Raw genomic sequence first — 144,179 nt, 5'->3', positions numbered from 1 at the left:
TCATGTTAAACACTTGCCTGCTGGAAATATCCAACACGCAGTGTCATAACATCTGAGTTTGGGAATTATTAACAGGATTACACAAAGCCCCATGAAGAGTGGTAACAAGGCTTTGACAATGAACTTACCTTGAAGTCTTCAACTTTTAGGGATATCACCAAGACTAGAGAGGGAATTAACAGATATACTCTGTACTCAGCTTCTCATATGGCAGTGTGGCACAGAAGCACAACTGACCAACTGAGAGAGGCATATACTGTTGGCAATCTTTGGGTAACTTAAGATTCTTTTAAGCTTTCACCAATTGTAGCAGAGGTTTGACTGTCAAATTTGCCAGTACTTTGGAAATTTCTACTTTCTCAGATCACATAACAGGGCATAGAGAAAAAATGTGTAGATGAATAAACATGTTAACAGTGGTTACTACTGGGGAGTGGGATTATGGGGTATTGCAGAAGAGACTTCCATTTTTACTTTACATTCTGCAATTATTCATATTACTTTTATTTTAAAAAAATTTTGGCCGGGAGTGGTGGCTCATGCCTGTAATCCCAGCACTTTGGGAGGCCAAGATGGGCGGATCACCTGAGGTCGGGAGTTCAAGACCAGCCTGACCAACATGGAGAAACCCCACCTCCACTAAAAATACAAAATTAGCCGGGTGTGGTGGCGCATGCCTGTAATCCCAGCTACTTGGGAGGCTGAGGCAGGAGGATTACATGAACCTGGGAAGCGGAGGTTGCGGTTAGCCGAGATTGCACCATTGCACTCCAGCATGGGCAACAAGAGTGAAATTCCATTTCAAAAAAAAAAAAAAAAGAAAAAAATTATAATGTGGTATATTAAAAATCCAAAACAGAAAGTAGACTTCTTATCCAGATATTTCAGGTAATAGGAATTATTGTCAGACTGATCAAAAACAATTATTCTCTACTTTTTTTTTTTGAGACGGAGTTTCGCTGTGTTGCCCAGGCTGGAGTGTAGTGGCGTGATCTCAGCTCACTGCAACCCCTGGCTCTTGGGTTCAAGTGATTATCCTGCCTCAACCTCACGAGCAGCTGGGACTACAGGCACCCACCACCACACCTGGCTAAATTTTGTATTTTTAGTAGAGACGGGGTTTCACCATATTGGCCAGCCTGGTCTCGAACTCCTGACCTTGTGATCTGCCTACCTCGGCCTCCCAAAGTGCTGAGATTACAGGAGTGAGCCACTGCACCTGGCCAATTATTCTCTACTTTCTAAAGTAGATTTTATGAATATGGCATAAATTTATAGGCATTTGGAAGAAAATTATTTTCATTTGCTTCTATCCTTTCACAAATATTTGATTATTGTGTCCACAGATTTTGGAGTTCCTAGTTTTTTTCAAAGGGTATACTATATTCTTGATACATAGCAGATGAGCAATATGTGTTTGTTGAATGAATGCATTAAATAAATCTTCATATTCTATTCTGAAGCCACAATAACTTTTAGGAGAGAAAGATACCAGTTTGGTCACTGAAACAGGATTTTTTACTGCTAAAAAATCCTAAAAGGAGGTAACCTACACGATTTTACAATGTCATTAAAATTCTCTATTTATTTTCTGGAATTAGTTTATATAATAAAAAAATCAATCTAACAAATAAGTTGCATAGGATATTTCAGTTTCTAAAGAACTTATTAAATAAAACATTTTATGTTAACAAAAATCTTTCATATTATTTCATTAACTATTCCTTACAACTACTCTGGTGCTGTTATCTGAGTTCAAAGGGAATGATTAAATGAATGAATGGATGCACGATTAAGTTCTTTGCTAAGATTCCAAAGGCAAGGAATGGCAAGGACAGATTTAGTATTTATTGACCATGTCTCCCCCACACTGCTTCTTGGCTCCCTGAGCCCTGTTGTCTCCTCAAAACAAAGAGGTAGCAGTGCAATACTTTTTTTTCTCCATGGCAGTAAATAAGTGGATCATTTGTTCTAGTAAATGCTTGGCAGGAAGACATGAAAGACTAAGCCAGATAAGAAATGTCTGCTTACTACAGGTATGGTTGAGTATCTTGGTTTACAACCTATTTATAGTAAATTTTATGATTACCATCAACGAGGCTTTGCAGTCTTTAAATGTACAAACTTACATTTCTTCTCCAATGCCAAAAATAATCTCCCCCTATTCTGTGCCTGGAAAGAGAGAGACAGACTTAGAGGAAAAAAAGGAAGGTTGAGAGACTGAAATAGATTGAGAGAGAAAGAGCCATTGGGAAAGTGAGAGAAAGAGGCTATAAGCAAAGTTTAAATGGATCTGAAATACTGAAATGTCTTGACTGTGTTTTTTTGAGTTTTGTATTTTAAAATTGATAGAATGGTCTTTACTAAAAAATATTGGTATTGATAGATACACTTTGAAGAAAGAAAGGGAAAATTAACTTTTTGGCAATAGATCAGCTTTTACTAAATTTATTTTCCTTTCTTTTCCTTCTCTTTTTTTAATTGAGTCTTTTCCTCTAGTCTTTTAGAATTAAGCTAGTTGCTGTAGGGGAAAAGCTGTTTGTATGCAGAAATGAGTGTCCTGTCTCCCCACTGGTCCTCACCCCTCCCTCCCCCTCCCGCCAATTCACTGGATGTTCACGTGAATTTTTAGGAATTTTTTTTGGCTTTGAATATTTACCTTTTGTGTTCTGAACAGCATTTTTCCTTCCACCTATTGTACATGTGAATTAGGTGCTCACAGCTACATTTACAAACTGTTCTGGAAACTACAAGTTTTCTTTGGGCACGCAACTCTTAGAACACAAATCATCCTTAGTGGATTGTGCTTGGTACCTCTTCTAGTCTAAGCACCAAGTATAGGTGGTTGGCTGATATCAGTGTTGAATTACAACTTTTTACTAATAGACACAAAATCCCTGTTATTTCATAGTTCTTTTTAGAACATGAATGTTCTTTATTTCTGGATTTTTTTTTAATTCCAAACTCTTGTTCTTAGCTTTATCTGATTATTTGTGCTCAAGTATTTACCAGCATTATGTCTCAGTGTAATCACTGATAATGTACATAATTATTGTGCTGGCTTTAATTGTCTACTAAAATTTAAATATATTTGAGATGTTATTAATAATCATTTACAGTGTTCTTTTGATTCTTAATATGGAACAAATTCTGCTGGATAACCTTATATAAACCAGCGATTTGATTTACTGAAAGTAAACCTAAGTAATGAAAATTCCCACCCCTGGCCGGGCGCGGTGGCTCAAGCCTGTAATCCCAGCACTTTGGGAGGCCGAGGCGGGCGGATCACGAGGTCAGGAGATCGAGACCATCCTGGCTAACACGGTGAAACCCCGTCTCTACTAAAAAAAATACAAAAAAATTAGCCGGGCGTGTTGGCGGGCGCCTGTAGTCCCAGCTACTCGGGAGGCTGAGGCAGGAGAATGGCGTGAACCCGGGAGGCGGAGCTTGCAGTGAGCCGAGATCGCGTCACTGCACTCTAGCCTGGTTGACAGAGCAAGACTCCGTCTCAGAAAAAAAAAAAAAAAAAAAAGAAAATTCCCACCCCTTGGGCCTATGCATTATTTTAAATGTCAAAACCTGCCTAGACAAATTAACTATATTCCCTTCCCAGGTAGTTAGTTACAACTAGAAATGAAGAAAAAATTGAAGTACTCTTATTTAAATACTGTTATGGAATTAAATAAATTTATCTTGAGTTTCTAATATAAAATGTCTAATAGAAGTCGTTCTGTACCAAAGATGCAGCCTACTTACACACTTTTGTCTGGGAAAAGATAATTTAGAAATAATTGCTTTCAGTATTGTTGTACTATAAAGTTCTAGTTTTCTCTTTTTTTAAAGAATGCAGCAGGTATCACTAACTTTTATGTGTGTCAAACGAGCATTGTAGTAAAACTATTATTGTTTCTCCCTTGTTTTGATTAAAATCCTTCAATCCCAAAGGACTGCTGTGATAAGTCAAGGTCCTTAGCCTAGCAGGCAAGGGCTGCTTTTCCTGCTGGGTCTCCCACGAATCCTCTTCAGTTTTTAAACATCCAAAAACACTTGCTTTTCCAGAACTCTCTTAGACAGTCCCTACTTTTGTAAATGTTAACCTTCACCCGGAATCCCCTTCCCCTTTGGCCTTCCATTACAAATTCTTTCCATTACAAACTCAGCTGTGAAGGCCTCCCAAATACCAACTTCCTTTCCATTAACTTTTGATTCCTCTAGGGCAGTGGTTCTCTAAGTGTGGTTCCTTACAGGCAGCATCAGAGTCACCTGGGAACTTGTTAGAACTAGAAATTCTCCGATCACACCTCAGACCTACTGAATTAGAAAGTCTAGGAGTGGATCTATTAATATGTTTTTAACAAGCCCTTTCAGTGATTCTGACTCACAGCTCTAGGGCAGAGAGAACTTATATTCATCTCAATATCCTCAGACTGTCACTTGTTTTCATAGTAGGTGCTCAATAAGGCTTCCATCTGAACAAACAAAACAAAAAGTTGCCTAAAATTGATTAACTAAAATATAAACCACCTTGAAGTCAATTTGTCCAAAGCTTATTTACTTAATGGTCCTGCTGTTAATGACCAATTTACCTAAAATTCAGTCTCCTTTGAGTGTTTTTTACATCCTTATCAGTTTTCACACCTACACCTTCCATACGCCACTAATGAAATCTCGACTCTCATTTGAAACCTGAGATTCTCCTGATCTGGGATAGGTCATTTTGTCTTCTTTGTTCCCATAGTGAGTTAGCTATAGGTTTCTCACCCATAACTGTGAGTTTTTGTGGGCAAACTACTCTTATTTTTCTTGCTATGTCTTATACAATATCTTTTGTTGCAAAGTAGATATTTCAAAAATGCCTGTTGATGTCATTAACACTATAATATAATAGTTCAGAGTATGGACTGGAGCCAAAACATGTTTAAATGCCACCTCCTTTACTTGCTAGTTTTGTGATTTGGGGCAAGTTTTTTTTTTTTTTTTAATCATTTATGCCTCGATCTCCTTATCTGTAAAGTGGACATAATATAATAGTACTCACCTCATAGCATTATCATAGGATAAAATGAATATATATGTGAAGTTCCTAGAGCAGTTTCAGGCATATAGTAAATACCATATAAGAGTTCGTTATTATTTTCTTTAGTTTCCAAATCCTGTTTTGTTTGTTGAGACAGGGTCTTACTTTGTCGCCAAGCTGGAGTGCAGTGGTTCGATCACAGCTCACTGCAGCCTCAATCTCCTGGGCTCAGGTGATCCTCCCACCTCAGCCTCCCAAGTAGCTAGGACTACAATGTGCGTTACCACGCTTAGCTAATTTTCATATTTTTTGTAGAGACGAGGTTTCGCCATGTTGCCCAAGTTCGTCTCAAACTCCTGGACTCAAGCCATCTTCCTACCTTTGGCCTCCCAAAGTCCTAGGATTACAGGTGCGAGCCACCACACCTGACCTGTCTCATTTTTTTAATGGTCAAAAACCTAGCAAAATTTTATGTACAAAAATACTCATTTTAGTATTATTAACAATAGTGGAGTTGTTTACATATTCTGAATACAAGTCTTTTATAAGATATGTGGCTTGCCAATGCTTTCCCCCAAGAGGTGGCTTGTCTTCTCATTCTCTTTACATAGAGCATTTTTTTTTATTTTAATAAAGTCCAGTTTATCCATTTTTTCTTTTGTAGGTTTCATGACTTTGGTGTTATATCTAAAATCTCATTGCCAAACCCAAGGTCACCTAGATTTTCTTCCATGTTTTCTTCTAGAAGTTTTACAGTTCTGTGTTTTACATTTAGGTCTACAATTCATTTTGAATTAATTTTGTGTAAGATGTGAAGTGTGTGTCAAGGTTCATTTTTCTGCATATAGATGGTCAACTGGCCTGGCACCATTTGTTGAAAACACTATTCTGCTGTTTTTTTTTTTTTTTTTGAGACGGAGTCTTTCTCTGTCCCCCAGGCTGGAGTGCGGTGGCGCGATCTCGGCTCACCGCAACCTCCACCTCCTGGGTTCACGCCATTCTCCTGCCTCAGCCTCCCGAGTAGCTGGGACCACAGGCACCCACCAGCACGCCCGGCTAATTTTTTTGTATTTTTTAGTAGAGATGGGGTTTCACCGTGTTAGCCAGGATGGTCTCGATCTCCTGACCTCGTGATCCACCCGCCTCGGCCTCCCAAAGTGCTGGGATTACAGGCTTGAGCCACCGCTCCCGGCCTTATTCTGCTGTTTTTAATGTTAAATTCCATCCTTCCTCTCATGAGAAAACACTCTTTTCTTTTTTTTTTTTTAATTTTATTGTTATTATACTTTAAGTTCTAGGATACATGTGCACAATGTGCAGGTTTGTTACATATGTACACATGTGCCATGTTGGTGTGCTGCACCCATTAACTCGTTGTTTAGCATTAGGTTTCTCTCCTAATGCTGTCCCTCCCCCCTCCCCCCACCCCACAACAGTCCCCGGAGTGTGATGTTCCCCTTCCTGTGTCCATGTGTTCTCATTGTTCAATTCCCACCTATGAGTGAGAACATGCAGTGTTTGGTTTTTTGCCCTTGCGATAGTTTGCTGAGAATGATGGTTTCCAGTTTCATCCATGTCCCTACAAAGGACATGAACTCATCATTTTTTATGGCTGCATAGTATTCCATGGTATATATGTGCCACATTTTCTTAATCCAGTCTATCGTTGTTGGACATTTGGGTTGGTTCCAAGTCTTTGCTATTGTGAATAGTGCCACAATAAACATATGTGTGCATGTGTCTTTATAGCAGCATGATTTATAATCCTTTGGGTATATACTCAGTAATGGGATGGCTGGTTCAAATGGTATTTCTAGTTCTAGATCCCTGAGGAATTGCCACACTGACTTCCACGATGGTTGAACTAGTTTACAGTCCCACCAACAGTGTAAAAGGAGAAAACACTCTTTTCTATGACTCAGTGTTGTACTTCTCTTGAATAGAGGAAAGCTCTTTATTTAACTCAGTTAGAATCAGTGGTTAGTTAGTCATATAAAATGACAACTACATAAACATTCTTTTCACTTAAAATGTATAAAACTTGTTCATTTGCCTAACCCTTCTTTAAATATGGGTCTGCTGATTGGTGTTCTGAATTGTCTTTTTGTTTTTTTCATACGACACAACCATAATGCATTGCCTATGGTATCCAGTGTTTTCAGCTAGAATTCAGACTTCTCAGGTTTAAAATGGGGCTCTACCACATAATTATCTGGAGGCTCTTACCTAACCTCACTGAGCTTTAATTTCCTCATCTGTAAAATGAGAATAGTTATAGTATCTACCTCATAAGATAATAAAATGAGTAGGCTAAGTACTTCAGATATTTGTCTGGCACATAATAAGGGCAATAGAAGTATTTGCATTAAAAGCGGAGTAAGGACATGTGGGCCAGTCTGAAGGAAGACTCTTTATAGATACTTGTTCTTTTTTCCATATAATTTATATTTATGTATCTATTTTTAGAGACAGTCTCATACTGTTGCCCAGGCTGGCGTGTAGCTCACCATAACCTGCAATTCTTGGGCTCAAACCATCCTCCCCCTCAGCAACCCAAGTAGCTAGGACTACAGATACATGCCACCACACTGGGCTGTTATTTATTTATTTATTTATTTATTTATTTATTTATTTATTTATTTATTTTTACGACAGAGTCTCACTCTGTCACCAAGGCTGGAGTACAGTGGTATGATTATGGCTCACTAGAGCCTTCATCTCCCAGGCTCAAGCAATTCGCCTGCCTCAGCCTCCTTAGTAGCTGGGACCATGCCCAGGTAAATTTTTTAAATTGTTTTTTGGCAGAGATGGGGTCTCACTATGTTACCTAGACTGGACTTGAATTCCTGGGCGCAAGTGATCCTCCTGCCTCCTCTTCCAAAATGCTGGGATTATAGGCATGAGTCACTGTGCCCAATCTAATTTTTAATTTTTTTGTTTGTTTGTTTTGAGACAGAGTCTCACTTTGTCACCCAGGCTGGAGTGCAGTGGCACAATCTCGGTTCACTACAATCTTTACCAGCCAGGTTCAAGCGATTCTCCTGCCTCCGCCTCCCGAGTAGCTGGGATTACAGGCATGCACTGCCACGCCCAGCTAGTTTTTGTATTTTTAGTAGAAATAGGGTTTCACCATGTTAGCCAGGGTGGTCTTGAATTCCTGACCTAAGGTGATCTACCTGCTTTGGCCTCCGAAAGTGCTGAGATTACAGGTTAGTGAGCCACTGCCCCGACCTAATTTTTTTTTGTAGAGACAGGATCTTACTACATTGTCCAGGTAGGTCTCAAACTCCTGGCCTCAAAAGATCCTCACACTTTAGCCTCCCAAAATGCTAGGATTACAGGTGTGAGCCACCATACATGACCCCTTTTTCCATATTTTTATAGTTGTCTTGTTACCCCAAATTTGGCAGCAGCGTTTTTTGGCACTTTGCCTTTATCAAGTCTTTTCAAAGCATTCACATTAGTTTTCACATTAAAAAAAACTTCAAATTCAAAAAATACTTTTTCTTTCTTGTATACACATTTCATCAGGAAGCATAAACAGATTTTTTAAATAATGGACTTTTTCATTTTTATTCTATTTATTTATTTTGAGACAGGGTCTCCCTCTGGTTGCCCAGGTTAGAGTGCAGTGGCATGATCTTGGCTCTCTACAGCCTCAACTCCCCAGGCACAGGTGATTCTCCCACCTCAGCCTCCCCAGTAGCTGGGAGTACAGGCACACGCCACCACACCCAGCGAATTTTTTGTATTTTTAGTAGAGACAAGATCTCATCATGTTGCCCAGGCTGGTCTTGCCCAGGCTGGGCTCAGGTGATCTGCCTGCCTCGGCCTTAAGTGCTGAGATTACAGGCGTGAGCCACCACGCCCAGCCGAACTCTTAAGTATAAAACTCTACTAGTGGGAGAAATGGTGGGTAGACTAGAGAACAGATTACTAGATGAATTTTCAGGGTACTTTGTATCAATATGTTTATTGAAATGAAATTGTCCCCTCAGGGTTGACAAGAATTGCATATCGGTTCTGGACAGAAATATATTTAAGTATTAATCGGGCTGCACATTAACCCACTTCCTTGTTGCTCAAAGTCACCAGATACTGATCATTTGCATCCCCATTGTTCCTGCAGATAGGATCTCTGGCATTAGAATTATACTGCTTTTGCTTAAGGATTGCTTAAGATGTTTTTCAGATCCCTAATTCCAGAGAAACAGCTGACGCCAACCGGTTTGAAGACCCTCACAGAGGAATGGAATCAGCATGAGAATACAGCTTCTTCATTTCCCTGTCCTGTGACTTCACCCTGCACTCTTTAACCAATCAATGATCTCCATACTTCGGCCCACTCCAAAACCGTTAAAATCCCTAGCCCCAAACTTTTCAGTGAGATGGCTTTCAGGTCACCTCCTGTTTCTTTGTTTGGTGGCCTTACACTTAAACCACTTTCTCTGCTGCAACCCAGTATCTCGGCATATTGAGTTGCTTTGCGCATTGGCCACGAACCTATTAAGATTGTACAAAGGCACTGGAAAGGGTCAGTGAATTTGGTTAGTTTGTTACTAGAAAGGGATCCCGATCCAGACCCCAAGAGAGGGTTCTTGGACCTCACACAAGAAAGAATGCAGGGCGAGTCTATATAGTGAAAACAAGTTTATTAGAGAAGTAAAGAAAGATAAGAATGGCTACTGGGCCGGGCACAGTTGCTCACGCCTGTAATCCCAGCACTTTGGGAGGTGGAGGCGGGCGGATCACCTGAGGTCGGGAGTTAGAGACCAGCATGGCCAACATGGAGAAACCCCGTCTCTACTAAAAATACAAAATTAGCTGGGCGTGGTGGTGCATGCCTGTAATCCTAGCTACTCAGGAGGCTGAGGCAGGAGAATCGCTTGAACCCAGGAGGCGACCGTTGTGGTGAACCGAGATCGCGCCATTGCACTCCAGCCTGGGCAACAAGAGTGAAACTCCGTCTCAAAAAAGAAAAGAAAATGGCTACTCCATAGAACAGTGGCATGGACTGCCCAATTGAGTAAACTTACAGTTATTTCTTGATTATATGCGAAACAATGGTTGGATTATTCATGAGTTTTCCAGGAAAGGGGCAGATATTTCCCAGACCTGAGGGTTCTTCCCCTTTATAGACTACATAGTGTAACTTCCAGACATTGCCATGGCATTTGTAAACTGTCATGGCACTGGTGGGAGTGTCTTTTAGCATGCTAATACATTATAATTTGCTTATAATGAGGAGTGAGCACTACCATACGTCACTTTTATTGCCATCTTCGTTTTGGTGGGTTTTGGCTGGCTTTTTTTTTTTCTTGAGACAGAGTCTCACTCTGTCACCCAGGCTGGAGTTCAGTGGTGCCATCTCCACTCACTATAACTTCCGCCTCCTGGGTTCAAGCAATTCTCCTGCCTCAGCCTCCCGAGTAGCTGGGATTACAGGCACTCACCACCACGCCCACACCCAGCTAATTTTTTGTATTTTTAGTAGAGATAGGGTTTCACCATGCTGGCCAGGCTGGTCTCGAACTCCTGACCTCAGGTGATCCACCCCCCCCAGCCTCCCAAAGTGCTGGGATTACAGGCATGAGCCACCGCGCCCAGCTTGGCCAGCTTCTTTACAGCATCCTGTTTTGTTTTGTTTGAGACCAGGTCTCATTGTTGCCCAGGTTGGAGTACAATGGCACAGTCTTGGCTCACTGCAGCCTCAACTGCCTAAGTTCAAGCAATCCTCCTGCCTCAGCCCCCCAAGAAGCTGGGACTGCAGGGCCACACCAGCAGACTTTGCTAATATATATATATATATATATATATATATATATATATATATATTTTTTTTTTTTTTTTTTTTTTGAGATCAGGACGGGGTTTTGCCGTGTTGGTCAGGTTGTTTTTTTTTTTTTTTTTTTTTTCAGACAAGGTCTCACCCTGTCACCCAGGCTAGAGTGCAGTGGCACGATCTTGGCTCACCGCAACCGCCCCTTCCTGGGTTCAAGCGATTCTCCCACCTCAGCCTCCTGAGTAGCTGGGATTACAGGGACATGCCACCACGCCTGGCTAATTTTTGTATTGTTTGGTAGAGACAGAGTTTTGCCATGTTGGGCAGGCTAGTCTCATCTCTCGAGCTCAAGTGATCCACCTGCTTCAGCCTCTCAAAGTGCTGGGATTACAGGCATGAGCCATCACGCCTGGCAGCTGCATCCTGTTTTATCAGCAGGGTTTTATGACCTGTATCTTGTGTGGACCTCCTATCTCAGCCTGTGAGGAAGAACGCCTAACCAACTGGGAATACAGCCTAGTAGGTCTTAGCCTTATTTTACCCGTGCCCTGTTAAAGATGGAGTTGCGGCCCTGCGCAGTGGCTCACGTCTGTAATCTCTACACTTTGGGAGGCCAAGACAGGTGAATCACTTGCGGTCAGGAGTTCAAGACCAGCCTGGCCAACATAGTGAAAACCCATCTCTACTAAAAATACAAAAATTAGCCAGGCATGCTGGCACACGCCTGTAATCCCAGCTACTCTGGAGGCTGAGGCAGAAGACTTGCTTGAACATGGGAGGTGGAAGTTGCAGTGAGCTGAGATGGCTACTGCACTCTATCCTGGGGGACAGAGCGAAACTCTGTCTCAATAAATAGCCGGGCACGGTGGCTCTCAACTGTAATCCCAACACTTTGGGATGCCAAGGCAGGTGGATCACCTGAGGTCAGGAGTTCGAGACCAGCCTGACCAACAAGGTGAAACCCTGTCTCTACTGAAAATACAAAAACTTAGCCAGGTATGGTGGCATATGCCTGTAATCCCAGCTACTGGGGAGGTGAGGAAGGAGAATTGCTTGAACCCAGGAGGTGGAGGTTGCAGTGACCTGAGATCACTCCACTGCACTCCAGCCTGGGAGACGGAGCAAGACTCCCTCTCTAAATAAATAAATAAATAAATAAATAAATAAATAAATATAGAGTTGGAGTTGCTCTGGTTCAAATGCCTGTGACAAATTGATTACATCAAAGTTGATTAATAGGGTGCATACTGCAATTATAATAAAACCATGTTTTTCTTTATCATTTTTAAATCAGTAGTGACTATAACATGGCTAAGTTTGAATGAGTACTGCCTTTTTTGTTTGTTTGTTCTTTGAGGTGGAGTCTCGCTCTGTCACTCAGGCTGGAATGCAGTGGCATGATCTCGGCTCACCACAAACTCTGCCTCCTGGGTTCAAGCGATTCTTCTGCCTCAGCCTCTCGTGTAGCTGGGACTGCAGGCGCATGCCACCAAGCCTGGCTAATTTTTGTATTTTTAGTAGAGACGGAGTTTCACCATATTGGCCAGGCTGGTCTTGAACTCCTGACCTTGTGATCTGCCTGCCTCAGCTTCCCAAAGTACTAAGATTACAGGCGTGAGCCACCACACTTGGCCGAATGAGCAATGTCTTAAAAGTTTCTGCATTTTCTAAATAAAGGTTTTTTAGGCAATGGAGATTCCATTTGGAAAATTACAATTTCAGTACAGTATCAATTTAATAAATTAAATACAGTGTTCCGTTATATTTCCAAATGTAGGAGATCAAGTTTAAATAATGGGTTGGAATGGAAGTAGACAGACTTCAAACAAGAATTCTAGACTAGGGACAAGAAATGTCTGAACTAGGACTATATTATATTCTGTAGCATATAAAACTAAAACTGGACAAAACACAAGGTTCAAATGGGAAAACTTTTACTAATTAATTCAATTAAAAATCATGAATTAAGTAGGATCAGACTAATTTACTGAGAGCTGGTTTACCTAACCCAGTTTGACTAAGAGTTTCTAATGTATTCAAATGAATGTATATAAAATAGAAAAAGACACCATCTGAACATAAAACATACCACCAGTGACAAAAAGGAGCAAAAACAATTATTAAACATACAAGGTTCAGATGGAAAAAAAACTTACATGAATTGCTTAAAATATGAAAGACAAATGGATCTTTTTTTTTTTTTTTTTTTGAGACGGAGTCTCACTCCGTCGCCCAGGCTGGAGTGCAGTGGCACGATCTCAGCTCACTGCAAGCTCCGCCTCCCAGGTTCACGCCATTCTTCTGCCTCAGCCTCCCGAGTAGCTGGGACTACAGGCGCCCGCACGCCCAGCTAATTTTTTATATTTTTAGTAGAAACAGGGTTTCACCATGTTAGACAGGATGGTGTCGATCTCCTGACCTCGTGATCCTCCTGCCTCGGCCTCCCAAAGTGCTGGGATTACAGGCGTGAGCCACTGCGCCCGGCCGACAAATGGATCTTTACCTAAGAATTTAGTGAAATCCTTACAAGTGGTAATTTCAAAGGTTTGGCCTGGTGTTTTTGGCTAATAGAGCAACTATTAAGAGGTTTATTCTTCAACTGTAGATCTATTTCTTATTGAACATAATTTAAAAAGGAGTGGGACTCTGCAAACTCAAGTGTCTGCAGAGTCTAGGCAGATATTATGAATGAGTAAAATGCCTAGAGAGGCAATGCAGTGTGATGAGGACTGTGGTACATGGGAAGTTGATCCCCCATCTAAAAATTGCAATCTCTGTTCAGCTCCAGTGGATCATAGCTATGTAGAAATATGGCTTAATCTGATTATTTTCAAAATAAGACAGAAATCTAGATCTTAAGGTTAATCATCAGCTCCATTAAAAAAATATTTGTAGGCCAATATTGTATTAACAAAGTATTGTTAAGTAACTGTCTCTGAGAATTCATATTTTTCCTTAGCAGATTGTGTGTGTGTGTGTGTGTGTGTGTGTGTGTGTGTGTGTGTACAACCGAATAGTTATCCTCTAGGCAACTGAAATAACAAAGAGGCATTTTCTGCAACTCACACTAGAGGGAAAAGTTAAAGAGTATTAGACTGTAGTGTTTATGGTCCTCTGGGATTGTTCTGTGGGTCTTGGAGAATGCTAATGAACATAAAGAACTGTCTTGTTGGGAGTTCCCAAGGCATTCGTCTTGACTGAACAACTCTAGATGTTGAATATGTACTGTGTTGGAAGAGGTGTAAATCATAGGCTAAGGCCATTCTTTCTATGTAGAGAAAAAGATTTTGGCAAAGACTGCTGTAGCATTGCACATTGTAAGTAAGTTGAAGGTAGTATTCTTATTGTAAGACACAGACCTCGGCATAGATTTAAGAACTAAAATTAACCATAAGAGGACATGCTGAAAATGGTTTGACTTCTTGCCTGCATTTCCTTTGGAATTTGGAAATTGTTATTATTAGCATAGTGTTAACTTTTTTTTTTTTTTTGGCCAATGTAAGTAATTATCTTTGTTTATCCCACCTCTTCAGTTAAAATCTGATTTAGCAATATATTAACTAGGTGTCTGTAATAGCCAGAGACAGAGCAGGAAACAGGTGGTAAACTCAAATAATTTAACTGAAGAGAGTTTAAAAGGGGTACTATTTACTGAGGTGTGGGCAGGGTTAAGGGCACCAATAAGGGATTGAAATAAATGTGGACAGGCAAATGTTGGAGCTACAACTGCACCTAGGCCACAAGGAACAAAGGGAGACACAGTGTTATTGGAACACTCACAGAATTGCCTTCCCTTTCATACTGGTCCTGTGCCCTTCAAACATTCTCACTGTCCTTAGGATGAACCACTCCTCAGAGCCACGCAACGACCCCCTGAAGAAGTCAGGACATTCTCTGTATGTCCAACTTGTATGTGAATCTCAGGGTGCATACCGCTTGCATTCAATGAAGCCCTCCTATTATACAGTTGCTACTTCCTGAATCCTTTCAGTGTGCAGTATATATGGTGAGTTGTGGTAATGCTACAAAACTCCCCACCCTCACCGTAAACCACAGAAGGCGTCTGGCCTCTTCCTATAGCAGAGCTTTGAGAACTTGGGCATCTTACTCTCCCTAGCCTTCTGTAGCTTTCCTTCTGGGTAGGTTCAGAAGAGCAATGCATTCTTGTGTTTTCATGAAGAATTACATGTCATATACCATTTATGATGGTACAAACTAAGAAAAGATAGGAAGTTACCAGCACATATTTTAGACCCTAGATTATTACAGTTTAAAGACATTTTATTTAGTAACTCTTTTACTCATATACCTATGCCTAGTTGATGTTTTTTTCCTTTGACCTTTGGAGAAATCTTTTTTGTTGTTGTTGTTTTTTATTCTCTAAATACAATCTATTTTTCCTAATGGCTCAGGATGCTAATTACTTTTCTTCCTCTCCTTGGACCCCTGTGTAGTTCTTTGATCTGTTTTGTTTTGTTTTTGTTTTTTGCTAAGGCCTAGAGCTCTTTCATTTCTCCCAGAGGAGCCAGAAAAGCAGCTTTTATTTTCTATTAAATATTAACCCTTAACATTATCCACAGTTGTTTAGAATAAATTGTCAAGATGTCACTGAAGCTGAGGAACAGCAATGGAGAATTGTGTGCCACAAAAATACTGTCACCCCTATTTTCAGATGGAGAAACTGAGGCACATAACTTGCTGGGGTTGACCATGCCAGGAAAGCCTGACCAGAACCTCTGACCTCCTGATTATTAAAGGCCCCTCTACTCTGAGTCTCTTTTCTCTCCATTCCCCTCCCATCCTACCTTACCTTATTTCCTCCAAGACCACTACTACCCTACATCTACCACTTAATAACTACAAGAAGAAGAAAAATGCTAACCTGGAAGCAACAACAGAAACATCCGTAGATGGAATAAAATAGTTTTAGGCAAGATGCAGTGCTACTGTGCACAGGCAAATATTGGAGTATTTGAACTCAATATTGTCCAGATAAGAATGACTAAGAAATAATTCCCAAGTTTCTCTGAAAACCCTGGGCTCATTTCCTGAGGCAGTAGAAAAGAGATACCTAGAGATAGAGAAAAAAAACCCTGAGGCTGGAACTTGGCAAGGAACTCAGGCTCAGTTTGACCTAATCTAAAAGAAAGACAGGACCTGAAAGGAGAGTAAAAACAAAATGTCAAGTTCACTTCGAAGTGAACAAAACAAAAAAGCCACACAGTACATAAGGGAGGAAGAGTGTCATATCCTTTCAATTGCTTACTGCCTCCTCTTGTGAGTTACGCACACTCTCTACAAAAATAAGATGTCCTCCTGAGAATTGCTTTGTCAGTATTGTTACTTTTCTCAGGTCTGCAAAGTTTTAAAAATATGTCTATCCATATTTTAGGTAAATGTTTCAAACAAGTTTTACCTCCTCATGCATTAGAAATAAAAAAAATAACTCTAGTGTTTTGTTGGCACTTGTGATTTATATGCGTGGCTTTGACGATCAAAAAATAGTGTAATGTACTTACATGTTACTTACTTTCTCCTATACACTCTGATGTTATCTGGCCATTCTCTAATTTAAAACATCAGCACCAAAATATTGAGTCACGGCTGAATATATGTGGAAATACCGGAGTTTCTGGGTAGCAGTGAAGCAGGAAGAGGGTGTGGTGGTCAGATGCATTGGCTTTGGTGTCGGAATCTAACGCTAGCTTGTGGACTTTGGCAGGTCACTAATTTCTTAGGGCCTCAGTTTTTTCATCCATGAAATGGGAATTAAGCACAATACTATACACAAAGTTACTAGCACCGTGTCCAGCATGCAGTATGTGTGTGATACATGTAAAATAGCTATTAAGATCCCAGACTCTGTAGGCAGGCATCCTGGGTTCAGATCCCAACCAACTACTTACTAACTGGGTAAGTTACTTAACTTCTCCATGACTGTGTTCTTTCTTTCTGTCTTTCTTTCTTTCTTCTTTTTTTTTTTTTTTGAGACAGAGTTTCACTCTTGTTGCCCAGGCTGGAGTATAATGGCACCATCTTGGCTCACTGCAACCTCCGCCTCCTGGGTTCAAGCAATTCTCCTGCCTCAGCCTCCCAAGTAGCTGGGATTACAGGCATGCACCACCACACCTGGGTAATTTTGTATTTTAAGTGGAGATGGGGTTTCTCCATGTTGGTCAGGCTGGTCTCGAACTCCCAACCTCAGGTGATCCGCCCGTCTCAGCCTCCCAAAGTGCTGGGATTACAGGCGTGAGCCACTGCACCCGGCCTGACTCTGTTCTTTCATCTGTAAACTGTGAATAATTATAGTGCCTATCTCATAGGTTCGATGTGAAGATTTAAAGAGTTAAAATAATAAAGCCCTGGCACACAGTAAGTGTTCAATAAGCATTAGCTATTATTATTCTAAAATTGTGCTGTCCAATGTGGTAGCCATATGTGGCTATTGAGCTTTTGAAATGTAGTTAGTCCTAACTTTGATGTGCTTCAAGTGTAAAATACACATCAAATTTAAATACTTAATATAAAAAAGAATGTAAAATATTTTAATAATGTTTATATCAATTATAGTTAAACTTATGATATATTGAGTTAAATAAATTACTATAATTAATTTTACTTGCTTCCATTTTAATATAGCTACTAGAAAATTAAAAAGTACATGTGTGGCTTGCATTATATTTATATTGGACAGTGCTGTTTTTTAGAATTTAAAAATCTTAAAGCAAAAAGTTCATCAAAAAGAACCTTAGCTTTTGGTTTAGTTCAAAATGTGGGATATTCGTGGTACACTTTTTGTCATAAAATATTGAGGACAAGCAAGGGATTTACAAAGTTGTAAGTGAAGCCATTAGAACTGCCAAAGAAGTTAATACAGTTTTAGGTTGCATTAATTTTTCCAGAACCCAGTGTTCTTTTCTCCTCTGGAGTGTTTTGTTCAGCTGTGGGATTACATTTTAAGAGAGACATAGGCATCTAGAGTATATCCTTCATAAGTCTCCTAGTAAGATGAGAGGTTCTCATCACTACACCATGTAAGGGAGGAACTGTGAGTGGTTAAAAATAGGGACATATTCAGCCAAGTGGGGAGAAGACTCACAGCGAGACAAGATAGCTATTCTCAAACACCAGATAAGTTTCCATGTGGAAATGGAATTGACCTGAATGGTTCATTTAGTCCAGGTTACAGGGACTATTTGAGCTTTCAATACATGTAACAACTTTTTAACAATTAGAGTTGCCCCCAAATGGAATGAACTACCTTACAGAATATTCCAGACTGTATCACCAGAAATTTAAACAGAGAATTATAGGGAGGTAGGTAGATGAAGACTTCCAAAAGCTTTTCAAACTCTGAGATTCCATGATTAAGGTTTTGCCACTAATTCTGGAATAGAGCTGCCAATACAGCATTAAAATCAGAATAACTAGAGTCCCACAGTTTTAATTAGTTTTTTTAAAAGAAGATATAGAAATTCACTGGTGCTAGCTGAAGAAAACAGGGATATTGTAGAGCTATATATGGTAGATAGCGATCTCACAAGAATGCAGGGAAAGGGACAGAGATACAGCAGGCTTGCTGGAAACTGTAACAGGAACTGAGGCAGCATTTGCTGTCTTTCTCTCATAGGCTGCTTGATTTCTTTCTTTCTTGTGATATCTCTGCTTTTCTTGCCATCCTTATTCCCTATATTATTGCAACTCACTGGCCTCCTGTAACTTCACTCACTCATCATTTCTGTTCCCTAATAGTTTCAGCTTGCCTTTCAAGGCCGTTCTAGCATGGAATTTATTCTATGACCCTAGAGCTTGAATTTTCCCACCTGGGTGTTTCAGTCTTTCATTTTCCCAACTTTGGTTTTGTGAGAGGAACAATTGATCTAGTTTTTCTTTTCAACGCAGGTCACTGGTCATGTATGGGTGGGCTTTCCTTGGGTCAGGTGGCTTCCACTGATCCAAATATCCTGGGCTGGGGAATTTTATTTATGTGAGAGGAGGAGGTTTCTACCAGAAGCAGATGTGGGTGGGGCAGGAAGCTATTGGTATTTTTAGTATCTCTATTGAAAGACGCTGAAAGATGGAGGCAATGGAGTTTACTCCCAGAAATTTGTGAATCTACTTATTCTATTCCCTGGATTAGAAGGAGCCTATTTAAAAGGTTCTGACGGGCGCGGTGGCTCACGCTTGTAATCCCAGCACTTTGGGAGGCCGAGGCGGGCGGATCACGAGGTCAGGAGATCGAGACCACGGTGAAACCCCGTCTCTACTAAAAAAATACAAAAAATTAGCCGGGCGTGGTGGCGGGCGCCTGTAGTCCCAGCTACCCGGAGAGGCTGAGGCAGGAGAATGGCGTGAACCCGGGAGGCGGGGCTTGCAGTGAGCCGAGATTGCGCCACTGCACTCCAGCCTGGGCGACAGAGTGAGACTCCGTCTCAAAAAAAAAAAAAAAAGGTTCTGGTTTGGGATTAATGATAGGAATGTGAGTTTTGCTCTCAAATATGCTCTAGGACCTTGCTACTCAAAGGGTGGTCTGTGAACCAGCAGCATCAACATCACTGTTAGGAGCCTGTTAGAAATCAGAGGCCGGGCGCAGTGGCTCACGCCTGTAATCCCAGCACTTTGGGAGGCCGAGGCAGGTGGATTGCCTGAGGTCAGGAGTTTGAGACCAGCCTGGCCAACATGGTGAAACCCCGTCTCTACTAAAAATACAAAGATTAGCCGGGCGTAGTGGCAGGCGCCTGTAATCCCAGCTCCTTGGGCAGCTGAGGCAGGAGAATCACTTGAACCCTGGAGGGGGAGGTTACAGTGAGCCAAGATCGCGCCACTGCACTCCAGCCTGGGGGACAAGAGCGAGACTTCGTCTCAAAAAAAGAAAAAAAAGAAATCAGAATCTCAAGCCCCATCCTAGGCCTACCAAATCAGAATCTACATTTTAATAAGATTTCTAGGTGATTTGAATTCACATTAAAGTTTAATTATGGCTCTAGGATGAATTGGTTTGGTTTAGGCCTCCTAAAAGTTACTGAAGACTTGCACTTGAAATCTTCTAGTAGTATGTTGTAGCTATGCAAGAACCAATTGATAAATTGTCAGAAATTTTGAGTTGGTTGATTTTATGTTTGGTGGCTTGAAGTCACCTACTTGTGGGAGTATTTACACCATGGAAATTGACAAATGGTACAAATTCATTTCTTTTATACTGGAGAACCAGTTGTTAAACTTTTACCAACATACCACTGGACAGTTCTAAATCTCCTAAATCAATCTACTATTAAACAAATCTCCTGGGGGCTTTTGGACATAAAAACTGTCATGTATGGGGGACAAGACAAAATGAGTTCTAGTCTGCCACTTACTGAACTTTCAGCCTTGTGACTAAAAAAAATTTTCCTAGATAGACATTTCTTTATGGGAAAAAAAGATCTGATTCTGAAGTAAGCACAAGGGGGAAAGGGAATCTAGGAGTTGGTAATACTTAAGACCCAGATAGGCAGACAGACAGGCATTGGAAATTTTCTCAGCTGGCAGGTGGACAGTTTGGAGTTTAAACCCAGGCGTAGAATAGCAGTTTGTATGTAGAGAGGAAGAAAATAAAAGTGGGTAGATTCTGGTTCTGGAGACATATCCCATGAGGAACGTTTATAGTCTTTTTATATATACGATAAAAATTTTAAACAAAACAACAGCTCCTCCCCAAGTTAACATTAGGTATAAATGCAAATATTTCATGGTATTACATAGGGAGTAGTTTTCAAAGTACGGTCACTGGGCCAGTAAATCAGTATCTCCTGAGAATTTATTATACTCACAGGCCCCACCTCAGACCTACTGGATCAGAAGCTCCGGGGGTGGTGCCCAGCAACCTGAGTTTAACAAGCCTTCTGAGTGAGTGATTCTGATGCGCATTACTGAAATAGGAAATGTCTTGGAGTTCTTTATTTTTGTCTAATAAGAGAATCCATTTTCTTTTTTTTTTTTTTTTTGAGACGGAGTTTCACTCTTGTTGCCCAGGCTGGAGTGCAATGGCGCGATCTTGGCTCACCGCAACCTCTGCCCCCTGGGTTCAAGCGATTCTCCTGCCTCAGCCTCCCATGTATCTGGGATTAGTCATGCACCACCACGCCCTGCTAATTTTGTATTTTTTTAGTAGAGACAGGGTTTCTCCATATTGGTCAGGCTAGTCCCGAACTCCTGACCTCAGGTGATCCATCCGCCTCGGCCTCCCAAGTGCTAGGATTACAGGCGTGAGCCACCGTGCCTGGCCGAGAATCCATTTTCAACTTGAACCCCAAAGGGAAGTGACACTTCTTGCAAAGAAGTTTCCAGATCAACTGGAAGATGGCTGAAGAAGGCAGAGAACACAGATCAAATAAGTTACAGGGCTAGACAAATATTTATTAACTTTTCCCAGGGAAATTAGCCAAGCAGGCTGGCAGCTGGCATTTTGCCAAGACTCCTGGAAAGTATAAACCTTCCTAGAAATCAAAAGTTGCATTTTAAAGTGAATTTTAAGTGCATAATACAGTCTAAAGACCTTCTGCAAATACATATAAAAGTTCTAATTTATAGAAAGTGACATCCTTATACATACGGGAATAACAACAGCATGGATCATGTTAAGAAATAAGCAGATATTGGAAGAAGGAGTACTAGAACAGCTTATTCATTTTGCCTTTCTGGTTCAGAGCTCTCACTTGTTCTTTAATAATGACACTTAATATTTTTTGAGTGCTTACTCTGTGCCAAGTACTTCAGTAAGCACCTCAGTAAATTATCTTATTATTAGCCCCATATCAGGGAAACCAAGGCCCAGAGAGGTATATAAATTTGCCCCAGGTCACACAACTACTAAGTGATAATACTGGAATTCAAACCTAGGCAGTTTGGCTCCAGAGCACAGCTGCTTAACCAAAATGCTCTATTACAAGCTTATCCAACCCACAGCCTGCCAGCCACATGTGGCCCAGTATGACTTTGAATGCGGCCCAACACAAATTTGTAAACTTTCTTAAAACATTATGAGATTTTTTGATGATTTTTTTTTAAGTTCATCAGCTATCATTAGTGTATTTTTTGTGTGGTCTAAAAGATTGGATATTCCTGCTCTACTACCTCTTTTTAGTGAGAAGAAACTCATTATGTACTAAATATTTACAGTCTTGGAGTTCCCATTTCAGAGTATGGATTTTTGTAGTTTTTATAAAGTCCTTTTGTTGTTTTTATAAAGTCTCAGACGAAGGCCGGGAGCGGTGGCTCACACCTGTAATCCCGGCACTTTGGGAGGCCAAGGCGGGTGGATCACGAGGTCAGGAGATGGAGACCATCCTGGCTAACACGGTGAAACCCCGTCTCTACTAAAAACATAAAAAACTAGCCGTGCGTGGTGGCAGGCGCCTGCAGTCTCAGCTACTTGGGAGGCTGAAGCAGGAGAATGGCATGAACCTGGGAGGCGGAGCTTGCAGTGAGCCGAGATTGCGCCACTGCACTCCAGCCTGGGCAAAAGAGCGAGACTCTGTCTCAAAAAAATAAAAATAAAAATAAAGTCTCAGGCTAAGGAATCTCTTTATGTATTGTTATATACAAAACTGGAATCTGGATCCTACCTAATGCCATCGAGTTCTGGTGACCAGAGTGGGCAACAGGTAAGCTGTACCTGTACAGGACATTACTTTAATTAGGCTACCACTATAAGCATACTATATGGTATGTAAGCATACTACATGGTAATAGTTTCAACATAGGATGTTTAAACTCTCTTGTTAGAACAGTAGACATAAATGGGGCCTGCTGTGTTGGTTCACACCTGTAATCCCAGCACTTTGGGATTGCTTGAAGCCAGGAGTTTGAGACCAGCCTGGGCAAAAAAGCAAGACACCCCACACTCCCTGCTGTCTATAAAGAAAAAGAAAAATAAGTTAGCCAGGTGTGGTGGTGTGTGCCTGTAGTCCCAGCCCCTTGGGAGGCTGAGACATGAGGATCTCTTGAGCCCAGCAGGTGAAGGCTGCAATGAGCTATGATCTTGTCACTGCACTCCAGCTTGGGTGACAGAGTGAGATCCTGTCTTGAGAGGAAAAAAAAAAAAAAGTCCACAGATGGGGGCCAACTGACCCCAGCTGTTGACTGTGGAAAGGAAACGGATATAGGGTTTAAGGACCAGCACCTCTGAGTGTTTGGTTTTCTCTAAAATTGACTGGGTAAACTTGCTCCAATTCTGGTACTTACTCTCAAATTGAATTAGTTTTTTTCATTTATGCATAGCCAAGTACACTGCTTGACACATGGCAGGCACTCATATATTTGTGAAAAGAAGGGAGGATGAGAGGGAGCGAGGGAGAGAAGGAAAAGGTTACAAAGATAGATTTAAATTCTTCGATTTTTTTGCATAAGTCAAAAATTGTTATATAATCTTTGAAGTAACTGCTTAGGTGTTAACAAGACAAGGCAATACATTAGAAATCTTATTTTTCATGTAGATGAGTACTATGTATAAATATGAATAAAGCATCTGGGAAATGCCTTTGATCCAGTTCATCTTCCTTGGGCAGCTTCATTGAAGCAAGTTAATTTTGCAGGCTTGCCATTCTAATTGAGTCACTAATTCGTGTATGCATATATTCATTTATTCAGCAAACATTTACTGAGAGCCTCCTATGGGCCTGGCACTGAAGTATGTGCTGAGGTTACAAAAATGAGTAAGATGGTTTCTACCCATAAAAAGCTCAGACTGGTGACAAGAACTGATATATTGTGGTGATGGCTGCACAACTCTTTGAGTATACTAAAAACCATTTAATTGTACAATTTAAATTGGTAGATTGTATGCTATGTAAATTACATCTCAAAACTGTTTAAAAGAAACATAGCCTGAGGCGAAATCTTTAAAAAGTTACCTAGGTGATGTAGGGTACAGTACACACGAAGCACAGAAGATGGAATGAACCAAGTTATGGAGGTGAGAAACGTGTGTGTGTGTGTGTGTGTGTGTGTGTGTGTGTGTGTGTGTGTGTGTGTTGTAGGGGAGGTAAGCTGGGAAGTGATAAAATCCGTAATCAGATTTGTTTTAGATAAACCACACTGACAGCTGTGACGTAATGGAAAGTATACTCATTGTTTTTTTTTTTTTTTCCGATCAGAATAATTTGTGCGTGGGTCTTGGAGCTGCCATTTTAAAACTAGAAATGTTTTATAAATGTCAAGTATTCTTATTCAATTGATCCTAATGGCAAGTCTACTCGCTTGCCAGCAGGGGGTAAATGTAGAGATTAATGTAAGATTTTAAAGCTAAGGTTGATCTTGCGCTGAGAGAAAGTTCGACAATTAACAAAGAAAGTTTGTCAGTGAGTTGGACACCTCCCTTGGGTAGCGGCGAAAACGCCTAGAGAATTTTTTAAATAAGTCTTTCCAAGGCCGGAAAAGTGGCGGAGGAAGCTAGTGGGCTTCAGGGTTCCTGTTTTTCAAGATTTTACGTTGGGTATTAAGTACTCTCACAGCCTGTTAAAATTGTCGCTCTGAGTACACTTGCAGGATCAAAAAAGAAAAAGTGTAAGAAGAAAGGATTAAAAGAATCACGGCATCGCCAACAGGATCGTATTTTCCCGAAGGTGGTTAACCAGCCATACCGGAACGACGAAACACAGGGTCCCGCGCAGCACGGAGGACTAACAGTAACACCGCCACGCCGGCAGCAAAGCTCATTTTGGTCTCCGCCCCGTTCCTCTTGCTCCTTTTAACTCCTTCCCTCTTTGCGGATTCTAGAACGGAACCCTTTTCTAATTCTTCCCAGTAGAAACGTAGGAACAATTTCGTGAACGCAATCCGGAGTGCCCAACATGGCGGCGGCCGTAAGGTGCATGGGTAGAGGTAAGGCAGGGGGTTGTCTTGCAGGGGAAATGGCTCTGGCACCGAGTCTCTGGTTGCAGCAGGGTGCAAGGCGGATCCTGCTCTGGGTGCTGAAAATGCCTCGTGCTGTTTCTGGTCTCTAGGTTTTTCAAAGCGTCGGTCATTACTACTTAAAAGTGACCTTATGAAGGGTTTCACTCCATTCTGGAGACGTCCACCCTGAGGGAGGGAGTGGGAGCGGGACGTACATCGAGCGCCCTCCAGGCGCCTATGGGGAGGGCAAGGACTGGGTCGTCTCTGATACTGGGGTGTGGGCTGCGGGTAGTGGAGTGTGATAAGACGTGAGTTCTGGTAAGGGAAAGATGATGTATTTGAGTGGCTTAAGTCTGTAAACTAGAGCAATTTTCAAAGTGCTTTTCGGTGCTTTCTGAATTACATCGTTATAGGCGATTCCAGTTCTTAAACTTCCATAGGTGGTCTAATTTGGATCAACGTTTATCATTTGAAGGCTAATTCTGGAGTACCTCTTGGTAGCGCCTCTTCATCTTAATAATTTCAACTTTTTAGCTACGATGACAGCCCTTTCTTGTGCAACAATTTTTTTTTTTTTTTGAGACGGCAGTCTCGCTCTGTCACCCAGGCTGGGAGTGCTGTGGCGCGATCTCAGCTCACTGCAACCTCCGTCTCCCAGGTTCAAGCGATTCTCCTGCCTCGGCCTCCCGAGTAGCTGAGACTACAGGCGTGTGCCACCACGCCTGGCTAATTTTTGTATTTTTAGTAGAGACAGGGTTTCACCATGTTGACCAGGCTGGTCTTGCACTCCTAATCTCAGGTGATCCACCCTCCTCGGCCTCTCAAAGTGCTGGGATTACAGGTCTGAGGCACCGCGCCCGGCCTGTGCAACGCTTTTTGCTTTTATTTTGTGTCTTTGAAGTCCAGTGATATATATTGTTTAATTTAGGTAGGTCTTTAGGTAGAAGCAGTAGCCAGCATTACCCCTATTTTACAGAGGAAGAAATTGATCTTACTAGATATGTGGCCAAGTTCATATAACTAGTAAATGGCAGAGGAAGTACTGAAGCTTGCAATCCTAGGTCAGTGATATATGTATATTTAACATTGCATCACAGTTTTTTTTTTTTTTTTTTTGAGTTTCTTTGTGGGAAAACTGTGTCAAGAGAGTTATTGCTCAAAAATTAGGGGTGACAAGAGATAACAACAGACCCTGATGCCTACTATGTGAGCAAACCAAAATGTGTATTATTTCTGAAAGGAGGTTGAAGGCATCTTCATGTATGACAGAAATCGTTATGTTACACAAATCCAAAGAAACCAAAAATACCTGAATATTATAATTTTCTTGTCACATTTTCTTCTCTTGGCTTCTAGGATATCTCTGTTAATTGTCTTCCTATTTCATGTGTCATTTTTTCTCACATTACTTGGCTGGTTCCTCTTCCTCTCCCCAGTCTCTTTACTTGAAGTGTTCTGGAAGCCAGGGTTCCATCCTTCATTCTCATCTCTTCTGTATCTAAATTCACTCCTTGGTTAGCTCATCCAAAGTTTGTGGCTTTGATTATTGTCTTTTTTATTTTTTTAATTGTTTACTTATCAAGAGAAACTGTCTAGCCCACATATTCACATTTCATAGTTCAAGAACACAAGTCAGTGACAAACTTTTAGGTAATTCAACCCAAAGAAATTCTTTATATTGCAAAATCACTTTGTGCTCTGAAATATACCAGCTTTCCTTGTCTCCTCAAAATCTTTTATGGAATCATCATTTCTGTAGGAGTTGACATATGCCTTCTTTCTTGGCTCAGCCACAGCAAACATAGCCAAAACCCCCAGGGATACAATGAATGCTTCAACAATATGAAATTGCAAATGTTTTGCCAGAAGGCCCCACATCTGAGGTTCATTAAAGCACTGGAAGCCACAGTAGCTACTGTTCTTGTTAGGTATCAGCCTCAATACCAGCGTTCTTCCTGGCTGTTGGAGAAATGGATGGCCAATTATTGTCTATATCTTTTTTTTTTTTTTGAGATGGAGTCTTGCTCTGTCACCCAGGCTGGAGTGCAGTGGCACGATCTCGGCTCATGCAACCTCTGCCTCCTGGGTTCAAGCAATTCTTGTGCCTCAGCCTCCCAAGTAGCTGGGATTACAGGCACGTGCCACCATGCCCGGCTAATTTTTCTATTTTTAGTAGAGGTGGGGTTTCACCATGTTGGCCAGGCTGGTCTCGAACTCCTGATCTCAAGTGATCCACTCACCTCTGCCTCCCAAAGTGCTGGGATTACAGGCGTGAGCCATCGTGCCCAGCCAATTATTGTCTATACCTTAATGGTTATCAAATTTATATCTACAGTTCAGATCACTCTTCTGAACTTTAGATTCTTATACTCATCTGAGTATTCTACATCTCCACTTTGATAGCATATCAGCACTTTGCAGTTGTTTAAAATCAAACTCATTGTCTTAGCCTGCAGTCTTTTTCTTCTCATTTGAAGGCAATTCCATCCTTCAGTTGTCCAGGCCAAAACCTCAGAATATCCTTGACTCTTTTTTTTTCGAGACAGGATCTCACTGTGTTGGCCAGGCTAGAGTGCAGTGGCCCGGTCACGGCTCACTGCAGCCTTGACCTCTGGGGCCCACTATGACCAGCTAATTTTTTTTTTTGGTAGAGATGAGATCTCACTATGTTGCCCAGGCGGCTGTCGAGCTCCTGGGCTTAAGTGATCCTTCCACTTCAGTCTCCTGAAGTGCTGGCATTACAGGCTCTGAGCCCCTGCACCTGGCTGACTCCTCTCTGTATCTCACACTTTACATTAAATAGTTGGCAAATCCTGTTGGCTTTACGTTTAAAATAAATCCAGACTCTGACTTCTCACTGCCCCACTGCAGCTACCTTGTTCCAACCTGCTACCATCTCTCACTTGGATTTCTCTACAGTCTACTGTCAATGAGTAGTGAAATTCGTCCTTTAAGGACCTCAGTCATGTTACTCCTGTGCTCAGAACTCTGCAAAGCCTTTCCATTTTTCTAAATCCAAAGCCCTTAGAATGGCCTACAGTTGTGCTGTTCATTTTATTAGCCGCTATTGATTGAGCACTTCAAATATGGTTAATCTGAATTGAATTTGTCAAATATACATTAGATTTTGAGGGCTTAGCATAGAAAAAAAACATGTAAAATACCTCAGTAATTTTTTTTTTTTTTTCCGAGACGGAGTCTTGCTCTGTTGTCCAGGCTGGAGTGTGGTGGCATGATTGGCTCACTGTAACCTGTGCCTCCTAGGTTCAAGAGATTCTGTAGTCTCAGCCTCCCGAGGAGCTGGGATTACAGGCACATGCCACTGAGTCCAGCTAATTTTTGTATTTTCAGTAGAGACGAGGTTTTGCCCTGTTGACCAGGCTGGTCTTGAACTCCCGACCTCAGGTGATCCACCTGCCTCGGCATCCCAAACTGCTGGGATTACAGGCGTGAGCCACTGCGCCCAGCCCAATTTTTTTTACATTGATAATTTAATAATACTCTGGGGTATTAGTGATAAAATATTAACTTACTGTTTCTTTTTACCTTATATATTGTAGTTATTAGAAAATTTAAAATTGTACATGTGGCTTACATTATTCTTCAATTGAGTAGCACTGGTGTACAAGTCTTCAATATCACCTTGTGCCTACCTTCTCCTACCCCCACCTCACCCAGCTGACCTCTCTGACCTCTCCTCCATCTGTCCTCCCTCACACTCACTTTGCTGTAGCCAACTGGCCTTCTAGTTTCTTAAACACATTAAGAACACTCCTGCCTTAGGATCTTCGCCCTACTTTCTCGGTGTTTGCATGGCTAACTTTCCCATATCTTTCAACTCTTTGCTGAAATAGCACCCTCTTTTTTTTTTTTTTTTTTTTTTTTTGAGACGGAGTTTTGCTCTTGTTACCCAGGCTGGAGTGCAATGGCACAATCTTGGCTCACTGCAACCTCCGCCTCCTGGGTTCAGACGATTCTCCTGCCTCAGCCTCCTGAATAGCTGGGATTACAGGCGCCTGTCACAACAGCCAGCTAATTTTTGTATTTTTAGTAGAAATGGGGTTTCAACATGTTGTCCAGGCTGGTCTCGAACTCCTGACCTCGGGATCCTCCCACCTCGGTCTCCCAAAGTGCTGGGATTGCAGGCATGAGCCACCATGTCTGGCCTCAAATGTCACCCTTTTAATGAGGCTTGTCTTAACCACTATACTTAAAATTGCAAACCACTTTCCCCTGATACAATCCCTTTTGTCCTGCAGTGCCTCCATCCCCCAATTATTTTTATTGGTATTGTCTTCCCCCTCTAGACATAAGCCCTATGAGGATAGGGATTTTTATGTTTTATTCACTGATGTACCTAAATGCTTCAGGCAGTGCTAGCACATGTTTCATTGGCATATTTGTTGAATGAATGAATGAATAAATGGATCATCAGAAAAATGGCCCCTTTCACGTACTGTAATGCATAATATTTGAGTCCAATTTTTGCTCTCATTTGTTCAAATTTTCTTCAACAAATGTTTATTTAGAGTCTTCACTTGACAAACACTGTGCTAGGTGCTAGGTATACAATGCTGAACAAGCTATATACATTTCCTGCCCATGATGCTTACCATCTATTGAGGAGCAGGAATTAATTGGATAATTCTTTTTCTTTTTCTTTTTCTTTTCTTTTCCTTTTCTCTTTTCTTTTCTTTTCTTTTCTTAAGAGACAGGGTCTCACTATGTTGCCCAGGCTGGTCTTGAACTCCTGGGCTCAAATTATCCTCCCACCTCAGTCTCCTGAAGTGCTGGCATTATAGGCATGAGTGATCCACCCACCTTGGCTTCCCAAAGTGTTGGGATTACATGTGTGAGCCACTACACCCAGCCTTGGATAGTTATTTCTTTCTTCTTTTTCTTTTCTTTTTTTTTTTTTGAGATGGAGTCTTGCTCTGTCGCCCAGGCTAGAGTGCAGTGACACGATCTTGGCTCACTGCCAGCTCCACCTTCCAGGTTCACACCATTCTCCTGCCTCAGCCTCCCGAGTAGCTGGGACTACGGGTGCCTGCCACCACGCCTGGCTAATTTTTTGTATTTTTAGTAGAGACGGGTTTTCACTGTGTTAGCCAGGATGGTCTTGATCTCCTGACCTCGCGATCCACCCACCTCAGCCTCCCAAAGTGCTGGGATGACAGGCGTGAGCCACCGCGCCTGGCCAGTTATTTCTTTTTTTTTTTCCTTTTTGAGATGGAGTCTCACTCTGTTGCCCAGGCTGGGGTGCAGTGGCACAATCTTGGCCCACTGCAACCTCTGCTTCCCAGGTTCAAGTGATTTTCCTGCTTCAGCCTCCTGAGTAGCTGGGACTACAGGCACGTGTCATCATGCCCAGCTAACTTTTGTGTGTATATTTTGTTTTTTTTTCTGAGATGGAGTCTTCCTCTGTTGCCTAGGCTGGAGTGCAGTGGTACAGTCTTGGCTCACTGCAACCTCTGTCTCTGGGGTTCAAGCAGTTCCTGCCTCAGCCTCCCGAGTAGCTGCGATTACAGGAGCATGCCACCACACCCAGCTAATTTTTTTTGTATTTTTAGTAGAGACGGGGTTTCACCATGTTGGCCAGGCTGGTCTTGAACTCCTGATCTTGTGATCCACCCTCCTCAACCTCCCAAAGTGCTGGGATTACAGGCGTGAGCCACCACGGCCGACCTGGATAATTATTTCTTTAGTTAAAATTGTCCTAAGTGCTGTGAAGGAAAAGTATAAGATGCTATACAAATGTATATGAGAGCCCTAATCTATTCAGGGGAGACTCTTCTGAAGAAATAATGTTAAGTAGAGTCCTTGAAAGATAACTGTATTACTATGAACTAGTGGAGTGGAAAGCAATAGGAGAAAATATCATAGATGGAAGATTATGAAAATTCTTAGGTGGTAAAGAACAGGGTGAAGTAACTGAAAGAAGATGAGTGTATTTGAAGCGTGGTGAACATGAGAGAGAGTGGTGCTAGAGGATGCTCACCAGATAGTTTAGTAGTAGCTCATGGAGTACCTTGGTAAAAATTTCCTTTGTTCAAAGAGCCAAGTTTAGCCATCCAAGTATTTTAAGGACATGATGAAATTTTCATTTTAAAATGATCCCTCTTACTAATAGGTGGAAAAGAAATGGAGAGGGCCAAGTGTAGAAGACAGAACAGTTAGAGGCTGTGGCAGTCATCCAGGTGGTAGGTGATGGTGGCCTGGACTGTGATGGTTGTAGCAGAAAGGCAAGAATAGATGGATACGATTCCCTAGGGAGAGTGAGGACCATAGACTCAGGTGAGAAGGTAATATAGGACTGACCTCAAGGGAACTCTAACCTTTCACTATCAATTAAAAGAGAAGTTGTTTCTATCTCATTGCCACGGGGTGGGAGACATTTTGAGAATGAGTGCTGGATCACAGACTCAGTAGTTCAGGAAGTTCTGAGGGCTATTTTCTCTGAAGTAGCAAGTGAGGTTATATGCTAAGAATAAGGGGAAGAGAAATGTATTAATAAAGGAGATAAAATAATACAGCTAGACAAATTGACTACAAAAGGATTGAAAATTAGATATCATGATCTAACAGTGCTACTTAAATAGTGGTGTTTGGTTTCTTTTGGTCTGTAGCGTTTGATTTCTGTTGAAAATTGTAATTTCTAGTTGTTGTGACTGATAGTAGTGGTTTTGCTTGCTTGCTTTTTGTTGTTTGTTTGTTTGTTGTTGAGACAGAGTTTCGCTCTTGTTGCCCAGGCTGGAGTGCAGTGGTGCGGCTCACTGCAACCTCTGCCACCCAGATTCAAGCGATTCTTGTGCCTCAGCCTCTCAGGTAGCTGGGATTACAGGCATGCACCAGCACACTCAGCTAATTTTTTTTGCATTTTTAGTAGAGACGGAGTTTCATCATCTTGGTCAGGCTGGTCTCAAACTCCTGACCTCAGGTGATCCACCCACCTCAGCCTCCCAAAGTGCTGGGATTACAGGTGTGAGCCACTGCGCCCAGCCTCTTTTGTTTTTTTGAGACAAGGTTCCTGTCACCCAGGCTGGAGTGGAGTAGTGAGATCAGAACTCACTGCAGCCTCAACTTTCCTGGCTCAAGTGATCCTGCCACCTCAAGCAATCCTCCCACCTCAGCTTCCTGAGTAGCTGGGACTACAGCTGTGCACCACCACACCTGACTAATTTTTAAATTTTTTGTAGAGATGGGGTTCCACTCTATTGCCCAGGCTGGGCTCGAGCTCCTGGGCTCAAGAGTTCCTCCTGCCTCAGCCTCCCAAAGTGCTGGGATTACAGACATGAGCCACCGTGACTGGCCTTGATTTTTTAAAATAGCAGATTGCAATTGATATGTTCAAGAGATTTTTTTGTTTGTTTCCCCAAGAGAATTATTATTTTGGGACCTTCCAAGGTTGTTAGGTTCTTGTTTAGTACAACTAGAATTGTTTGGAAGTGTTTGCCAAGCTTTGAATGGATAATTGCTTGTTCCTTAATTTACCATATGTGATTTTTCAAGATAACCGGCTTCTTTAAAAATGTGGAGCATCTTCTAGACTGTTGTATAACAGTATAGCCCACTAAATTTGAGATTCTCGAGGACAGGAACTGGACCTGTTTGTCTGTTTCAGTTTTTCTTCCTAGCCATTGTAGCCCTTTGTGGCTTTGCTGCAAAGAATTCTCAGTGGCAGACAGGTCTCCTACACTGCCTCAGGTGTCACTCCTATATGTTCACAGAATTCACAGTTTTGATGGTTATCTTGCACTTCAGCTTGGAAGATTAGAGATGAAATTGGCATGTAGCTTTAATGACATTTGAGCTGATATAAATAGGATTAGGCTGGCCGTGGTGGCTCATGCCTATAATCCTAGCACTTTGGGAGGCCAAGGCTGGAGGAACCCTTGAGCTCAGGAGTTTGAGACCAGCCTGGTCAATATGGTGGGACCCAGTCTCTACAAAAAACTCAGAAATTAGCTGGGCTTGTGATACACACCTGTAGTCCTGGCTACCCAGGAGGCTGAGGTGGGAGGATTGCTTGAGCCATGGAGGTCAAGGCTGCAGTGAGCTGTGATCATGCCACTGCACTCCAGCCTGGGTGAAGGAGCAATACCCTGTCTGAAAAAGAAAAAAAAAAAAAGAGGAGTAGGCCATGGAAAGATTTGGAGATGGTACATCCTAGACAAATATAGCATTAAATGCAAAAATACTATGTTGGCATAAGTGTGTGGAAACAAGTGATCTTTTCATTGCTGGTGGGAAATGTATATAGTACTGTTACTAAATGAGCAGTATTTATCAAAATTACAAATGTTTATATCCTTTGTCAGCAAATTCACCTCTAGAAATTCTATAAATATACTTGTGCAAAATGATGTTTGTGTAAGATTATTCACTTTGCACTGTTTCTAATAGTAGAACATTACAAATGACCTAATGGTTGGCCACTGATTAAGTAAATTATATAGCCACACAGTGGAGTACTTTGCAGCCTTAAAAGATAACATCTTTTTTTTTTTTTTGAGACAGGTTTTCACTGCCTCTCAGGCTGGAGTGCAGTAGGGCAACCACAGCTCAGCTCACTGTAGCCTCAACCTCCTGGGCTTAGGTGATCCTCCCACCTCTGCCTCCCAAGTAGCTGGGACTACAGGTGTGTGTCGCCACCACGCCTGGCTAATTTTTTGTTTGTTTGTTTTTTTTTTTTTTTTTGAGACAGAGTTTCGCTCTTGTTGTCCAGGCTGGAGTGCAATGGTGTAATCTCAGTTTACTGCAATCTCTGCCTCCCGGGTTCAAGCAATTCTCCTGCCTCAGCCTCCTGAGTAGCTGGGATTATAGGCATAAGCCACCATGCCCAGCTAATTTTGTATTTTTAGTAGAGACGGGTTTTCTCCATGTTGGTGAGGCTGGCCTCCAACTCCCAACCTCGGGTGATCCGCCTGTCTTGGCCTCCCAAAGAGCTGTGATTACAGGTGTGAGCCACCGCGCCTGGCCCAATGTTTTGTACTTTTTTTTGTAGAGACAGGGTTTTACCATGTTGCCCAGGCTGGCCTCAAATTCCTGGAGTCAAGCAATTTGACTGCCTTGACCTCCCAAAGTGCTGGGATTCCATGCATGAGCCACCACACTCGGCAGTAAAATCTTTATAAACTGATATGAAATGATCTCTCAAATGTATGCATGTACACACACCTTTATGAAAGGCACACATAAAATCTCATCTGCATCTCATGTATATATGTGTGTATGTTTGTGAAAATAGGCTCTAATACCTTTAGGTGAAAAAGCAAGATAGAGTAGTGATTAGAGTATGCTACCATTTTATAAAAGAGGAAGGAAATATATTGGTACCTATATGTTTATATATGTATATAGTGTTTCTAAAAAGATGCATAAGGTATTGCTAACATGGGAGAGAAGCTGGGGGCCAAGTGTAGGAGGAAGACTTTACTTTTGTAATCTTCAAATAACAACATATTTCTAATATTTACACATGCAAAAGAATATAGGTAAAATATAAAGAATAATAATAGCTTGAAATTCTAAATACTCACTATTAAGCTTAAAAAAATAGAACATTAACAATACCTTCGAAGACCTGTGTACCTTTTTCTTGTTTCTCGCAGATCCAGTGCCCCACTTTGTTCTTCAGAAGTACTTGGGCAACTGTGTTAATGTCTTATTTATTGTAAAAATGAATAAATAAATTAAGAAATTTTGGGATACATATACATATTCCCTAATAATAGAACTCTGATGAATATGAAATAGATTAAGTTAAAAATAAATGAAAACCCCAGAGCCTTGAGAGGCTGAGGAGGGAGGCCCACTTGAACCCAGGAGTTCAAGGTTATAGTGAGCTATGTTCATGCCACTGTACTCCAGCCTGGGTGACAGAGTGAAAGCCTGTCTTTAAAAGAAAAAAAAAAATATAAGACAGTTCAAATATTAGATGTATTTACCTGCTTTTAGTTTCAAGAACTGTGGTTTCTATGATTACACTTTTTTTTTTTTTTTTTTGAGATGGAGTATCACTCTGTCACCCAGGCTAGAGTGCAGTGGTGCTGTATTGGCTCACTGCAACCTCCGCCTCCTGGGTTCAAACGATTCTCCTGCCTCAGCCTCCCGAATAGCTGGGTCTACAGGCACGTGCCACCATGCCTGGCTAATCTTTTGTATTTTTAGTAGAGACGGGGTTTCACCGTGTTAGCAAGGATGGTCTCGATTTCCTAACCTCGTGATCCACCCGCCTCAGCCTCCTAAAGTGCTGGGATTACAGGCATGAGCCACCGTGCCTGGCTATTATTACACTTTTAAAAGAAGGATTCAAAATCACAAAATATTGAATGTTTTCATTTTGAAAATACTGATTTTTAAAATTAAAAAAATTATGAATATAATGATTATTTAATGTTAATATTTTACATATTTTTCCTTTCAAGCCTTGATACATCGTCAAAGGCATAGCCTTTCCAAGATGGTTTATCAGACATCACTTTGTTCTTGTGCTGTAAACATTCAAGTGCCCAACAGACATTTTGCTGCTGCTACAAAGTAAGTATTTTTTTTTTTTTAGTTATTATTTCATTTATCATTTAAATTTTTTTTAAAAAGCATGTTTAGTTCCATAAAGATTTACCAGGACATATAGTTATAAAAGTTTATTATTTCTGCTTCATCGACCTTATAGTCCTGAAGGAAAGATAAGACATAATAATACTTAACATTTATTGAACACTGATGTTCAGTAACTAACTTATTCCCAACAGCAACCTTATGAGGAAGCTATTGTTATTATGCACATTTTACAGAGAAGAAAATCGAGGCACTGGTAGGTTATATAACTAGCCCAAGGTCAGAGAGTTACTAAATTTTAGAGCTAGGGTTTGAATCCATGGGGTTTATTCCAGAACCAAAGCTTTTTCCAGTATGCTTTCACTGCCTTTTTAAAACAGAACCCACTGTTGCAATTAATGAATTTTAATTAAGGTGTTCTCTCTGTGTCTATTTCTTTCTGTTCTTTAAATTACATTTTTTCCTTTTAGGCACTTTTTATACATCATGTATTAGAGGATTATCCGTACTATGATTACATAGTAAGATTTCAGATTTGCATAGTATATATATTGGGTATAAATTTATATTATTTTGGCTGGGCGTGGTGGCTCATGTCTATAATCGCAGCACTTTGGTAGGCCAAGGCAGGCAGATCACTTGAGGTCAGGAGTTCGAGACCAGCCTAGCCAACATGGTGAAACCCCGTGTCTACTAAAAATACAAAATTAGCGGGTGCCGTGGCTCACGCCTGTAATCTCGGCACTTTGGGAGGCTGAGGCAGGTGGATCACGAAGTCGGCAGTTCAAGACCAGCCTGGCCAAGATGGTTAAACCCTATCTCTGCTGAAACTACAAAAATTGGCCGGATGTGGGGGCAGGCACCTGTAATCCCAGCTAATCAGGAGGCTGAGGTGGGAGAATCGCTTGAACCTGGGCAGCAGAGGTTGCAGTGAGCCAAGATCACGCCACTATGCTCCAGCCTGGGCGACAGAGTGAGACTCCATCTCAAAACAAAAAACAAAACAAAATTAGCTGGACATAGTGGTGTGTGCCTGTAATCCCTGCTACTTGGGAGGCTGAGATAGGAGAATCACTTGAACCTGGGAGGCAGAGGTTGCAGTGAGCTGAGATTGCGCCACTGCACTCTAGCCTGGGCAACAGAGGAGACTCTGTCTCAAAAATAAAATAAAATAAGATATATGTAAAGGGATGAAATCTGTTCTCTCAACTTTGTATTTCCAAGAGCAGGATCTGGTTTCTTGCCAAAAAGCTCTAGGATAATAATAGTTAAAATTTATGAATGCTTCCTTTGTGCTAGGCACTATACAAAGCATATAGCATATATTAGTTCATTTAAATTTCACAACACTCTTTGAAGCATAGATACTATTGTAAGTGTTTTACAGATGAAGGAATGGAAGCCCAGAGGTTAAGTAATACGTTCAAAGTTACACAACTAGAATGTGTTGGAGGAAGGGTTTTAGCCTAAATTTTCTGATTTTAGAACTATCACACTCTTCATGGTTAGTATATAATAATAGAATCATTGGCTCTGGAGGATAGGGTCTGCAAAGCAAATAGAGTTCCAGCTACAAAAGTCTTACTTTATGATGAAATTTGCTAGAATACAGTCCTTAGGTTATGGGATACCCAAAGTGAAAACTAAAGGGTGGAAAGTTTTTGCTGACTGTAAATTTTCACTTAATATATTCTTATTTCTGTAAACTTAATTTAATATCAGGCAGCTGTGCCTCAGTTGCCTCTTACTTAGCATACTTTGTTGAGCATCTGCTGTAGGCCTGGCACTGTGCAAAATGATGATATGAACAAGGCACACATTCCATTCCTCTGTCTTTGAGATTTTCACAGTGAACTGACAGCAACATAAACAGTTGCTTTTTGTTTTAAATGAATTAATTAAAATGAGTTAGTTAACTCTGTGAGTAGATAAAAGAGAATTCATGGTAAAAGATAAAAGATACTCATGGTAAGCATAGTATGTAGTGAAAAGTTGGTCTTCTTCCCACCCCGTCCTTTAGCCATTTGTAATGGTCTGTGCATATGTAAGTACATGAATATATTATTTGTTTTTTACATAAATGGTAGTGTACTATATACCCTGTTTTGCATATTGCCTGCTTTTTTTTTTTTTTTTTTTTTTGAGATGTATTCTCACACTGTCACCTGGGCTGGAGTGCGGTGGTGCGATCTTGGCTGACTGCAACTTCCACCTCCCGGGTTCAAACGATTCTCCTGTCTCAGCCTCCTAAGTAGGCGCCTGCCACCAAGCCCAGCTAATTTTTTGTATTTTTAGTAGAGATGGGGTTTCACTATGTTGGCCAGGCTGGTCTCAAACTCCTGACTTTGTGATCCACCTGCCTTGGCCTCCCAAAGTGCTGGGATTACAGGTGTGAGTCACTGCACCCGGGCCACCTGCATTTAAGTTAACAATATATCTTGGAAATAGTTTCATATGGAGCTGTCTAGTCATTTTAACTGCATTTCATTGTGTGAAATGTAGAAGTGCATAATTTATGTAACTATTCCCCTATTGATGCACATTTTTCTTTTTCTTTTTTTTTTTTTTTGAGGCGGAGTCTCGCTCTGTCACCCAGGCTGGAGTGCAGTGGCGCAATCTCGGCTCACTGCAAGCTCCGCCTCCCGGGTTCACGCCATTCTCCTGCCTCAGCCTCCCGAGTAGCTGGGACTACAGGCGCCTGCCACTGCGCCCGGCTAATTTTTTGTATTTTTAGTAGAGACGGGGTTTCACCGTGTTAGCCAGGATGGTCTCCATCTCCTGACCTCGTGATCCGCCCGTCTCGGCCTCCCAAAGTGCTGGGATTACAGGCATGAGCCACCGCGCCCGGCCTGATGCACATTTTTCTTTCCATTCTTTTTCTATTACAAGTGATCCTGCAAGTGAATAATCATGCATGTAGATCCTGTCAAATATAATGAATATTTTTGTAGCATAAACTCTGAGAAATAGAATTGTTGGGTCAAAAGATGTGTGCATTTATTATTTTGATAGGTAATACCAAATTGCCTTCATAGAAATCTTGCCAGTATTTTTACCAGCAAGTATTATTAGAATGCCAATTTTCCCATGTATAGTATAGTCAAATTTTTTCATCTTTGACAATTTGATAGGTAATAAATAGCATCATTATATTTATATTTCTTTTATCATTAGTGAGGTTGTATACCTCTTCATATGTTTAAGAGCCACTTATATTTTCTTTTCTTTTTTTTTTTTTTGAGGTGAAGTTTTGCTTTTGTTGCCCAGGCTGGAGTGCAATGGTGCAATCTCGGCTCACCGCAACCTCTGCCTCCCAGGTTCAAGCGATTCTCCTGCCTCAGCATCCTGAATAGCTGGGATTACAGGCACGCACCACAATGCCCGGCTGATTTTTTTTTTTTTTGTATTTTTAGTAGAGATGGGGTTTCACCATGTTGGTCAGGCTGGTCTTGAACTCCTGACCTCAGGTGATCCACCTGCCTCGGCCTCCCAAAGTGCTGGGATTACAGGCGTGAGCCACCGTGCCTGGCCCATTTATATTTTCTTTACTATGAATTTTCTTTTCATGTCCTATTCTAATTTTTTGTTGTTATTGATATGTAGAAGCTTCTCTATATATTGTTGTATACAAATATGATATTCATATATTATGAATTAACATGTCTGTGATACAACTTCTGATTAGTATGACTGTTTTAACTGTCATATTAGAGGATTGGATCAAGTGCTATGCGATCACAGATGAAATGTCAGTTCTATCTGGGGAAGAGTAGGGCAAGAAGTATTTGAGCTAGGTCTTGAAAGATAGAATTTTGCAGGGGGCTGGGTGTGGTGGCCCATGCTTGTAATCTCAGCACTTTGGGAGGCCGAGGCGGGTGGACCACTTGAGGTCAGGAGTTTGAGACCAGCTTGGTGAAACCCTATCTCTACTAAAAATACCAAAAAATTAGCTGGGCTTGGTGGCGCACGCCTGTAATCCTGGCTACTCAGGAGACTGAGGCACAAGCATTGCTTGAACCTGGGAGGTGGAGGTTGCAGTGAGCCAAGATCGCACCACTGCCCTCCAGCCTGGGCAACAGATTGAGACTCTGCCAAAAAAAAAAAAAAAAAAGAATTTTGCAGGGGAATTGGTTGAAAGGTATTTTGGTAGTGCAGAGACATGAAAGTGAATGATACAGATACAAACATAACTAATTTGGTTTGAATATAAGGTGAATATAAGATACAAACATAACTAATTTGGTTTGAATATAACTAATTTGGTTTGAATATACAAACATAACTAATTTGGTTTGAATATAATTTGGTTTGAATATAAGATGAATAGGGAGGTGGCAGAAATGTAACAAGAAAGGAGGTTTCCTTTGAGTGTGAATAGTGCCTGGATTCTTTTTATTGTTAAGTTGCTGGAGTACTGCTTGTACCAGTTTATATCCCCACTTAGTAATTAGTGAGAAGTGCCAGTTTTCCACATGCCTAACAACCTTGGATACCATCAGTCTTCATTTGTGTTTCTTCACTGTATTTCTTTTTTTTTTTTGAGATGGAGTCTTGCTCTGTTGCCCAGGTTGGAATGCAGTGGCATGATCTCGGCTCATTGCAGCCTCCACCTCCCAGGTTCAGGTGATTCTCTTGCCTCAGCCTCCCAAGTAGCTGGGATGACAGGCATGTACCACTACACCTTGCTAATTTTTGTAGTTTTAGCAGAGATGGGGTTTCACCATGTTGGCCAGGCTGGTCTCAAACTCCTGACCTCAAGTGATCTGCCCGCCTCGGCCTCCCAAAGTGCTGGGATTACAGGTGTGAGCCACCATGCCCAGCCTCTTTACTGTATTTCTGGCTTGTGCCTTTTGCCTGTTTTTCTATTGGGCTTTGTCTTTTTCTCTCTGCTCTATAAACATAGTTGTTTACTAGGGATACTAATTATTTCAAGAATATTTTATCTTTAAATGTTGTTTTCCTTTATACCCTAGAAATGTTTCATTTTGTCTACTCCAAGTTCTATTCCAGTATGGTTTTAAATGTGCTTTTCAAAAACCTAGAGAGCATAGAACAAAAAATATGCCTACTCTTAAAAAACCATGAAAATTTATAAGCAGATGGTTTTTTTCATGGACAATGAGTTACTTAGTAGTTTGATAAGAATCATAGTATTCATAATTTTAGTTGTAGTTTTTATTATTTAATGTATTGACTTTATAATATACTAAAAAAATGTTTTTTTCATGGCTAGATTTTGTTTTTTATCAGGATCTGAATGGAGTAGAGGGGCATGTGCCGGCTTCTCTTGTCTCTGTCCTTTTGGCTCTCCCCTCTGCCCTGTGTTGTGCAAGCATATATCCTCTATTGGCCAGTAGCAGATCCTGATTTTTAAAAAGGCCATTAGGTTGAGTCTGGTTTTGTTTCTCTCTTGACCGTGGGTTTTTTTCTTTTTCTTTTCTCTTCTTTCTTTCTTTATTTTTTTGAGTGGAGTTTTGCTCTTTTTGCCGAGGCTGGAATGCAATGGTGTGATCTTGGCTCACTGCAACCTCCGCCTCCCAGGTTCAAGTGATTCTCCTGCCTCAGCCTCCAGAGTAACAGGGATTACAGGCACGCACCACCATGCCCAGTTAATTTTGTATTTTTAGTAGAGACGGGGTTTCACCCTATTGGCCAGTCTGGTCTCGAACTCCTGACCTCAGGTGATCCGCCTGCCTTGGCCTCCCAAAGTGCTGGGATTACAGGCATGAGCCACTGCACCTGGCCTGACAATGTTTTTTTTCTTGCTTATGTTAGATATCTGAATGCCAGATATGTTGCGTAGGGACTGAAGTAAATAATATTTACGCCTGCAAACAGGCATGCCCCTTCATCTGTCAGAGCATTGAGTCAGTCTCATCAGGAGTTGAGCTAGGTTTTGGTTTTGTTGCCATGGTTACCACCAGCTTCAAATTTCTGTAGTTACCTTGTTCTTAGGGTGGGAGCTGGGTTGCTGGAGGGTTTTTCTCAGCATTCCTGTTCCTTGCTCAGTTTTCTGCATTCCCTGTGCAGCTGTGTCTCAGTGGCGGGGATGGGGTGGGATGGGGTGGGGTGGGGTGGAGTGGGGTGGGGTGGGTCAGGTCACTCTTTTGCACCCTTCCCTAGCAGTAGACTTCTATTCCTGGTGATGGGTGGTGGGAAGGATTTTTTTTTTTTTTTTTAATAAATCCAGCCCTAGTCTTAAGTAGGCCCAGTGCAGCTGGACCTTGGGGTTGGGGTTTTCTCAGCGTTTCTGTTCCTTCTCTTCATGGCACCACTTATCTGTTGCATGTCTTATGGGGAAGTTTCCTAGCCCTTCCCTAGCTGGATTGGTACAGGATACTGGGCTCAGGACTATTTCTTGCCCTGCTCCCAGTGGGTAGAAGTGTTGTAGGTTTTTATCTTCTTCTTCCCTTCCACCGTTAGACACAGTGCGTGTTTACCTGTGCCTTTTCCTGTGTGCCTGCAACTGGGTGGGGGGTGGGGGGGAGCAGCGCCCTTCTAATCTTCTGCTTTGCTCCAGTCTTTCCTGGGAGCACCTGGTGGGAGGTATGTGGAAAATGGCCTGGGAATTGAGTGTGAACTCCCCGTGTGCCTGGGTCTCCCAAGAGGTTTATACTGTCACACTAGCCCTAAAATTGTAGCTGATTGTTTCTTACCTGCTTGCCTTTCTCTCGTGCTCTGGCGCAAGGGAGACTGTGGTGGGAACTGGAGGGTGGGACTGACTGTCCTTGGATTTCAGGTTATTTGTGTTCAGTCTCGCTGTGTCATGGGTTCAAGAAAAGTGATTTTTATCAAGCTCTTTCTCATTGTTAATGGTCTTTCCAGCTTTTACATTTTAAGTGGAAACAGAATTTCTGCATTTAGTTTAAAAGGTAATGAGTAAACCAGCATCAGAGATGTTAGTGAATTTGTTTATGTGATTACACTAAGAAATAAGAATTCCAAATATTTCCATTCCATTAATATGCCCTAGGCATTTTCTCTTTAGTTCTGTTTAGTTCGTTTTAGTTTGACAGAGTTTGTACGAATTTCCCCCCACTAATGTCCCAATGTAAAGGATTCTTCAGCCTTGGAAAGACTTGGATTGGTCTCTTGGGGGTCACAGATTTTCAAAGGCCTTGAAGTGAACTTTATTATATCTCTGATTTTTTTTTTTTTTTTTTTTTTTTTGAGGCGGAGTCTTGCTCTGTCGCCCAGGCTGGAGTGCAGTGGCGCAATCTCGGCTCACTGCAAGCTCCGCCTCCCGGGTTCACGCCATTCTCCTGCCTCAGCCTCTCCGAGTAGCTGGGACTACAGGCGCCCGCCACCACGCCCGGCTAATTTTTTGTATTTTTTTAGTGGAGACGGGGTTTCACTGTGGTCTCGATCTCCTGACCTCGTGATCCACCCGCCTCGGCCTCCCAAAGTGCTGGGATATCTCTGATTTTTAAAAATCATATTTTAGGCCAGATGCAGTGGCTCATGCCAGTAATCCTAGCTCTTTGGGAGGCCGAGGCGGGCAGATCACAAGGTCTGGAGTAAGAGACCATCCTGGCCAACATGATGAAACCCTGTCTCTACTAAAAATAGAAAAAATGAGCCGGGCATGGTGGCAGGCACCTGTAGTCCCAGCTACTCGGGAGGCTGAGGCAGGAGAATCGCTTGAACCCGCGAGGCGGACGTTGTGGTGAGCCCAGATTGCACTACTGCACTCCAGCCTGGCAACAGAGCGAGACTCCGTCTTAAAAAAAAAATCATATTTTATTGGATATGACCATGGAATTCATGATTTTGGAGTTAGGAGACAGCTGAGGCAGGGAAAAAGTTATTGCTTGTGTACAGTCTCTTATTATTCATTTAATCTGTGTGGTTTAGTTACCCAGGTAACTGCAGCTAAGTTCTGTTCTCTTTGATTCAGACTGCCAGTTGTTTGTCCTCTACCTTCCCAAAAACCTTTCTAGTATGATTTATTGTATTCTCTGAGAATCACAGTATTTAAGGGTTCCTGATAGAGCTTTATATAATTCCATGAACAACAAAGTTCTTCTGGATGTGATTCTTATGAATAAAGATAGCTATTTTTTGGAAGGCCATGGAAAACAGGTGGCAGGTCTGTTAGATTAATTATTATGGAAGGAATTTGTTAAATTGCAGTTCTTTTTTTAAGAATGCCTTTTCCTGAGAGTCCTATTTGATCAATGTTATAATGTTATACTTTTTTGTGTTTATAAATATTTTCACTCAACCACTTTAAATATTTTGTGAAACAAGGTCCAAAGTATAAATAAATTGCAATATACCCAACTCAGACTCTTTATGTATCAGACTTTCATTGAGTTTTGCAAATACTTATTAATTTAAAAAGTCATATTTCAGCCTTGGGGAATATCAGATTAATTGTAAATTAAATGCATAGGTTCAACTATGATTGAAAATTTAGTGGCGAATTCTGCATTTATGTAAAGTAAGCCTGGAGGCTACAGCTAGAACATTTTGTTTATTTTAAATAGGAGAATTTATTCCTAAAACAGGCTCTCCAAAATCCTTCTGTTGGCTTCTCTGCTGCTTTGCTAAATATAAAGTAAAAATATGGTTGCTCCAGTTTGGAAGGTTTCAGGATTTTGTGGAGTACTTCCACGGTAGCTGTTGAGATATGTTGTATCCATCCACTTGGGCACTTGCTTAGACTTGTCATCAGTCCAGAAGGACACCTGTGAGCCATTAAAAATGAGCATTGTCATTATCTAATATTCTGTTAAATTGCTCATTAGCTGGGAGGGTATTATTATTAGAGGTGGTAGTAAGGATTTACTGAGTACTAAAAGTGAGAATGGAATTATACGTTGAATTGGTTTTTGAGGTCTTTTTAAAAAAATTGTTTTATTGTCATCCATTTCTTTCACATCAATTTTATAGGACTTCATATTCATTTTCTTCCATAACAAATTGCCATCTCTGCCATAATAAATTACCACAAACTTTGAGGCTTAAAACTACACAAGTTTTTCATTTCACAGTTCAGTAGGTGAGTAGTCTGACATGGATCTCACTGGGCTAAAATCAAGGTGTTGGCAGTTTTTTTTCTGGAGGCTCTACGGGATAATCCATTTCCTTGCAATCCCCAGCTTCAAGAGGCCACCCACATTCTTTAGTTCATGGCCCTCATCCTTCATCTTCAAAGCAATGGTTGGTTGCTTGAATTTCTCCAGTGTCATTTTCCCATATCTGTGTGTTGCAGTTGGGAAAGGGAAAAGACTCTCACTTTTAAGGACGCATGTGATTAGATTGGGCCCACATAGATAATCTAGGATAACTCTCCATCTCAAGATCTTTAACCTTATCTCGTCTGCAAGGTGGTTTTTTTTTTTTTTGCCATGTAAGGTAATATATTCACAAGATTTGGGAATTAGGATATGGGTCTCTTTGAGGCATTATTCTGACTACCACAGAACCTGAACATCTTTCTAGAATACTGTTACACTAATTTAAAACTTTTATGGTTAGAAGAGTATAGGCATGATTTGAATTAATGCTGAGAAAATTACATCACCTCTAGTTCTTTTTATCTTCAAATTCTTATCTGCCATTACCTGTTAAATATATTTTCTTAGATATTTTGTAAGCACCTTGTTAGCTTTTGCTATGTAACAAACCACTCTACAGTTATTTATCATTTCCCACATATGGGTCAGCTGACATAGGCTGGGTTTGATGGATATCTCTGATGACCTTGGCTGGACTTACAGTGCATCTGTAAGTTTGCAGGTCAGCTGAGAATTGTCTAATGTAGCCTGGGGCTCTGTGGAGGCAGCTCTGTTCCACATGTTTCTCATCCTCCTACCTTTGAGCTAGCCTAGGCATGTTCTTCTAATGAAAATGGCAGAAATGCAAACATGAAAGTAGAAACATGTGAAACTTCTTTTGGCCTAAGCATAGAGCAGGGAAACTGTCATCTTTGCTTTATTCTGTCAGCCAAAAGTAGTCACATGGACAAATAAAAGGGCTGAGAAATATACTCCTCCTCTTTAGTGAGAGGAAGAGCAAAGTCATTTAGCGAAGGGCTTGAATGGAAAGGAGGTAAAGAATTGGGACCAATGATACAATTGACCCATACTCAAACTTTGTATCCCCCAAACTTGAACTAATCTCTGTGACTGCCTCCCTCACCAGAAACCTGTTTTGCTTTCTTTATTTCTGATCTTAGTTAATGATTCTATTCTATGCCTAGTCACCCAAGCCAGATACCTAGGAAGTATTTTGGAGTCTTTGTTTTCTCCTTTTCCCATCTTCAATATTTACTTTTTTTTTTTTTTTTTTTTTTGAGACAGGGTCTCACTCTGTCACCTACCTGGAGTGCACTGACATAAACAGCTCACTGCAGTCTCAGACTCCTGAGCTCAAGTGATCTTTCCAAATCGGCCTCCTAAGTAGCTGGGACCACAGGTGTGTACCACCATGCCCAGTTAATTTTTTTGGTTTGGTAGAGGCAGGGTCTTGCTATATTGCCCAGGCTGGTCTTGAACTCCTGGCCTCAAACAGTCCTCCTGCCTTGGCCTCCCAAAGTGCTGGAATTGCAGGCGTGAGCCCTTGTGCTTGGCCCAGTATTTAGCTTGGCAAGTATTCTCTAATCTGCCATCTTTTCCAGTGTTATTAGTGTTGCTACTCTGGTTCAGGTTCTCATATGTCTGAGAAGAAAGGGAGGGAACAGACTTTTAATTATTTTCAATCCTACTTCCTTCAGGTCTATCTCTTATATTGCAGCCAGAATACCTTGCCTAAAATACAGATGTCACTCCTATTTACTGACTTCTTATTGCCCCTAGAGGATACCCCCTATGCTCTTTCTTTTCTAACCTCATCTTCCACTCTTGCCTGCCTTCTTTTTTACCGTTTTAGTTCAGAAGTCAGCAAACTTTGGCGAGTGAGCCAATCTTGTTTACCGACTATATTTGCACTACAGTGGCAGCGTTGAGTCATTGCAGCAGAGAACATATGGCTCACAAAGCTAAAACATTTACTCTCTGGTCCTTTACAGAAAAAGTTTGCCAACTCTGCTCTAGTCATGTAGAACTTAAAATAGCTTCCTTCTTATACCATTTTATTTTATGCCTCAGTAGTTTTTATTACGTTGTTTCTTTACCTGGCTAACTCTATTATTTTTTAAATAATGGCTTTATTAAGGTATCATGTAATTACATATCATACAATTCACCCATTTAAAGTGTACAGTTCATTGGTTGTTAGTATACTCACAGTTGTGCAGCCATCAATGTAATCAGTTTTAGAGCATTTTCGTTGCTCTCCCAGAAAACCCCATGCCCATGAGCATCCACTTCTTGTTCCCCTAACCTCCTCTTCTAGCACTAGACAACCACCAGATCTACTTTTCAGTCTCTTAGGTTTGCTCATTCTTGATATTTGGTATAAATGGAATAACGTGGGCTTTTGTGACTGGCTTCTTTTACTTAGCTTAATGTTTTTAGGGTTCATGCATGTTGTAGCATTGATCAATATTTCATTCTTTTATTAATTGTTGATTAATATTCCATTATATGGACATACCACATTTTACGTATCCACTCATCAGTTGATAGACATTTGGGTTGTTTCTACTTTTTGGCTGTTATGAATAATGCTGCTAAGAACATTTGTGTACTAGATTTTGTGTCATATGTTTTCACTTCTTTGGGGTGCTAACACTTCCTTATCCATTAAGAACTAACTTTGAGGTCATTTCCGCTATAACTTTTCCCTAGCCTCCTAGGCTGGATTGAGTGTCTTTTCTGTCAGGCTCTAATGATGCTCTTATATTACTACATTATATTGAAATGACCTGTTAGTATGTCTCTCTGCTCTACTCTTCTCTGAGTTTCTGGAGAGCAGCATCAGTGCTGTAATTCAACTTATTCATGACTTCAGACATTAGAAAAGTTCATTTCATGTTTGTTGAATTAGAAAAACTGTAAAGCAGTCTATGCTTTTGAATTAAAATATAATTCATCCTGTTTTTTTCTCTTATGTACATTGGCTTTTTTAAAAAAAATCTCTTAGAATATATATTGATATAACTCAACTTTATTTTCTTTTAAGGTCTGCAAAGAAAACAAAAAAAGGTGCTAAAGAAAAAACACCAGATGAGAAAAAAGATGAAATAGAAAAAATAAAAGCATATCCCTATATGGAAGGTGAACCTGAGGATGATGTCTATTTAAAACGCTTATACCCGAGACAGATATATGAGGTGGAGAAAGCTGTTCACTTACTTAAGAAATTTCAAATTCTCGACTTTACTAGTCCAAAGCAAAGTGTTTATCTTGATTTGACATTGGATATGGCACTGGGAAAGAAGGTATGTAGAGTCCATTAAAATAAGTTTACCTGTGAACAGTGGCTGTATGAATTGGTGTTTCTTTATTTTATTTTATTGTTATTATTATTTTTGAGACAGGGTCTTCTTGCTGTGTTGTCCAGGCTGGAGTGCGGTGGTATGATCTCAGCTCACTGCAGACTCCACCTCCCGGGCTCAGGTGATCCTGCCACCTCAGCTTCCTGAGTAGCTGGGACTACAGGTGTGTTCTACCACGCCCAGCTAATTTTTGTACTTTTAGTACAGATGAGGTTTCCCCATTTTGCCCAGGCTGGTTTTGAACTCCTGGGCTCAAGCACTCTGCGCTCCTTGGCCTCCCAAAGTGCTGGGATTACATGCCTGAGCCACTGTGCCTGGCCTCTTAATTATAAAAATTATTGCCTCTCATAACTTTTAGAAAACTTCGTGCTCTTTCTGTACTTTAGCATGAAAAATATGTTTGTTCATTTAAAAATTTTCGAAATATAAAATTTGTTGAAAACACTCTAGAGAGTTAACATAGATTTCCTATTTCCCCTAAGAGAGTCACTAGTATAAATTTCAACAAAAGTAGTGTTAAAATTAATTGAGGTATCACTGTAACTTTGAAAAGTGACTTAAACTGCCTCGGTGGCATGTTTCTTCTCTGTAAATGAGGGCTCTGGATTAGCTCACTGTCCTTCAGATGTGTTCCTTGGGGTCCTGGTTTGAGACTAAGGTTTCACAGGTGGGATTCCAAGCTCCTCACTCTTGCTTCAACCAAAGCTTCTGTGCTTTATTTGTTTATATATTGGAATTCAACAGAATACTATTGATTATAAAACTCTAAATTAGAAGCAGGAAAGACACTAGCTTAGTATTAAGGTCTATTATATAGCCCTAAATCCCTAAATTTTATAAGCTTCTTGCTTAAGAGTTCTAATTTTTTTAGAAATGATTTTAATTTTTATTCTAAAGATGTCTCTTTTTTAAACAAACTAGAACATGTAAGTTTTTTAATATAATTTAACAAGCTCAACAACAGCAATACTAGAGCACCTAGGAGGAGGCAGTACAACGCAGTGCTTAAGACACCAGGCTCTGGAGTCCGCCTACAGTACAGACCGGAAACCTGCTTCATTGCTTTTTGAGTTTGGGCTTCTTTACTTCATGACTTTGGGTTTAATGCTTAACCTCTTCAAATCTCAGTTTTTTCATCTCTTTCTAAAAGGGAATAAAGGGTTGTCGAGGATTAAACGAGATAATGCCTGTAAAGGACTTAGTATGTGCTTAATAATAATAGTCAACATTTACTGAAAAATTTTCTGTATACCAGATACAATGCTAAATGCTTTGCATGCGTTTTCTCATTTAATTCTATAATAATCTCAGAAGAGGAAGCTGAGGCATAGAAAGTGAAATAACTTGCTGAAGGTCATAGAATGGGGGCAGAGGTAAGATTTGAAGCCAGGTCTGTCTCATTTCTTCGTTCTCATTTATTAGAAACAGTTTATAATAGCCATGTTACAATTTTTTTATTTTGTATCAGAGTGTTACTGTTCTTTCGTTTTGAAAATTTTGTACTATTCAAGATGATCACTTTCTCAGTCAACCATTAGTGTAGTTCATTATGATGTTTTGTAACACCACAGGCTTCATTTCATACATGGAAGCTGCTTGTAAACTAGTGACATTGGTAAGATATATTGCCTTCCTAAGGCTTTTTTTTTTTTGTTCTTCATAGAGTGCTTATACAACAAGCCAGTATTCCGCAGGGGATGCTATTATCGTGACTGCTTACCATTGAGAAATTTGCTGAAACCAGTTGTGACATGTTAATGGCAAAGGAATGCCAGTCCGTAAAACTAAGCTGTATGGCTGATATAAAGTATACTTAAGAATTTGTCCCTCCAGGCCGGGCGGAGTGGCTCACGCCTGTAATCCCAGCACTTTGGAAGGCAGAGGCGGGTGGATCATGAGGTCAGGAGATCGAGATCATCTTGCCTAACACGGTGAAACCCCGTCTCTACTAAAAATACAAAAAGAAATTTAGTTGGGCGTGATGGCGGGCACCTGTAGTCCCAGCTACTTGGGAGGTTGAGGCAGGAGAATGGCGTGAACTCGGGAGGCAGAGCTTGCAGTGAGCCGAATCGCACCACTGCACTGCAGCCTGGGCGACAGAGCAAGACCCTGTCTCAAAAAAAAAAAAAAGAATTTGTCCCTCCTTGTCTGTAAAGAAATCCTGAGGAGGGTGTTTCTACTCAAAATAAGGTTTTTCTAAAAATATTGATCTTTCAATCAGTTTTATTAGGGGAACAACCACCTTTTCTTCCAAATCTTAAGGCTGCAACAAAACTTTGGAGGGCCTAGAACTTGTTTCTCTGTAAAGTCTCCCTGAGAGATCTAGGCCTCAGGCCTCAATAGTTCTGGGTCAAAATGACTGGACAGATTAGTTTAGTGGTCTTGTAAAATCTCCACCTGTATTAGCGTGCCTCAAATGCATGCCATTGTTTATTTAGGATTTTCCAATTGACTTTCTAAATAAATCTGAAAGTGGTGATGGTCCAGGTTGTTTCCAAAATAGAGTCACTCAGAAGATCCCTTTAGGCTCGACATTTTGTCTTGGGTTTAGGGTTTACAATTCCTGACAGTTTAGAGCCAATGATGGCAATTGAGGGTGACCTACTGGGCAGATCAGCTGGATATTGTCTATTGTTCAGCATGTACAGCTGTATTCATGTCTCCCTGATGGTGTCAGAAGATTACATGGTTTTAAAACAAATTTAATTGAAGGTAGCAAACATTTATTATACATCAGATGGAAAGCACTGTACTAGTGCTGGGGAAGATGTTGATATGCAAACACATTTCATAATATTTGAGAGACTGTGATGAATGATGTAGAGATAGAAGCCAAGTGGCATGGGATTATGAAGCTGGAAAAAGAGATTTTAGTTTTTTATTCTCAAAAAAAATCTTGAAAAAGTTTCTTGAAAAAAAATATAATCTGTTGTGCTTTAAATTGTAATCGATGAATAGTAACTCATGAATAGTAATCAGTGAATAGTTCTGAATTAATGGAATAACATAGAGTAGAATCAGAACACTGAAAACAAAACATGTCCATTCTTGTTTTATGTAGAGTGTGTGAGATAGAAAAGATTAACTTTACGTAATTATTTTTCCTTGTTGTGTGTTTAGAAAAACGTGGAGCCATTTACCAGTGTTCTTAGTTTGCCATACCCATTTGCTTCTGAAATCAATAAAGTTGCTGTATTTACAGAGGTGAGTAACTTCCATCAACTATTTATGTCATTTAATTTTTTTTTTTTGAGACGGAGTCTCACTCTGTCACCAGGCTGGAGTGCAGTGGCGCAACCTCGGCTCACTGCAACCTCCGCCTCCCAGGTTCAAGCGATTCTCCTGCCTCAGCCTCCTGAGTAGCTGGGACTACAGGTGCACACCACCACGCCCAGCTAATTTTTGTGTTTTTAGTAGAGACGGGGTTTCACCATGTTGGCCAGGGTGGTCTTGATCTCTTGCCCTTCTGATCCACCCTCCTCGGCCTCCCAAAGTGCTGGGGTTACAGGTGTGAGCCACCGCGTCCGGCCTCATCATTTAATTTTTTTTAGAGATCACTAATTAATCATTAATTGTTAACCAATCATTAGCACCCTGATGGGGTTAGAGAAAATCCTAGCATTCATCTAGTCTTATTTTCCCCATTTGGAGCTCAAAACAGTTAGATGATTTATTTGAGGTTATATTATTAGCTTGAGAAAGAGCTAAATTAGAACATTAGTTTCATCATTACTAGAATGTTACATTATGTTTCTCACAAAAAACTGAAGAGTGGAATTTATCAATTTATCCTACTAACTGCTGCTTTCTGTTCAAACTTCTCTCCCCAGACAACAAGATTATTTTAAAGCAATGGAACCATTTAGTACTGTGGTGCCTTAGAAACCACAACTTTCAAAAGTATCTAGTCTTTATAAAACTGTCCTAAATAAATGTTTGTTTATAATGTGTTTATGAATTTCTTTTTTAATCATCCACAAACTATAATTGTTCTAAATGTAATATCCCTGATGCATTTAATTGAAAATTGATGCATGCAGTTCTTTTTTGAGACAGAGTCTTGGTCTGTTGTCCAGGTTGGAGTACAGTGGTGCAGTCATACTCACTATAGCCTCGGACTCCTGGGCTCAGGTGATTCTCCTGCCTCAGCCTACCGAGTAGCTGGAACTACGGGTGCTAGCCACTATATGGCAGGCTAATTTTTTTTTTTTTTTTGAGATGGAGTCTTGTTCTTGTTGCCCAGGCTGGAGTGCAATGGCGTGATCTTGGCTTACCGCAACTTCTGCCTCCTGGATTCAAGCGATTCTCTTGCCTCAGTCTCCCGAGTAGCTGCGATTACAGGCATGCACCGCCACACCTGGCTAATTTTGTATTTTTAGTAGAGACGGGGTTTCTCCATGTTGGTCAGGCTGGTCTCGAGCTCCTGACCTTAGGTGACTGCCTGCCTTGGCCTCTCAAAGTGCTGAGATTACAGGCGTGAGCCACCATGCCCAGCCTGGCAGGCTAATTTTTAAGATTTTTTTTGTAGAGATGGGAGTCTCACTTTGTTGCCCAGGCTGGTCTAGAACTCCTGGCTTCAAGTGATCCTCTTGACTCAGCCTGCCAAAGTGTTGGGATTACAGGTGTGACTCACTGCACCTGGTTTGCATTTTCTTTTTTTTTTTTTTTTTTGAGATGGAGTCTCACTCTGCCACCCAGGCTGGAGTGCAGTGGTGTGATCTCAGCTTACTGCATCCTCCCCCTCCTGGGTTCAAGGATTCTCCTGCCTCAGCCTCCTGAGTAGCTGGGACTACAGGTGTGTGCCACCACGTCCAGCCAATTTTTGTATTTTTAGTAGAGACAGAGTTTTGCCATGTTGGCCAGGCTAGTCTTGAACTCCTGACCTCAGGGGAACTATCCGCCTCAGCCTCCCAAACTTCTGGGATTACCAGTGTGAGCCACTGCATCCAGCCACATTTTCAATTAAAAATAAAAGCTACAATTTGTACTTTGAACTGTGATATTATTTCTGACAACATACTTCAAAGCAGACTGAATATATTTAAAATTAATCATTGATGTTCAAATTATTGTGTTTTGGTAGAATGCATCAGAGGTCAAAATAGCAGAAGAAAATGGAGCTGCATTTGCAGGAGGCACTAGTCTGATACAGAAGGTACAGTGTTGTTTTCATGTTCATTAGGTATAGAGATGATTCTGTTATCTTTACCATTCATTGATTTATTATATGTGGAACACTAGTCTCATATCTTATGATAAATAGTTAATAGGTCTTTATAAGAGCAGGAGAAAAATTTCCGACTTTCTTCAGTTTCAAAATCAAGCTAGGAGAAAACTATCCAGACAGTCTGATTTTGTGTGTGTGTGAGTTTATTTGGGGTGTGTGTGTATGTGTGTGTGTGTGTGTGTTCGTGTGTGTTTGAGACAAGGTCTCTCTCTCTTGTCCAGACTAGAATATGGTGGTGCAATTATGGCTCACTGCAGTCTTGAACTCCTGAGCTGAAGCAATCCTCCTGCCTCAGCCTTCTGAATAGCTGGGACTAAAGGTGCATGCCACTGCACTCGGCTAATTTTTTTGTAGAGATAGGGTTCTCGCTTGTTGCCCAGGCTGGTCTTGAACTCTTAGCATCAAGCAATCCTCCTGCCTTGGCCTCCCAAAGTACTGGGATTACAGGTGTGAGCCAGCACACCCAACCTCAGACAGTCTGATATTGATTATACTTGACTTATGTATTATTGTGATTATTATTATTATTATTATTTTTTGCTTCTTTTTTGTCTGTGAGAGTTTTGTGGATAGATAGGAAAGAGCAGTGTGACTCTGGTTTTGAATGTAAGGTTTAAAATGAAATCCACAAGGTCGCATGGATTTCATTGATACCCATGGACACCTCTATTCATGTTTTGAAGATCAAATATTTGTTTTTTTTTCTTGGAGTGAAGGTGTAATTCACTTAGTAGATCATAAAGTATGGTATCTGCCCTCTATAATGTTGGTGCTTTTGGTTCTTCTTAACTTTTAGCTCCTAATCCTTTCAGAGTGGCATAGGCCCAGTATGGTAGCAACAAATGATTATATAGCCTGCCTTTAGAAGGTAACAGAGCTTCGCTGGACGCAGTGGCTCATGCCTGTAATCTCAGCACTTTGGGAGACTGAGGTGGGCAGATCACTTGAGGCCAGGAGTTTGGGACCAGCCTGGCCAACATGGTGAATCCCCACCTCTACTAAAAATACAAAAATTAGCCAGGCATGGTGGCACATGCCTATAATCCCAGCTGCTTGGGAGGCTGAGGCACGAGAATCTCTTGAACCCGGGAGGCGGAGTTTGCAGTGAGCTGAGATTGTGCCTACACTCCAGCCTAGGCAACAGAGTGAGACTCTGTCTCCAAAAAAATCAATAAATAAAATGAATAAACAAATAAATAAGAAAATAACAGAGCTTGGAGAGCCTCTTTGAAAACGAGAACTTTTTTTTTCCTTTTTAAGAGGTAGGAAGAAGAGGCACGGAGTTATTTCTGAAAATACAAAAGATTTTTCTTAGTGTTCTCTCTAAAAGTTCCTCCTCTAGATAAACTCCTTTATTATAAAGTTATAGAATTTTTTTTATTATACTTTAAGTTCTAGGGTACATGTGCACAACGTGCAGGTTTGTTACATATGTATACCTGTGCCATGTTGGTGTGCTGGACCCATTAACTCATCATTTACATTAGGTATATCTCCTAATGCTATCCCTCCCCCCTCCTCCACTCCAAGACAGGCCCCGGTGTGTGATGTTCCCCACCCTATCAATTCAACAAGAAGAGCTAACTATCCTAAATATATATGCACCCAATACAGGGGCACCCAGATTCATAAAGCAAGTCCTTAGAGACCTAGAAAGAGACTTAGACACCCACACAATAATAATGGGAGACTTTAACACCCCACTGTCAATATTAGACAGATCAACAAGACAGAAAGTTAAGGATATCCAGGAATTGAACTCAGCTCTGCACCAAGCAGACCTAATAGACATCTACAGAAGTCTCCACCCCAAATCAACAGAATATACATTCTTCTCAGCACCATATCGCACTTATTCCAAACTTGACCACATAGTTGGAAGTAAAGCACTCCTCAGCAAATGTAAAAGAACAGAAATTATAACAAACTGTCTCTCAGACCACAGTGCAATGAGACTAGAACTCAGGATTAAGAAACTCACTCAAAACCACTCAGCTACATGGAAACTGAACAATCTGCTCCTGAATGACTACTGGGTACATAACGAAATGAAGGCAGAAATAAAGATGTTCTTTGAAACCAATCAGAGCAAAGACACAACATACCAGAATCTGTGGGACACATTTAAAGCAGTGTGTAGAGAGAAATTTATAACACTAAATGCCCACAAGAGAAAGCAGGAAAGATCTAAAATTAACACCCTAACATCACAATTACAAGAACTAGAGAAGCAAGAGCAAACTAACTCAAAAGCTAGCAGAAGGCAAGAAATAACTAAGATCAGAACAGAACTGAAGGAAATAGAGACACAAAAAACCCTTCAAAAAATCAATGAATCCAGGAGCTGGTTTTTTGAAGAGATCAACAAAATTGATAGACTGCTAACAAGACTAATACAAAAGAAAAGAGAAGAATCAAATAGATGCAATAAAAAATGATAAAGGGGATATCACCACCGATCCCACAGAAATACAAACTACCATCAGAGAATACTATAAACACCTCTATGCAAATAAACTAGAAAATCTAGAAGAAATGGATAAATTCCTGGACATATACACCCTCCCAAGACTAAACCAGGAAGAAGTTGAATCCCTGAATAGACCAATAACAGGCTCTGAAATTGAGGCAATAATTAATAGCCTGTCAACCAAAAAAAGTCCAGGACCAGACGGATTCACAGCCGGATTCTACCAGAGGTACAAAGAGGAGCTGGTACCATTCCTTCTGAAACTATTCCAATCAATGGAAAAAGAGGGAATCCTCCCTAACTCATTTTATGAGGCCAGCATCATTCTGATACCAAAGCCTGGCAGAGACACAACAAAAAAAGAGAATTTTAGACCAATATCCCTGATGAACATCGATGCAAAAATCCTCAGTAAAACACTGGCAAACCAAATCCAGCAGCACATCAAAAAGCTAAAGCTCATCCACCATGATCGAGTTGGCTTCATCCCTGGGATGCAAGGCTGGTTCAACAAATGCAAATCAATACATGTAATCCATCATATAAACAGAACCAAAGACAAAAACCACATGATTATCTCAATAGATGCAGAAAAGACCTTCGACAAAAATTCAACAGCCCTTCATGCTAAAAACTCTCAATAAACTAGGTATTGATGGGACATATCTCAAAACAATAAGAGGTATTTATGACAAACCCACAGCCAATATCATAATGAATGGGCAAAAACTAGAAGCATTCCCTTTGAAAACTGGCACAAGACAGGGATGCCCTCTCTCCTATTCAACATAGTGTTGAAAACTGGCACAAGACAGGGATGCCCTCTCTCACTCCTATTCAACATAGTGTTGGAAGTTCTGGCCAGGGCAATCAGGCAAGAGAAAGAAATATAGGATATTCAATTTTTTTATTTTTAATAGAGACGGGGTTTCACTGTGTTGGCCAGGCTGGTCTTGAACTCCTGACCTCAGGTGATCGAACCCTCCTTGGCCTCCCAAAGTGCTGAGATTACAGGCGTGAGCCACCGTGCCACGTAATTTCTTAGATAACACATTCATTTATTAAATTTATTTTACTTAATTTGAAACATCACAGATATGCCTGGTTCTGAGTGATTTTAAAGTAACTTCATATTTTTACTTGTCTCTAAGAGCATGATTTCCATCCACAGTTTTTTATTATTCCAAGATACAATCTTACTTATAGCATAACTTCCAAACATAATTTTAATTTAAAGGAACATGTCATAGAATTAGGATTGGAAAGTCTTAGAATAGAAATCTCACATACAGTTCTTCGACATTTAGAAATTGCCTCTGCTTTCCTATTTCCAGTGATGAGAGCCCTGGTTCTGGACCCACACTGCCTGTTTTTCAATTCTAGCTCTGCCTCTTAGGTGTATACAGACTGACTCATCCTCCCTGAGCCCTCAGTTTTTTTTATCTGGAATGTGTGGTCAATACTGGTACCTGTCTCAAGGGTTGTTACGAAGACTGGATGTTCTAAATTATATTAAATATTTAGCAGAATGCTTGGCACATGAGAAGTGCCCATTTAATATAAGTTATTGTTAAGGAGAGGAGAGTATGTTATTTAAGGACTAAAAATTTGTACAAAGAATAGTAACAGAAGGATAAAATTCCATAGTCATTGCTTAATTTTGTCAGAATTCAAGTTTTTAATTCACTGTGTACCCCTAAATCAAGGCTTTGAATGGCATATTGTGGTAAGATTTCATACAAAAAGAATCATTGGTAAAATATTTCTTGCTTGGGCAGTGGCACTATCTCGGCTTACTGCAACCTCTGCCTTCCTGGCTTCAAGCAATCCTCCCACCTCAGCCTCCTGGTTACCTGGGATTACAGACGTGTGCCACCACGCCCAGCTAATTTTTGTATTTTTTGTAGAGACAGGATTTTGCCTTGTTGCCCAGGCTAATTTCAAACTCCTGAGCTCAATTGATTTGCCTGCCTTGGCCTCCCAAAGTGCTGGGATTACAGGTGTGGAGTTTAAGTGGAGTATATTAAGTAGAGTTCAAGTGGAGTATATTGTAGTAGTATAATAGTTATTTTACGTGCTTGCCTGAATTAATAAAAATGTTTTCTAAAAATTGAATATTAATTCCGTTGTTCTGAGAATGTATATAGCGTATGGATAATAAACTAAGTGAACTTGTCTTTGATCACCCCCTTTTCTTTTACTCTTAGTTATTGGTGGTAAGGAAAATTTCAGTTTCAGTTCTTTGTGAAAATAATTATAAATTCAATTCTCTGATGCTCTAAATTTAGGAAGCTAGTGGTTGCTAGTGAGTCTGGCAGTTAGTGGTTATTAATTTTACATGTGATCTGTTGCAAAATTTTCAGCTTTTGTAGGTTCCTTCAGTTTTAATAAATATATGAATTTAACTTTGTGGGATTCTGTGAGCCATGCACACATTCATTGCTGTGTTGTAACTTGTAACACTTTTGCCAAACACAACCCAAAGGAAGAAACCATTAATTTTTTTTTTTTAAAGGATGTGGCTGTTTTTAAAGGAAAATGTTTTACTTCTGATGGTTTTTATAATTGGAAGGTGTATTTGTATGATCTTTGTGTTTGAAGAAAAGAATTGTGCTTAATGTCTCTTTTCTGAATTATAAAGGAAATGACTACATTGTACTTTTGCAGAATGATAAAGCTTTTCATCTCATCTGAGGTCACCTTTTTTTTTTTTTATTTTTCAGATTTGGGATGATGAAATTGTTGCAGACTTTTACGTAGCTGTTCCAGAAATAATGCCTGAACTTAATCGATTAAAGAAGAAACTGAATAAAAGATTTCCAAAGCTTTCTCGAAGTAAGAGAATTCCTATTATTTCAATATCCTGTCAACAACTTTCTTGTGAACTTTTCTTAGTTAAGAAACAAAGTTGTTCATATATGTGTAGAATAAATAGTATGTCCTGGTATTTGAGTTTGAGTTATGAGAACCTATGGGTTTAATTTTTTTCCCCTGCTTTGGCATTAATACTGGTAATCTAATATGATTTGAAAACCTAGTTACTTTATAATACCAGTTTTTAAAATGTAGATCAAAGTCTCGCTCCCAATTAGTGGAATGTATTATTTACTCAGTATATTATTATCATACTGTTTTATTGGGTTTTATCCCTATTTATCAATATAATATGTATGCCCATTTATTTAAAAGTGTTCAACATATGTATGAATGTTGACCATATTCATGGCTCTGGAGGTAATTTCTCTTAAGAAATTTTCCCCTTATGGATATCTTCTCCTTAAGAAATCTAATAAGAAAGTTAACGTCGCTAAATAAGGAACTATGTTATAAAGTGTGAGGTATTATATAATAAATTTAAAAAGTGCTAGGGGTGTTTGTTTAGTGGAGGTGGAGTTTACACATAGGTGAGGAATCAGGGAAGGCATCATAAAAGAGGTAACATTTAAACATAAAGGAGGTAACATTAGTTGGATGAATTGATTGAGGAGAATATTATTTTAAGTAGAAGGAATGTATTAATCATAGACACCAAAGTAAGTCAGAAATCATAGGTCAGGTACAAGAAATATTAATTAGCTCTCTTTGACTGTGGGGAATGGTACACCTACATTGATATAGAAGAGAATAATGGGAAATGATGTTGGAAAGGTAGATTGATGCCGTATTGAGAAGAACTTTGAATGATGGGCTAATGAGCATGAACATCTGCATTCTATATTCAGCAGGACTCAGAAGTTTTTGAGATGGGAGTGACATAATCTGTTCTTTAGAGCTTTAATCTGGCAAGAGGTTTTAAGATAATTGAAACTAGAGACAGGGAAACCAGTTTGGGTGCAATGGCAAGAGACTAATAAATGTAATGTTTAAGCTAAAGTCTTCATAACGAGACTGGAGTGAAGTGTATAAATGTCAAGGATATTAAGACTTAGCAATTAATTAGGAATGGAGAGGTTGAGGGGGAGAAAAGGAAGAGTCAAATGATACTGAGGTTTTTTAAGTCTAGAGACCTCTCCTAATAAGTGCCATCTTAATGGAAACAGGGAGTGCATTTGGGAGGAAAAACAAGTTCACTTGCTGACACAGTTTGTTTTAGGTAGTGCTGGATGTCTGGTATATTATTATTTCAAATAAAATTTTGTAGTGTAAACAGAACAAGTATTTTAAAATTGTGTTAGTAGATTTGTCTTCAAATTTTAACTCTAGTTGAGCTAAAAAAATTCTGCTAAAATTTTTATATATCCTAGCCACTAATAACTTGTCTGAATTCTAGATCATGGCCTGTAAATTAAATTCAAATGGACTTTCCAGTTCTTTTGTTGTGTTAGAGTTTTGTTTTATTATTTTTGATAGCATGCATTAAGTCATATATATTTATTAGATTTTGAACTGGTGTCTGGCACTTTTTATTAGGGATTTCCCTTACAGCAGTGTTTATTATGGAGTCCAGTTTATATTCTTTCTTAAGTAAAACCTAAAACTGAACATATTTAAAAAATTAAACCAGAATTGCAGTTGAATTTGATGAAAATATTTCTCATAACTTTTTTGTTCTTAATTAAATTCAAGCTCAAATCAGAGCAAAACACACAGTACTAAATATAGTCAAAACCAAAAATGAATACTAATATATTTGTATTCTAGATATCTAGATCCTTGCTTTGCATGGTGAACTGATTTTTAAGAGACATTAATTTTGTCACCTTTGCTACTTTATCCATTCTCTGTATAACCCTTTTAGCTTTTTTTTTTTTAGCCTTGAGGGTTTTTTTTTTCTCATTGTCATCTCAATATTTGGAACCTTTTTTAGTTTTCCAATAACTTATTTCTTTATTCCAAATAATAACTTTCCTAATAAAATGTTTATTAGTGAGCTTTACTTTATTTCTCCTTTCATAATGAATTACAACTTCACATATGATGGTCAAGTACTTAAGTATGTTTTTCCCCTCCTATTTGCGTAGGCACCTTGAGTGAAGAGGTGGACCTTTTCCCTTCTCTGACACCTTCTTTTCACCCCAACATGATCTGTTTAACGGCACTGGTAAAACATTTGTGTTCTTTAAACATGAAGACAAACAATCAACTTGTCAAAAATGTTAAATGGAATATATCAGATGTGCATTAGAACAAGTGAAGCTTCTATTATGCATTTTCAAAGCTCATTCAGATTCTTGTTTAATAACATTTGATTCCCCCTATATCCAACAAAAGTCTTTAGTGTAAAATAGAAATTACATTTTGAGCAAATGGAGAAAATTAAAAAACAAGCTCCTGCAGCTGAGCTCATTAGTTTCCCATTTCCAGTTTTACTAATGGGAGTGGGCGTGTGTCCCTTTTGCAGCTTGTTTAATGCTGCAGTTTTCTTCATTTTATTTTAATTGCTTACATAACTGTAGGCAAGTTCTTTATTTTTGAAATGCACGTTTGGCTTGTTTTCTCAATATTTCTTTTTTGTTTTATTAAACAAAATTAAAACCTGTTTTTTAAAATTCCTTCTAAGAAATTTGGTTTTATTTTGCTTATCGTCTGGCTTCCTCCCCAATATAAGTACCCTCTGTAATTCTTCCATCTCTAATATAGATATGTTTTGTTAATTAAAACTTTTTTATTTCTAATCCTATTTATAAATTAGCATTTATAAACCAAAAACACTAGTGTAAAATATATCTTTTTTTTTTTTTTTTTGAGACAGTTTCCCTCTGCCACCCAGGCTGGAGTGCAGGGGTGCAATCTCGGCTCACTGCAACCTCCGCCTCCTGGGTTCAAGTGATTCTGCCTCAGCCTCCCAAGTAGCTGCAATTACAGGGGCATGCCACCACACCCTGCTAATTTTTGTATTTTTAGTAGAGACATGTTGGCCAGGCTGGTCTCGAACTCCTGACCTCAGGTAATCTGCCCGCTTCAGCCTCCTAAAGTGCTTGGCCTCCTAAAGTGCTGGGATTACAGGCGTGAACCACCGCGCCCAGCCAAAAAAAAATCTTGACTTAATGGTATCAGATGTTTATTATGCATATTAACCTGTGATAGGTACTGTGGCATATGTGGGAACAGATGAATTCTTTTATACCATACTAAGTTATTGTCAGGTAAGAGAGAAAGGGACATGATTAGAAAATCAGAATTACACTAATGTGTATTCCTCTTAACTTCTAACTCTTAGAATTGAACACTAGTGCTCCACTCGATGTCTTGTCCAAACGATATCCCAGCAGACTTGTCCAAAAGATATCCACATATGAGCAGGACACTGCTTTCTGTAAGGAAGTTGGTATTGTATCATACATGAGACTCATGGATATTAAAGTTCTTGTAATGTGTAGCATTTTTAACTCATAGAATAGTACCTTGTACTTCAGGGTTTTGTTTGCATTATTGGAACAATCAGAAGTTTTGGTTATAAAAGGGAAAATACCAAAACAGAGAATTTTTGGAAGGTAATGAATTTGAAATTTTTCTAAATTTCTACCCCTTCACATATTAGTTTAAAAACTATCCATGTATGAAAGACTCCATTAATGATTAGGTACTGTTACAATTGTTGTAGATGAATTATGGATCTATTATACCTGATTCTATTATGCTTTCCTTTGCTTCCTTTACTTCAGCCTTGGTGGCCTCCTTGATCTTCCTCATACACACTAAGTGCTCTCCCTCCTCAGGTCTTTGGATTTACTGTTGCATGGGTCTGTAGTAGTACTGTTTGCTTACTTGCCTTGCTCACTTTCTCATTCGAACATCATCTAAACAGAGAGACCTTCCATGACCGTCCTATATAAAATATTACTCCCACTTCCTATTATCACTAAATATCGATATTATGCTTTTGTATTCATTTTAGGACCTATCACTCTTAGCAACTTTTTTTTTTTTGCGTGTGTGTGTGATGTGTGTTCAGTTCCTCTCGTTAGAGCAAGGATGGTTTTGTTTTGTCCATTGCTACATTCCCATTACCTAGAGTATAGTACCTGGAAAATAGTACATACTCTACAAATATTTGAAAGAATGAATGAACGTTTAATACAGCACTCATTCAGTTGATGGAAGATATAGAATTAAACTGTAACTTAAAAACGGAGTATACGATTTTTTTTTTTGAGATGGAGTTTTGCTCTGTCGCCCAGGCTGGAGTGCGTGGCGCATCTCGGCTCACTGCAACCTCCCTTTCCCCGGTTCATACAATTCTCCTGCCTCAGCCTCCCGAGTAGCTGAGACTACAGGTGTGTGCCACCATGCTCAGGTAATTTTTTTTGTATTTTTAGTAGAGATAGAGTTTCACCATGTTGGCCAGGCTGGTCTCAAACTCCTGACCTCAAATGATCCACCTCCCTCAGCTTCCCAAAGTGCTGGGATTACATGCGTGAGCCACTGCGCCCAGCTTGGACTATATACAATTTATAGATTTTTTTTTATGAGAATAATTGTATTTATAGTAGTTATCTACTATGTGCCAAGCCTTGGGTGTGATAGCAGTGAACAAGACAGACAAAGTTCTTGCAGTCATAGAACTAACAGTTTTGTTTTCTGCAGTAGAGAAACTGGTTTAACTTTTTACAGTTACTTATGCACAGATTTTTTTTTTTTGAGACAGAGTCTCACTCTGTCACCCAGGCTGGAGTGCAGAGACACGATCTTGTCTCACTGCAACCTCTGCCTCCTGGGTTCAAGTGATTCTCTTGTCTCAGCCACCAGAATAGCTGGGACTACAGGCATGTGCTGCCACGCCTGGCTAATTTTTTTTTTTTTTTTGTATTTTCAGTAGAGACGGGGTTTTGCTATGTTGGCTAGGCTGGTCTTGAACTCATGAGCTCAAGTGATCCACCTGCTGCGGTCTCTGAAAGTGCTGGGATTACAGGCATGAGCCACCGTGCCTGGCCATTTATGCTCAGATTTCTTTAAACAAACAAAAAGCAAATCACAAGCCCCCCGCACCCCCCCCCCCACCCCGCACCTTCATTTGATTCAACTATCCTTTCCAGCTGCGATCTTAGTTTTTTATGCTGTTTTATATTATGTTTTTCAAATAATGGTCTTCAGCAATTGGCTTCATTTTCTTACTAAGCATTAGTATTCCTTACAGCTTTTTCTTCCATAATTTAGCTAAAATATTGCTCTTTCAATTATCACAGGTTTTTCTTTTGCCATATTCAAAGGTCTGTTCTTAGTTTTCTGTTTCTTGCAACTTCTTTCAGGAGGTAATGTATGCAATCCTAACTTGCCTCTTTTCTAACTATTTCTTCTTTGTTTTCCTTGATCAAAAAAAGAAAAGAGAAGGTATATTAGGAGGAAATACTTGATCATATAGTATAGGTTATGTTCATTATGGAAATTGAATAGAGATTTAAAGGAAAAGCAAGTGAAAGCAAGAAAGACAATGAAGAAAGAAGAGCCTAAAAACACAGAGAAAAGTGAAAGTGGAGAAAGAGGAAAGCAGTTAAATAGCAGTAAGGGATAGCAAAGCCCTAGAAATAGCAGTGATGATTGAACATTTGGCTGTATTGAAAAGCAGAGTAGAATAGTGGTTAGTATAGATCTCTCTTTGTCTTGACTTTGTCACTTACTGTGACCTTGAGCAAACTTTTTAACATTTTGTGCCGTTATTTATTCATCTACAAAATGAGTTTCATTATAACATCCATCCCATACTGTTTTTGTGATAATGTATGAAGCACAAGCTGGGTACATAACATATGATGTGTGGGCCACTATGATTATCATTAGCTCCCTATCATTCCTAAAGTAGCTATTCATTCTCCACAATTACTGTAGGAGAAGCTATTCTTTTTCATGTATTTATATATCACCTTCATAACTTATTTGTTGAATAAGCAGATAATTATTGGCATACCTACTATGTGCCAGGTACTACATTTAGTACTGAGGATTGAAAAATAAAGTGAAAAGATATTTTCTGTCTTTAAGAAGATAAACACTGAGGAGAGAGAGATGAGAGCAAACTGCTGCACTAAAATGCAGCAAGTTTATTGGTAGAAAATGTACAAAGTATGTAGAGGAATGAGGGACTGCTTTGTAGAATGAGATTATATAAAGAAGATTGCAGTTGAGAGGTTAAGCATGAATAGGCATTTGCTTTCCTTACATGAATCAGGCAGAGGAAATGGCCATTTTACATATACAAAAGTATGAGAGAGCCAGTAGTGTTCAAGAAATTATAAGCAGCTTTCTATCATTTGGTATATAAAATGTTATCAGATACTGGTGGTCAGTGGGGTTGGACAGTGATAGACAGTGGGCCAGGTCACAGCAGGCTTTGTGTGCTATACCATGGAGATTAGATTTTATCCTCTTTGCAAATAGGAGCCATTGAAAACTTTAGCTCAGAAGAATGATGTAAGATTTGCTTATCAGAATGAGTATTGTGGGAACTGTCTAAATGGCAGGGTAGCCATATGAGGATGGTGAAACTTTAAGAACAGAGACCAGTGAGGAGGCGATTGCAGTAATCCAGGTAAAAGATGAAGAAGGAAAGAGTCTGGTAGTGGCAGTGAAGACAGATGGGGAAGGATGTTGTTGGATATTAAGAATTAGAATTAACAAGAGTTATTGATTAAATGTAGGGGATAAGGGAGGGGGAAGAATCTAGAATGATTTCCTAATTTTGGTCTTGAGTAGCCTAGTAAATACTATTTTAAATATAAATTCACAGGAAGTAAAGCAGATTTGGGTATGACAATAATATTACAAGATGAAGGGGTCAAGGAGGTAGATAAGCTGGTGCAACTTTATTTTGTATTAACATGAAGCATTAACAGTATTAATATGAAGTAGGTTGTGGTAAGTATGCACATTGTACTCCCTAGAGCAAGTAAAACCTACTCATACAAATAAATATAGCTTAAAACTATAAATAGAGGAATAAAAATGATATGCTAAAATTTTTTTATTTAATAAGCCTGTAAAGGAGGAACAGAAGAACAAATAAGATGAAACAAATAGAAAACACATATCAAAATAAAGACCTACATTCAGCCATATAAATAGTTATGATAATTGGAAATGGACTACACACTCCAAGAAACAGAGATTATAAGACTAAAAATAAAACCCCAACTATATGCTGTCTACAAGAGACACATATTATATTCAAACACAAATAGGCTGAAAGTAAAATGCTGGATAAAGAGATACCATAAAAACTGTAAGCATTAGAGAGTTGGATTCTATATTAATATCAGACAAAATAGACTTTTAAGACAATGATTATTATTAGAGAAAAAGATGGATATTCTATAATAATAATAAGACTCATCTTAAAGCTTCAAAATACTTGAAGCAAAACCTGACAGAATTGGAAAGAGAAATAGACTAATCATCAAGTACAGTTGGAGATTTTAATATTCTTCTCAGTAACTGACAGAACATATAGACAGAAAATTAGTAAGGATATAAAATATTTGAACAACACTCTTAGTCATCTTGGCCTAGCTGATGTCTATAAAACACCCAACAACAGCAAATGTTGTTTGGTGTTGAACATTCACTATGGTAGACCATTTGCTGAGTTGTAAGGCAGGTCTGAATATATTAAGTCTTAAATTTGTGAATGTAAAAGAATTGAAGTCACACACATATGTGTTCTGATTTGTAACTGAGTTAAATTAGAAATCAGTAAACATGAAAAATCTCCAAATACATTAAAATGAAAAAGCCCACTACTAAGTAACTCATTGATCAAAGAAGAAATGAAAGACTGTCTTAAACTGAATGATACTGAAAACTCAACATGTCAGAACTTGTGGGATGCAGCTGAAGCAGTACTTAGAAGGAACTTTATAGTTTTAAAGGCTAAATTAGCTGGGCACAGTGGCATATGCCTGTCATTCCAGCCACTTGGGAGACTGAGATGGGAGGATCCCTTGTGTCTAGGAATTCAGGGTGGCAGTGCACTATGATTGTGCCTGTGCATAGCCACTGTACTCTAGCCAGGGCAACATAGTGAGACCCGCTTTTTTAAAAAAAAAAAAAAAACTGAGTTAGAAAAGAATGAGTTAAAATCATTGTTCTAAGATTTTTATCTTGTAAACCTAGAAAAAAAGAATCAAATTAAACCCAAATTAAGTACAAGGAAGAAAATAATGAAGAACATAGTGGAAGTCACTGAAATAGAAAAAGAACAAACAATAGCAATGAAAGCAAAACTGATTCTTTAAAAAGATCAATAAAGCTGATAAAACTTTAGCTGGACTGTTTTTTTTTTAAAAAGGGAAGACACAGATTATTAATATCAGGAATGAAAGCAGTGACATGAATACATATCCTATAAACATTAAATGATAATAAAGCAATATTATGAATAAATTTATGCAAATAAATGTGACAATTTATATAAAATGACACATCCCTTGAAAGACACAAATTATCAAAAGTTTCTGGAAGAAATGGAAAACCTGAATAGATCTGTATAAAGGAAAGAAATTGAATTAGTCATGTATAAGTTCTCCCATGAAAAGTCCAGGCCCACCTGTTTCCCACTGGTGAATTCTATCCAAAATTTTAAGGAAGAAATAATACCAATTCTTCACAACCTCTTTTAGAAAATAGTGAGTAAAGAACATTTACCAACTTGTTTTATGAGCTCTGCATTACCCTGATAACAAAGGTAGACAAGGACACTACGAGAAAACTACAGGATTATTCCTCCATGAGCATACATGCAAAAAATACTGTTAACAAAATATTAACAAGTTGAATCCAGCAATATATATGTACATAAAAATAAAGGTTAATACTCCTTAACCAGTGACGTTTATTCCAGTTATTCAAAATTGGCTTAATATCTGAACATCAATATAATACACCATGTTAATAGAATAAAAGATGAAAACCTTAATATCATCTCAGTAGATGCAGAGAAAGGATTTTGGCAATAATAACTCTCAGAATACTGGAAATGTAAGTGAAATTCCTCAACTTGACACAGCACATCTATGAAAAAGCAACATTCTTAATGGTGAGATCATTGAGAAGGAATGCTTTCTACCTAAGATCAGGAACAAGGCAAAGATCTCTGCTGTCAGTGCTTATGTTCAACATTGTACTGCAGGTCAGTGAAATAAAGCGCATACATAAAGGAAAGGAAGAAAGAAGTCTTTTTTTATTCCCAGATGATACTAAGCTATTTTAGTAAGAGAGTTCTAATTAGTGAATTTAATGAGGTTATAGGATACAAGGTCCATGCATGAAAATCAATGGTATTTCTATATGTAACCAACCTATAATCAAACTGAAATTTCTAAAACGGTTCCGTTTATGTGAACATAAAGAAATACAAATATTTAAGAGGAAATTTAACAGAAGCTGTGCAAGTCCTTTTCATAGAAAACTGGTAAATGTTGCTGAAAGTTAATAGAGGGATATACCATAGTGGTGGATTTGAAAGCATATTATTAAGATAAACTTATTTTTTTCTATAGATTGAATGTAATCCCAACCAAACTCCCAGAAAGCTTAAAAAAAAAAAAAAAGTTGGCAAGCATGAGAACCTAGAATGGAAAAAAGGATTTTAGGCTGGGCACAGTGGCACACTCAACCTGCAATCCCAGTACTTTGGGAGGCCGAGGTAGGAGGATTTCGTGAGTTCAGGAATTCAAGACCAGCCTGGGCAAAATAGCAAGACCAAATCTCTACTTAAAAAAAAAAAATCTACGGATTGTGGTGGCGTGTGTCTGGAGTCCCAGCTACTTGGGAGGCCAAGGTGGGAGGACTGCTCAAGCCCAGGAGATTGAGGCTGCAGTGAGCTGAGATGGTGCCACTGCAGTCCAACCTGTGACAAAGCAAGACTGTGTCTTAAAAAAAAAAAAAAAAAAAAAAAAGAAAAAGTTTGTCTGAGCGTGCTGGTTCATACCTGTAATCCCAGCACTATGGGAGGCTGAGGCAGGTGAATCACTTGAGGTTGGGAGTTTGAGGCCAGCATGACCAACATGGTGAAACCCCATCTCTACTAAAAATACAAAAATTAGCTGAATGTGGTGATGCATGCTTGTAATCCCAGCTACTTGGGAGGCTGAGGCAGGAGAATCACTTGAACCTGGAAGGTGGCAGTTACAGTGAGCCAGGATCGCACCACTGCACTCTAGCCTGGGTGATGGAGTAAGACTCTGTCTCAAAAAAAAGAAAAAAAAAGTTAATGATTTTTAAAAGGAAGAACACAGTTTGAGATGTGAGATTTTATCAAAGAGCTATAGTAATCAAGACAGTGTAGTATGGTATAAAGGATAAATAAATATAGATCAGACATTGAGGTTCAGAAATGAACCTAAACTTATATGGTCAACTGATTTTCAGCAAAGGTGTCAAGGTTATGTGGAAAAAGAATAATTTTTTCAATGAATTGTGCTGAAATAACTGGATAATTATTTCCTCACATCAGACACAGAAATTAATCCAAAATGGATCATAGACCTAAATGTAAAAGATAAAGTCATGAAATTCTAGAAGAAAATTTTCTAGGAGAAAATCTTCATGGCCTTGGATTAAGTAAATATTTCTTAGGACACAAAAAGCATGAGCTATAGAAGAAAAAAATGCTAATTTGGACTTAATCAAAATTAAAAATTTTTGCTCATGGGTGAATACCCCTAAGAAAATGAAAAGGCAAAGTCATAGATTAGGGGAAAATATTTGCCACACATAGCTCTGACCAAGAACCTGTATCCATAATATATAAAGAACTCATAACTCAGTAAGACTGTCAACCTAATTTTTTTAAAAAGGGGCAAAAGAGTTGAGTAGGTATTGTACAAAAGAATATACGTGGCTGGGCGCAGTGGCTCATGCCTGTAATCTCAACACTTTGGGAGGCCGAGGCAGGCGGATCACCTGAGGTCAGGAGTTTGAGACCAGCCTGGCCAACCTGGTGAAACCTGTTTCTACTAAAAATACAGAAATTAGCTGGATATGGTGGCACACACCTGTAATCCCAGCTACTTGGGAGGCTGAGGCAGGAGAATTGCCTGAACCTGGGAGGCAGAGGTTGCAGTGAGCCAAGATCGCATCACTGTACTCCGGCCTGGGTGACAGAGCGAGACTCCATCTCCAAAAAAAAAAAAAAAGAATATATGTAATTGGTCATTAAACAGATGAAATAATACTAAACATCTTGATCACTGGAGAAATGCAAATTAAAGAAGAAGGAATATACAAGGTCAAAGGAAGGAAGTTTTATTTGTGTTTTAGGGTAGAACTACCTTAAAAACTAAAATCTACATCATCTTCAATCTGTCACCTTTTTTCTAACTATACAAATATATACATTTTTTGATACTCCATCAGACCTTCACTTCAGTATGTTTTAATGCAGAACTATTTCTCTTTTCTTCTTGAGTCCTGTTCTTTCTGTCTTCATTACCATTACATCATCAGTATGGTATCAGACTCAAAATTATGAAGTCCTTTATTTGTTTATTCTTCCAGGAGACATTTGTCATATTTACTCCTTACTAGAAACTTGCCTGCATCTAGGTAGAGATATCAAGTTGGTGGTGGAAATCATGAGAGGGATTGGGGCTGGAGATAACAATTTAGAAATTATCAGTGGATAGATGGTATTTAAAGCCATTTGTCTGCATGACATCAGTTAGGGAGGTGTGCATGGGTAGGATAAGAGAAGTAACATGACGATCCCTGAGGTAGTTCAACCTTTGGAAGGCAGCTAAGTGAAGGTGGGTGGCTCAGCCCTTGAAATGAAATGAAATAGCCAGTGAGAATCGTGTTTCAGAGGACAAGTCAAGATACTGTAGGAAGAGGACAGATTACACTGTGAACTGCTGCTGATAGGTCAAGTCAGAGGAACACTGAGAAGTGACTACTGGATTTGCCAATGAGAAGGTTACTGAAGTAGGTATAAGAGAAAATAGAACGAGAGGAAATAGAGATGGCTTTGTTTTTGAGAACTTACATTAAGAGGAATGTTGGGTGGTAACTGGAAGGCAACATAGGAGACTTGTTTATTTTATTTTGAAAAGGAAGATTTTATAGCAAGTTTGTAAGCTAATGAAGATTGTCTAAGGAAGCAGGGAAAATCGACAATGTAGAAGAAAGAAGGGAAGAGCAGTGTTCTTTTATGGGTGAGTAGAAGTGGGGGTGAGCACAGAAATGAAGAGGAATGGCCTTTGTTAGGGGCATAGATAGTTCACCCATAGTGACAGGAAGGCAGGCAGTGTTGTGGGCTTAGATTTAGGTCAGTCACTAAATAATTCTTGAGCTTTTAGTATGTACAAGGCACTGTTCTTATGAAAACAAACTTTAAAAAAATATTTAAGTAAAGAAATTTAAATAGAGATATAGATGGTTTAACCAGGTATCTGTTTTTTGTATACCACTATTAGCATCTTAACTGTTTACTAGTATACAATTTTATCATATTGTTTAGTATTCAGTTACAGCAGACTGTGATACTGAAAAAACTTTGTATTCATTTGTATATCCATTATCTCCCAAGTAGATTGTAAACTGCCCATGAGTAGTTGCTTTCACTTATAGCTGTAGTGCTCCTGAGCCAACTGAACAACTGCTGAGATAATCCTAGGAATAATGTATGCTGAGGGTATGCCGTGCTCTCTATGTAATGAGTTCCTCACATTGACTCATCTGTGGAAGACTTGCTTGAGCACGGTGGGAGTGATGTCTCTTCAGTGGCACAGTCTTCATTCTATTTCTTACCCTTTAAATAATTCACATTTTTCTGTGCATGGAATTAAATTTTCAAGTTAAGTTATGGTATAGTGGAATATACCGTATTTTTGTTTATTAAATTTGTGTTAAAATGATAACGACTAAATCTTAGGAGAGTAATAGTTTATTTTGTAGTCTCCTGTATGATCCTTTGAAGATTCTTAATTTTTATCCTGATTCCATTTTTCTCCTTACTGTATTTAGTTCCATCCCTTTCTCTACCTAATGGAGGACAAAGTGACATTAGAATCCAATAAATTGTTTCAGTTTTTAATTATTTTCTCATGCCTCTTTCTCTCTCCCTCCCTCCCTCCCTCTCTCTCTCTCTCTCCCCCTTCCTCCCTCCCTCTCTCCCTCTCTCCCTCTCCCTCCCTCCCTTTCCCCCCTCCCCTCCCCTCCCTTTCTTGACGGAGTCTTCCTTTGTTGCCCAGGCTGCAGTGCAGTGGCACGATCTCAGCTCACTGCAACCTCTGCCTCCTGGGTTCAAGTGATCCTCCTGCCTCAACCTCCCAAGTAGCTGGGTTTACAGGCATGCACCGCCACCCCAGCTGATTTTTGTATTTTTAGTAGAGACAGGATTTCGCTGTGTTGGCCAGGCTGGTCTCGAACTCCCAACCTCAAGTAATCTGCCCGCCTCGGCCTCCCAATGTGCTGGGATTACAGGCATGAGCCACCATGCCCGGCCTCTCATGCCAGTTTCTTTCTTTTCTTTTCTTTCTTTTTTTTTTTGAGACAATGTCTCACTCTGTTGCCCAGGCTGCCAGGCCGGAGTGCATTGGCTCAGTTTCGGCTCACTACAACCTCTGCTTCCAGGTTCAAGTGATTCTCCTGTCTCAGCCTCCTGAGTAGCTGGGATTACAGGTGCCTGCCACCATGCCTGACTATAGAAACTCATGCCAGTTTCTATAACCATTTGTGTAATAATGAGCTACCTCTACACTGTATCATTCACTGTGATATTGTTTCCACTGCTAAATATTTCTGCTTTTTAGTTTTTTTTTTTTTTTCACTTCTTTATGGTAGGTAAAAGATTCTTAAAAGATTTCAAGACCATACTGTTATTTTATTTTATTTTTTTTTGACAGAGTCTCACTCTGCCACCCAGGCTGGAGTGCAGTGGCAAGATCTCAGCTCACTACAACCTCTGCCTCCCGAGTTCAAGCAATTCTCCTGCCTCAGCCTCCCAAGTAGCTGGGATTACAGGTGTGCACCACCACACCCAGCTAATTTTTGCATTTTTAGTAGAAACAGGGTTTCACCATGTTGGCCAGGCTGTTCTTGAACTCCTGACCTCAGGTGATCTGCCTGCCTCGGCCTTCCAAAGTGCTGGGATTACAGGCATGAGCCACCATGCCTGACCACTGTTATCTTTTGCCATAGATTATTTTATAGATTTTATTTTAATATGTCATCTGTGTTTTTAATGTATGCTATATATTATTATTGCATATACTTATGTATTAATTATCCATAATGGTACAACAATATTACCGCAAACAGTTGCTTGAAACAATACACATTTATTATCTCACCATTTCTGTGTGTCAGGAATGTATGTGTAACAGAGTTGGGTTTTCTGCTTAAGGGTCACAAAGCTCCACTCAAGGTGTTGGCCAGAGAGGTGGTTTCATCTTAGACTCAGTGGGTGATGGATTTGCCTCCAGACTTACACAGTTGGCAGAATTCTGTTCCTGTAGGCTGCTGGACACAGGACTTCAGTTTCTTGCTGGCTGTTAGCTTGAGACTGCTCTTAGCTTATTGCCCTGTGGCCCCCTCCATATGGCAGCTCACAGCATTGCAGCTTGTTTCTTCAAAGCCAGTAAGGAAGATAGTCTTCTCCAAGACAGGCATTATAGCTTTATGTAATGTAATTATGTACACATGATTATTCTGTCTCTTAGTTTGAAGCAAGTTGCAAGTTTCATTCACAATGAATGTGAACACCAGGAAACAGAGCTCTTTGGAACTAAAGTTTATCTGCCACAATTTATTTGCTGTATCTTTACATGAGATATGTGTTTCTTTTATTCAGTAATTTTTACTACTTATTTGGAGTGATAATTGTGGATTTTACTTTTTCTAACTAGATTCCATTGGCCGTGACATCCCCAAAATGCTTGAATTATTTAAAAATGGACATGAAATTAAGGTAGATGAAGAAAGGGAGAACTTTCTCCAGACCAAAATAGCAACAGTAAGTTACAATGAAAATTATCAAATAATCTTCTTTTTTTTGTTGTTCAAGTAATTCTTTAATAATTTATAATATTATAAAATACCAGTCATTTGAACTTGTTCTGGGCACTAGCATTAAGAATGGCATTAAACATACACATAGATACTTTTTTTATTCTATAAATTAAACTTGTAAATTTTAATGGTACTTGAGAATTTCTTCCAGTTATGTGGTACTCTCACATTTACTTGTACTTTGCCTTGATGTATACACTTTTGTATTTATGTATTATATTTTAAGCTTATTGAGAATAGGGTTTAGATTTTGTAAGTCCCCCTAATCAAGATTGCATAATGCTGAGCACATAGTAGGTGTTCAATACTACTTTAGTGGAATTGAGTAATTTGCTTTATTTTAATGAATTATGTCCAATTTTCTTTGCTAATGTTTTTAAAATTGTTTGCCTGCTTTTAGAAGATGCTGGAAATCAGTTTCCAAAGCCAGTTTTAGGACACTAATATAGATATGCCACATTTCTAGGACTGTGTTTTAAAATATATTGTCATTACAAACATTAAAGTTATTTATACTAAGGAATCTCTAAAGTGCCTATCCAACATATGTAATTTTTTTCTTGTTCATTTACTATAGGAATAACAGTAACTGATAAATTGATAGCAAAATTTAAACAGGACCTACCAAGTGTCAGGTGCTATTCTAAACAATTTTTGTATATTCTGTCTTTTAATTGTTAGCCATATGAGAGGTAAAATGATCACTCCTGTCTTATAGATGAAGGCATGCAAGCCTAGAAAAGTTAAATAACTTTTCCAAGGTCTCACAGCTACTGTGAGGCAGAATAAGCATTTGAACTTTGGCAATTTCCTCTAGTCCAGGCTCTTTATCCCTATACCATCTTGCCTCATGACTGGAGTTATTTGAATAGCTATTGTTCTTTCTCTTTGCCTTCCCATCTTACTCTTAAGGGGAATTCTGCATTATAGCTAGTAGTCCAAGTTCATTGAGCTGTGCCCACTGCAGGTCATCAGAAATATAGAAAAAGCTGAGTGACACAGCCTAGGCAATGTGGTGAAACCCCATCTCTATAAAAAATACAAAAAAATTAGTTGAGTGTGGTGGCATGCACCTGTAGTCCAGCTACTTGGGAGGCTGAGGCGATCCCTGGGATCACCAAGGTTGCAGAGTGAGACCCTGTCTCAAACAAAACAAACCAAACCAGAAAGTAAAGAAAAAGCTGGGTGCTATGTTGCCCAGGCTGGCCTCAAACTCCTATGCTCAAATAATCCGCCCTTAGCCTTCTGGGTAGATGGGACTACAGATGTATGCCACCATGCTAGGCTTCTCAGCTAGTTTTATGGTCAAAAAACAAAAAAATTTGCTTTAGAAATGGAGCAAAGCAGGTTTAATCTAGTTGGGGAAACCCCAGCTTGCGATCATTATTGTCAAAGCTCAGCTCCAATTTATTTGACACTGAGCTCTGCTCCAGTCTAATGTTGGAATTTCCTTGTTCCCCAAAAGGCCTTTGGCAGCACTTCTTGTTTCTTAGGGTTGACAACATTGTAATTGAAAAACCAAACAAATGAAACATAAAATACAAATTTTAAGAATCTATTCTGAAGTTGTAGAGACTTGAGTTTGAATACCTTTTCAGCTATTTCAGAGATGGCAGACTTTAAGCAAGTTTCTTAATGTTGTTGTGTCTCAAATTTCCTCATCTATAAAATATGTATAATAGTACTTATTTCACTATGTGGTTTTGAAGATTACATAAAATTTTAAAATGGTGACACGTATTGTTATTGTTTTGGTTGGCCTTTTGGGACTGTGGAGTATCCTTATATGGCTCTTTTTAGCTGGATTAAATCTGTCTTAAGTAATGTTTTCAGTTATTCAGTAGTTAATAGTTTACGTAGAACCTGACTCAGAATATAAGAAACCATGACATCGCATTCATTTTTTTCAACAAATACCATAGTGATTAAGACATAGGTCTTTTGGTGTTTTAGACATGAAGTCCTTGCCCGTGCCTATGTCGTGAATGGTAATGCCTAAGTTTTCTTCTAGGGTTTTTATGGTTTTAGGTCTAATATATAAGTCTTTAATCCATCTTGAATTAATTTTTGTATAAGGTGTAAATAAGGAAGTGATCCAGTTTCAGCTTTCTACATACGGCTAGCCAGTTTTCCCAGCACCATTTATTAAATAGGGAATCCTTTCCCCATTGCTTGTTTTTGTCAGGTTTGTCAAAGATCAGATAGTTGTAGATAGGCGGCATTATTTCCGAGGGCTCCATTCTGTTCCATTGATCTATATCTCTGTTTTGGTACCAGTACCATGCTGCTTTGGTTACTGTAGCCTTGTAGTATAGTTTGAAGTCAGGTAGCGTGATGCCTCCAGCTTTGTTCTTTTGGGTTAGCAATGACTTGGCGATGTGGGCTCTTTTTTGGTTCCATATGAACTTGAAAGTAGTTTTTTCCAATTCTGTGAAGAAAGTCATTGGTAGCTTGATGGGGATGGCATTGAATCTATAAATTACCTTGGGCAGTATGGCCATTTTCACAATATTGATTCTTCCAACCCATGAGCATGGAATGTTCCTCCATTTGTTTGTATCCTCTTTTATTTCATTGAGCAGTGGTTTGTAGTTCTCCTTGAAGAGGTCCTTCACATCCCTTGTAAGTTGGATTCCTAGGTATTTTATTCTCTTTGAAGCAATTGTGAATGGTAGTTCACTCATGATTTGGCTGTTTGTCTGTTATTGGTGTATAAGAATGCTTGTGATTTTTGTGCATTGATTTTGTATCCTGAGACTTTGCTGAAGTTGCTTATCAGCTTAAGGAGATTTTGGGCTGAGACAATGGGGTTTTCTAGATATACAATCATGTCATCTGCAAGCAGGGACAATTTGACTTCCTCTTTTCCTAATTGAATACTCTTTATTTCCTTCTCTTGCCTGATTGCCCTGGCCAGAACTTCCAACACTATGTTGAATAGGAGTGGTGAGAGAGGGCATCCCTGTCTTGTGCCAGTTTTCAAAGGGAATGCTTCCAGTTTTTGCCCATTCATTGTGATACTGGCTGTGGGTTTGTCATAGATAACTCTTATTATTTTGAGATACGTCCCATCAATACCTAATTTATTGAGAGTTTTTAGCATGAAGTGTTGTTGAATTTTGTCAAAGGCCTTTTCTGCATCTATTAGATAATCATGTGGTTTTTTGTCTTTGGTTCTGTTTATATGCTGGATTACATTTATTGATTTGCGTATGTTGAACCAGCCTTGCATCCCAGGGATGAAGCCCATAGACATGGGCAAGGACTTCATGTCTAAAACACCAAAAACAATGGCAACAAAAGCCAAAATTGACGAATGGGATCTAATTAAAGAGCTTCTGCACAGCAAAAGAAACTACCATCAGAGTGAACAGGCAGCCTACAGAATGGGAGAAAATTTTTGCAACCTACTCATCTGACAAAGGGCTAATATCCAGAATCTACAATGAACTCAAACAAATTTACAAGAAAAAAACAAACAACCCCATCAAAAAGTGGGCGATGGACATGAACAGACATTTCTCAAAAGAAGACATTTATGCAGCCAAAAAACACATGCAAAAATGCTCATCATCACTGGCCGTCAAAGAAATGCAAATCAAAACCACAATGAGATACCATCTCACACCAGTTAGAATGGCGATCATTAAAAAGTCAGGAAACAACAGGTGCTGGAGAGGATGTGGAGAAATAGGAACACTTTTACACTGTTGGTGGGACTGTAAACTAGTTCAACCATTGTGGAAGTCAGTGTGGCGATTCCTCAGGGATCTCGAACTAGAAATACCATTTGACCCAGCCATCCCATTACTGGGTATATACCCAAAGGACTATAAATCATGCTGCTATAAAGACACATGCACATGTATGTTTATAGCGGCACTATTCACAATAGCAAAGACTTGGAACCAAGCCAAATGTCCAACAACAATAGACTGGATTAAGAAAATGTGGCACATACACACCATGGAATACTATGCAGCCATAAAAAATGATGAGTTCATGTCCTTTGTAGGGACATGGATGAAACTGGAAATCATCATTCTCAGTAAACTATTGCAAGGACAAAAAACCAAACACCGCATGTTCTCACTCATAGAAGGGAATTGAACAATGAGAACACATGGACACAGGAAGGGGAACATCACACACCAGGGACTGTTGTGGGGTGGGAGGAGCAGGGAGGGATAGCATTAGGAGATACACCTAATGCTAAATGACGGGTTAATGGATGCAGCACAGCAACATGGCACATGGATACATATGTAACAAACCTGCACGTTGTGCACATGTACCCTAAAACTTAAAGTACAATAAAAAAAAAAAAAAAAAAGACGTAGGTCTTAATCACTAAGTAGTAGATCACTAAGTAGTAGATCAGACTACTTGGATCTTTTGGAGATACAATTTCTTAATGAAAAGGAAATTATGTGTTTAAAGAGATTTTTTTTTGAACACTTAGTATTGCAGTATAGTAGGATGTTGAGAGTGGGTTTTAGATTCCTGTTGTCTTGATTCAAACCCTTGTTCCAGCTAGAAAGAGCTGTACCCCCTTGCTCTCTGAGCCTCAATTTTTCCCCATTTCCCATTTCTCCTGTATATAAAATGATGGTAATAATATGTACCTTCTAAGCTAGGGAGGAATAGATGAGATAATAACATAATAACCATTTAGCAGAGTACTTCTGTCTAAGGGGGAGTAACAGGGACCTAATTTATCCTCTTACCTAAAAAAAATCAGCATTATTTGATACCAAAACCGACAAAGAAAACTGCAATACAGTATCATTCGTGAACATAGGTGTAACAACTGTAAACTAAATTTTAGCAAATAGAATACAGCAATATATAAAAAGGGTAACATATCATGATCAGGTAAGGTTTATTCTAGGAATGCAAGGTTAGTTTAACATTCAACAATTAGTCATTACAGTTCACCATATTAAGAAAGTAAAACACAAAAGCCATATGAGCATCTCAGTGGATGCAGAGAAAGCATTTGACAGAATCCAACATCTGTTTCTGATTAAAAAGTCTCAGCAAACTAGGAATAGAAGTCCATGTCCTTAACCTGAAAAGAATAGCTAAGAAAAGTCAAAGCTGACATCATATTTAGTGGTGAAACACTGAATGTTGCATTTCTCCTAAGATCAGGAACAAGACAAGGACATCCCTCTCACTGCTGCTTCTTTTAAACATTGATCTGGGGCTTCTAGTCAGCGCAGTCAGGCAAGAAACAGAAATAAAAAGTCAACTAGATTAGAAAGGAAGAAGTGAAACTGTCATTATTCACAGATTACATGTTCTAGCCACTAGAACAACGAAGTGAGTTAACTAAGGTTGAAGGTAGAAGCTCAATGTACAAAAATGTTTCTGTATTAACAGCAAGGAACAATTAGAAATTGAAATGAAAAAGCAACAAATGCCATTTGTAGTAATAGCAAATATATTAAATACTTAGGGGTAAATCTGACAAAGATGTGGAAGATCCATACACTGAAAACTTTAAAGCATGGTTAAGAAAAATAAAAAATCTAAATAAATGGTGACTATATACCTTGTTTGTGTATCAGTAGACTCAATATTGTTAAAAATATCAATTTTCCCCAAGGTAATCTATAGATTCATAGCATTCTCAGTCAAAGTACCAGTTAACAGTTTGTAGAAACTGACTAGCTGATTCTAAAATTCATAGAAAAATGCAAAGTATCTAGAATAGCTAAGACAACTTTTTTGAAAAAGAACGAAGTTGGAAGTCTACCTGATTTCAAGATTTATAAAGCTGCAGTAATTAAGACAATGTGGTATTGACATCAAAAGAAAACAGTTAATGGAATAGAATAGAGAGTCCAGAAAGAAAGACAAAACATGCATGTATGGACAACTGATTTTCCACAAGGTACAATGGCATTTTTTCTGGAGAAAGGATAGTTCTTTCAACAAACAGTACTGGAATAGTTGGATATCTATATGCCATAAAATGAAATTCAACCAATACTTTAAGACATATATAATAATTAAGTAAAAATGAATCAAATACCTAAATGTAAAGCCTAAAATGATAAAACTTTGAGAAGAAAAACTTGGGTTAGGGAATGTTTCTTAGATAAGACATGAAAAGCATGATCCATAAAAGAAGAAATTGATAAATCACCCTATAAAAATTAAAAGCTTCTACTCTTTAAAAGACACCGTTAAGAGAATGAAAAGACAAATTACAGACTGAGGCTGGGCACGGTGGCTCACGCTTGTAATCCCAGCTTTTAGGGAGGCCGAGGCGGGCAGATCACGAGGTCAGGAGATCGAGACCACAGTGAAACCCTGTCTCTACTAAAAATACAAAAAAATAAGCCGGGTGTGGTGGCGGGTGCCTGTAGTCCCAGCTACTCAGAGAGGCTGAGGCAGGAGAATGGCGTGAACCTGGGAGGCGGAGCTAGCAGTGAGCCGAGATTGCGCCACTGCACTCCAGCCTGGGTGACAGAGCGAGACTCCGTCTCAAAAAAAAAAAAAAAAAAAAAAAATTACAGACTGGGAAAAATATTTGAAAATCATGTATCTGATAAATTCAGAATATGTAAAGAACTGTCAAAAACTCAATAAAACTACCCAATTTTAAAAATCAAAAGATTCGAACACACCTCACTATGGAGATATATAGATGACAAACATGGAAAGATGCTCAGCATCTTTAATTGTTAGGAAATGTAAATGAAAACCACAATGGGATAACACATCTATTTGGAATGAATAAAGTTAAAAACAGGCCATACCAACTGCTGTAAGGATGCGGTGGGACTTGAGCACTCTTACAGAGTTTGTGGGTATGTTAAATGATGCAACCTCTTTGGCAAACAATTTGGCAGTTTCTTAAAGTTGAACATCCACCTACTATATGATCCTGCCATTCCACTTTTAGATACTTTACTTAGGAGAAATGAAAACATGTGTCCATGCAAAGACTTGTAAGCAAGAGTTCGTATCAGATTTATTTGTGATAGCCCCAAACTAGAAAATTTCCAAATGTTCACTGCAAGTGAATATAAAAAATATTCTTCAGTAATAAAAAGAAATAAAGTTGATACATTCTACAATACTGATGGATTTCAAAATAATTGTGCTGAGTGAAAGAAGTTAGAATAAAGGGAGCACATCCTGTATGATTCTTTTTGTATAAAATTCTGGCAAATGCAAACTAATGTATGATGACAGAAAGCAGACCAGTGGTTGCCTTGGGGCCAGAGGTGGGTGAAGAGGGGCAGGAAGGAAGAATTACAAAGGCACACAGTAAATTTTGGGAGTGATTGTTATGTTATTCTGACTGGTGATTGTTGCATGTGTGTATACATAAGTCAAAGCTTAGTGAATTGTATGCATCAAGAATGTGGAGGGGGTGGAGCCAAGATGGCGGAATAGGAACAGCTCCGGTCTACAGCTCCCAGCCTGAGCGACACAGAAGATGGGTGATTTCTGCATTTCTGTTTGAGGTACTGGTTTCATCTCACTAGGGAGTGCCAAACAGTGGGTGCAGGACAGTCGGTGAAGCGTACTGTGTGCGAGCTGAAGCAGGGCGAGGCATTGCCTCACTCAGGAAGCGCAAGGGGTCAGGGAGTTCCCTTTCCTAGTCAAATAAAGGGGTAACAGATGGCACCTGGAAAATTGGGTCAGTCCCACCCTAATACTGCGCTTTTCCAACGGGCCTGGAAAACGGCACACTAGGAGATTGTGTCCCGCACCTGGCTCGGAGGGTCCTATGCTGATTGCTAGCGCAGCAGTCTGAGATCAAACTGCAAGGTGGCAGTGAGGCTGGGGGAGGGGCACCTGCCATTGCCCAGGCTTGCTTAGGTAAACAAAGCAGCCAGGAAGCTCGAACTGGGTGGAGCCCACCACAGCTCAAGGAGGCCTGCCTGCCTCTGTAGGCTCCACCTCTGGGGGCAGGGCACAGACAAACAAAAATTCAGCAGGAACCTCAGCAGACTTAAATGTCCCTGTCTGACTGACAGCTTTGAAGAGAGTAGTGGTTCTCCCAGCACGCAGCTGGAGATCTGAGAACAGACAGACTGCCTCCTAAAGTGGGTCCCTGACCCCCGAGCAGCCTAACTGGGAGGCACCCCCCAGTAGGGACAAACTGACACCTCACTTGGCCGGGTACTCCTCTGAGACAAAACTTCCAGAGGAACTATCAGACAGCTGAATTTGTGGTCTCACGAAAATCCGCTGTTCTGCAGCCACCGCTGCTGACACCCAGCCAAACAGGGTCTGGAGTGGACCTCTAGTAAACTCCAACAGACCTGCAGCTGAGGGTCTTGTCTGGTAGAAGGAAAACTAACAAACAGAAAGGACATCCACACCAAAAACCCATCTGTACATCACCATCATCAAAGACCAAAAGTAGATAAAACCACAAAGATGGGGAAAAAACAGGGCAGAAAAACCGGAAACTCTAAAAAGCAGAGTACCTCTCCTCCTCCAAAGGAATGCAGTTCCTCACCAGCAACGGAACAAAGCTGGATGGAGGATGACTTTGACAAGTTGAGAGAAGAAGGCTTCAGACGATCAAACTACTCCGAGCTACGGGAGGAAATTCAAAACAATAGCAAAGAAGTTAAAAACTTTGAAAAAAAAATTAGACGAATGGAAAACTAGAATAACCAATGCAGAGAAGGGCTTAAAGGAGCTGATGGAGCCGAGAGCCAAGTATCGAGAACTACGCGAAGATTGCAGAAGCCTCGGTAGCCGATGCGATCAACTGGAAGAAAGGGTATCGCTGATGGAAGATGAAATGAATGAAATGAAGTGAGAAGGGAAGTTTAGAGAAAAAAGAATAAAAAGAAATGAACAAAGCCTCCAAGAAATTTGGGACTATGTGAAAAGACCAAACCTACGTCTGATTGGTGTACCTGAAAATGACGGGGAGAATGGAACCAAGTTGGAAAACACTCTGCAAGATATTATCCAGGAGAACTTCCCCAATCTAGCAAGGCAGGCCAACATTCAGATTCAGGAAATACAGAGAACGCCACAAAGATACTCCTCGAGAAGGGCAACTCCAAGACACATAATTGTCAGATTCACCAAAGTTGAAATGAAGGAAAAAATGTTAAGGGCAACCAGAGAGAAAGGTCGGGTTACCCACAAAGGGAAGCCCATCAGACTAACAGCTGATCTCTCAGCAGAAACTCTACAAGCCAGAAGAGAGTGGGGGCCGATATTCAACATTCTTAAAGAAAAGAATTTTCAACCCAGAATTTAATATCTAGCCAAACTAAGCTTCATAAGTGAAGGAGAAATAAAATACTTTACAGACAAGCAAACGCTGAGTGATTTTGTCGCCACGAAGCCTGCCCTAAAAGAGCTCCTGAAGGAAGCACTAAACATGGAAAGGAACAACTGGTACCAGCCACTGCAAAAACATGCCAAATTGTAAAGACCATCGAGGCTAGGAAGAAACTGCATCAACTAACGAGCAAAATAGCCAACTAACATCATAATGACAGGATCAAATTCACACATAACAATATTAACTTTAAATGTAAATGGGCTAAATGCTCCAATTAAAAGACACAGACTGGCAAACTGGATAAGGAGTCAGGACCCATCAGTGTGCTGTATTCAGGAAACCCATCTCACGTGCAGAGACACACATAGACTCAAAATAAAGGGATGGAGGAAGATCTATCAAGCAAATGGAAAAAAAAAAGGCAGGGGTTGCAATCCTAGTCTCTGATAAAATAGACTTTAAACCAACAAAGATCAAAAGAGACAAAGAAGGCCATTACATAATGGTAAAGGGATCAATTCAACAAGAAGAGCTAACTATCCTAAATATATATGCACCCAACACAGGAGCACCCAGATTCATAAAGCAAGTCCTGAGTGACCTACAAAGGGACTTAAACTCCCACACAAATAATAATGGGAGATTTTAACACCCCACTGTCAACATTAGACAGATCAACGAGACAGAAAGTTAACAAGGATATCCAGGAATTGAACTCAGCTCTGCACATAGTGGACCTAATAGACATCTACAGAACTCTCCACCCCAAATCAACAGAATATACATTTTTTTCAGCACCACACCACACCTATTCCAAAATTGACCACATAGTTGGAGGTAAAGCTCTCCTCAGCAAATGTAAAAGAACAGAAATTATAAGAAACTGTTTCTCAGACCACAGTGCAATCAAACTAGAACTCAAGATTAAGAAACTCACTCAAAATCGCTGAACTACATGGAAACTGAACAACCTGCTCCTGAATGACTATTGGGTACATAATGAAATGAAGGCAGAAATAAAGATGTTCTTTGAAACCAACGAGAACAAAGACACAACATACCAGAATCTCTGGGACACATTCAAAGCAGTGTGTAGAGGGAAATTTATAGCACTAAATGCTCACAAGAGAAAGCAGGAAAGATCCAAAATTGACACCCTAACATCACAATTAAAAGAACTAGAAAAGCAAGAGCAAACACATTCAAAAGCTAGCAGAAGGCTAGAAATAACTAAAATCAGAGCAGAACTGAAGGAAATAGAGACACCAAAAACCCTTCAAAAAGTTAATGAATCCAGGAGCTGGTTTTTTGAAAAGATCAACAAAATTGATAGACTGCTAGCAAGACTAATAAAGAAGAAAAGAGAGAAGAATCAAATAGATGCAATAAAAAATGAAAAAGGGGATATCACCACCGATCCCACAGAAATACAATCTACCATCAGAGAATACTACAAACACCTCTATGCAGATAAACTAGAAAATCTAGAAGAAATGGATAAATTCCTCGACTAATACACCCTCCCAAGACTAAAGCAGGAAGAAGTTGAATCTCTGAATAGACCAATAAGAGGCTCTGAAATTGTGGCAATAATCAATAGCTTACCAATCAAAAAGAGTCCAGGACCAGATGGATTCACAGCCGAATTCTACCAGAGGTACAAGGAGGAACTGGTACCATTCCTTCTGAAACTATTCCAATCGATAGAAAAAGAGGGAATCCTCCCTAACACATTTTATGAAGCCAGCATCGTCCTGATACCAAAGCCTGGCAGAGACATAACCAAAAAAGAGAATTTCAGAGCAATATCCTTGATGAACATTGATGCAAAAATCCTCAATAAAATACTGGCAAACTGAATCCAGCAGCACATCAAAAAGCTTATCCACCATGATCAAGTGGGCTTCATCCCTGGGATGCAAGGCTGGTTCAACATACGCACATCAATAAATGTAATCCAGCATATAAGCAGAACCAAAGACAAAAACCACATGATTATCTGAATAGATGCAGAAAAGGCCTTTGACAAAATTCAACAACCCTTCATGCTAAAAGCTCTTAATAAATTAGGTATTGATGGGACGTATCTGAAAATAATAAGAGCTATCTATGACAAACCCACAGCCAATATCATACTGAATGGGCAAAAACTGGAAGCATTCCCTTAGAAAACTGGCACAAGACAGGGATGCCCTCTCTCACCACTCCTATTCAACATAGTGCTGGAAGTTCTGGCCAGGGCAATCAGGCAGGAGAAGGAAATAAAGGGTATTCAATTAGGAAAAGAGGAAGTCAAATTGTCCCTGTTTGCAGATGACATGATTGTACATCTAGAAAACCCCATTGTCTCAGCCCAAAATCTCCTTAAGCTGATTAGCAACTTCAGCAAAGTCTCAGGATATAAAATCAATGTACAAAAATCACAAGCATTCTTGTACACCAATCACAGACAAACAGAGAGCCAAATCATGAGTGAACTCCCATTCACAATTGCTTCAAAGAGAATAAAATACCTAGGAATCCAACTTACAAGGGATGTGAAGGACCTCTTCAAGGAGAACTACAAACCACTGCTCAATGAAATAAAAGAGGATACAAACAAATGGAAGAACATTCCATGCTCATGGGTTGGAAGAATCAATATCGTGAAAATGGCCATACTGCCCAAGGTAATTTATAGATTCAATGCCATCCCCATCAAGCTACCAATGACTTTCTTCACAGAATTGGAAAAAACTACTTTAAAGTTCATATGGACCCAAAAAAGAGCCCGCATCGTCAAGTCAATCCTAAGCCAAAAGAACAAAGCTGGAGGCATCACACTACCTGACTTCAAACTATACTACAAGGCTACAGTAACCAAAACAGCATGTTACTTGTACCACAACAGAGACATAGATCAATGGAACAGAACAGAGCCCTCAGAAATGATGCCACCTATCTACAACTATCTGATCTTTGACAAACCTGACAAAAACAAATGGGGAAAGGATTCCCTATTTAATAAATGGTGCTGGGAAAACTGGCTAGCCATATGTAGAAAGCTGAAACTGGATCCCTTCCTTACACCTTATACAAAAATTAATTCAAGATGGATTAAGGACTTAAATATTAGACCTGAAACCATTAAAATCCTACAAGAAAATTCCTAGGCAATACCATTCAGGACATAGACGTGGGCAAGGACTTCATGTCTAAAACACCAAAAGCAATGGCAACAAAAGCCAAAATTGACAAATGGGATCTAATCAAACTAAAGAGCTTCTGCACAGCAAAAGAAACTACCATCAGAGTGAACAGGCACCTACAGAATGGGAGAAAATTTTTGCAACCTACTCATCTGAGAAAGGGCTAATATCCAGAATCTACAATGAACTCAAACAAATTTACAAGAAAAAAACAAACAACCCCATCAAAAAGTGGGCAAAGGACATGAACAGACACTTCTCAAAAGAAGACATTTATGCAGCCAAAAAACACATGCAAAAATGCTCATCATCACTGGCCATCAGAGAAATGCAAATCAAAACCACAGTGAGATACCATCTCACACCAGTTAGAATGGCCATCATTAAAAAGTCAGGAAACAACAGGTGCTGGAGAGGATGTGGAGAAATAGGAACACTTTTACACTGTTGGTGGGACTGTAAACTAGTTCAAGCATTGTGGAAGTCAGTGTGGCAATTCCTCAGGGATCTAGAACTAGAAATACCATTTGACCCAGCCATCCCATTACTGGGTATATACCCAAATGACTATAAATCATGCTGCTATAAAGACACATGCACACGTATGTTTATTGCGGCACTATTCACAATAGCAAAGACTTGGAACCAACCCAAATGTCCAACAACGATAGACTGGATTAAGAAAATGTGGCACATATACACCATGGAATACTATGCAGCCATAAAAAATGATGAGTTCGTGTCCTTTGTAGGGATATGGATGAAACTGGAAAACATCATTCTCAGTAAGCTATCGCAAGGACAAAAAACCAAACACCGCATGTCCTGACTCATAGGTGGGAATTGAACAATGAGAACTCATGGACACAGGCAGGGGAACATCACACTCCGGGGACTATTGTGGGGTGGGGGGAGGGGGGAGGGACAGCTTTAGGAGATATACCTAATGCTAATTGACGAGTTAATGGGTGCAGCAAAACAACATGGCACATGGATACATATGTAACAAACCTGCCATGTACCCTAAAACCTAAAGAATGTGGAGGATATCCAGTGGAATACTATGCAGCAATAAAAAAGAATAAACTAAGGATACATATTACAACATGGATAAACCTCAAGAATATTATGCTCAGGGAAAGAAGCCAGACACAGAAACTACTTGCTGTATGATACCATTTATATGAAATATTCAGAAAAAGCAAAAGTATAAAGACAAAAAGTAGATTAGTAGTTGCATAGGAGGGGTGGGAGGAAACAAGTATTAATGCTAAGTGTGCATGGTTGTATTGGGGTGATAATGTTTTCAAACTGATTTATGGTGATGGTCGCACAACTCGATCAACTTACTAAGAAATATTGAATTTTACATCAGAAAATGGTAAATAATATATGCAAAGTATGCCTTGATAACATTATTTTAAAATGTGCAGTATGTCAAGTTTTACAAAAGTAAAACAAGGTTTTGCTTTTACAAAATAGTAAAAAACTGTACCATTGTATTATGCAAAATAATTGTTCCATAAATTTTATTATTGATATTATAGTTAAAAATTTAGAAATGATTTTACAGCAATTTAATGAGGTTTCCTTCAGTGAAATTATTCTAATTATGCAGTTGAAAATATTGAAGATGTGGTATTTGTGTATGTATGTGTGTTTGTTTGTAGCCAATATGTTATGACAAATTGATATAGAATGAGTGCAGCAGGTAAAAGGGCACTGATGGTATCACATGCCTATTAAGCGTCCTTATTTTGGATAAAAAGAAGATATCTAGAACAGGGGTCAATAAATGACAACCAGGGGCCAAATCTGGTTGTGGCTGTGGCCTGTTTTTGTAAAGCCTGTGAGCTAACAATGGCCTTTACAGTTTTAAAGGTTGTAAAAAATAAAGGATAGCTACAGAGACTGGATATGGCCCGCGAAGCCTAAATCATTCACTATTTGGCTCTTGATTTGCTGACTTCTGATCTAGAAAGATGTTTTTTGGGAGAGTGAAATGGATTAGTTTTGTGTGTCTATTTACCTGTACAGGAGAGACTGTCACTGTAGTTAAATCATCTTGATGTCTGTTACGATTCTGCGCTTCAAGATCCATTTCTAGTATTGATGTAATACGGAATTGATCTTGAGTAGTTTATAGTTTTCTTTCTGTATCACTGTGCTAAATATAATCCGTTGAATGATCTTTCTTAATTATTTAACTTGAGGATTAGTATCTTGGATATTAGAACTCAGCCACTAATGCCTTTGTGTATCCAAACTGTGTATACTAATGCTGTTATAGTCAGCCAGTATCTAACATTTGTCAGCAGTACTTGCAGGTAAATTAGTTTTTTTCGCTTCTCTTTGCTTGTTTTTTAGACAGGGTCTTACTCTGTCACCCAAGCTGGAGTGCAGTGGCTCGATCTCAGCTCCCTGCCAGGCTCAAGTGATCCTCCCATCTCAGCTCCTTCACCCAGTAGCTGGGACTACAGGTGTGCGCCACCATGCCCAGCTAATTTTTGTATTTTTTGTAGAGACGGGGTTTTGCCATGTTGACGAGGCTGGTCTCGAACTCCTGGGCTCAAGTAATCTACCCACCTCAGCCTTGCAAAGTTATGGGATTACAGGCACAAGCCACTGCACCTGGCCTTAGTTTTGTTCTTAATATTTCCTACCATTTGTACCTGTAACTTACATAGTCATGAAATTTGTTATGTCTTATGCTATCAAATCAAATGCTCATATCAGTGAAAATGTCATAAGATGATATGTTGAACATCATGAAGATAGAACAAGTTATTGGAATATGTTATTTTTTAATCAGTTATATTGCTATCACATAGACACCATTTATTTTCTCTCATAGCATGAAGCATAATTGGTTGGGATAAAAGCAAGCTGCCAAGAGATCAGATAAAAGGGAAAAGTCTTAGAGCATAAGACTGAAAATAAAGAGCTACAGAGGAGAAAAAGTACATTTCTTCAACCTTTTTCCCCCAATGGCTCTTTCCATGACATAGAAATGAAACTAAGGCAGATTCTCAAAAAATGAAGTTGAGACATATGTACCTGGCAAATGTTTATATTCTAAATAGCAGTTTAATTTCAGATAGTAATTAAATAATTTTAAAAGGATTTATCTGAGTTTGCTATATAGAAAATAATATAGTCATAATTCTGCTATCCAGATAACTTTTGACATTTAAAAAATTTCAAATTAATGTACATACATGGTTAAATTCAAATAATTCACAAAAGCTTATAAAGAAACACTAGAACCCCTTTCCCTGCAATAGTTTTCTTGTGGAACTTAAAAAACTTTTAATAGATGTACATGGTTAAGTTAAAGTAATTTACAAATGCATATAAAGAAACACCAGAGCCCCTTTCCCTGCAATTGTTTTCTTGTGGAATTTCTATTTACAGCTTTATTTTTGTTCTTCCAGAAATATTAAGGCATAAACATAGGCACCCTTATAAAATTCATTTAATTATATTATGCCACACATAATATTCTGTAGCTTTCTTTTCTGTGGATAAAACTGTAGCATGGATGTCTTCAAAGATATAGTATGAATGTCATCAAAGATGCAAAGAGATCTACCACATTCTTTTTAAGGCCTACATAGAGTTGTATTCCATCATATACCATAATCAGTTCATTATTGATGGGCCTTTAGTTTGTGTCCCGATTTTTGCTATTGCAAATGATACTTAATGAAAATTTCACAAAGAAATATTGCCAAAATTCTCCAAGTATATCCACAAGATAAATTTATAGAAATAGAGTATATGTTGAAAATTTTATTATATGAATTCCCAAATTACTTTCTAAAATGTTTATACTAATTTATCATTATCCAACAGTGTGTTAAAGTACTTATATCTTTATACCCTCACCAGCATTGGGTATTATCACACTTAAACATTTTGTCAGTTTGGAAGTTGATATATTATAGGTGTGAGTGTGAGCGCATGTATACTTTTAACAGCTTAAAAATTTCAGTGTGAACATTATCATTGTTTTCTTTGGTTACAGTGTTATTCTCTTTTACTCCTTAAGATTCTGAATCTCCTCATCTGTCCACCATTCTTATTTCCTTTATTTTCATATTCCTAGCCCCGCTCTTATTCTTCACAACTCTCTTTTTTGTGTATGCAGTCTCCTATTGACTCCTTTTACCATAGATCCTTTCTGACTCACCCCACCATCACCTGCTCTGTTTACAAGTGCCTGGTAAATAAAATTGACAAGAGCCATGATCATTGAAAGTTGATTGTAAAATTGAAGTGTTCACAAACACTGAGATTGCCTGGCATTTGCTAACTACTGAAAAGAAAGCCTTTTCTACCCAGTAGAAAAGGGGACTGGTTTTTCTGACCCATGATACAGTAGGGATTTTTAATGTATCCTATGTATTTAAAAAATTATCCTTGTTTTTTGACTTTTCTTAAGCTTTATTCTCTGATCAGTTAAAATTATTGTTAGCTCATTTAGAATCTAACCGTAAAGAAACCAGAAAACAACCAACTTAATGTGTAAGTTCTCTTTAACGAATATGTAAAAATACTGGCTCTGATCCAGACACAATGCTGGTGATACAAAAAGATTATGACCTTTTTTTCTCAAGAAAAATACGTCTCGTAGGGGAGATAGATATGTAAATAAAGTACAGGAAAATGTGGTGAGTGTAATAATAGAAATGTGTATATTGGGCCGGGTGCAGTGGCTCACACCTGTGATCCCAGCACTTTCGGAAGCTGAGGTGGGCAGATCACCTGAGGTCAGGAGTTTGAAGCCAGCCTGGCCAACAAGGTGAAATCGCTTCTCTACTAAAAATACAAAAATTAGCCAGGCATGGTGGTGCATGCCTGTAGTCCCAGCTACCTGGGAGGCTGAGGCAGGAGAATTGCTTTAACCTGGGAGGCGGAGGTTGCAGTGAGCCGAGATGTGCCACTGCACTCCAGCCTGGGCAACAGAGCAAGACTTCATCTCAAAAAAAAAAAAAGTATATGTTTATATATATACATGATATAGAAGTTACAGAAAAGTAGCAATGATTGTTTGGAGTAGCAATGGAACAAGGAGGTCAAGGGTGGGTTCTAGGAGGAGTTTGAAAATATATACCAGGTAGATAAAGGGTCATTCGTACTTCAAAATAACATGCATGATGATCAATGGACCACACATTATTGATTCAACTGTTTTAAAGAAACCAAATAACAGTGATTTTACTTTGATAGAAAGTTAATTTTCTCCCAAGTTTAAATTGGTTTTCAGCTCAGTGCTTCTTTGCTTCACAGGATTATCCAGGGATCAAGGTTTCCACCCCACCTCTTTTTTGTTGTTGCAGTCTTCTAGGGTTTTCTTTTCTATGTGGTTGAAGCTTGCTGACTACTGTGTCTGAATTGTAGCCTGTGTGAAAGAGGCAAGAGGAGATACAGAATAAGCAGTTTCTTACAAGCATGTGAGCTATTGCCCTCATCACTTTTGCCCCATCCCATGGTCCAGAGCTTAGTCATATGGCTTAGCTCAAGGTCTGTGTTTTGTAGCATCTAGGTGGGTGATCATGTGATCATATACCTGGCTAAACCTTATTAAAAGAAGAGGGGAGAGATTTGGGGAGAAATTAAGGTTTTACCATAGCTGAGGAAGAACCAGGAAACCTAAAAGAATAACAAAATAGAAGGCAAGAATTTTTTTTTTGTTGTTATATCCCCAACTCCTAGAAGAGTGCCTGACATATAGCACGTACTCAATAAATAATTGTTGGATGGATATATATATATGTATGAATAAACAAAATTTTCTAATTTAAGATCAATTAGAAATTATTAAAACAACATTTCAAATTATATAGTGAATCAGTGGGAAAGTTTTTGTCTACAAAATTTAACCAATGAGACACTAAACTTTTAAAAGTGGAGTAATATCACTGGAATTAATTGTTGGAATTTCACAAAATGACAGAATTAACTGTCTTGTCCTCTGTTTATTATAAAAATATTTAGCCAGGTGTATAGTTTGATGTTAAGAAAGTTCAAACGTGTCCAAATATTGTAGCATTAACCTGTCAGAATAGAGACTTTGAAGTAATTTTCAAAGGGCGACTGCTAGTATTTTATAACATACCACAAATCCATTTTATATTAGCTGTGAGGCTCTCAGAACTTGCTTTGTGTTTTTTTTTTTCACTGATAGATTTCTTACATGATTTAAAATACTTGGCCTTCAGCCTGCTTCTCCAGAACACTTCTAAGTGTAATCGAAGGCCACTTACATTGTTGCCGGGTTTTCTTCACTTGTTCTTCATTATAAGATAAAAGTTCTTTCTAATTTTCTATAAATGTTGACTATCCCATTTTACAGAGGTATATATAATAACTTTCTGTTTGTCAAAAACTAAAATTTTCTTTCCTTTCACTTTTGTTAATATTGACTACCTCACATATTTCAAAAACAAAGAAATGTGATAGCATTGTAGTTGAGGTTTCTTTCATTTGCTGAGAGTGGTAATCAAAGAATGGAACATTCCACTAGGAAAAAATTACTTGAGCTGTAAAATACGGTATATTAGGACTTGTAAGAAGAATTTATCAACAAAATAGGGCATGGCTATAGTTTAAGGAAAAATTTAAAATGTATTTGCTTTTTTTTAGCCTTTCATAACATTTAATACCATAATAAATTACATAACTCTCATGACCTATTATATATATTCAAGAACCTGTAAAATATATATATTCAAGAACCTGTAAAATCAGATCCATGTTATATATATATGTGTGTTTTCTAGTAGCAATTAGCAGACTTTTATGGCTGAATCCAGTTGGGTAGAGTTTCATAAATATAGAAGCACTTACTGTAGTTTTCATAGGTTTTAGATTTTACAATCAATTCTAACTAAAAAATCTTTGGGGATTAATAAAGTTAGGTAAAAGTTGGAAATAAAAACAGGTTTGCATTGGTAATGCACACTGGAACTTTAAAGAAGTGCAATGTACTATGACAGTGACTTAGTTTTTTATCTTTTTAAGAATAATTTTGGTGTCTTTATAAGTGCTTTGCTATCAGTGTAGCAACTTGGTAGAATTTGCCACATTTTATAAAACATGTTTGGTCTTCAAAAGTATGTTTAGTTAAAGATTGCTATATTTTCAATCAAATTCTGCTTTTTTTCATTTCAAAGTAATTCCTTTCAAGTGTACATGTATATAAAAACGAAGCTTTTTAAAATGACTTACTATAATATTTTTTGACAAGTCATAAAATAAGGAATTCTGATATTTTATCTTAGAACATTGGAGACTCCTTGAGTTCATAGCGTTTTTCAAAAGAAAATCTAGAGAGAAATTAATCCATATTCATAACATTTCAGGTAAGAAAGTAAGGAAATGAAACATCACACATTGTCTTGAGATCTGTTGCTTCATACAGCCGTAGCTCTAGTAAACTCTTTCCCAAAAAAGGGAAAACTGCTGAGCAGAGTGACTATAGGAAACTGCATGTGGGATCACCTGAGGTTTGATTCTTGAGTGGCAAAAGTTGAAATACAAACACAGGAAGTCTGGCTTCTGCTAATTAGCACATATTTTTATGTCCAGAAGAAATTTCTTCTTCTGAAGGAAGAAGGGTTATTTTGCTTTTATTCCCTCTACAGTACCCTTCTCCCTTCCATTCATCCTTTTTTTTTTTGAGACAATGTCTTACTTACTCTGTCCCCTACAATGGAGTGCAAGTGGCACGAACTTGACTCACTGCAACCTTCACCTCCTGGTTTCAACTGATTCTTGTGTCTCAGCCTCCTCAGTAGGTGGGGATTACAGGTGCCTGGCACCACACCCAGCTAATTTTTTGTATTTTTAGTAGAGATGGGGTTTCACCAGGTTGGCCATGCTAGTCTCCTGGCTTCAAGTGATCTCCCCACGGTCGCCTCCCAAAGTGTTAGGATTACAGGCATGAGCCACTGCGCCCGGCCCCATTCATTCCTTGATTTAGTACTTAAGTATATCACACCAAATCTAGTAAAAGTTAAAAAACTTTTCAATGGTTCTACATGTGCTGGCACCTCCTTTAATACTCTCTGTCCCTTTCTTACTATTTTCTATCACAAAGTACACATGTACACACATTCTGAATGCCTGCCGAGTGGCAAAAACTGTTCCTAACTATGGGGATATATTGTTGTCCAGAAGTTCTTGCCCTCAATTAGATCACTTTCTAGTTGGGGTATAGATAATATACAAATAAATATATATGTACTTATGATGGTGGAGTGTGCGTATGTGTGGCTATTATAGAAAGGTTGGTCAGGGAAGGCCTGCCTCTCTAAATTGGAGGTAACATGTGAATAGAGACTGAATGAAATAAGAGAACAAGTTATGAAGATATCTGAGAGAAAAGTATTCTTGAGACAGGAGGCAGCAAGTACAAAGGCTCTGAGAAAAAAAGGGGATTGAGCTTTTATAGGAACAAGAGGTATTCTGGGTGTTAGAAAAGGCTAAAATATCTTTGAAGAAAAACATGCTCAAAAAGTTCTGAGAAAAGTATTAAATACACAAAGGAAACTACTTTGATACAGGAGGACGTAGAATTACATATTTTACTGACAATACATTCCTCAATATCTTTCCATAATAGCAATCTTAACTGGCTTTTATTTGAATAGAAAAGCCTTTCGTGCAGAGTTTTTTGTTTTTTTTTTTTAACATCAGGAAACCCTTATGAGGCTAACAATAGACTTCAAGATTCTGTGAACTTCCTGAAATTTTATGCAGAGTACTGTGTGTACGTGCATGTGTACATTTTTCTTGGGCGAGTGGTTGTGTTTTCCATCAGGAATTCATGACTCATTCATTGAGCAAATAGTTACTGGGTACCTACTATATGCCAGGCACTACTCTAGATAATAGGGTTATGTACATCAACAAAGTAGACAACAATCCTTGCCTTCATGGGATAGATGTGTAGATGGTATAAAGGTAGATATCTGGTGATAGAAGATGAATGGTAGAAAATAAGTAAGAAAAAAATATTTCAGATGGAAGTGCTAAGGAGGAAAAAACAAGTTGGAAGAAGGAAGTGTATGTAAGTAGTAGAGTTAGGATATTGAAATTTTAGATAGGATATCTCATGTGAACTTCTCTAAAAACATGACTTTTGAATCATGATCCAAAGAAAGTGACTGAAGGAAGGCATTACATGCAGAAGGAACAGCAAATGCAAGGCCTTGACAGTATATCTGGAACGGTTGAGGACTAGCATAGCTAGTGTGGCTAGAGCAGAGATTAGGGGTTGTAGATGATTAGGTCATAGTAAGGATACTGTCTTTTAGTTAGAGTGAGATGCAGACCCTCTGGAGGAATTGAGCAGACTAACATGATCTGGCTTCTAAAAGGCTCAGTCTCACTGCTGTATTGACAGTAGACTGAAGGGAGCCTGGATGGAAGCAGAGTCCAGTTAAGGGTCTTTTGCAATAACCTTGGCTAGAGATGAGAGTAGCCTGGACCTATTTATTAACAGTGAAAGTGATGACACTGATTGGAGTCAGGATATATTTTAAAGATATAGTTTATGGAATTTACTGATTGAATGGATATGAGGTGTGATAGAAAGTGAAGAGAGCGAAGAATGGTTGCAAGATTTTTTGCTGATGAAACTGGAATAATGAAGTAGCCTCTAATTGATAGGAAAGATTACAAAGCGGAGTAAATGAATAGGCAGAAGGGTTATTATCAGAAGCTCAGATTTGGATATGTTAAGTTTGAGATGCCTTTTAGGTGTCCAAATGGAACTGTGTAGTAGGTTGTTGGATATTCAAGTCTGATTCAGAGAAAAGGGCTGGGATAGGGATCAAATTTGGGAGTCATCTGCATATAGATAGTTCTTAAACTTTGATTTTCCTCAGTAAGTATGATGTTTGCTGTTTGTTCAATATAAATATTCTTTATTATGTAAATGAATAGTTTTTAAAAGAGGTTTGATATTTAGGAGAGGAGCTTGTATTTTTGTTATTTATCTATTTATTTATTTTTGAGATGGAGTCTCGCTCTGTCTCCCAGGCTGGAGTGCAGTGGTGTGGTCTCGGCTCACTGCAACCTCTGCCTCCTGGGTTCAAGCGATTCTCCTGCCTCAGCCTCCTGAGTAGCTGGGATTATAGGTGCGCACCACCATGCCTGACTAATTTTTGTAGTTTTAGTAGAGACAGGGTTTCACCATGTTGGCCAGGCTGGACTTGAACTCCTAACCTCAGGTGATCTGCCTGCCTCAGCCTCCCAAAGTGTTGGGATTACAGGTGTGAGCCACCGTGCCCGACCCTGGTTTGTCCTTTTAATTGTGGATATACATTGGAATTTACTGAATAGTTTTTAAAACAATCTGTTGAGATAATTATTTTCTATAATCTATTGACATAACATACGACCTTATATCCATCTATTCTTATATTCCAAGGATAAACCCTATTGTATATTATGGCTTTCCAAATGTTTATGGCCACTATCATAGTAAAAAATAATTTTTGTATCATGACTCAATCAAACTTATGTGTGTATGGGAGAAAAAAGTTTCATGAGGGCCGGGTGTGGTGGCTTACACCTGTAATCCCAGCACTTTGGGAGGCCAAGGCAGGTGGATTACTTGAGGCCAGGAGTTCAAGACCAGCCTGGCCAACATGGTGAAATCCCGTCTCTACCAAAAAATAAAAAAATTAACCAGACGTGGTGGTATGCGCTTGTAGTCGCAGCTACTTGGAAGGCTGAGGCAGGAGAATTGCTTGAACCTGGGAGGCAGAAGCAGGAGAATCGCTTGAACCTGGGAGGTGGAGGTTGCAGTGAGCTGAGATTGCATCACTGCACTCTAGCCTGGGAGACAGGGTAAGATGCTGTCTCAAAAAAAAAAAAAAAAAAAGTTTAATGATACTATACTTATTATATGCAATGCAGTGAGATTTTTTTCCCTATTCTTTCTGTCTTTCATGTTGATTGTAGACCACCACTGGTTTCTCTCAGCTGGAAATTATAAACCTTGGAAAATATAGTTATACAAGAATCTTTTAAATGCCTTTGAATTTAGTTTGATGATTGTTAGATTTTTGCATCTATAGTTATTGGTACTATTAATCAGTGGTGTGTGTATTTCGTGCTATTTTTATCTGGATTTGATGTCAGGATTATGAACTTCAAAGCTTCCCATCTTTTTCTGTGCTCAAGAGCAGTTTATATTACATGGGAATTATCTTTGTCTTTCAAGTTTGAAAAAATTAATAAAAGCAGCTTGTCTAAGAGCTTATTTTTGCAGGAGGGTCATAATTCTTTGATAATTACTGTTTCTTATGACTGGACCCATCTTTCACTAGGTAGTTCTGAATCTTGCCTCCTCCCTTCATTCAGGGCTCTACTCAAATACCACACTTTAGAGAAGCCCCCACCTTGAGACCCCTTCTCACATAGCAGTCCTCATGCCTTTCATTCCTTTGATTACATTTTTTTCATGGTGTTTATTGCTACTCGGCATGTTATATATGTGTATGTTTGTCATGTTTGTCATGTTCTCTCCTTCCTACTAGAGTGTTAGCTTCATGTGGCCTATCATTTTTACTCATGGTCTATTCATTTTACTCTGTACATCAAGAAAAATTTATGGTACATATCAGTACTCAGTATTTGTAGAATACATTAATAACCTTTTTCATCTTTCATGGCTAGTAGTCTGTTTTTTCTCTTAATTTCTTAAGTAAATTTTGGTAGTTATATACCTAAGAAAGCCATCCAAATTTACTAGCATAACTTTATACTTAGAATCTTATTTGTAAATGCCCTCAGTATCTGCATATGTTTTCTCCCACTTTTTTATTTCAAAAAATTTCAAATGAGTAGAAAAGTTGAAAGAACAGTACAAAGAACACCCATATACTACTCTTCACCTAGATTCACCAATTTTGTCACATTTGCTTACAAAAACTAATAAAACTAGAGTACTTACAGAAACTAGTAGATATTCTTTTGTGAATTTTCTAAACCACTTGAAAGTAAGTTACAGGCATTGTAGTACTTCATCCATAAACATTTTAGCATGCATAGCCTGAGGATAAGGATATTTTCATATATGTACGAAAAATAATGAAATATATATGTTTAATATATATTAAACTATATAATTAGATATATATGTGTGTGTGTATTTAACTGTGAATAGATTTACAGAGATATAATTAAGTACTTTTCTTTTTTTGGTTTTTTTTTTTTTTTTTTTTTTTTTTTGAGACAGAGTCTCGCTCTGTCGCCCAATCTGGAGTGCAGTGGTGTGATCTCGGCTCACTGCAAGCTCCACCTCCCGGGTTCACACCATTCTCCTGCCTCAGCCTCCTGAGTACAGGCGCCCGCCACTATGCCTGGCTAAGTACTTTTCTTTTTAAGAACAGTTTTTAAAATTTAATTATTGGTACTTTTAAAATTTATAGTTTATTGCTGCTTTTTTTCCTTATCCTGTTTTTCTGAGATTTGTTGTTGGTTTTCTAATTATCTAAGTTATATATGAGATTTGTGAGGTTTTTTTTTTTTAATGATGAAAGAGTTTAAGTGTGTGAATTTGCCTCTAATTACAATTTTGGCTGCATCACCATGTTTTGATTCTTAGTTTCTTGTTATTATTTTCTAAGTAGTCTGCAGTGGTACTTTTTATTTCTTATTTGGGAGAGTATTTTATACTTTGCAACCTTTTTTGGCTTAAGTTTTTAAATATTTTTGTTTTATGGCTGAAGAATGCATCCTTTGTAGTTTCTATTTTTTAAAATTTCTTGAGACTCATTTTGGCATATATGGACACTTGAAAATAACATGTGTTCTGAGAATTCTAGGTAAACATAGTGGTTTGAACACCACAGTGGTAACTTATTAGAAAATTCCAACTCTTAAATCAGCAATGGCAAAAGCCAAACACAATCTAAACCTTAGAATCTTTAAAAGACTTAGAATGGGGCTCTAGATACCTCTGGAACTGCATGTTAGTGGTGAGCTTGGGGATGGGACAGGAGGAATCTGAAAAAGGGAAGGTTGATTGAAAGCTACTGAGGAATATCCTTACTTTATCATGCTGGGTAACTGCCCTTTCCTTGCCAGCAGAAGACTGGAGAGATTAAAATATAGGGTCTCTACACTGGGGGAGATCAGGAGTTGAAACTGAAAATAAGGAGATTAAGTGAATATATCAATATTGAATGCTGAGAAACTCCCCTTACCCTCCACCACCATTTCTCTTCCTTGATTTAGCTCCCAGAACTCTAGCAGCCAGGCCTCACCCTCTAGGCAGGAGATAAGAAGAGGTTTAGTTCAAGGATATAATGATAGTAAGGCATTTGACCCAGCTTTACAATTTTTTCCTTCCCATTTTGAACATTCATGGTGCCTTTCCTCTCTCTTTCCATTTCTGGATAAAGAGATACTTGGTCATTTCTGGTACTTTGTGAGAACTACTTGACATGATTTAAGAATCATTGTTACAGTTTTTTTCTTTTTTCTTTTTCTTTTTCTTTTTTTTTTTTTTTTTGAGACAGAGTCTTGCTCTGTTGCTCAAGCTGGAGTGCAGTGGTGTGATCTTGGCTCACCACAACCTCTGCCTCCTGGGTTCAAGTAATTCTGTTGCCTCAGTCTCCTGTTTAGCTGGGACCACAGGCGCATGCCACCATGCCCAGCTAATTTTTGTATTTTTAGTAGAGACGGGGTTGTGTCAGGTTGGCCAGTTTGGTCTTGAACTCCTGGCCTCAAGTGATCCATCTGCCTTGGCCTCCCAAAGTGTTGGGATTTCGGGCATGAGCTGCCGCATCTGGCCTATAACTTGTTTTTGATGCTTGTTTTCAGGTTTCTCTTCTGTCTTCCTCTCTCCCATGTTCTCTTTACCTTTTTTTCTTTTAATAGCTCTTTGAAGTTTTTCATTTCTATTTTCTTCTTTCCTTTCTCTCATTACTTTTTTACCACTTGTTTTATACTTTTCCCTCCCTCCTTGGTCATCTACTTACATGTCAGAAAGACATGAAAGATAGAATGAAATCTATGAGAAAATTAATATGAATTAGTGGGAAGTGTGTCTCACAGAATAGTTTTTCAATGACATGCAACTTAATTAATTTTGGTTACAGAATGTCTAATAAAAAATATTGCCTGGTAGATGTTGCCTGAATTAATGCTATATAATTAACAAATTGTTGTTTTAAAAGTTTGTTTTCTAAAGATGTTTAAATGTTTTCTTATATCTTATTTACATTATTTATGTTTTTAAAACATATTTGGCACAGTTTCTGAATTATTAATTCCAAGTTAGTGACATCAGTAAGTTTATTATGAAGCATCGATTCCTCCTGTGAGTAGAGTCCTACTCTATTTTTTTATATCACAGGACAGATTCCTGTTAGTATATACTATAAATCAAGTTAAGTCAATAAAAGCAAATAAAGTAATGTAAATAAACTACATACTTTAAAAATATGGATGTTACTTGTTCTGTTTCAGTTTAAAAACTATTACTATATTATTTTAATAATATTTAATTCAAATATAAAATCTTGACTATTTAGAATGAGGAAAAATGATAAAAATTTCACTAAATACAATCGAAATGATGAAAAACCTCTTTAAAGTACAATATATAAATGCATTTATATGATAGCCTAGGAGATTAGGCATTAAGTTATAACATTAAAGAAAAAAACTATAGCCATATTACAATCATGTAAATATCCAGATCTTGAGAACATGTAAATAATAATGCTATTGGCAAATCAAATCTTAGCTTGTTTTCTAGAGAGAAGAAAAGAGTAAGACAACTCAGAGTTATATTTATACCAAATCATGTCAAGGCCTATTTAACAAGTATTTCTTGTCTGGGTTTCAAATATATTTGGAGCTTTGACATACTTAATATAAAAGCAAAGCCTTTGGTATGTTCTTTGTTTTTCTTCTTTTTAAAGTTGTAGACATGGTCCAATTATAGGTGAGTATCATTTTGTGTGCTTGTGTAACAGCGAATAGTTCTGTGGCAAGCGTATTGTTAACCTGGCAGCTGATAAAAGCTGAAGCATATTGTAACAAAAATAAACAAGTTCAGGACAAGGGACTATAAACAATAGTAAAATCTTATGTTGAAATTAGAGAGCCTTTGGTTTTAGTGAACATGTTAGAACAGGAAAAGTGAATGTTCCGGAGTTCAGCCAAACAGCAAGATGTGGATAGTATAAGACATGGAAATTAAATGCTTATTTTGAAGCAACTGAGTCCATAGGTTGAAATAGTAGCTAGCCAGGAATATTGCTTAAATCTACAAACAATAACTAGATAAAAGGAAGCAGCCCATTGGTTCATGGCTCACTGCCACTTCCCCTCCTCCTTTTCCCTTATTCCTTCTAGTTAATAATTAACTTTTCTTTTGTTGCATTATTTTTGGTGTACTATAGTGTACTGGGTCATAAACAAGGGAATTATAAAGAGAGGAAAATAAACTTTAGAATGTAAAGTAGAGGAAGTAGGCTGGCAATAGATCTTAGATCTCCAAGGATATGGAGCTAAGAAAGAGGAAAAACTAATATTTATCCAGAATCCTCCATTCTGTGTCAGCTCTGTCTTTGTTGCTTTATCATAAGAGAAGTATATTTAGTTGGGGCGAGTCATCCTTGCAGTATTTTATGTTACATCTTTTGAATTATTTTTGATCAAAAACTATTTTTGATCAAAAATAATTTATTATCATTTCTAGTGTTCTTACCTATATTATCACAAAATCAGATTTTAATTTCCTAGAAGTTTTGGAAATTCAAAGTGTGACTCTCCACTACTAACAGATTTGAATAATAGCATAAGAAAAACCATACCGTTTGAGAGAAATAGCTAACTTTTCTCATTAATCCATTGTATTTACAATGTAGTGATCATAGATAATAGAATGACACATGATGAAAAATATAAATGTTGCATAATGTGTAAAAAGAGAGTAAACTGATCTACTTTCTCTTGCCAGCCACTTTGCTGCATAGACAGCTTTCTTTTGTTGGCTTTATTTAAAAAGCAGTGTTAAGCTGGGCATGGTGGCTCATGCCTGTAGTCTCAGCTACTCAGGAGGCTGAGCAAGAGGATCTCTTGAGCCTGTGAGTTCAAGATCAATCTGGGCAACATAGCAAGATCCCACATCTCTAAATAAATATAAAAATAAAAACAAATTTAAAACCAGTGGATAAATATGATAGCATTTACTGAATTCTGTCTTTATCCAAATACCTGGAGAAGAAATTAAGTGGATCTGCAAGATAATTCCTTGTGAGTGTCATTAGTATTACATCTAAAAAAATAACATTTATTAATATAGTATTTACAGTAAACAATAAAACATCTATAAGACCATGTTATGAATTATTAAATATAAATACAAAGTTAAGCACTTCCCAAACAGCTTTATCATAAATAATGATAAAAGCTGCTTTTGCCTCAGAGCACCCTTCTTCCATTACAGATTTTGGCAAATATTAATTTGTTAAAGTGATATAAAGCATAGCTTATACCACAGCTTGTCTTTATATGAATTTTCATGTATTTGTAGATAAATAATGTTTTCTAAAACAGAGGCTGGCAAACAGTGGCCCTATGGTCTGTTTTTGTATGGCCTGTGAGCTTAGAACCCCTTTAAAGGGTTTTATTTAAAAAAAAAAAATAGAAGAATAATATGAAACAGAAATCATAAGTTGCCCTTAAAGTCTAAAATGTTTACCATCTGTCTCTTTACAGAAAATGTTTACCAAGTTTAAAATATAAATACATAATGTATAAACCTGGGAGGTTTCAGTTCCAGGTGAGACAGCATAATCAAAAGACATCCTCTCTCTCCCACTGAATGCAGCTGTTATAAAACCTGGACAGAATACATGGAATAGCTACTTGAAGATTCTGAAAAGTAAATAATAGCAAGTTGGGAGAGAAGACCAGATTTTGAAGTACCATCAAACTAGTGGCAAGTTTGCCATTTGTCCCCTTCCGTCGTCACCTGGCCTGGTCTCAACACTGCCTGAAATCAGGCAGCAGACCTTAGTGTAGGCAGAGAGAGCTCCAGGAGAAACCATCCAGTTATAGGCTTGAGAAGTGGAAATCATGTCTCCTTGTAGTAACAGTAGGTATAGGGCAGGGGTCCCCAGTCCCTGGGCTATAGACTGGTAATGGTCATGTTCTATTATGAACTGGGCCTCACAGCAGGAGGTGAGTGGTGGGGGAGCAAGCAAAGCTCCATCTGTATTTACAGCCACTCGCCATGGCTCGCATTACTGTCCAAGCTCTGTCTTGTGTCATCATCAGTGGCAGCATTAGATTTTCAAAGGAGTGCAAACCCTATTGTGAACTGTGCACACAAGGGATCTAGGTTGCGTGCTCCTTCTGGGAATCTAATGCCTGATGATCTGAGGTGGAGCCGAGGTAGTGATACTAGTGCTGGGGAGCCACTGCAAATACAGATTATCATTAGCAGAGATACTTGACTACACAGAGGCCATAATCAATTGCTGCAGTCTCATATCAGAACCCTATCAGTGAGTGGCAGGTGACAATAAAGCTGCATCTGGTGGCAGGCTTTATAGTGGCAGGTAAGCTGATGTACTTCAATTGTGCAGCTGCATTTGGTGGCAGGCTTTAAGTCAGAATCCAACCCTTATTTTAGTCCGTGTATGGCCTGCCCATTATTTGATTTACCACTTCCATCTGCACCTCTTTCCCGCACTGCGCACTTGTCTCAGTCACAGTTTTGGTAAGCCCACAGGCTAACCCTAGCCAAAATGAGTAAAAAACAAATGCCACTGGAGAGCTTCTTTGAAAAAGGGGAAAGACTCAATGATAAGACAGCAGAAGACTCTAAGACTGCCAGCAAAAAGAAAGCTGCATTTAAAAGAAATACCAAGAGCAAGATTCCTTCTTAAACTAACTGGTTTGTTGCAACGGGTGATTCACATTCTCCAAGCCCAGTTTGTATAATATGTGGTGACCGGCTATCCAGTGAAGCCGTGAAGTCATCAAAACTGCTTTGTCACATAGAGACCACGTACCCTTCATTAAAAGACAAGCCTTTGGAGTTTTTCAAAAGAAAATAACATGAACACGAAGAACAGAAGCAATTATTGAAGGCCACCACTTCATCAAATATGTCTGCACTGAGAGCATCATTCTTAGTGGCTAACCACATTGCTAAAGCTAAAAAGCCCTTTACTATTGGTGAGGGGTTGATCCTGCCTGCTGCTAAGGACATTTATTGTGAACTTTTAGGAGAAGCTGCATTCGAAAGGTGGCACATGTTCCTCTTTTGGCTAGCACTGTAACTAGATGAATTAATGAAATAACAGAGGATATTGAAGCACAATTGTTAGAGAGGATTAATGAATCACTGTGACACACAACCCAGGCTGATGATTCTATTGATGTTAACAAGGCAACAGTGCTTGTTTTTGCACAATATATTTTTCAGGAGGATGTATATGAGGATATGTTATGTGTACTTTTGTTGCCAACCAACACCACAGCTGCAGAACTATTCAAGTCTTTGAATGATTACACGTCAGGAAAACTGAATTAGTCATCTTGTGTTGGTATATGTATGGACAGAGCGGCTACCGTGACTGGACAGCTTTCTGGTTTCACTACTTGGGTAAAAGGTCACTTCTGAATGTGAGTCTGCGCACTGTGTCATCCATAAAGAGATGTTGGCTAGCTGAAAAATGTCACCCGAACTTAAAAATGTTTTGCAGGACGTGATTAAAATTATCAGTTATGTTAAAGTACATGCCCTTAACTCTCGTCTGTGCATGCAGCACTGTGAGGAGATAGATGCAGAGCACACACGTCTTCTCTTATACACAGATGTGAGATGGCTTTCTAAAGGTAGGTCACTGGCCAGAGTTTTTGGGTTACAAGAACTGCTCCAGAGATTTCTTTTAGAAAAACAGTCACCACCGGCACATTCAGTGATACAGAATGGGTCACAAAACTTGCTTACTTGTTTGACATATTCAGCCTGCTCAACAAACTCAATCTGCCACTTCTGGGGGGAACAACAACTGTGTTCAAGTTGGCAGATAAAGGGGCTGCATTCAAAGTCGAACTGGAATTATGGGGCGACGAGTAAACATTGGGATTTCTAACACATTTTAAACAATAGCAGAGATTTTGAAGAGACTGAGCCAGGGCCTCCTTTCTCCCAGCTGGTGCGTGATCACCTCTCTCAGCTTCTGAAGAGTTTGGGCATTACTTCCCAACCACAAAAGGCTCCTGAATTGGGAAGGAATGGATCTTTGGCCCATTTGTGAGATCAGAAATGACAGTGGCCTTGAAAGTATGTTTGAGACAGCTTCAAATCTCCATATGTTCTGGATTAAAGTCACCGTGGAATATCCTGAGATTGCCACAAAAGCACTGGAAAGCCTGCTTCCATTTCCAACATCCTCTTTGTGAAGCAGGGTTTTCCACAGTGACAGCAACCAAAAGAAGATTACAGAGTAGATTGGACATAAGCAACACATTTCAGGCGTCACTGTCTCCCATCCTCCTCAGATGGGACATCTAGTTGCAGGAAAACAAGCTCAGGGCCCCCGCTGATTCTACATCATGGTGAGTTATATAATTATTTCGTTATATATTACAGTGTAGTAATAATAGAAATAGAGTGCACAATAAATGTAATGTGCTTAAATCATCCTGAACCTCCCACCCCCACCCTGCTGGAAAAACTGTCTTCCACAAAACTGGTCCCTGGTACTAAAAAGGTTGGGATCACTTGTGTAGGGTAAGGCACAGTTATCTAAAACTTTAAGAGAAGGGAACTTTCCTTTTTTTAAAAAAAAAAAGAATTTTGTTTGCAACAGGTCTTGCTGTGTTGCCAATGTTGGAGTGCAGTGATGTAAGCATAGCTCACTGTAACTTCAAACTTGGAGTCAAGGGATCCTCCTTTTTCAGCCTCTCAAGTAGTTAGGACTACATGCGCTCCACTACATGTGGCTAATTTTTTTTTAGAGATGGAGTCTTGCTATGTTGCTCAGGCTGGCCTCGGACTCCTGTTCTCAAGTGATCCTCCAGCCTCAGCGCCCAGCATGCTGGGATGAGAGGTGTGAGCCACCATACCCAGCTAGAACCTTTCTGAATGTTTAGAGGAGCTGTAGTCACGAGAGGGTGGGGCATACCACCCTTGCTTTTTTTCTCTGTCTTTGTCCTCTGAGGGCTAGTTGGCCCTCAGTGGGGAAACATTTGGTTGCAAAAAGTGTCAGAACCGGGTAAATAAAGCCCCAGGTTTCTTGGCAGAGCTGAAAAGGTGAGCCTCAGGGAACCCAGAAGTACAGGGGAGATCAAGCAGAGTGTGGAACTTGGAAAAGTGATCTCATAAAACTATAAACTCCTGGAGATGAAATAAATAGAGATGACAGAGGAGAGTCAGGGAACTCTAAGATCATAGAAATTTTCCAATCTGAAAAGCAGAGAGGCAAAAACTGGAAAAAAATGAAGAGGGCCTGAGGGTCCTGTGGGACAGTTACTAAAGATCTAACTTTCACATCAGTGGAGTTCCAGAAGGAAAGAAGAAGTGTGGTACAGAAAATTACTTAAAGAAATAATGACAGGATTACAGAGAAACTGCAACTCTCATACATTTCAAGTAGGAATGCAAAATAGTACAGCCACTGTGGAAAACAGTTGTATCTTGTAAAGCTCATCATACATTTACCATATGTCCCAGCAATTCTACTGTGGGTTTTTAACTCCACACAAAGAAAAATTTAAAGTGAAATGAAAACCTATGTTCACACAGATATCTGTACACAAATGTTTACAGTAACTCTATCGATAATTATTAAAAGCTGGAAAAACCCAGTTTTGTTCATAGATGTTTTCCTGCATGTGAAAAAATCTCTGGTGCATCATACAGTGGAATTTTACTCAGCAATGAAAACGGTATGAGCTGTTGTATAGACACAGCAACTTAGAATCTCAAAAGGTTTTGTACTATAACTTAAGTGAAAGAAGCCAATCTGAAATGGTTACTTGCTGACACCAAAAGCACAGACAACAAAAGAAGTAGAAGATAAACTGGACTTCATCCAAATTTAAAACTTTTGTGCATTAAATGACATTATCAATAGAGCACAAAGGCAACCCACTGAATGGGAGAAAAATATCTGGAAATCATATATATGATATGAGACTTGAATCTACAGTACATAAAGAACTTTTACAATTCAATAATAAAAAGATAAATAACTCAATTTTGGAAGGAGCACAGAGCCTGAATACATATCTCTCCAAAGATGATATACAAATGGACAATAAACATATAACATTAGCTATCAGGAAAATGCAAATTAAAATCACAATGAGATACCCCTTCATACTCTGTAGGATGGCTATTATTTAAAAAAATAAAATAACAAGTGTTGGCAAGGATATAGGGAAATTGGAACTCTTATTTATTGCTAATGGGAATGTAAAATACTATAGCCACTAAGAAAAACAATATGGCAATTCTCAAAAAATTAAACATAGAATTATATGATGCACCAAATCTACTTCTAGATACATACTCAAAAGAATTCAAAGCAGGGACTTGAACAGATGATGGCATACCCATGTTCACAGTAGCATTATTCACAGGAGCCAGAAGGTACAAGCAACCCACATGACAATTAACAGATGAATGGATAAAGTGCAGCACACACATGGAATGCAATATTATCAGCCTTTAAAAATGAAGGAAATTGACGCATCCTACAACATGCATGAACCTTGAGAACATTTTGTTATGTGAAATAAGCCAGTCACAAAAGGACAAATATTGTATCATTCCACTTGTATAAGGTACCTATAACAGTGAAATTCGTAGAGATAGAAAGTAGAATGGTGGTTGCCAGGGGCTGGAGGAAGGGGGCAATGGGGAGTTATTGTTTAATGGGTTATATACTGTTATTTTGTTCATATGACATTTTCAAAAAGAACAATAGTAAATAAGTGGTTACCAGGAGTCAGGAGTGGATGGTGTTTGTCCCTGAGAGAAATCACATGAGGGAATTTTTTGGATTCTGTATCCTGTATTGGATTGGTCATTACTTGAATGTATGCATGAGCTTCAAAAGATACACCCCCCAAAATGTCAATTTTACTATCTTTCAATTTTAAAAATGTAATTTAAAAAATATGTAAACATATAACAACATAATTAGCTTGTTAGGAGCTGTAGTGGTGGTCAGACAGGGGTTTGGGTTTATGCCCCTAGATCAACAGTGAGAATAATTCTTTTTTTTTCGAGATGGAGTCTGGCTCTGTCGCCCAGGCTGGAGTGCAGTGGCGCATCTCGGCTCACTGCAGCCTCTGCCTCCCGGATTCAAGTGATTCGCCTGCCCTCGGCCTCATGAATAGCTGGGATTACAGGTGCCTGCCACCATACCTGGTTAATTTTTTGTATTTTTAGTAGAGATAGGGTTTCGCCATGTTGGGCAGGCTGGTCTCGAACTCCTGACCTCAGTTGATCCACCCGCCTTGGCCTCCCAAAGTGCTGGGATTACAGGTGTGAGCCACTGCGCCTGGCTGAGAATAATTCTTATATTGCTTTATATCTTCATTAAGAAATAAACTATGGGCCAGGTGCAACATGTCTCTAGTAAAAATACAAAAAATTAGCCGGACTTGGTGGTGCACACCTGTAGTCCCAGCTACTCGGGAGGCTGAGGCAGGAGAATCACTTGAACCTGCGAGGCACAGGTTGCAGTGAACCAAGATCGTGCCACTGCCCTCCAGCCTGGGCGACAGAGCAAGACTATGTCTCAAAAATAAATAAATAAATAAACTCTGTCTTGCATTTTATAGCATCTTAAAGGGCTAGTTTTAATAATTTTAAATGCTAAACTAAAACTAATTTTTTTATTAAGAGGTAATAAATGCACATAATGAAATATTTAGAAAATACTCAATTGCCTAGGTAAGAATACAAAACTCATTCAAAATTCCTGTAATCATTCACCATTTTAGTACTTTTTACTACTGCTCTTTCTGTATGGACGTATTTTGTTTTTATGTAATTGCTATTATATATTGAGTTTCGTATTCTTTTCCCTTTAACACTGTATCTTGAACACTTTCCCATGTCATTAAAATCCTTGCAAAGTATTTTAATAGCTGTTTCATAACCTATTATGTAGATATATAATTATTTATTCAACTTTATTTCTTTTGTTGGGCATAATAGATACATAGTAGGAAACCAGAAGTCTATCAGGATCCAACAAAGCTTTCTTTAAAAACAAAACAAAACAAAACAAAAAATGCTTCTGCTATAGCAAAGACTTACAAAACAAAAATGGTGGCTTTTACTCATTCATTTCCTCAGACATCCTTCAGTCTGTCTTCTGTCCCAGGAGTCAGCAAACCAAACCCAGCTCTCCACCTGTTTTTGTAGAGAAAGTTTAGTTAGAATACAGCTGTGCTCATTTATGTATTGTCTATGATTTCTTTTGCACCAGAACAGCAGAAGTGGAAGAATTGTGACAGAGGCCATTTGGCCTGCAAAGCCTAAAATATTTACTGCCTTACCATTTACAAAGAAAGTATGCCAACTCCTGTTTCTAATATCTCATTATTATAAATATTCTAATGAACATAAATTCAAGGCTCTCATACACACAGAATACATTCTGTGTCTATGTATAAATGTGTCATTGTTTATTAAAAAAATCTGAATTTAGACAAGGTACAATGGCTTATGCCTGTAATCTCAGCACTTTGGGAGGCCGAGATGGGAGAATCACCTGAGCCAAGGAGTTCAAGAGTAGCCTGGGCAGCAAGGTGAGACCCCATCTCTACAAAAATTTAAAAAGTTAGCCAAGCATGGTGGTGCATGCCTGTGGTCCTGGCTACTTGAGAGGCTGAGATGGGAAGATTGCTTGAGGCCAGGAGGCCGAGGCTGTGATGAGGTGTGTTTGTGTCATTGCACTCCAGTCTGGGTGACAGAGCAAAATGCTGTCTCAAAAAAAAAAAAAAGAAGAAAGGTGAATTTAGTGGGTATAAACATGACATCGTTTTCTTCATTCTCTTTCAACTGTGCCCTGTACTACTACCCTTCTCTGTTAGACGCATGCATACTAGACAGATCTCATAGTTCCAGTGCCTATGTTCCAGTTCAAAATTCTAATCTCATATCCAAAGATTTCCTTTGACTAATTTGGAGCCAGGCTTTGATGGCTTGTGTGTCCTGAAGTGGGGAGCGCTTATTGGGATTTCAGCCTCCCAGGTTTGATCTTAGAATACTCAGTTCTAAGTACCTGGCCCCCAGTGCCTTTTCCAGGCCTAACTGCTCTGGGGTAGATGCCTAAAGAGGAGACTAAGGGGGAAAACCCAAATGCCTCTACTTCCCCACCCATATTTGTGGTCCCCATTTTGGGTGGTTTGATTTCCTTCATATAGCACATGTTCAGTCAGTCAGTCTCTCCTTCTTGCAGGTACCACCCGGTCTTTACAGATGAACTTCTTGGAGACTTTCCTCCTCACTTGGCTTCTGCTGCCTCTTGGGTTGGGTGTTGATTATGGTAGGACCTTTTTGGTGGCCTTAATTATTGGCATCTTCCTTTAGAATATAAGGTACTGAATGCCTTTTTTCCGTTCAGATTTGAGTCTTCATTGTGAATCTTGAAGAAACTTGTTTCAAATGCATATATAAAATTTATATCAGCTGCTGAAACCATTGCTAAGCATTTAAAAAAATTTTAAATGACAATGCATTTCTTAGCCAGACAACTGCATAGTAGATACATAGTAGGAAACCCTAAGTCTTAACTGCATAATAGATACGTAATAGGAAACCAGAAGTCTATCAGGATCTAACAAAGCTTTCTTTAAAAAAACAAAACAAAAAATGCTTCTACTATAGCAAAAACTTACAAAACAAAAATGGTGGCTTTTACTCATTCATTTCCTCAGACATCCTTCAGTCTGTCTTCTGTCCCAGGAGTCAGCAAACCAAACCCAGCTCTCCACCTGTTTTTGTAGAGAAAGTTTAGTTAGAATACAGCTGTGCTCATTTATGTATTGTCTATGATTTCTTTTGCACCAGAACAGCAGAAGTGGAAGAATTGTGACAGAGGCCATTTGGCCTGCAAAGCCTAAAATATTTACTGCCTTACCATTTACAAAGAATGCCAACTCCTGTTTCATACTCTTCTAGAATTCTTTCTAAAACATAGATCAGATATACCATTTATCTGCTTAGAAACATTAAATGGCTTTTCACTGTTGACGGGGTATTTTCTAAGATCTTTACCTTTAAATTCCTTTGCAACCTAGTTTCAGATCACTCCCTCTGTTCAAATTCAGTATTTCCTGCTGTTTTCAGTTGTGCAACTAGAAGACCAGAGTTACAAATGGCAGCTTGCAGGCTGAATTTGGCCACTGGTCTTACTTTTTTGGGCCCAAATAGTGGTGGTGGTTTGTTTTGTCTTATTGAATCAGGATTTAAAAACTGGACAGTATCACATAAAAATCCAGATTTTTAGCTGTTCTTGACAAATCAGGAGTTCTGAGGACATTGGCCCCACAGCCCTCAGTCTGTTAACCCTTAGTTGTAGCAACTCTGCCGTCTCCACCCCTAGTGGTTGCTCTCCACCTCGGCACAACCTGTATCACACACATGGTATAAGCATATGCACCTAAACCCAGTCCTCCTCACTTGTACGTGTTTCCCACTTTGGCCACTGTAGGCATTTGAGTTCGTAACCCTGGACCTAGATACAATGAGCTACCTCATGGTCCCTGATCTACCTTTTTTTAATTTCAATCAGTTTTTGGGGAACAGGTGGTGTTTGGTTACATGAGTAAGTTCTTTAGTGGTGATTTCTGAGATTTTGGTACACTCATCACCCGAGCAGTGTACACTGTACCCAAAATGTCGTCTTTTATCCCTCACTCCCCTCCCACCCTTTCCCCTGATTCCCCAAAGTCCACTATATCATTCTTATGCCTTTGCATCCTATAGCTTAGCTCCCTCTTATGAGTGAGAACATACGATGTTTGGTTTTCCATTCCTGAGTTACTTCACTTAGAAAAATGGTCTCCAATTCCATCCAGGTTGCTGTTCTTGCAGGGGTAAGGTAGTATGGCATTGTGGTTTTGATGTGCATTTCCCTGATCATTAGTGATGTTGAGCATTTTTCATGTTTGTTGGGCATTCGTGCGTCTTCTTCTTTTTTTTTTTTTTTTGAAGGGCTTTTATTTATTTATTTATTTTATTTTATTTTTTTTTTATTATACTTTAGGGTTTTAGGGTACATGTGCACAATGTGCAGGTTTGTTACATATGTATCCATGTGCCATGTTGATTTCCTGCACCCATTAACTCGTCATTTAGCATTAGATGTATCTCCTAATGCTGTCCCTCCCCCCTCCCCCCACCCCACAACAGTCCCCGGAGCGTGATGTTCCCCTTCCTGTGTCCATGAGTTCTCATTGTTCAATTCCCACCTATGAGTGAGAACATGCGGTGTTTGGTTTTTTGTCCTTGCGATAGTTTACTGAGAATGATGTTTTGCAGTTTCAACCATGTCCCTACAAAGGACATGAACTCATCATTTTTTATGGCTGCATAGTATTCCATGGTGTATATGTGCCACATTTTCTTAATCCAGTCTATCGTTGTTGGACATTTGGGTTGGTTCCAACTCTTTGCTATTGTGAATAGTGCCGCAATAAACATATGTGTGCATGTGTCTTTATAGCAGCATGATTTATAGTCCTTTGGGTATATACCCAGTAATGGGATGGCTGGGTCAAATGGTATTTCTAGTTCTAGATCCCTGAGGAATCGCCACACTGACTTCCACAATGGTTGAACTAGTTTACAGTCCCACCAACAGTGTAAAAGTGTTCCTATTTCTCCACATCCTCTCCAGCACCTGTTGTTTCCTGATTTTTTAATGATGGCCATTCTAACTGGTGTGAGATGGTATCTCACTGTGGTTTTGATTTGCATTTCTCTGATGGCCAGTGATGAGTAGCATTTCTTCATGTGTTTTTTGGCTGCATAAATGTCTTCTTTTGAGAAGTGTCTGTTCATGTCCTCTGCCCACTTTTTGATGGGGTTGTTTGTTTTTTTTCTTGTAAATTTGTTTGAGTTCATTGTAGATTCTGGATATTAGCCCTTTGTCAGATGAGTAGGTTGCAAAAATTTTCTCCCATTGTGTAGGTTGCCTGTTCACTCTGATGATAGTTTCTTTTGCTGTGCAGAAGCTCTTTAGTTTAATGAGATCCCATTTGTCGATTTTGGCTTTTGTTGCCATTGCTTTTGGTGTTTTAGACATGAAGTCCTTGTATTCAATTAGGAAAAGAGGGAGTCAAATTGTCCCTGTTTGCAGATGACATGATTGTATATCTAGAAAACCCCATTGTCTCAGCCCAAAATCTCCTTAAGCTGATTAGCAACTTCAGCAAAGTCTCAGGATACAAAATTAATGTACAAAAATCACAAGCATTCTTGTACACCAATAACAGACAAACAGAGAGCCAAATCATGAGTGAACTCCCATTCACAATTGCTTCAAAGAGAATAAAATACCTAGAAATCCAACTTACAAGGGATGTGAAGGACCTCTTCAAGGAGAACTACAAACCACTGCTCAATGAAATAAAAGAGGATACAAACAAATGGAAGAACATTCCATGCTCATGGGTTGGAAGAATCAATATCGTGAAAATGGCCATACTGCCCAAGGTAATTTATAGATTCAATGCCATCCCCATCAAGCTACCAATGACTTTCTTCACAGAATTGGAAAAAACTACTTTAAAGTTCATATGGAACCAAAAAAGAGCCCGCATTGCCAAGTCAATCCTAAGCCAAAAGAACAAAGCTGGAGGCATCACACTACCTGACTTTAAACTCTACTACAAGGCTACAGTAACCAAAACAGCATGGTACTGGTACCACTACAGAGACATAGATCAATGGAACAGAACAGAGCCCTCAGAAATGATGCCGCATAGCTACAACTATCTGATCTTTGACAAACCTGACAAAAACAAGAAATGGGGAAAGGATTCCCTATTTAATAAATGGTGCTGGGAAAGCTGGCTAGCCATATGTAGAAAGCTGCAACTGGATCCCTTCCTTACACCTTATACAAAAATTAATTCAAGATGGATTAAAGACTTATATGTTAGACCTAAAACCATTAAAATCCTACAAGAAAACCTAGGCAATACCATTCAGGACATAGGTGTGTGTCTTCTTTTGAGAATTGTCTCTCCATGTCCTTAGCCTTCTTTTTGATGGGTTTGTTTGTTTTTTTCTTCCCGATTTCTTTCAGTTTCTTCTAGATTCTGGATATTAGTCCTTTGTCTGATGTATAGATTGCAAAGATTTTCTCCCACTCTTTGGGTTGTCTGTTTACTCTGCTGATTGTTTGTTTTGCTGTGCAGAAGCTTTTTAGTTTAATGAAGTTCCATCTATTTATCTTTGTTTTTGTTGCATTTGCTTTTGGGTTTTTTGGACATGAAGTCGTTGCCTAAGCCAATGTCTAAAAGAGTTTTTGCGATGTTATCTTCTAGAATTTTTATAGTTTCAGGTCTTAGATTTTAAGTCCTTGATCCATCTTGAGTTGATTTTTGTATAAGGTGAGAGATGAGGATCCAGTTTCATTCTTCTACATGTGGCTTGGCAATTATCCCAGCACTATTTGTTGAATAGGGTGTCCTTTCTCCACTTTATGTTTTTGTTTGCTGTGTCAAAGATGAATTGGCTGTAAGTATTTGGTTTTATTTCTGGGTTCTCTATTCTGTCCCATTGGTCTATGTGCCTATTTTTATACCAGTACCATGCTGTTTTGGTGACTATGGGGTTATAGTATAGTTTGAAGTCAGGTAATATGATGCCTCCAGATTTCTTTTTTGCTTAGTCTTGCTTTGGCTATGTGGGCTCATTTTGGTTCCATATACATTTTAGGATTTTTTTTTTCTAGTTCTGTGAAGAATGATGTTGGTATTTTGATAGGAGTTGCACTTAATTTGTATATTGCTTTTGACAGTGTGGTCATTTTCACAGTATTGATTCTGCCCATCCATGAGCATGGGATATGTTTCCATTTGTGGGTGTTGTCTATGATTTCTTTCAGCAGTGTTTTGTAGTTTTCCTTGTAGAGGTCTTTTACCTCTTTGGTTAGGTATACTCCTAAGTATTTTATTTTTTGGAGCTATTGTAAAGGGGGTTGAGTTCTTGACTTGATTCTCAGTTTGGTTGCTGTTGATGTATAGCAGACCTACCGATTTGTTTACATTAATTTTGTATCTTGAAACTGCTGAATTCATTTATCAGTTATAGGAGCCTTTTGAAGGAGTCTTTAGGGTTTTCTAGGTATATGATCATATCATGAGCAAACAGTGACAATTTGACTTTCTCTTCATTGATTTGGATGCCCTTTTTTGCTTTCTCTTGTCTAATTGCTTTGTCTAGGACTTCCAGTACAATGTTGAATAGAAGTGGTGAGAGCGGGCATCCTCCTTGTCTTGTTCCAGTTTTCAGGGTTCAAGTTTTCAACTTTTCCCCATTCAGTATTATGTTGGCTGTGGGTTTGTCATCATGGCTTTTATTACATTAAGGTGTGTCCCATCTATGCTGATTTTGCTGAGGGTTTTAATCATTAAGGGATGCTGACTTATGTTAAATGTTTTTTTCTGCATCTATTGAAATGATCATGTGATTTTTGTTTTTAATTCTGTTTATATGGTGTATCACATTTATTAACTTGTGTATGTTAAACTATCCCTGCATACTGATATGAAACCCAGGTCATAGTGGATTATCTTTTTGATATACTGTTGGATTTGGTTAGCTAGTATTTTGTTAAGGATTTTTGCATCTATAGGCTGGGTGCGGTGGCTCAATCCTAGCAGTGCCTGTAATCCTAGCACTTTGGGAGACCGAGGTGGGTGGATCACCTGATGTCAGGAGTTCAAGACCGCCCTGGCCAACATAGTGAAACCCCATGTCTACTAAAAATACAAAATTAGCCAGGCGTGGTGGCACATGCCTGTAATCCCAGCTACTTGGGAGGCTGAGGCAGGAGAATCACTTGAACCCGGGAGGCAGAGGTTGCCATGATCTGAGATCACGCAGTTGCACTCCAGCCTCATTAAAAAGAGCAAAACTCTGTCTCAAAAAAAAAAAAAAAAAAAGAAACAAGAATTTTTGCATCTATATTTGTCAGAGATATTGATCTGTAGTTTTCTTTTTTTGTTATGTTCTTTCCTGGTTTTGGTATTAGGGTGATATTGGCTTCATAGAACAATTTAGGGAAGATTCCCTATTTCTCTATCTTGTGGAATAGTGTCAGTAGGATCGGTACCAGTTCTTCTTTGAATGTCTGATATAATTCAGCTGTGAATTCATCTAGTCCTGGAATTTTTTGTTGGCAGTTTTGTTGTTGTTGTTGTTGTTTTTAACCATTTCAACCTCACTGCTTATTATTGGTCTGTTCAGAGTTTCTATTTCTTCCTGGTTTAATCTAGGAGGGTTGTCTATTTCCAGGAATTTATCCATCTCTTCTAGGTTTTCTATGTGCGTAAAAGTATCAGAGTAGCCTTTAATGATCTTTTGTATTTCTGTGGTATCAGTTTTAATATCTCCCATTTCATTTCTAATTGAGCATATTTGGATTTTCTCTTTTTCTTCATTAATCTCGGTAATCATCTATCGATTTTGCTTATCTTTTCAAAGAACCATTCATTTGTTTCATTTATGTTTTGTATTGTTTTTTGTTTGTTTGTTTGTTTCCATTGCATTTAGTTCTGCTCTGATCTTGGTTATTTCTTTTCTTCTGCTGGGTTTGGTTTATTCTTGTTTCTCTAGTTCTTTGAGGTGTGACTTTAGATTGTCTGTTTTTGCTCTTTCAGATTTTTTGATGTGGCATTGAAGGCTATAAACTTTCCTCTTAGCACTCCGTTTACTGAATCCCAAAGATTTTGATAGGTTGTGTCACTATTATCATTCAGTTCAAAGAATTTTTAAATTTCCATCTTGATTTTATTGTTAACCCTATCATCATTCAGGAGCAGGCTGTTTAATTTCTGCAGTTTTGAGGATTCCTTTTGATTTCTACTTTTATTCCACTGTGGTCTGAGAGTACTTGATATAATTCCAGTTTTCTTAAATTTATTGAGACTCGTTTTATGGCCTATCCTATGGTCTGTCTTGGAGACTGTTCCATGTGCTGATGAATGGAATGTATATTCTGCAGTTGTTGGGTAGAACGTTGTGTAAAAATATCTGTTAAGCTCATTTGATCTAGGGTATATTTTAAATCCATTGTTTCTGTGTTGACTTTCTGTCTTGATGACCTGTCTAGTGCTGTCAGTGGAGTTTTGAAATCTGCCACTATTATTGTGTTGCTCTCTGTCTCATTTATTAGGTCTAGTAGTAGTTGTTTTATAAATTTGGGAGCTGCAGCGTTAATGCATATATATTTAGGATTGTGATATTTTCCTGTTGGACAAGTTCTTTTGTCTTTATATAATGTCAAAATATAATGTCTTTGTCTTTTTTAACTGCTGTTGCTTTAAAGTTTGTTTTGTCTGATATAAGAATAGCTACTTCTGCTCACTTTTGGTGTCCATTTGTATGGATTAATTTTTTCCCATCTCTTTACCTTAAGTTGATTTGAGTCCTTATGTGTTAGGCGAGTCTCTTGAAGACAGCAGATACTTGGTTGGTTAATTCTTATCCATTCTGCTATCCTGTATCTTTTAAGTAGAGCATTTAGGCCACTTACATTCAACATTAGTACTGAGATGCGAGGTACTATTCTATTCATTGTGCTATTTGTTGCCTGATACCCTTTTTAAAAATTTATTATGTCTTTGTTTTATAGGTCCTGTGAGATTTATGTTTTAAAGAGGTTCTATTTTGGTGTATGTCAAGGATTTGTTTCAAGATTTAGAGCTCCTTTTAGCGGTTCTTGTAGTGCTGGTTTGGTAGTGGCAAATTCTCTCAGCATTTGTTTGTCTGAAAAAGATTGTATATTTCCTTCATTTATGGAGCTTAGTTTCACTGGATGCAAAATTATTGGCCAATAATTTTTTTTTTAAGGAGGCTGAAGATGGGGCCGTAATCCCTTCTAGCTTGTAGGGTTTCTGTGGAGAAATCTGCTGTTAATCTGATAGGTTTTTGTTTTTAGGTTACCTGGTGCTTTTTCCTCGCAGCTTTTAAGATCCTTTCCTTCATCTTGGCTTTGGATAACCTGATGACTACGTGTCTAGGCAATGATCTTTTTGCAATAAATTTCCCAGGTGTTCTTTGAGCTGCTATGTATTTAGATCTCTAGCCATGCTGGGAAGTTTTCCTTAATTATTCCCTCAAATATGTTTTTCAAACTTTTAGATTTCTTTTCTTCCTCAGGAACACCAATTATTCTTAGTTTTGGTCATTTAACATAATCCCAACTTCTTGGAGGCTTTGTTTATTTATTTATTTTGATTCTCTTTTCTTTTTCTTTGTGGATTGAGTTAATTCAAAAATCTTGTCTTCGAGCTCTGAAATTCTTTATTCTGCTTGTTTGATTCTATTGCTGAGACTTTACAGTGCATTTTGCATTTCTTTTAAGTGTGTCCTTCATTTCCAGAAGTTGTGATTATTTTTTATTTATGCTATCTAGTTCACTGAACATTTTTCCCTTCATATCTTGTATCACATTTTTTATTTCATTAAGTTGGACTTCACCTTTCTCTGGTGCCTCCTTGATTAGCTTAATAATCAACCTTCTGAATTCTTTTCCTGGCAATTCAGGGATTTCTTCTTGGTTTGGATCCATTGCGATCCATTGCTGATAAGCTAGTGTGATCTTTTAGGGGGATGTTTAAGAACTTTGGTTTTGTTATATTATCACAATTGTTTTTCTGGTTTCTTATTTGGGCAGACTATGTCAGAGGGAAGTTCTGAGGCTCAAGGGCTGCTGTTCAGATTATTTTGTCCCACCAGGTGTTCCATTGATGTAGTGCTCCCCTCCTTCCCCTAGGGATGAGGCTTCCTGAGAGCCAAACTGTAGTGATTGTTATTTCTCTTCTGGATCTGGCCACCCAACAGAGTTACCAGGCTCCAGGCTGGTACTGGGACATGTCTGCACAGAGTACTGTGATGTGAACTGTCTTCAGGTCTCACAGCCATGGATAGCAGCACAATTTTTCAGCTGTCTCTGGGGCCTGCCGGAGCAATCTGCTTCCTTCAAAGGGTCTGTGGGTTCTCCTGATCCACCTTTGTCTCACATTACCTTATGCTGGTCCCTCTGCCTAGAAGATCCTCTTTGTCCTTCAAAATTCTTCATCCTTTAAGACTCAGCTTAGATATTAGCTTTTTTCGTGATGAGTAAGGCCTTCCATGTCAATTTCTTCTTCCTCTGTGCCCTTGTAGCACTTTGTTCATATAAAGTGGAATTTCTTATGTTGTGTTGTAGTGTCTAGATTGTAATCTCAAGGGCGAGGTTTGTATCTTATTCATCTTTCTGTTCCTGGTTCCATGTGTTGCTTGACAGAGTGGGGGTTAAGTAAATGTTGCTAAGTTGTATGGTATTAACATCTAAAAATTAAGAAGGTACTAAAGGATTCATTAGGCAGAAAGAAAAATTCTTATTTTTCCATCTTAAATGTATATTCTTTTAGTGTTTCACTTAGTTTCCCTTTTTCTCCCCTTAGTATACAACACGCTCATTTGTGTTTCTCAGACAACTGATACTTCATTTTCTTTATATAAAGATCACCATCTCGTAATAGCTGTGTCCAGAGTCATAAGCTAGTAAGGTGGTGGAAGTGGGGTTTGTCTGCCTTAAGTGCTCAGACATGTAGCTACTTGGCCACTCCTTACCATGTGTGCTCATGAATAAGTTACAGAGTTTTCTGAGTCTCAGTTTATAAGTGTAAATAAAGGATAATAATAGCACCTACCTCATAGGGTTCTTGGGAGAAATGAATAAGAATATCTATGTGAACACTCAGAGTTTAGCCCAAAGTAAATACCCAATAAACAGAGCTGCACCATCAATTATTATTATTATTATTATTATTATTATTATTATTACTACTACTACTACTTCTTTATGTTATGTAGGAGACATACAGGTAACCTTTCTTTTCTTGATTTAGACTGTTAGGAGTCATGGAAATTAAGAGTTTTGGCCCATCTTCAAAAGCTGTCTGCCAGGCCACACTTTATATAGTCTTAGAATATTACATTTGGAAGAGATTTTGGAGGACAACTGGTCTAACAAGTGCTTATCCAAAGCAGCAGTCCTCTCTTCAGTTTTCAGTCAAAGGCGATTAGTCATCTAGAGACTATCAGAACATTTACAGTAATAGAAGCTGCCACTTTAGAAGGATGTGATTGTTTAAAAATCATGTATGTGTACTTTACTTTTTTTTTTTTTTAAGTTCTGTCTTCTGTAAGATTGTAAAAATCCTTTATTCACACTGTAATCCTTTATCGGAGGACCCTGCCCCCAATATTTCATCATAAGTTCTATTTTCCGTAAGTGTTGGCAGGCTGAGAAATAAAGAGTACAAAGAGAGGAATTTTACAGCTGGGCCTCTGGGGGTGATACCACATATCGGTAGGACCGTGATGCCCACCTGAGCTGCAAAACCAGCAGGTTTTTATTGAGGACTTCAAAAGGGGAGGGGGTGTATGAACAGGGAGTAGGTCACAAAGATCACATGCTTCAAAGGGCAAAAAGAACAAAGATCACATGCTTCTGAGGCCAATAAAGATCATCAAAAACTCCTGATAAGGGTCTATGTTCAGCTGTGCACGTATTGTCTTGATAAACATCTTAAACAACATAAAACAGGTTTTGAGAGCAGAGAACCGGTCTGACCTCAAATACACCAGGGTGGGTTTTTTTCCCTAATAAGACTGAGGGTACTGCAGGAGACCAGGGTGTATTTCAGTCCTTATCTCAACCGCATAAGACAGACACTCCCAGAGTGGCCGTTTATAGACCTCCCCCAAGGAATGCAGTTCTTTTCCTAGGGTCTTAATATTTAAAAGAATTTAGTGATATTGTTCCTACTTGCACATCCATTTATAGGCTCTCTGCAAGAAGAAAAATATGTCTCTATTCTGCCCAACCCCGCAGGCAGTCAGACCTTATGGTTGTCTTCCCTTATTCCCTAAAATCGCTGTTATTCTGTTCTTTTTGAAGGTGCACCGATTTCATATTGTTTAAGCACACGTTTTACAATCAATTTGTACAGTTAACGCAATCATCACAGTGGTCCTGAGGTGACGTACATCCTCAGTTTACGAAGATAACAGGATTAAGAGATTAAAGTGAGACACGCATAAGAAATTATAAGAGTATTATTTGGGAACTGATAAATGTCCATGAAATCTTCACAATGTATGTTCAGAGATTGCAGTAAAGACAGGTATAAAAAATTATAAAAGTATTAATTTTGGGAACTGATATATGTCCATATTGAAATGAAATATTCACAATTTATGTTCCTCTGCCACGGCTCCAGCTGGTCCCTCCGTTCAGGGTCCCTGACTTCCCGCAACAATCCTTAGTCCTCCAAAATATTTGGACAGACTAACCTCTGTAGTAGTGGTTCTCAGAGTGTGGTCCAGGGATCCTTTTTAACTCAGACACTTTCCCCAGGAGTCTTTCTTCTTTTATCCCCCTTGTTTTAAATCAGAGAATCTATGAAGACCCTGGTAGTGTAGACCAAGTTCTTTATGTGCATTTTTCTGTAGCAAGACTCAGTGACCTAAAAATGTTTAAGAATCACTGGCTTGGACATGCTTGTGATTACATTTTGCCCTGAAATGAATTATGACATGTGCATCTCAATGGGACAAAAAAAAAAAGGTTAAGAACCACTGATTTTTAGTTTTCTCATAATGATAAGAAAGTTATTGAATAAAAAGGTTAGGAATTACCAAAAAAGGAAAATCTGAGCGTTAAAACAGAGATAGAGACATAAAGTTCACCTGTGTCCACTGAGCCACTACCCTGACATCTTTTGTAGAAGTCTTCCCATCTAGTCTGCTTAGGGAATGGTTTCCGACATAATAAGGGATGCTAAGCAGACAGTAAAATTCAGTAAAGTGGTCTTTTTGTTTGAAAACATGTATGTTCCAGAATAAGGAATAACTGTTTTGTCTTGCAGTGGATAATCACTTTAGTTAAACATACATAGTTTTGTGACTGTTATATATTCAAATACACACATATGCACAGGCACAAATATGGTGCTTAACATAGTCCTATATCCCCTTCAAGATCAACCCTGTCCCTGTTTGTTTTTCCCTTGCTGTACCAAGTCATATAATGTGCTATTGGTAATATAATGGATAGTAATTATCTCCTCAAAATAGTCATCCTGCCTCCTTAAGACCACAAAATGTTATTACATGGGAAAGTACTATTGGAAGTGCAGACCAACTGAGAAGTTAGGCAGAAAACCTTGCAAGTTTGCTTTCCTGAGTTCTCTCTAGATCATTGTCACTCCAAATGAATTTCGTTTGCAAGTTTTGATAAAACTCATGCACATATACCTTTTGTTTTTGTACACAGCTATCTTGTCATTAGCCAATTAAATAATCACAGTAATGCCTATGAGATATGTAACATTTCCACAATTTTGCACGATATCTAAAATAAAAAGTATTATAGCTATACATATATTTTAAAATTCAGTAGAGGGCACAGTACCATATATTAAAGATGCTAAAATTTGAATAAAAGTATAAACTGTGTTTTAAAACATTTTTATGGGTTTTTTTTAAACTTAAATTGATAAAATCATTGAAACCATCCTAATCATGAAAGTTGCAGGGAACATAATTGTTTTATATTTCTGAAACATATATTGTCATTTTAGCTTGCTATAGGAATGGCAATATAAAGCTGCAGAAAGTACAGTTAACAAAAATCTGAGAAGTTTAATGTATATAATATACCATTATAGATTATAACTGTTTAAAAAGATAGGTTGGAAACCTTGCTTTTACTTTATCTCTTTTCCAAATTTAAAGTAGGTATAGGTCTTTAGCAGGAGGTGTAGAATTGATTAGAGCTGTGATGGTTACTTCAGTTGATAATAGAAAGAAGGACAATTTGAGGTAAAGTAGAGAATTAAGAGGGGAATTGAAGGCAGGGACACATGCTGATGCCTTTAGCCTTTTCTTTTTTATTTTTCAACATAAAATATGTAAGATGCCTTCCCTGCCAGTGAGCTACTTGCTTCAATGTAAATTAAAGTCTGTATGGTGTATGGACTTAATAAGGTGAACTAAGCATTGGTTTTATTTTTTTTCCTCTCAGAACTTCTACTTAAGGATTGGCATAAAGTGAGAATTCCTGCAGTAATGTCCAACCTTTCTCATTTAGGATTTGGTACTGCATCATGCCCAAGTGGGTGTTGAATAAATGCTGTTGGATGATGATAAAAGGATTTTTTTTGGGAGGAATTCTCTCTTTTTTTTTTTTTTTTTGAGGAATTCTCTTTATGCTTATGCGGGGCACATTTCTCACAGTGCTCTCGGAGTCTTTGGAAAACAGAAATCTTGTTTGAACTTCAACTGTTGTACTGTATACATTTTGCCTGTTAAGCTACTCTAATTTTATATGAATCTTCTTTTTCCCTTTTTTTTTTTTTGAGATAGAGTTTCGCTCTTGTCGCCCAGGCTGGAGTGCCGTGGTGCAATCTCAGCTCACTGTAACCTCCACCTCCTGGGATCAAGCGATTCTCCTGCCTCAGCCTCCCGAGTAGCTGGGATTACTGGCATCTGCCACCACACTTGGCTAGTTTTTGTATTTTTAGTAGAGGCAGGGTTTCACCGTGTTGGCCAGACAGGTCTCAAACTCCTGACCTCAGATGATTCGCCTGCCTTGGCCTCCCAAAGTGCTGAGATTACAGGCGTGAGCCACCATGCCCAGCCATGAACTTTGAAAAATTGATTTATTTGGCACAGTGCAAAATCCTGTAAACATTTGAATGTAATATAACGGATTTTAACTGGAATATTTAGGAAGAATAAGAGTAAGTGAATTTGAATAATAAACACAAAGACTTTTCAAGGGTGTAATTTGGGTTTAGGAGTTTTATGAATAGAACTCATCCACTGTATATTTACTTGATGCTAAATGACAAGATAATTGTTATTGCATAGAGTGTTTGAAAAATTAGAATGTTAGCACAACATCCTGAAATTGTCTCTGTTTGAGATATGTATTGTCTGAATGCATGTAGCAAGCAGTTTTATTTTGGACTCATGAAAACATTAATTTCTAAACATTTTCTTAGTTTCCTTTAAATCAACAAACTTTATGAGAAAATATCACTGTTTTCTTGGGGGGTGGGTGTAGGGAATGATGTATTCTGCTCCAAGATATGCTTTAGGGAAATTACTTGGAAGTCAAGGATTCTCAAGTGGAAAAACTTCAACTTCAATTTGCTGTAATATGTTCTATAAATCTATTAAATCTTGACATGTGAAGACATGTAAATGTGGCATTCGAAACAAAGAGCTATAGAGGTTTTCCCCTTTCACAGTAGGGTCACTTACTAGATAATTTGCATTGGTTGAATATTTGAAAAATAGTCTAGAATAATTGTATTATCTTCTTGCTTTCTCATCATTAATGTTATGTATATTATTTTCTTTCAGTTGGATATGTCAAGTGACCAGATAGCTGCCAATCTGCAAGCAGTTATTAATGAAGTTTGTAGGCACAGACCGCTAAATTTGGGTAAGTGGTTTGCTGAGGGTAGACTTCCCTATGACCCTGTGATACTTTAAAATGTAAAATATAAAGGAAAAAGTCAAATTAACATGCAAGTATCATAGCAAAATGTAAAATATTAAATAAAAAATCAAGTTAACATGCAAGTTTTATATTTCCAGGGATTAAATAAATAAATTTTTTTTTTTTTTTTTTTTTTTTTTTTTTGAGACGGAGTCTCGCTCTGTCGCCCAGGCTGGAGTGCAGTGGTGCAATCTCGGCTCACTGCAAGCTCCGCCTCCCGGGTTCACGCCATTCTCCTGCCTCAGCCTCTCCGAGTAGCTGGGACTACAGGCGCCCGCCACCGCGCCCGGCTAATTTTTTGTATTTTTAGTAGAGACGGGGTTTCACCGTGGTCTCGATCTCCTGACCTCGTGATCCGCCCGCCTCGGCCTCCCAAAGTGCTGGGATTACAAGCGTGAGCCACCGCGCCCGGCCAATAAAATTTAATTATCCAAAGGATTTCTGTAGCATTAATAAGGAATGCATCCTGAAACCTCTGTAGATTCCCACATTATTACTACTAATAAATGTAGCAAAGTTTGAAAGAAAACTGTAACTAATTGCTTTAAACTTACAATGATATTAGGGACTAAAATTATTTCTAAAATGATATTTTGAAACCAGATCATTCACTTTGTCATTGGCACTAGCAATTAGTTTTCTTAATCTTGTTTATTTATTATAGGAAAGAAAGAAGATCATTTTATTATGTCATGAGAGTCATTTATAAATGATGTGACTCACAGAGAGTCACTCACCTCAGTTGAGATGCGGAAGCTGTGTAGTAGGCTAGAACACAGGCGTCCAGTTCCTTTATCATTGCATTGTGTGCTGTTCAAATTCCTTCCTCAGACAAATTTCACTTGTGGATGCTTGAAGCCAAGCAAGGGTCCATTATACTCAATTGACTATTCATTTGTAGGTTTACCATGATAAGAATTTGTCAGGTTTAGTTTTTATAACCAAGTTTATAATTAAAACACCATCTTAAGCTATTTTTCACCTTCTTTGGGAGTTAACCATACTGGTGAATAAATACCACCCTTGTTAATTTTCTTGTCCTAAATATGGCCATACTACGAAGTAATTGGATGTGGATGGATTCTTATAGTCCACAGATAGCTTTGATTTCAGTACAGGATCCTCTGAGACAATAGCAGGAGTAGATGATGGACAGCGAATCCTCAAAATGTTGTTATTCTCTTTTTGCTATTTCATATGAAGCCCCTTAGCATGTTTAAATGTTGTGATTCTCTTTTTGCCCTTTTATTTTAGTTTTTGAGATGGAGTCTCACTCTGTCGCCCAGGCTGGAGTGCAGTGGTTTGTTGTCAGCTCACTGCAACCTCTGCCTCCCGGGTTCAAGCAATTCTCCTGCCTCAGCCTCCCAAGTAGCTGGGATTACAGGCGCCTGCCACCATGCCAGCTAATTTTTGTATTTTTAGTAGAGGTGGAGTTTCACCATGTTGGCCAGGCTGGTCTCGAACTCCTGACCTCAGGTGATCCACCCACCTTGGCCTCCCAAAGTGCTGGGATTACAGGTGTGAGCCACGGTGTCCGGCTGTGTTTTTGCTATTTTAAATGAAGCCCTTTAATGCTGTTCTTATGAAAAGCATTTTAGTTTTTAGGGAATTTTACCAACTGTGTGGTAACACAAAGGTAGCATCTGTGCTGACTGTTTTAAATAAATATTTATAATATTTCCATCAAATGTAAATATCACCACCTGCTCCCTTCACTGTTGACTTTGCAATACAATAAATTCTAGGTGATCATCTTCTGGAAGAGAGAAATGAATTATTAGTGAGTATGTGTAGTTTCAAGGATAAATCTCTAATATTCTAGAGTACAACTTGTTTGTCTTCTAGAAATGAAACTATCTTCCCCTTATAATTCAAAATATTAGTTCAGTAATACAGTACTTTTCATGTGAAAATATGACATGAGTTCTATAAGTTTTCCTGTTGTATATTTGTACAACAGGTCCTTGAATAACATCCTTTTGTTCAATGTTATTTCATTATAACATTGATAAGAAAAAAATAGATTCCTGGCCAGAGCCACTGTCTGTGTGGAGTTTGCATGTTCTCCTCATGTCTGCATGGGTTCTCTGGGTACTTCGGTTTCCTCCTGCATCCCAAAGATGGGCATGTTAGGTTAATTGGTATGTCTGCATGGTCCCGGTGTGAGTGAGTGTGGGGGGTGTGTACGTGTGCCCTGCAATGAGATGCTGCTTATCCGGAGATCATTCCCACCTAAGCTCTGACCTGCCAGGATAGGCTTTGGCCTCCCGCAACCCTGGACTGGAATAAGGGAGTTGGAAGATGAATTAATGAATACAAACTATTGTAAAATAAAAATATGCAAAGTATATTATAATCATTCAAATGCAGGACAATAAATGATGTGGTATGAAAGCACTCAGTGAGGCAACCATATTTGTTAGTTGGTTTTTGAACTGCATGGTGGCAGAAGGAGCTTCTTACAGTTTTCACTTTGCAAACACTTAGTCTTTAAGTCACCACCGCTATGACTCCTGTCACTCTGATTCATCCACAGTTGGGTAAATAATTACTGCTTTTATTAATCTTAAATATATTTATAGTTCAAATTTATTTCAGTGGTTAATATTAGAAGTGTTTGAGCTCTTTATTTAGAAGCTTGTTGATATTTTTGTGACTAGAAATATGCCTTAGAAACTTAACTCTTATTAATTAGCCTATGGTACAATTCATTTCTTTATAATTTTTTTTTGCTTAAAGTTGCAGTTTCCAAGAACCTAGTGACAATATTAAGTGAGGACTTACTGTATTTGCTTAAGAGGTGGTATTGTGATATAAAATCAAAGTTGATTCTCGTTTTTGTTTCCAGGTCCCTTTGTGGTACGTGCTTTCCTTCGCAGTTCAACAAGTGAAGGTTTATTACTGAAGATTGATCCATTGTTGCCTAAAGAAGTAAAAAATGAAGAAAGTAAAAAAGAAGACGCCTAAATGTGTTGAATTGTGAAATTACTTTCAGTGATTTAAGAAGCAATGGAGAAAATGATTAAACTGCATAATTTTGTATTTGATGTCTTGTTATTGATCATACTTGAAAGTGAACTTTAACACTGAAAAATCATACAGTCATTTCAAGAATAAGAAAATAAAATTTTCTCTTTGTCTGAACCTGCCTTTTAGACCTTGTGACATTTTCTTTTTTAGAATCCAGAGTCTACGTATTGGTAATTATAGCAGCAGTTTCTAGCTTAATAACTTTCCCTTGGGAGTCATAACCATCTGAGGGAATAGTAACATCCTCAGTTCCCATAAAGCAGAAGATGGCAGAATCATGAGCTACATTACAAATATAATTATTTTATTTTTTAAAAAAAGGAAAATATGCATTCTAAAGAATTCTGAATACTATTTATGATAGCATGAATATAGAAAATTACTAAGTCACTAAAACGTATGTTGGGTAATCTCTTTTTAGGAATTGATTTGTAATTTTATATATATATAATATGTATATGTAATATATAGTAATACATATGTAATTATGTAATATGTAATATACATTTGTAATAATACCACATTTTTTTATATATATACAAAATTATTCATTTTTTTCTTTTTTTATTATTATACTTTAGGTTTTAGGGTACATGTGCACAATGTGCAGGTTTGTTACATATGTATCCATGTGCCATGTTGTTTTGCTGTACCCATTAACTTGTCATTTAGCATTAGGTATATCTCCAGATGCTGTCCCTCCCCCCTCCCCCCACCCCACAACAGTCCCTGGAGTGTGATGTTCCCCTTCCTGTGTCCATGAGTTCTCATTGTTCAATTCCCACCTATGAGTGAGAACATGCAGTGTTTGGTTTTTTGTCCTTGCGATAGTTTACTGAGAATGATGTTTTCCAGTTTCATCCATGTCCCTACAAAGGACATGAACTCATCATTTTTTATGGCTGCATAGTATTCCATGGTGTATATGTGCCACATTTTCTTAATCCAGTCTATCGTTGTTGGACATTTGGGTTGGTTCCAACTTTTTGCTATTGTGAATAGTGCCACAATAAACATACGTGTGCATGTGTCTTTATAGCAGCATGATTTATAGTCCTTTGGGTATATACCCAGTAATGGGATGGCTGGGTCAAATGGTATTTCTAGTTCTAGATCCCTGAGGAATCGCCACACTGACTTCCACAATGGTTGAACTAGTTTACAGTCCCACCAGCAGTGTAAAAGTGTTCCTATTTCTCCACATCCTCTCCAGCACCTGTTGTTTCCTGACTTTTCAATGATGGCCATTCTAACTGGTGTGAGATGATATCTCACTGTGGTTTTGATTTGCATTTCTCTGATGGCCAGTGATGATGAGCATTTTTGCATGTGTTTTTTGGCTGCATAAATGTCTTCTTTTGAGAAGTGTCTGTTCATGTCCTTTGCCCACTTTTTGATGGGGTTGTTTGTTTTTTTCTTGTAAATTTGTTTGAGTTCATTGTAGATTCTGGATGTTAGCTCTTTGTCAGATGAGTAGGTTGCGAAAATTTTCTCCCACTCTGTAGGTTGCCTGTTCACTCTGATGGTAGTTTCTTTTGCTGTGCAGAAGCTCTTTAGTTTAATTAGATCCCATTTGTCAATTTTGGCTTTTGTTGCCATTGCTTTTGGTGTTTTAGACATGAAGTCCTTGCCCACATCTATGTCCTGAATGGTATTGCTTAGGTTTTCTTGTAGGATTTTAATGGTTTTAGGTCTAACATTTAAGTCTTTAATCCATCTTGAATTAATTTTTGTATAAGGTGTAAGGAAGGGATCCAGTTTCAGCTTTCTACATATGGCTAGCCAGTTTTCCCAGCACCATTTATTAAATAGGGAATCCTTTCCCATTTCTTGTTTTTGTCAGGTTTGTCAAAGATCAGATAGTTGTAGATATGTGGCATCATTTCTGAGGGCTCTGTTCTGTTTCATTGATCTATGTCTCTGTTGAATACCACATATTTTTATGATGCTTTGCAATCTACAAGGCACTGTATGCAGTGTTTTCATATACGTGACCTCATTTGCTCCTAAATTTCTCTGCTTAATAATATAACAAGTGTTTGGTTAGTGTTTGTTGAATGAAAATTCCCATGAAGAAGCTAGAACAACTTCATTCATGGATTAAAAATCAGGCCAAGAAGTAAAGCATCTTGCATCAAGTACCAGTTTGCAGACTGATATTAATCCTTAAGTGCTTACTGATATATGACAAAGTTAAAAAAATAAGGATAATTTTGGCATGCAATTGCCAGCTGTCCTTTCTTGGGAATGATTACTTGAAGTGTCTTCCACTTTTTTAGGGATTATTCGAATGAGTTTTCTTTTATGAAATAATAGTGATGGTGAATTTGTTGGTGGGGTTTAAATACCTAGTTTGTTTTTGTTTTGTTATTTTTTTTCATTAATGCATCTCATTTTATTTTAGTTTTGGTGTTGACTCGCCAGCTCTAGCTTTTCAAGGTAAAATCTTTTTTGAAGAAGAGCTGGGTAACACAATTCTCACAATACAAAATGTGTGATTTTAAAACAATTGGATTTCTAATAACACGAATTACTTTAATTAATTTTGCATTGATCTACTTGGGAACCATAAATCTGCCTAGAGCACACAGAATCTGCACACTCAACTTGGCCAAGGAATAGACATGTTTCAAGGTGAAGTTCATCACTACCAATGAAGTATTTATTCTTGCCAAGGCTGTTCTGCTTAAATCTAATCAAGCTTATAGACCTACATCTCAGTTTACAGAAGATACGGGAGATGGAGGGACAAATCAACTGACTTCAAGTGGGAATAATTGGGCCAATTCAGAATGTCGGATGTTATACAGTTCAACCCTCCCAGCCTCATAGAAACAAGCAGAAGGAGAAACCATTAAAGAGAATTCAGTCCTAACAATTAACTGTAATGTGGATTAGTGATTAGAGCATAGTTTGAAAACATCAGCTATACTAGACGTTTGAGGGAAAACTGATTAATACCTACTTTGTAAAGAAAATTTTGACAGCTCCGTATAGGTCTCCCAAATTCTTTTTGAAATGTTAGTGATCTAAGAAGTCCAAATGACTGAGCCACAGTACCCCACTAAGCTTTTTCTACCCCCCCTCAGAAAAATGAAAACTTAGGGGTTGCTTACCCAAAACAGCAATAACATTACTAGAAAACAATAACAGCAGTTACCTTTTATTGAGTGCTGCTATGGTTTGAATGTGTCCTTCAAAAAGTATGTGTTGGAAACTTAATCCCCAATGCAGCAGTGTTGGGAGATGAGGCCTCATGGGAGGTACAAGTCATGAGGGCTCTGCCCACATGAACGGATTAATGCTGAATATAGTCACTGGAGACTCAGAAGAGAGGGAGGGTGGGAGGAGGATGGTGAGGGTTGAGAAATTAATGAGTACAGTGTACACTATTTGGGTGATGGTTACATTAAAAGGCCCAGGGAACCACTAAGCAATATATCCGTGTAACACAACTGTACTTGTACCTCTTAAATTTACACAAATTGTAAAAAAAAAATAATAATAATAAAAGGGCTTATGACTACAAGGAACTCTTGGGCACACCTTGCATGCTTGCTTGCTCTCTCTTCCTCCCCAACTCACTTCCTCTTGCTCTCTCTTGCCCTTCTGCATTCTGCCATGGGATGACCACAGCAGGAAGGTTATCACTGGAAGCCAGCCCCTCATCATGGTCTTCCAGCCTACAGACTTCAAGAAATTAATCTCTGTGCTTTATAAATTACCTTCTCAGGTATTCTGCTGTAACAACACAAAACAGACTAACAAATGAGTACTAGCATCTTATACTTTAGATGCATCCTCTCATTTCATCCTCAGCAATTCACTGAGCAGAGTGGTACTCCCATTTCACAAATAAGGAAAGTGGAACTTGTGTGAGGTCTCCTAAGTGGCAAACTAAGATGTAAACCCAGGTCTGTCTAATTTTAAAGCCCTTAGGCTCTTTTAACCATTGGGCTATTTTACCTCTTTTTTAAATATATATTCTAAGAACCATTTAATTGAACAGTTTTAAAATTTTAAAATATTGAATAATTGCCTTCAGTTTCTTAGTTAATGAATTATGGCAGGGCTGATGTGAAGAAAGTAGAAGTAGAAGAGTTAGAGTGGGATGAGGAAAGAGTAATGCAGCATAGAGAGGAAAAGATACCTACCTGTTTCCCACAGTTGTCTTTTGAAAGCTTACAGATTAATCATTTGAAGATCTCAATTCACAAACTAGAAGTTCTGCCATTTGTAGATTTTCTTTTAATTAATGGATAAGTATAGTCGTTACTGAAAAATTTAAAAATACTGATTAAGTATTTTAAAAATCACTCTACTACTCAAGGATAACCAGCATTAATATTTTAGTACTTTGTTGTCTTCAGTTGTATGTGTGTATCTGCGTGTGCACATGTTATAAAATAAGCATTTCCTATATTTAAAATGCCATATGAAAAGCATCATTTTAATGGTTGAACAATAGTCCATCCTGTTGATGTTCTATTTTATGGAATCATTCCTCAATTGTTGTACATTTAACTAACTCCAGGATCCCCTTCCTCCCATTATTTACAGTGCTTTGGAGAAATCCTTGGAGCATAATTTATTTTCTAATTTTTAGAAGTGGCATTCCTGGGTCAAAAGGTCTGATGTGACTAAAAGGCCTTATTATGTCTTAGAAAGGTAACTTATTGAGCAGAACAAGCCAGAATAAGGAATTATGGTTGGAAAATTTGCTCTAGGCAGGAACATTCCAGGGTCTTATTAACTGGCCTATGAATAAATTACTCTCCACTCTTCCATTAGAGCGTTTTTCCTATTGGCTAACTAGAGCTTTGTTGAATGTATGCTTCTGGAAAAAGAGTAAAGTTACACTATATTACTAAATTTAAATCTTTTTTTCTTAGAGAACAGTAAATCAAATCTTTTTTTCTTCATTTTGTTTTTATTATACCAAAATGAAGGGAAAAATTTTCCTTCATAGAGTTTTTTATTTCTGTTTGTTTAATTTACAACAAGCAGAAAATAAGCTGGGTCTTGCTTTGATCCAAATATTGATGTTTTAAAAGCTGTGCACAATATTTGTTAAAGAGAACTATAATGCCTTTTTAGAAGCTTCTATAAGAAAAAAAGTATAAAGTTTAGCCCTACAACTTTCCTCTCCGCTGGAACTGCAAACTATTGCTACAGTTTTAAATACACTTTTTGTTGTTTATACATCCAGAAAAATCTTAAAAAAGTAAAGAAACATGCATATAAATGATTGCGTAGCAGAACAATATTAACTGCAAACGCTAAAGAAATGGAAGAAATATTATCAAATATACAAAGGTCCTACAATCAATCTCTTAAGCACTTAGCATATAGTATTTAAAAACCATCGTTTTGTTCTCAGTCTAATGCTCTCCCAACTGAGCTATCTCAGCTTACTGCCATCGTTTTGTTCTCTACAGACAAAGCCTAGATTACTAAAAACAACTGAAATAAGTAATCCTCTTAAAGGAATTGCTTCTCCATAATTCTCACTTATATCTGTAAGCAAGCAATCTGAGATTTTAAAAGATGCTAGCTTTTTATCCAAAATGAGATTGGACATGTCAAGTCACTTTTGTCCCCAAAACAATCTCTCAGAGGAATACTAGAAATTATAAATGGTAAAGGGTATTATTTCTTTATTTTTAGTCAGGTACTACACTGGTAGTCAAAAATTCAAAAGATGTGACTCTTGCTTAAAACTGACTAATCCTTTTTTCCAAAATCATTTTAAATTTCATGGCACCACAGAATCACCTAGAATGAGCATGTTGTTTTTGAACTTCCTCACATTAAATAAACTGAGGTGCAAAAAGCAAGCCTCCTACATAAAGAAGCAAGCAAATTTTGATATAAATGTATAGGCCAAGTGCTGTTAGCATCAACATTTCAGTTCTTTTACACTATACACCACACTCACACACACACACATACATACAGCCTACTTTGAAACAATTCACTTGCTTCTAAGGACAGTAAGAAAACTAAGCAATATTATGGTCAACAGTACTCCTTAAATTTTAGAATAACTACATAAGAACATTCTTTTCCCCTTAAAATTGTTTCTGCCATCATTGACCTCCTCAAATTTTAAGGTGAGTTTTTCTGATGTTTTCTTGTTCCAAATCTATGGAAACCAGAAAAAAAGCAAAGGCTCCATGTTTCATTCAAAAACTTAATCTCTCTGAAAATACTACATAACTCAGTTGGCATTATTCCCCAAGACGGTGGAGTTAACAAAAGAACTAATCCACACTGCATCACAAATAAACTATTATCAAGGGCCTAGACATCTTGATAAGACATAAAGGTCCACGCTGAACCTAAATGTGTCTGAGCAGTCAGTGTTGTACTCTGGCTACAACCTCACTTTTGTAACACTCTATCTTACTCCTTCCTAGGTTAACAGTTCTACCAAATATGAATATAAAAGTTTATTTTTAGTAAGACAATGTTGCAAATTATGTTCAACCAACATCTTTTCACCAAATACTTCAAGCATAAAAATGAGAATCTTTACAAAAATATACAGAGACACAACAAATTGGTAGCTGCCCATAACACTAAACAAACTGGACTCTTAAGAGTGGCTTCTCAACAGCATGTCATTTTAATATAACCATTGCCTGGTACGGGAAAACTAACAAGTGTTGTTAAACATCATTGCAACATTGTATTCCTGATCATTTAAGTAAACCAATCTATGAGCAAATGAATGATATGTGCCTAAAAATGATCATGGTTTATACTATCAGTGGCCACTGGATTTAGGACTAGTCCAAGATCTTGATCTAGATTTTGACCTAGGCCTAGACTGTGACTTTGACTGGGATTTGGAGCAAGGCTGTTCTTTTTTCCTTGATTCCTTTTTATGTCTTGAGCAAGACTTGTAATGTGTTTTGGAATCTGTTTTAGAGGTGCCTCTAGTTTTGGCATGCGATGCAGACCTAGAACATGATTTAGCCTTCATTTCTTTCTTGGGCTGGGACTTGGACCTTGATCTTGAATTGGATTTAGAGCTTGAAAAAGACTGATTTCAGTGTTTGACTCTCCATTGTTGGAATGGCTTCTGCTACACCATGGTCTTGCAGTCTGTCCACTCTTTCTAGGACTACAAGATCTTCTATAGATGTAAGCAAAAGACCGACTTCCTGATCTTCTTTCATTACTTTGGCTTCTAGAACATCTATATCTGTCATAATGATAGCGTGAAGAACAGTACACACTCCTACCTTCCTTTGCTTTCATCTGATTTGGGGTCTTCCAATCCCCCTGTGCAAACTGTTTCCATTTGACATCCACAAATCCACTTTCTGTCCAAATTATGTAAAGCATCTTCAGCATCACAAACATCCTGCAATTGAATATACGCAACTCCTCTTGGACAGTGAGTGTAGAAATCAAGTGGAACATACACATCAACTATAGGATCATAATGACGAAATTCATGCCATAAATCTTTGAACCTGCTGTTATTGGCTCCATTCCTGATGAACAGAGGCACCTTGGGGGACGCAGGTAGCTGGGCATGACCACTGTGTGAGTCTTAGCACCAGGGGACACTAAGGGGCTCGGCAAACTGTCCAGCCCCTGGCGGCTGATCCTCAGACACACACAGCCAGAGGGCTCTACTACAGCTAAATTAATTCTTGTATGTAAAAGAGTAGAAATTTACCAGTTTTGTAGTAAATAATAGTGATTCTCAAACTTTAGCTTGTATCCAAATTACCTGAAGGCTTGCAAAACACAAATTAGAGCCCCCCACCCAGTACTCTGGGGTGGACTGTGAACATTCGCATTTCTAACCAGGTGATGGCGAGATGATGATGATGATGATGATGATAATGATGGTGATGATGATGATGGTGATGATGATGATAATGATGGTGATGATGATGATGGTGATGATGATGATGATGATGATGATGGTGATGATGATGATGATGATGGTGATGATGATGGTGATGATGATGATGATGGTGATGGTGATGATGATGATGATGGTGATGATGATGGTGATGATGATGATGATGATGATGGTGATGATGATGATGATGGTGATGATGATGGTGATGATGATGATGATGGTGATGATGATGATGGTGATGATGATGATGGTGATGGTGATGATGATGATGATGGTGATGATGGTGGTGATGATGATGGTGGTGATGATGATGATGGTGATGATGATGATGGTGATGATGATGATGGTGATGGTGATGATGATGATGATGGTGATGATGATGATGGTGATGATGATGATGATGATGATGGTGATGATGATGATGGTGATGATGATGATGGTGATGGTGATGATGATGATGATGGTGATGATGATGATGGTGATGATGATGATGATGATGATGATGGTGATGATGATGATGATGATGGTGATGGTGATGATGATGATGATGATGATGATGGTGATGATGATGATGGTGATGATGATGGTGATGATGATGGTGATGATGATGATGATGGTGATGATGATGATGATGATGGTGATGATGATGATGATGATGGTGATGATGATGATGGTGATGATGATGATGATGATGATGGTGATGGTGATGATGATGATGGTGATGATGATGGTGATGATGATGATGATGATGGTGATGATGATGATGATGGTGATGATGATGGTGATGATGATGGTGATGATGATTATGATGATGATGGTGATGGTGATGATGATGATGGTGATGATGATGGTGATGATGATGGTGATGATGATGATGATGATGGTGATGATGATGATGATGATGGTGATGATGATGATGGTGATGATGATGATGATGGTGATGATGATGATGGTGATGGTGATGATGATGATGATGGTGATGATGATGGTGATGATGATGGTGATGATGATGGTGGTGATGATGATGATGGTGATGATGATGGTGATGATGATGGTGATGATGATGATGATGGTGATGATGATGATGATGATGATGATGGTGATGATGATGATGATGATGGTGATGATGATGCTTGTCCAGGGACCACACTTTGAGAACCACTGGTATCTACTAATAGTTCTGGTAACACTGGCTGGATGCAAAAATCTCTGGCTTTGGTGCCAACTTTATTTTAAAAATTTCACAAGTCATTCTGATGCACCAGAGTGGAGAATCACTGGTGTGTGCAATTAGCCAAGTTATGAAAGGTATAAAATTTGCAATATAAGTCAAGATTTTAAAAGACAAATGAAAAAAGGTAATGCACTGAACTTATGAGCCAGGACTAATTTATAACTTTCTGGACTATCCCTATGTGTAAAAAATTTAAATTCTGGGTTCTTACCCTATGGGCAAACAATTCAAGTTCTGTGATCTTCTGTAAAACAAGAACATCATAGGATGATCATCAATGTACTTTCAAACCAAAATTTTATGATATATACCTTTTTAGCAGGGGGCATTTCATACTAAGAAGTGACGTAACGTAACATTAATTAGCATTACTAATATAAAAACAAATAAAAATATAAATTTGATGGTTTTATTTATACTGTTTTGTTAACTAGATGCTTGAGATGGGATGGAGGGGACCTATTAAGTAATGATTGTTGGTTTTAAAAAAATCTTGTTAATTTTTTACAGCAAGTAGTCAATAACAGTGTCCAGTAGGTGGCGATAACAGCCTTTCATACAACTTAAAAATAGTTGAGTACTTACTGGTCAGTAATTGTTTTCTCACTTGCCTGTACAAATAGAAAGCACAAAACACTTTATAGGCCACCTGGAGCTTTATTTCAGAGTGAATTTTTTGTTTGTTTATTTTATTCTACTTTGGGATTATAACAGAGGTTGCTTTCGGTTTCTGTGATCATGCATAGAGGTTTGTAAAAATTCTTTTTAAAACTTTTATTATAGAATTTTTCAAATATGAAGAAAATACAATAATGAATACCCACCCAGCTTCAGCAATGATCAGTATTCTGCTATTGTTCCCATTTTACCTGTCCCTTCCATGTACCCAGCCCCCAGCTTGTCGCCATCCCTTCTACAGAACTTACAAGCAAATCCCACATATCACATTACTGAACTTATAGAGCTTTAAAAATTGTCAAGCTATAATTACAAGAAGATTTTAGGTGCATTATTTCAGAACCCATTGTTTTTGTGTTTTACTCTAGCCATTGAGTACCATTAGTTTTTGTTTGTTTTGTTTGGATTATATTTTTCACATAATAATGAGCCAAACACCTTTTCTAGTGCTTTGAGAACTGTAGTTCTCAAAACTAGGTGGCAGCATAATTAGCCACAAAAGGTTGTATGTAAATATCAATAGTTTTAAAATAAAAATTGATATCTTCAATTAAATTTTTGTTTTTAACTTTAAAAATTTTATTATTTTTTTGAGACAAGGTTTCGCTCTGTCATCCAGCACCAGCTGGAGTGCAGTGGTGCGATCACAGCTCCCTGCAGCCTTGGCCTCCTGGGCTCAAGTGATCCTCTCACCTCAGCCTTCTGAGTAGCTGGGACCACAGGTACATGCCATGGTGCTCACCATGCTTGGCTGTTTTATTTTTTGTAGAGATGGGGTCTCACTATGTTGCCCAGACTGGTCTCGAATTCCTAGGCTCAAGTTGACTGCCCACATCAGCCACCCAAAGTGCCGGAATTACAAGCACAAGCTCCGGCGCTTGGCTGAATTTTTATTTTTGAATAAAAATATACAATTAGAAATGTATTCTTATCAACAATGGAAGGTATATTTGTATATCTTTTTATCCAAGATATCCTAAAGAACAAAAAGTTTTACTGTATGGTTTTTATCTAAAACAAATGGAAGCATATTACATTTTGGCAAGTAGAGAAATGAACATAACTAAGAATTTAAAGAAAGAACTCAATGACCCATAATTCCTAAAACAACCACTTAACATTTTGTTATATTTCCTTTTTCTCCTTCCTGTGTGGAGGTCTCCCTCTTCCCTGAAATTGCATGTTTATGTCGGACATAGAGTACAAGGGAGACATCCTGACTCGAGGTTTTCCACATCTCTGACTCTTTAGACACTTTCCATAGATAAAAAGCCAACCAGAAAAAAAAATTGAATTATTTGCTGAATGAATAAAAGGCCTAACACTTTCTATATCTCATTATATGCTACCTAAAACTTTCTTTTTTCTTTTCTTCTTCTTCTTCTTTTTTTTGGGGGGAGGGGGGGATAGGGTCTTGCTCTGTTGCCTAGACTGGAGTATGGTAGTACGATCACAGCTCACTGCAGCTCGAACTTGTGGGCTCTAGCAATCATTCCACCTCAGTCTCCTGAGTAGCTGGGACTACAGGAGCATGCCACCATGATTGGCTAATTATTATTATTTTTTTTTTGCAGAGGTAGGGTCTCGCTATATTGTCCAGGCTGGTCTAAAATTCCTGGCTTCAGGCAATCCTCCTGCCTCGGCCTCCCAAAGTACTGGGATTGCAGATGTGAGACACTGCACTTGGCTTGTAAAACTTTTTTTTTTTACATTATACTTTAAGTTCTAGGGTACATGTGCACAACATGCAGGTTTGTTATATATGTATACATGTGCCATGTTGGTGTGCTGCACCCATTAACTCATCATTTACATTAGGTATATCTCCTAATGCTATCCCTCCCCACTCCCCCCACCCCACAACAGGCCCCAGTGTGTGATGTTCCCCATCCTGTATCCATGTGTTCTCATTGTTCAATTCCCACCTATGAGTGAGAACATGTGGTGTTTGGTTTTCTGTCCTTGCGATAGTTTGCTAAGAATGATGGTTTCCAGATTCATCCATGTCCCTACAAAGAATATGAACTCATCATTTTTTATGCCTACGTAGTATTCCATGGTGTATATGTGCCACCTTTTCTTAATCCAGTCTACCATTGATGGACATCTGAGTTGGTTCCAAGTCTTTGCTATTGTGAATAGTGCCATAATAAACATATGTGTGCATGTGTCTTTATAGCAGCATGATTTATAATCCTTTGGGTATATACCCAGTAATGGGATGGCTGGGTCAAATGGTATTTCTAGTTCTAGATCCTTGAGGAATCGCCACACTGTCTTCCACAATGGTTGAACTAGTTTACAGTCCCACCAACAGTGTAAAAGTGTTCCTATTTCTCCACATCCTCTCCAGCACCTGCTGTTTCCTGGTTTTTAATGATTGTCATTCTAACTGGTGTGAGATGGTATCTCACTGTGGTTTTGATTTGCATTTCTCTGATGGGTTGGCTGGTAAAACTTTATAATACTGCTTTCAAAGTTGGTTATTGCTTTAATGAAAATTATTTTATTCAAAATTTTAAGTTAAAGACAACAACCTGGTGTTTCCCAAAGGGCAATCAATATATGTGTTCAGAAAACTCTGAGGAGTTGTACCACTCATGGTACAAGGAATTCATTTAGATTATAAGTAAATAACATTTGAAATTAATAATTAAGTATATCTTTAGTACATTGTAGGATAAGATAGCTAACATAAAGACTGTGATTTCATGAAATTGTTTCCTAAGATGACATTACAATAGGTAATTACATTTATTTTTAAAGCCCATTAAAAAATATTAAGTAAGTTTATAAACTATATAAACTGCCAAAATATTTTCCAAAGCGGCTATGCCATTTACGTTCCCTCCAGCAATGCATGAGTGTTCCAGATTCTCCACATCCTTGTCGACGCTTGGAACTGTCTGTTCTTTCAGCTATTTTAGTGGGCGTGTAGTAGTCATATATGTTTTAATTGAGAAATGAGTTATTTTGCTGAGAAAGCATATGGGGAAAGTGATAGTAGTTTTCAAACATGTGCCATTTAAAGGATAGAATATATGTATACTATGAAGCTCTGGAAGTAGAGCCAGGCAGGACTAACATAGACTTTATAAAGAAGCAAATTCTGGCACAAAGTAAGGCAAAACTTAAATGCTATGGACTCTCTTGCATAATAGTAGTGACCTTTTTATTGAGTGTATTTATATCCAGCTGTATTAGTGTTCGTCAACTACGGTCAACAGAAATTGACTGACTTAATGAGAGTCATGTATTTTAAGGATATAGAGTGGGTCACAGAATCAAAGGAAAAGCCACACAACTGTAACTTGGAAAGGACAGGAAGCAGCAGGGCAGCATAAGAGATCTATGTCGCAGAAACCAATGAGCAGCCTCCTCAGAGAGCTACTGTCAAGGTGAATTAGTTCTGTTTTCTGACCTTGTGTCACTCAAGATTTAAATTCTAAGGGGAGAGAATCTGCTTGGCCTAGTTTAGTTTACATGTCCACTTCTTGGTCAGAAGAAGGCAGAATTGATAATCTCACCAAAGTGCATGTGGTAGGGTAGAAGAAATTCCCCAAAGAAATATTGAAGTGACTTTACCAAAAAAAGGGGCTACTGGGTGCTGGGCAGGCAAAACCAACAGATGCCACTATACTAGGTCACTACCTTTGATGAATATTTGGGAGGAATTAGTAGCAATGATAGGAGGAGGCAACAAAACTCTCTTAAGACCCATTAATTACTTGAATTTTTATTAAATGTCTTCTCCTACAGTTCTATGAAATCAATAATGACATTGTATTGAATTCGAAATACAAACTTCATTACCCTCAAAGTGTTTTTACATACATAGTAAATATTCTTTGGATGCAAAAAAATTACTAATTGGTTTTTTAGAGGGGAGAGATGCCAATTTCATTGTATTAAACACAAATACAAACACATATAGAATTACACATGAACAGATTTCTATGGTAAAAATATTCAATTGATTGCAGTACACTGAGCACCATAGAGAGAGTGCTGGGGCAAGTGAGAGCCAGATGGGCACTGGGCAACTCTGTGCCTTGTTGAAGAAAGATAACTAAACATGGGCAAAGTAGATCCTAAGAAGCCAAGAGGCAAAATGTCATCATATGTGTTCTTTGTGCCAACTTGTCAGGAGGAGCACAAGAAAGAGGACCCAGATGCCTCAGTCAGCTCCTCAGAGTTTTCTGAGAAGTGCTCAGAGAGGTGAAAGACTACTTCTGCTAAAGCAAAAGGAAAATTGGAAGACATGACAAAGGTGGGTAAAGCCCATTATGAAAGAGAAATGAAAACTTAGATCCCTCCTATAGGGGAGACAAAAAAGAAGTTCAAGGTTCCGAATACACCCAAGAGGCCTTCTTCAGCCTTTTTCTTGTTCTGTTCTGAGTATCACCCAAAAATCAAAGGAGAACATCCTGGCCTAAACATTGGTGATGTTGCAAAGATGCTGGGAGAGATGTGGAATGGCACTGCTGCAGATGACTAGCAGCCTTATACAAAGAACACTGCAAAGCTCAAGGAAAAATGTGAAAAAATACTGCTACATACCGAGCTAAAGGAAAGCCAGATGCAGCAAAAAGGGAGTTGTCAAGGCTGAAAAAAGCAAGAAAAAGAAGAAAGAGGAGGACAAGAAGATGATGAAGAAGATGATCATGCATAAGTTAATGGTAGCACGTTTTTTTTCTTGTCTATAAAGCATTTAACCTCCCTGTACACAATTCACTCCTTTTAAAGAAAAAAATTGAAATGTAAGTTTGTGTAAGATGTTTTTAAACTGTACAGTGTCTTTTTTTGTATAGTTAACACACCACCAAATGTGTCTTTAGATAGCCCTGTCCTGGTGGTAATTTCAGTAGGCACTAACCTTGCTTGGTACAGTATGGGGGTATAGCTTGACGAATTTTCCCAAAATAAACATGTACCTAGCACACAGATCAAGAAACAGGATAATTTCAGCACCCTGGAAACCCCGTAGAAACCACTCTCATTCAAGGTAATCACTATTATGACTTCCAAGGCCATATATTTGTTTTGCCTGATTTTGAAAATTACCTTAAATTGAATAATTATCGTATGTGATTTTGGGGGAGGTCTGGGTTCATTCATTCAACATTATATTTATGACATTCATCCAGTGTGTAGTTGTAGTTTGTTCATTCTCATTGTTGTATAATATTCCATTGCTTAAATGTATCACAAATATCCATTCTACTGTTGGTGGACATGTGGATTTTTACAGTTTGGGGTATTACAAATAATGCTGATATGAACATTTTTGTATATTTCTTCTCGTGAAGTTTCAGGGCTATTACAATGATGCTACTTATTAACGTTCTTGTCCACTTCTTCTGGTGAAAAAAATATATATGTATTCATAGGTATGTATACAACAGAAATGCTTATATATACACATTAGTGTGTGTACACAAATATATATATTTGTATGTATGTATGAGGTTGGTGCAAAAGTAATTGCTGTTTTTGCCATTAAAAACAGCAATTACTTTTGCACCAAGTTTATACACACATATTTATATCTTGTCCACTTTTGGTGAGCATATGTATATATGAGGGTGATGAACATATATATAGATAAGATGAGCATATATACATGAGGAAGATGAGTATATGTATAGTTTGGTGAACATATATATATATATTCACCAAAAGAAGATATATACATAAACATTCCTGTTGTATATATATACCTAAGTGTGGGCTTGCTGGATGGTAACATGCTCCATTACAATGCTCAACACTTTTCCTAAGTAGTTGTACCAATATACATTCCCAAAAGTGTGGAAGATTTCCAGCTGCTCCATATTCTTGCCAATACTTGGTTCATTATTTTTTCACTTTAATCACTTTGCTACATGTGACATTGTACAGTAATTTTGGGGGAATTTAAAAATCCTGTGAGTGGAAGAGATAGAAATTGGAATATCACTCTACATTGATTAAAGTTGTAATATGGTGATCTAGAGTTTTATGGGATTCATAAAATAACTTCTTAAAAATAAAAACACTTAGAGATGGAAGAAATCTGTTATTTTCTGACTCCCAACAAGTTACTGTCTTCCTGGGAGAGGGATTAATTCTGTTCGTGTTATCCAATGTAATGAAGAATCTTGTCAGGTTGGTTAGGATACCCAGCTGATTTGAACCCTACCTCCTCTTTATATTTAAATCCCAATATTTGGTAAAGTCAAGTCTATAAGGTTTTAAGATGTTATTTCTGATACTTTATGCAATTTAAATATTACTGCTCTTAGCTAGAATAGAGTCTGCAAATTTATGGCACAGATTCTTACCATTCCCCATCTCCATCAGGCACGTAACAGGCTATGTGAATCACAGAAGCCTTTCCCACTGATTTCTATGAGGTCTCAGGGTTGTTTTATTCCTCAGTATAATGCTCCACACAATCACACTGTTGGTTAGAAGTGTCATGGAAGATTCAAACACTTTTGCCTCCTGTACCTCAAGGTACAAGGTAACTTTAGCTGAATCTTACAATCTTCCCAAGTATTATTGTTGGTTGTCCCTGTATGAGACTGATTGAAATTTGAGAGGCCAAGGTGGGCAGATCACCTGAGGTCGGGAGTTCAAGACCAGCCTGACCAACATGGAGAAACCCCATCTCTACTAAAAATACAAAATTAGCCAGGCATGGTGGTGCATGCCTGTAATCCCAGCTACTTGGGAGGCTGAGGAAACAGAATTGCTTGAACTTGGGAGGCAGAGGTTGCAGTGAGCCGAGATCGCACCATTGTACTCCAGCCTGGACAATAAGAGCAAAACTCCAT

At 38.5% G+C, this 144,179-nt stretch overlaps 1 protein-coding gene and 2 pseudogenes across 4 annotated transcripts; 2 read left to right on the top strand and 1 right to left on the bottom strand.

Annotated features, from left to right (window-relative positions):
* The first annotated feature begins 23,514 nt into the window (after positions 1-23,514).
* Positions 23,515-127,678, top strand: MRPL1 (mitochondrial ribosomal protein L1). 4 transcript variants are annotated; one of them, XM_063610385.1, is made up of 9 exons: positions 23,515-24,659; positions 35,099-35,210; positions 47,301-47,559; positions 50,737-50,820; positions 52,700-52,771; positions 58,037-58,148; positions 73,091-73,197; positions 124,396-124,477; positions 127,383-127,678. In XM_063610385.1, exons 1-9 carry the CDS (start codon positions 24,629-24,631, stop codon positions 127,499-127,501), a joined length of 978 nt encoding a protein of 325 aa, XP_063466455.1. In that variant the 5' UTR covers positions 23,515-24,628; the 3' UTR covers positions 127,502-127,678. The 4 variants fall into 4 exon arrangements, with proteins under 4 accessions (XP_063466455.1, XP_055153216.2, XP_063466456.1 ...); XM_055297241.2 differs by lacking the exons at positions 124,396-124,477; positions 127,383-127,678 and adding an exon at positions 60,275-60,354 and having other exon boundaries at positions 73,091-73,189; XM_063610386.1 differs by lacking the exons at positions 73,091-73,197; positions 124,396-124,477; positions 127,383-127,678 and adding exons at positions 60,275-60,354; positions 62,411-62,533.
* Positions 127,679-134,329: 6,651 nt separating this feature from the next.
* On the bottom strand, positions 134,330-135,112 carry LOC129491739 (serine/arginine-rich splicing factor 10-like; annotated as a pseudogene).
* Positions 135,113-141,436: 6,324 nt separating this feature from the next.
* LOC129491712 (high mobility group protein B1-like) lies at positions 141,437-142,120 on the top strand (annotated as a pseudogene).
* The last annotated feature ends 2,059 nt before the right edge of the window (positions 142,121-144,179 follow it).

This window comes from Symphalangus syndactylus, chromosome 10 (genome assembly GCF_028878055.3).
Source record: "Symphalangus syndactylus isolate Jambi chromosome 10, NHGRI_mSymSyn1-v2.1_pri, whole genome shotgun sequence".
NCBI lineage: Eukaryota > Metazoa > Chordata > Mammalia > Primates > Hylobatidae > Symphalangus > Symphalangus syndactylus.
Note: the sequence above shows the minus strand (reverse complement) of the source record. Positions and strands in the feature narration are given on the sequence as shown.

Coding starts and splice junctions, on each gene's coding strand:
- MRPL1 (XM_063610385.1), top strand. CDS start 24,629: ATGGCGGCGGCCGTAAGGTGCATGGGTAGAG. Junction 58,149..73,090: donor ATTTCCAAAGCTTTCTCGAA/GTAAGAGAATTC, acceptor TTTTCTAACTAG/ATTCCATTGGCCGTGACATC. Junction 73,198..124,395: donor TCCAGACCAAAATAGCAACA/GTAAGTTACAAT, acceptor ATTTTCTTTCAG/TTGGATATGTCAAGTGACCA.